Below are 121,896 nucleotides of genomic sequence, written 5' to 3'. Positions count from 1 at the left end.
CGTCATGAACATTGATACTTCGTCTTGACGCATTCGAAAAACTTGAAGGCAGAACTGAAATCTGCGGAATGCGAAAGGAACCTGAGAAATTGTAGACGCTGAACAAGCGAAGGCTTGTGTACAGACACGCACGAAAACCTCGAAGCGGACTAATACAACGAGTAGATGTGTATAGGTGTCGATTCGTGGTTGTAGACATCCTTGTTTCGTCTAGCTATTCTGCAGCAAATGCGCGGCTGTATATGAATACGCTTCCAGACGCGCGCACCCTGTAGCTAAGAAAGGCATATCTGTATCACGGGTCTGCCACCAGTTATTCCTCCGTCCGTCGTTTAGGGGCTGCGGGTTTGCGTTGTTCAAGTCTGGAGACGATGTCACGGTCAAGTTCGTCCTGCAGCCGCGGCAACTCTGCGTCGCTCGGCAGCTCTACGGCCCCCAGCTGCTCATCGTCTTCGCCGTCGCCCAGCGCATCGGCGATCGAGGCCATGTTCGCCTGCGGACAGACACGCCAGAAGACCCAAAAAAACAAAAAGACAGGCGAGGGCGCGGTCAACACAGACACAAGGCAGCCGTCCGCCAATCCACTGCGACTGCTGAAACTGACAGCCTGGGCCTGCAATCCTGGCGAAAATGTAACCGAGGCCACCCTCTAGCGCAGCAGCACGTCTCGCAGGGGGTAACACGACGTCGAAGCGACAGCTACAACAAACTGACGCGGCAGCATCGGTATAAGGGAAGGCGTTATTCTCTAAGTATTCCTCCGGGACTACGGGGTGCTTGCTGTCGCGGTCGAAAACTCTCTCTCTTCTGACATCTGTTGAGTCAGGCACGAAAGCCGACTGTCCCCGATGCAAAGCAATGATATCTGTTTCGGATGTTAATTCGTGAGAATGAGCGTGTGCACCACCATAGGCACCACACAAGCGCCTCTGTTTCAAGGGCGTCTGAAGTCGCTAGAGCCCGCAGGACGCACACCGTATGCGGACGAGAAACAGGCGCAACGAGGAGAAAGAACAAGAAACAAAACAGAACGGGCCCCAAGGAGGGGAAACGGAACTTGGCGAAAGGGGGAAGGATGGCAGGTGCGCGGGGAGGACGCAGACCAAGAGGAGAGAGGCCAGTAAGGAAGGAAAGAACGAAACGAAAGAAGCTGGCGTACCCCGTGTTTCGGTGCAGCGCTGCCGTCACCGGTTGGCACATCGTCCTCCAAGTCGACGCCCATGCGGGCGCAGAGAAACTGCAAAAACAATGCGCAATCAGCCGCTTGCAAAACGTCCAAGGAACAGCTACAGCCGCGGGTGTGTCTGCCGCAAGCGAAAGCTGGTGACGATACACTTCTATCAAAAACACACAGCCTGTCATCTCTTTTTACCGCAAGCCTAGAGCGACGTAGCGAGTGGAGTGAGCGTTTCGCTAGCTGAGCACGCCTCTAGGCCTGTGAAGCGTGGGTTAATAGGTGAGACAACAAGAGACCTTCGCGCGTGTCTAGAGCGAGCATCGGTCGCAATTCAGACTGACATGCTCCCGCACGAAGCTTTCACTTCGACCAGTCTGAGGCGTCTAGCGCATCTCGCGACCCCGCGTATCCGTGCAGCAGCCACGTAGGCTTCAGCCTGGACGCCGGTGGAGCTACACCCCGCGCTGAAGACGCCATGTCGGTTTGACGGAGGCACCCTAGGGGCTGCAGTTTTCAATGAAGTCGGTATCGTCTCTCCCTCGCTGAGACTTGGTGGGCCACGGGTCGCCCGCGGCTCCTACCTCGAGTTCTCTCAGTTTTTTCCAGCTTTTGATGTGCGGGCGGCGGAGACTCAAGGCGAGCGAAAGGTGCGCTGCGGTGGCGGCATCGCAGCCAAGCGCCGCAAACTCGCGGAGAACGGTCAACAGATCTGCCGACGCGAGGTGACAGATTCGCCGCGCAAGTTCTCTGAACGCACGCGGAGCAGTATTTAGTACTATAACGAAAATAATCAGGGCATCCTGGAACCGTTCTTGGCATAAGGTTGAAACCTAGAATATGCATAGGGATGAAGACGCGAGTGCACACCCGCACGAAGGCGCGACGCCGCGTCGGCTACAGCCGCCAACCTCTTTGGAGCGGCGCAAACTGAAGCAAAAAGGTGTGTGACGAATTTTACAGCAATCGCATTCACACAAACTCGCACACACAGTTGGCGGCGCCGGCGCTAACTGGATATCCCGTTTCCAGCTTCCGCGCGGCACAGCGGCAACTTGCAGATCTACTCGAAGCTGCTGACATCGGACGCCTTCCAGTGAGGGCCGCGCCTCAGCAATATCTGCAAACGTCGCTCCGACGCCAACTTCGCGCGCCCACGCAACTCAAGATAGCCTCAACAGGTTTTCCTCTCGCAGGCTGGAGTCCGTTCTCGCCTGCCTACAGCTCCGGCCGGAGGCAGCCTTGCTTCCCATATCGTCATCCGACAGGCAGACCGCTTGTGTGGAGTCGCCTGGGAGCGCCGAGCCACAGAGACACGAGTTGTCTTCCCCCTGAAGAAACTGGGTTCTTCTTCGGCTAACATTGCTCACGTGCGCAGTCGCGCCGGAGGCACGACGTCGAGAGTGATCAGAGAGTGGAAAATCCGCGCGAGCTGCTTCGCCTGCGCCTGCGATTGGGGACCGGGCGCTCGGACGTCGTCGTTGGCCGGTTGTTCGCCTCCGGCCTCCGCGTCGCCGGTCGCCTCGTGTGCACACGCCTGCCGGATTTGCCCCGAAGCCGCAACGTGACAGAAACCCGCGCATGTCCCAGCGCAAGCGCGCGCCGTCGCTGCATGCAGTCAGGTCGTGGCTGCCCACGCGCCTGGCGCTTCGCCCTCACCCCCCCCCCTCCCCCGCCAAGCACGAACTGGCGAGCGGCACACGTAGGCAGAGCGACACGGGCTAGTGCAGCCAACAGTGGGTGGAATCAGGCTTTGCGAGATCCTGCCGAGCTCGACTTACGCGTTCTGAAAAGCTTCGAAGGACGAGGGAGGTGCAAGCTACTGCGTAGTGTTGCGCCGCCTCCCTGTCAGGATGCAGCTCGAGCATCTTGACGCACACCGCGAGCGCGGAGTTTGACAACACGCTCAGACAGGGGAACTCCCTCTCCCTCTGCGCGCCTCTGAAGTCTCCTGGCTCCCCCGAGTCGGTGGCCGCGACCCCGTCCTCCGCGCGAGACCGAAAGAGCCGCCCAAACACGCGCAGCAGATACGCCTCCGCCTGGCGAGGCGACAGCTGCAGCGCCCTGGCCTCACTGCTCGGCAGCCAACTCTCTGCCTGAGCGCCCAAAGGATTCACACACTCACACGCAGACTTGCTTGGAGCCCGCGCCCGCCCACGCACCCATGAGACAGCCGCTCGCGGCTGCGGCGCCCTCGCCCGCCTTCTCCCTCTGCGCGGGTCACCAGCAGGTGTGCGCCGCGTCACTACTCGACCTGCGCGATGCATGGAGGCAAATGCACTCAACCTGTGCGCATCCATCCGCCCTGCGGGCACCCAAGATCCTCTGTGCGCCGAGGCGCCGCAGCGCGTCGTTCCTTACATCCTCTGAGGCGAGCTCCGTTGGTCGTCTCACGTGCTTTGCCAGCTCGAGCAAAACGCCAGGCAGGAACTCCGGGTGCAAGCCTGGACACACACGCGACAGGAGGCGCCCGAAACACGCGTAGAAATGCAGACCCGCGTGCCTCCCAGTCTCACATGGCAAGGTTGCATCTCGTGCGCACGTAGAGAGCGACGACGCGCAGCGACAGGCAGCTCACGAGGGCAGGGCTCCTTCAATCCTTGGGGCTGGCGCCGCATGCTCTCGCGCGGCGGCGCATGCGACCTCGAGGCTGAAGCGCAGCTGTCCGACTAGCGAGCATCGCATACGCCCCTTTCTGCTGCTGATGCCGCCGCGCCGGCAGTCTTCCTCTCTTTACGCACGGCATCAGGAGAGATGTTTGCTCTTACATAGATAAATTACCAGATAGGTAGACAGACAAATGGATGGTTGCATATTTCACCCGACTCACAGCGGTGTGCGAGAGGAACCCGCCTGCAATGTCATTTAACTCGCGCCGAGAAGCGTGGTGGTCGCGAGACAAGAAAGGGGAGATCCGCTGCCCGCGCTCCACGGCCGCGGATGGTGCTTCCTTCGCGAGGTTATGGCGCCAGCGTTCGGCTCTCAAGCTCTGACCCGCATGCGCAGAGACCTCGCGCAGTCGCCGTACCTTCGAGCTTATGATTCACGAGTTCGTGCATCCACAGAGCCCACGCTGGATCTCGCGGGAAGCGCCCGAGGGCTGCCACCAGATCGCAAGGCGCAGCGCTGGAACTCGCATGCAAGAGGTCGCCGTAGAACTTCCGCGTGAGCACATCCGGCTTCAGCAGGAGCTGTTCACAGCCGGCGAACCTCCCTGCTGCGCGACCTGTGTGGCCGTCTGCGTCGCTCGGTGCGCCCTCGTCACACCGACGCGGTTGAGAGGTCCCAGGGCCACGCGGGTCAGCGCAGACTTCAGCGGCACCGCCTCCTTCTCCCTGGGGATGCACGCACGTGTCCGCAGACGCCGGCGCTGTGCTCGAGGCGTCTGGCGCCCAGAAATTTCGCTGGCTCTCTGCTTCGGCGTCTGCATCGACAGACGCTTGGGGTCGCGCAGCCCCGGCGCCCATCCGCGAGGACTCGGGTGGCCGCTCCACCAGCCGGCCCATGTAGTGGAAACTTGGCGGCGCGGCGGCCGGGACCGCAGACGCGTCGCCGGCCTGAGTGAGCTGCAGCAGTGAGCTGAGGTGGTTCGCGACAGATCGCCCAGCACCCCCCCGCGTCCCGACGGCGCCACGAAGAAGCCACTGCGCGGGTGGAGCCGCGACCGAGGCGCTCACACAGTCTGCAAAAATCGCAGCGCAGTCTAGCTTGGCTCGCCTATGCACGTCCTCGGGCCAGCAGGGCACAGCACGTTCGTTCGCTGAGCCAGGATTCGCTCGTTTGTGCGAGAAAAGCGACGGCGAAGGGGGTCTCTAGCACAGAAAGCTCCCCTCGCTGGTACAGGAGGTGATGGCTGCGCTTCGTTTCTCCTTCCCGAATGCTTGATTTCTCACGTGATTGAAGGCGCGCACGCGGTCTGCGCAGAGAGGCTGACAACCTTTGCAGCAAACTGCGGACTCAGACTCAAGAAGGTCACCCCAGCCGCCGCGCACGCACGGATGAATGGCTCAGACATCCGTGCGATGCTGTTCAGCTTCCACCGGAGAGAAAGACAAGGGAGCTGCTCAAGGGAAACTGAGTTCAACCTGCAAGATCGTGAGCCCTACACCCTAATCCCAAACGAGTCCTTTAGGAAGGTGGAGGCCCCTGAAGCTGCCTTCCAAGTCGCTCGCGCTCACCTTCAAGGCGACGGCCGGCGCTTGGCGCAGTGCTGTCGAGAGGCGCAGTGCTGTCGAGAGGCGCGGAGGCCAGACCGAGAGACGACGCCGCCACCAGAGACATAAAGTCCGCTGAGACATGCACAAAGCGCACGACACAGATGCAACAGGTATGGAGCGCGCGCGCGGCAGCACGGCGAACACTGTGGTCGTAGAGGAACCTCTGAGGGCTGGCAGCCATGCAGACAAGAAGCCACGAAATCCTCAAGCGGTAAATCGTTGACGGTAACAGCGTTCATCCCCCCACAGACATCCGCTGCACTTTATCTGTGTGGGAGGGCGCGCGCAACACGCCTATACCCTGCGTATCGCACAGAGTGGGAGGTGCCCCGTGGAGCGTATTTGGGAGCTCACGCAGAAAGCCGGTTTTAGGAGACAAGGCAACAGCCCCTTTCGATGGTAAGGATGCTCGGTGGACGGCCTCAGCAGGCGTACCTTCTTTAGGAAACAGTTGGCGTACAAGCCGCTGGAGTACCAGAGCGCCTGCGCCCCTGGTGTCGAATCTTGGAGGCGATGTGTTAGCCGAGACGCGAGACTGAGCTGCGTCTCGGGCATGGCTTGTGGGGTCATCTTCAGCCTCTTTCAAGGACTGCAAAACGTAGAGAAAAGCGTGCCTGTGGCACATTCCGGCTAACGCTTCCAAGCACCGTATGGACTGCTCCTGGGTGAGCCGAGGCTGCGCGGTGTCTCCGGATCCCCGCGATCGAGTCGAAGGGTAAAGGTGTGACACAATGTATGCGACAGCCTGCCAGTTTGGAGCAGCAGAGGATCTGTAGAACTCGAGAAGGGCAATCTGGTCTTCGCTTGTCATAGCCCTTATCTGACCTGGCAACATGTGGCAGGCGACATCGTTCAGGAAGTCGTCTGCCAGCTCCGCGGTTGCCAAAGATGCCCTGGTGCGCTCGATGTCTGCTGGTTTGTAGAAAGAAACGTTGTTTAAAATTGCCTTCACCAGAAGCCGGTGGAGTCGCGTAGAGGGCGGAGGCCGCTCGTGCGGGGCGCAATGTTGATCCAGCTTCGTGAAACTGTCCAGAAGCAAAGGCAGTTCGGCCAGCGGAAGTTCGCGCAGCCTCTGTATGTACAGGCTTCGAAGCTCGGAGACTACCTCGTGATCAAAAAAAAGGATCCTCGACAGTGCGTGGGTGCAGATAAAAGACTCAGAGAGTGTCTGCTGAGGAAGATGCGATCTCAGTCTGTCGCAAAGGCGTGAGAGAACGGGAACGTCTCTGACCTGCAGCTCACCGAAGGCCCACAAGAGCTGGGTCAAGTCGAGACTTGAGAATGATTCGACGTTTCCCATCAGTTCGCGAGAGACTCCATTTATCAGAGCCTGGTGAAAGATGCCAAGCCGCCCGAAAGACCAGATCAGTATCGCGATGCCCCGCGGCCCCATCTCTTCCAGACGGCGTGAGGCCTCCCCACCGAGAATATCCATAAAGGCAACGTCGCGGACATTCATCCTGGCGAATGCTTGGCCCGCGACAGCGATGTCAGAAGGGCGGCACTCGGAGATTTGAAGAGCGATTGCTCTCGCAAGGCAACTGAATAGTTGCTCATCTCGATACCGCGCTTTTGCGTAGGCGTTAACAATGGCAACCAGCTCCCTAACTCGGAAGCCGCACACCAAGTCAACGACGGCCGTCGTGCATCTTCTCCAGAAATTTGAATTCTTCAGACGCAGCTGTCCCGCGACGACAATGGTGTCCACCAGTTCACTGGCAGACTGATGATGAATTGGCACGTTCACAAACGTCAATGGCACACGGCTCGAGTTGATGCTTTGCTCATACTCATCGTACTCGCTGAGCCGTAGCCGTTTCTTAGCGAAGCCTCTGTATGCCAGCAGCAAGTAGGGCGCCGCAGGAGTGCGAGGAACACGCGCCAGAATCAGAAGAGGAACTGAGGCTCGACTGAGACGAAAACGCGTGCATGGCGAGCTCGCGCCTTGTCCGAAACAGGCCGTCCGGCCGGTGTGGTTGAGCAGTGCGTGTTCTGCTCGGCGACGGAGCAGGGCTCCATACGACGCCGAAGAAATCATCCTCAACCCCACGGCGATCTCATCGAATTGAATGCATGATGCAGGACGTCGTAGAGCCAAGACCGGGATAGAAAAACTATTTCCAGTATCTCTACGGAACGAGCGCTGCCTTGTTCGGCCGTGCATCTAGTGCTAGAATCTTCACTGCGGTCGTTGTCTGCATGCGACGGCGTTTGCTGCTGTTCCACATCAGTGTATGCTTGCGACTGCACTCCTCGGCGACCCATGCAGCGGCATTCACTAAATGTGCGTTACCAGTGGGTATTTGACTCGATTTTTCAAGCACAAGGACAAAATTCACATGGATTGCTTCTTTCACATGGTCGTGGAAGCCTTTCTGCACGTAGGCCGGTGATGGGGCTAGCAAACACACCGTCCAGTCTGTGGCGAGTTTTGCTCCGTGTTCAGTGAATCTGGCATGTCAACGTCAGGAGCAAGTCGAGGTGCTGCTGTTCTGACAGGTGCGTGGGCCAGGAAATTTTGTGAAAGCTGCTTGATTTCCCAGATGTTCAAGTCGCCAATGGCAGTTTGATCCGGCTGTGATTCGAGCACCGAATCACAGTGTTGCGGGACCGTCACAGGGGGCTACCGCGGCAATCCCAAACGTGTCTCTTCTGCTACTCAGGAGATGGGGATGTCAGGAGCGAATTTCAATACGTTTCTTCCGCTCAGAAACGTTTTAGTACATTTTCATGCAAGTGTGTCCCTTCCTTGGAAGGAAACGACGTTAAGGCGCGCTAAAGGCTTCGCCGGCATCAGGCGACGTGGCGGGTTTGGCCGAACTTTTACGAAGCTTTGTGACTGTGCACACAGCAATCACCAAGCAAAGTGTCTCGCTCTCAGCCGTCGAACATCGGCGGAGGATAGAGCTCTGGTGCCCTTCGGTCTGGAACCGGGCGCCTCCTAGCTCGTGATGCAGGGGCGGCTGCCCCCCCGAATAGTTCGTGCGCTTGGCTGGTAATACTAGAGCCGAAAGTCGGAGGAGCAAAAGCAAGCGGTTGTTCCGGCGTAGCGGGAGTGCCTGATACCGATCGCGCGGAGGCTGCATTTCAGAGGCCAGCTGACAAAAGAGCCAGCTTACCCCGTCCGCCAGCTTCGCCTGCGCTCGTTCCTTGGGGCGGGGCAGGAGCTGCTGCGTAGTAATTCTTTGGCACGAGCACGGACACTTTCCACACGGCCCCAGTAAAATCTCCTACAGTGATGTAAATGCTATCCGCAGGAAGAAAATGTGTATGATAGTTTTTTACCCTCTAGCCGCTCTGTCTCTATTGGCGGCTTTAGCGTTATGTCGTCAGGAATTGGCTGCAGGCAGGGGGATCGGTCACACGGGCGTCAGCGCGATAATGTGTATCATACCTCAGCCAGCTTGAAGAACCAATCATAGTTTGTGCCACCGACAATCACCTGCGCAAGTCACCGTGATGACAAAAAGAACGTGACTGAAGACCACGGCCGCAGGTACCTTCAGCACCCGGTTGCCTATGATGCTGCAAGGCAAACGCTTGACGAGCTTAGGGCGTCCCAGCGGATAAAAAAGTCTTACTGCACGTCGAAGTCGTCACCTGTCACGTACAGCGGCAAGTGCGCAAATGTAACCGTATACATCGTGGCTGAGAGGCAACTGGTTTGTCATGAAGTGAGGCGATCGAGACTGCTGGCACATACCTTTCTCTTGTGTTTCAATGTTCGTTGACACTTCATGAACATTGCTAACAGGAGAGAGTGGAGGGGGGTCAGCCACGACGGGCGCCGTTACCAGGAACAGGCTGCTCAAGCAGCAAAGCACAACAGCAGCACCATTCATTCTGTCATATATGCGCGCAGGATTTCTTCCCCGTCGGTAGTGCTCAGGGAGGGCTAGGGAGCAGCTAAACCGCATTTCCATCTTCACAACGACGTGCGTGTAGGTACATCGCAACGATGCGCAAACTTCCATAAAATGCGGGATTCTTGCTTGGCAACGAAAGAAACCCTCTTAAGATTGCAGGGGTCCAGAAGGAGGGTAACAGCAAAACGAATTTCTCCGATTGCGGCACTGCTGGACCCTTGATCAAACCCGCGAATCGCTTTGTTTCTTGTGGCACTACGCGCACTAGGTAAATGCTGTTTCGAGGCACGGGTTTCAGCACGGCTAACTTACTTCCATCCCTAACTGGTCGCTTCCTGAAAAATAGTCTTTCAGTGGAACCCAGCGAGGCATCAGCATGTATATGGCAGGCTGCGCGTGTTTGGCTGGGTCGCAGTTCGCGCTGACGCAGGTTTGTTCTGTACACACCCCGCATTGCCTATGAGTGGTACAGTCACACAGGACCGTGCGCCCCTGTCCGCGAATGCCAGTCTAGCTGGCTCCCAGAGAGATTTTTGTGTTCGCTAAATGCCTACGCAGAGGCACTGGGCAGGTGGCGTACATTCAAGAGTTTGCCATCGCTACTCCGTCCGATTCAAATACTGCCAACAGATCGGGGAGGGAGCGGCCATGTTGCTGCACATCGTCAGACATCGTTTCTCAGGAATCATTGACGGAAAAAATTTATCGGCATCCCGTCCTCAGTGGCGGGTTCGCCTAATGGTCAAGATCAGCTGGCGGTAGACCAGCCCAGGACTATGCAACAACGCAGCTGTCAACAGCGACTACTTGGGGAAAGAATCGTTGATAGCCTTGACGCGTCCGGAAGTCTCTAGTAGCTTCACGAGTCTGTCAAAGATGGCGGGTTCGTAGAGCTCATCTAAACTGTCCAGCTGCCACGACCAGTTGCTTGGCGAGTCACTTCCCGGTTGATTGAATCGTGCCTCACTCCCATAGCCAATCACATCCTGCACTGGTATAACAACAAGGTGGGCTACTGTCTCCATTGCAAGGCGAACAACGTGCCAGTGAGCTTCCTCGGGAGTTGGTTCCTTGTCAAGACCTGGAGATGGTAGACACGGCGCAACAGAAAACCAATGGGAATTCATACGCAATTCTGAAGCGGTACAAAACAGTGCCCCACTGTCGGTGCATTGCCACACATTCATACTGTGAAGAGCATCTTGCAGTCTGTCAGCTTCCGCCGTACCTAGATAGTTTGTCATGTGGATCTTCTGTTCCGGAGAGGCAGTCTTCCACCAACCGACAACCGTGTCGTTGTCATGTGTCCCGGTATGGACGCAACAATTGCGGGTGACGTTGTACGGCAGGTGTTCGCAGTTGGGACCCTTATCTGTATCTCCCCAAGCGAACTGCATCACCCTCATGCTCAGGATGTTGAACTTGTCCCTGAGGATGACAATTTCTTCCGTGATGAACCCTAAATCTTCTGCAACAATCATAGGCGCCGTGCCGCGGTATGTCAGTCGGGGCTCATACATATCGACATCAGCGTTCGAGCCAGGAGGGGGCATCTGTTGTACCTGATGGCTGCCAAAGCCCCACAACTGTCGGAGCTTCTTCATCACAGAGCTGTGACCATTTTTGTCCTTCGGCAACTGTGATGGCAAAGCCTTTTTCGGTAGTAACCATCCCATGTTCTTATATAGTGCATCGAACAGCTTCTCTCCTGGACCTTCAACCCACTCTCCTTCACTTGCTGTTTTATGCTCAATCGCATGAGCATAGGGCACTCTCCAGTATGCCACGAAGCCTCGGAAGTGATCCAGCCGCAGAGCGTCAACTTTTTCGAATGTAAGCCTGATGCGTTTTGTCCACCAGCGAAATTGCGTCTTCTCATGAGCCTTCCAATCATATACAGGATGACCCCACAGCTGACCATCTGCGCAGAATGGATCTGGTGGTACGCCTGCAGCGGACAAAAACGAATCACACCTTAAGAGAACGGCAGCTCGCACGATCAAAGCCAGAGCAGGGGGCATGATCTCACTTCACTCCAAGATACCGCGTGGTGGCCCCTCCGGCATGTGGTGCCTGCTTACCTGACACGTACAGAGGTTCACTGGTATCGGGATCCATCTGGAACATTTCCGGGTAGCTCCATACGTCGCTGCTATGCAAGTTGACATAAAACGCAACGTCTCCAAAAATTTTTATTTCTCGATCATTGGCATATTGGCGCAGGTCCTTCCAGTGCGTGCAAACTTTGTACTGCACAAATTTATGAAACGCCGGTGTTGTCTGAGGGATGGTTTTGCCGTCAACTTCTGCTGGTGTAGCCAGCTCTTCCAGCAGCGCTGAGTCTTTTCGTAGGAGGCGGTAATTCCTGTATTCCGATGGCCACTCCAGCCATGTTGCCGCATCAGGGAACCTTGCCTGCAAGGCCTCGAAACAAGCATATCCCTGTAGCCAAAAGTGGTTCTTGGCACAGAAATCCTTGTACCGTTCATTATCTTTAGCCTCCCTGAACCTCTCATAGCACACTGCCAAGACATCATTCTTGAATTCCATCGCTCGAGCGAAGTCGACATGGCATGAGCCTTTTGATGTCTCCGTGTGAGTTTCAGAGGAAGGCCTTTTCTCCTCGCTCTTGTATTTCTTTAGAAGCTTTGTGACCTCCTCATCGGAGATGAGGCCATCATCGACTAGGGCCTCAACCGAAACGAACAGTGGATTCATAGCGAATGTACTGGTGGCTAGGTACGGGCAACCTGGTTGCTCCCCAAGGTACCGGCACGGCCCTAGGGGCAACACTTGCCAGTAGTTGAGCCGGGCGGCAACGAGGTAGTCCACGAACTCATAAGCCCCTTTACCGAAATCCCCAGAGAGCCCACGTTTATTTGGCAGGGATGACGGATGCATGATTAGACCGGCGAACCGCCCTTCTTGAAGAATTTCCTCCATTGCAAATAAGTGGAACACAAAAGCCCGGTTCGTGGGAAGTTCGACAGGAATCGGCAAATAACAAACGAATTGGAGCAGTGGCAATAGTCTCAATCGCTCGGCGAAGCCGCAGTTGCCTCGCGTTTGCCAGGGGTCCCACCGAAGCTCCGTTCTTATCCCCTTTCCTCAGCAAATCTTGCCTGCACGTACTGACATAACTGACCGCCTAAACAGTGCTGTCGGAAATTGCTCTTTCAAATGCCCGGGGGTAGGGCAGGTTCATATCGCACTGAGGTGAAGCCGAGACTCATACGAGTGTTTTTCAGCAGGTGGCGAGACCCATCTGTTAGTTAAAAGAACCTTTGGAGGAGAGAGAGGGTGTGAGCCGGAGAAACCGAGCGCGACACAAAAAGGGCTTGTCAGGAAGCCACAAAGCGACGAAACTTCGAAAAAACGGCCCTTGTAGCTCTGCTGCCAATCCCCCGTCCGCCCCACTGTACTGGTACGCTTCATGTTTTCTCCTGTGTGTGCCGATATATCTTGCAGGCGGTTATCGGAAAAATAAAAGACCTGAGCTAAACTACTGACCATACACGATCAGAGTGCTGTAACCGGATTTGGCGAGCATCGTTCCTTGCATAATTTTCTCAGTAACCCTTAGACGAAAGCAGTTCCAGCTTTGCGCAAATGATATTGAGCGCTGATCTGTCCCGCGTTTTTGCACGCCGCCTGACAAATGGGCTTTTCCCACATGCTCTTTGCACTCAAATATGGTATACATGTACGCGCATAGAGATACCAGAAGGAACTGCTGTGTCTCTTCAGAACGTAACCCGAACGCAAGAGAAAAAAAACCAACTGAACGGTGCACCACGCGCTCCTCTTATGTCATTATTAGCCACATCCCAGCCATACCAGCTGCAAACGGCTATACGAAGAATCAGACGCGCTTCTGCAGTGCGTGCGTGAACCTGTTTCCGTGATTGGCCCAGGTCAACAAGGACGAGCGCCACTTGTCTGTGTGCCTTGCCCCTCGATTCGTTCGTCGCTGACGCGTTTTGCACATTTCGGGGAGAATGCCCGCTAGTATACACACAGAGATACACGATAACACGATATCTGCATGTAGAGCTGCACGCATTCCGCGTAGCAGACGCACACTCACGGCCAATGCCACGCGTCAGATGTAGTGTTGCTGATGAGGCGCCTAAAGGATTTATCAAGTTCAGACTATCGAGGTAAGGCACCACCTACTACCTGCTATCTTTGAAGAATGCAAGGCGAGGTGTCTAGTGCTCTTTTGGCAGCAACCTTGGACTTCATGGTGGCTCCAGTGGTCGCACTGTTGTTGTGGGCCACATAAGGTCCGCCCTTTTCCCCGGTCGCGCCTCAGCAAATTCGTGCATGGCACACTGGTGACGTATGTCGGGTAGCGCCTGTGAGGGGGCACTGAACACAACTGGTTACAGCAGACATGGCCTCCTCGTCCGCATCTCAGAGACGCACGCTTCAGCAGCATGAAACTCGCTATAGACGCGTACCTCTCAGCATAGCATGACGGAGCGGCTCATGAATGCCCGATCGACGTATATTACAGCATCGAGATACCGCTGTCCCCATTATGAAGCCTGGCCTAGTAAGGATATCCCTGTCACAGCTGCTGGTCTGCAGCTGCCATTGGAGCTGTCTGAAAAAGGTGAAGCCCGTCTCCTTCCCGTGTGCGTGCAAAACGCCGACCGAATAAGTGTATGCTACGCCTAGCGTTCTGGCGTGTGAGAATCCCGATAGGACACATATTTCACATCAGAGGGGTGGAACTGAGAACCACTGCGATGCTGCGATCAAACCGTGGTAGCAGGAAGCTGAAACACGTGAAAGCTGTCGCACACCTGCGCCAAACGGCATAGTACAACTTGAGCTGTTCGGTACGCTCACCTACGGGAACCTGGATATATGCAACCAGCAAAGCAGCCGTGACGCACGTGAAAATCTGTGTGTGCTGTGGCCAGGGAGGGAGCGTTTTTGACAACAGGCAAGTACCGTTGAGTTTGAGGCAATGCCTCAACGAAACTCTAACCATAATGAAAGCCGACGTTTTATTGAGCGATCTCATCGCCACAGCATGACTTGATGTGTCTCTTAACGTTATCTGGAAAAGCGACCCCACACAAACTTATGTGGGGCTATGGACAACAACCACCCCACGGGAACCAACCAAGCTACTCGGGTGCAAAACTATTTGCTACCAGGCGACTACCCACGTTGCCATCACCGGCAAATGCAGAATGGACCGAAGCTGATGACCATTCTCTGCAGTCCCCGACGTCGCTGTGAACACGGACGCTGCCTCGCTCCGCAGACACCGCATGCCCCGAAGATGTAGGAGCGGTGCTCGCCGCTATTCCACAGAACATTCGCCCGCGTTTTTTATCTCCATCCCACATGTCGCCCACACCGTCGGACCTGCTTCTCCGCTTCCGACTTTCTCTGTCTTCCACATCTTGGTGATCAAGGAACTCAGTCCCCGAATACATCTGAAATTCTCCCCGCGCCTCACACCGTCTACCATTCAGACCCTGTGGTGCCGTGCCCATCACGGCACCACAGGTCTCCCCTGCACCCTCTCCTTGCGACACAGAGAACTCAGGTTCCGTCGCACGTCCTTGTAGCTCTGGCATACCAGCTGGATTTGACGGCACCCCTCGCCTTGCTGACTCTTGAACAATTACACCGTGTGTGCGCATTTGCCCACTCACTCGCTGGGACAACGGGCTCCCCGGACTGCTGCACCCAAGATTTCTTGTCGACGCCTCAGTGGAAGACGCGAGATCATCACTGCCTCGCACATCGTGGCTCGGATTCCCCAAGTCGCACGGCGCTGTGCCATTGCACTCGATGGGCAAGCACGCTGCCTCGGACTTTGCTGCATGGAATTGAGAAACTTGGTGCGCAGTATCAAGGGGAGACATCAGCTTTGTTGCTGAGGGACGTGCTGGAGCCTCACCTTTGGCTCTTGCTGACTGATCGCCAGCTCCATCTTCCTCAGTGTCAAAGTCTGCTTGGAGAGCATCTCGAAGCGCAGCGGCCACGCAGTCCGGTAAACTACCTAGCGAACTGGATGTTCCTTCATTGGAAATTGAAGAATGCCGTGCGTCACCTTCGACCGAAACTGCAGAAGTTGTACTGGTGAGGCCGCTGCAGCTGCCATTGTTCCGTGATGATTCCAACGAAGAAAGCCCCCAAAGCATTGCGAGATGGGACGGAACGCCGTGCCCTGCGTCTGCACCCTCTGCACCTTTCGGGGAGCACATCAAACCACCGTCCAGAGGGCTCCTAGGCGGCACTGACCCTCCTGGAGACCTGGGGGAAGGTGCCAAAACTGCTGGTCCGCGTCCATCACTGATCGGCCTCTCCTCTGCCTTCAGGCCGCCATGCGCTTGAGGCAGCAGAGAAGTTAAAGATCGAAGATTGAAGAAACTCTCTGCGCGCTCGGAACCGCACAGAGGCGACACACTTCCTTCACGCCTGTTTTGCTGGCTTCCACAATTACCGTCGGGCAATGCCTGATGCCGCTGCTGAATGCTGGCAGCGATAAGCAGACTGCGGAGCGTATCACTCATATTTGTGGACTCCGCGTCTTCAGCCTTTCCCCGCTCCTGAGGCCCCCCACCTTTCTGTCCAGGCGCCAACGATGTCGACGAGAGCAGGGACCCGATGCTCTGTGCAGAGTTCAGTCTTGCGGCATTTTCACATTCTTGCTGAGGAGCGCACCGACGACTGCCTATGCACTGTACGTCATCCATCTCTTTAGACTCAGCAGAGACCGGGCGGTCAGTGAACTTCAAATGTGGTTCCACTGACGCCTTGCAGAGGCTGCGCCCGTCCGCAACATCACCCGCCAACGCACGCCCACCGGAGACTTCGTCCCCAACTGTCCCCTGATTCTCAAGGGACGCTGCGCCACCGTTTCCACGGATTCGCTCCTGTTGTGACTCTTGCTGCTTCTCCTGCAGCAGCTGAAGCTGCTGAAGCAACAAGAACTGCTGCAAAGTGTTCTGCTCCAGCTGACTCTGATCCTTCGGCTGAACTGCCGCGTTATGCTCCGCCAACTGGAGGAGCGTAAAGGCAGTGGCTGCAGCGACGTTACCATCCGCAGCCCCACTCCCTCCAACTGGGACACTCGGGCTCTCCACCCAGCCACCCGTACCGCTTCCCCTCTGAAGCGTGCTAGGTGCGAAGTGAGGGCTTCCTCCGGACAACATCTGCAAACCGATCAAATCCGCGGGAACGGCGCCCCCACAGGAGGCGACATGCCCAGGTCCCGCTGGCCGCGCAGCTTGCTGCCCGTGGAAGCACGACGGGCCAGACCCGCCGCCCGCGGCAGCTCCTGCTGCACTCGCCACCGCAGCGGCCCGCGCACTCGCTTCCAATGTTGCCTGCACCGATGACGGATACGCCCAGCCCGGAGCAGCCCGCTGATATCCTGTTTGCGGCGAGGGCAAGAAAGAAGGAAAATGTGCGCCTGCACCTTCAGAGAAAGCGGAGAGCCCTGGAGAAGCAGAAACACGGAGAGAATCAGGCAACAAGAGTCTGCGCAGTGTCTTTGAACCTGCGAAAGACGCGCGCTTCGCCGTGTCAGGACTGCCGAGATCTTTTCCTGTGTATCTCGTGCTGGACGCGGAGCTTGGCGCAGCCGCCTGCTTCCTGACCCTCGCGGACCCTGCGCCACGGACTCCTCTCGGTAGCAAGTCCTCGTCTCCGGATGTGTCAGCCGTGTCGCGATCGTGAGACGCAAGTGACACATCCTCGCTCTCTCCCTCCGCGAGGCGCGCCTCTGCTTTACAGAGGGAATCCAGAAGAGGAGAAAGGAGGAGCTCCGCCGCGACTGCAGAATCGAGGCTCAGATTGTCCAAGGGAGGAAAGGACCTCGGTACTGAGTCACTGCCGGCGGCCACTGGGGACAGAGGTGCGCTTGCGGTGGAGGACGAAGTGCCAACCGAATGCTTTCTGCACCGCGGCAAGAAGTTCGGCGCGCAGGGGCCACCTCGGCTCCCCACTTTTTGAGACCGAGCGACGCGCCGTGAAGTCGCGGGCCCCGCCGCAGAGTCGTCTACCGAAAAGCACCTGAAGATCTCATCGAGTGCGTCCGATGTGGTCGACGACTGCGTCGTGAAGCTCTTATCGTCTTCAAAGTGCGAACTGTGGGCGTGTATGCGTGCGTGAGGTGCTTTACCCAGGGCCGCCTCGGGCGGCTTCGTCGTGGCCGAGAACGCCGCCAGCGAAGGAAAAAGAGCGGATGAACCTGTACCGTCCAGGTCCATGGGACCGAGGAAACCATCAACCCCGGGGATTCCTGCTGGTCTAACAGGCTTCACGATGGCGTTCGCAGAAGCGTTTGTCAACTTGCTTCGCGAGTACGGGGAGGCGAAGGAGGGCGGCAACCGTCCGGTCTGCAACATGTACGCCTTCGCCTGCTGGGCAGCGTCCCACGCACCAGCAACCCCCCATTTCTGGGAGAAAAACACGCCCACAGGAAACGCGCTACGTAGAAGCACACGAACGGAAATACTCTGCGTGCCGGCGGGAATGCGCTATACTGTGCGGCAACCAGTTTCATCGGATTCACCTCGAATACCATCCCGAGCCCCTAAACTTACCGTCAGCGAGAAGGGTTTCTGGTGCCGGCCACAGTAAGGGCCAGAGAGGATGCGGTAGACCAGTCTGACTTCCTGAACGAGTTACGTGACACCACCCCGGAACACCGCGTGCCGATAAAGACTCGAGGGTAAGAGAAGCACACGAGGCCGAAGCCTGGCGTGCATTTGTAACTCACACACACACGCCAAACGAGCCTCCCGAGGCTGCTGACGACGCCGCGCTCCCGTGACTGGAGGAGGGACTGGCGCGGGGGCTACACCAGACACCGAGAAGAAGAGGTGCTGACTTCTGGGCTTACCTTCTTGTTGCCAGGCTGATAGATGTGGCCGGGCTGAACGTCGTGCACCTCATTCATCTTGACGCTGCGCCTCGAATCCTTCACTCGACAGATCAGTACACCCCACGAAGAGGAAAGAGATAACTCCCAGCTCGGAGCTGAACCCTGTTCGTGTGATCCCGCGTTGCGTGCCTTGTAGAAAGATCCCTGCCAGTGGCTCCCCAGCGGACCACTCCCTCGAAAAATGCCACAGCGTGACTGGACGCTTCGGGAAGGATCGCGTGAATACAGGTTCACACACAGGTGTCTGTACAGAAATACGCTTGCAGCTCGACCGCGAAATGACGTCCACAAAAAAAAAGCGCGGTGTCTCCAGTTATGCACACCGCGTGCTTCGAGCAGGAGCAGCTAGCTCTTCACATGTACTTACGAGCGGGCGTGGATGGAGGAGGTTCAAATTCACGGCGTTGACTATTTTACTGTGACGGCGAGAAAATTTCAGTAGCCATTGCTCCAGGACACAAGACAGCTTTTCAGGACATACCCTCGGCAGAATGGGCACGAACACATAGGGGCACACAAAAAAATTGCCGCCTGTCTGGAGTACGAGGAACAGTCGAGCAACGGCGAGACAAATTTCCTGACCTCGAGAGTCCACGTTCGGCAGGCCTTAGTCAGTGTGCGACAATCACATCGATGTGCACCCCTTCAGATGGCTTGCAATGATGCTGTGCCGAGTGCTCAAACGACCAGCTTCCCAAAACAAATCGTCGGTTTCCGAATCTTCTGACGTAGTAAGATCGTCCGTTGTAGGGTTGAAAAGTGATTCGTTTTCGAAACGGCGACCAAAGAAGGCGTTGAAAACGACACCGGAATAACCATACACTCAAATGATTGACAAGTCCTGACGGGATCTTAAGAGCGAGGAACAAGACTTCAAATCGCTTTACCCAACATAAAGAAGTACAGAAGGCACTTCACTGAAGGCCATAGCTTTTTGACGCGTTGTTCGACCATTCGTCGATCCAGAATACCTTTACCAGTATTCCAGTATGTACATGTGTGCATGAAGTAGAACTTTGGCCTCGTTCAGCTCAACGTTGTCCTACGATTTGAGGATTCATCTACCAGATGGTCGGGCCGCGCATCCCATTAGCCAGTTGCATACTTGATGCTGATGATGCATGGGTCACTTGTGCCACTGGGAGCAGCAGGTAGAACATTAGCCGCTTCGGCTCAGCCTCGAGGGACTGACATTGGACTGAAATAAAAACTGCAACCACGCTCCTTGGAGGCGTCGATCCAAAATCCACTTGAAAATTGGTACGGAAAAACTGAAAGGAAACGAACTCCCTAGTGCCAGGATCCACGTTTGACGAAGAAACCCGGGGGATAGACCACCACACGCTCAGAGGCACCTTTGTCCTCTGCCGCGTTATTCAGAATGTATTCCCGCAAAACCGTACATCAACAGTGTGTTTCGAGATACCAGCTTTCCTGGAAAATCTCTTTTGCATGAACGAAAGAAATACTCAACTATGGCGAATACATTTGACCACCAAGACAATCTCAAACAAAATGTGCAACTCGATTTCGTCGGTCTCAACGCTGGCGAAGTTGATACACGCGGTGGACTGGCGGAAGCGCTCCGCCACAGTTGTTGATGCAAGCATATAATCTCCTCTCAGCCGTTAGACTCTCCCTCATCCTGCGCAAGATGGAGCTACGACTGCGGAGCGAAAGAATTGCCGCTGTTGTGCGAGGCTGGCAAGCGGTTTCGCACCTCCACGGGCGAGCTGCTCATCCTACGACACCCTTCGGACGCGACCACTGCTTGGCTTGGCCGGGTTGTACTGCCACTTATGCCACAGATTGCCGCAGTTTGAGTCCCTGAGAGGTGGAGCTGTTCGGGACGTACAGCGATCTTGGGTGGAGCGACCCCTCGCCCAGATTCATCTGCACGGGCACCCGAGGGGTAGACAACGTAGGCACGCAGGCCTTGATACCCGGTTAGCCTGGCCGTTGGAGGCTCCAGAATTGGAAAAGGCCACCCAATGGGATACCACTGACTCTAGAAAAAATCCATGAGGCCTGTTTTCGTGGCACATTTCGCAGCCCCCTCACGACGTTCGCGCGGTCAAGTCGAACGAGCCCTAGCTTCTCTGACACAGACGGGAGGGGCGGGGTCAACGCGTCCCGTAGACAGACACACCCCTAAGGATGCTTCCCGCCGAAAGCAAACAAGGCCTCCAAAAAGCCGGCTTATTCGGAAAAGCCACGATATACACATTCACCGGGCATGAAATGTGGGAGAATCAGACAAATTAATTGACCGTTTTCATGGGGAGAAAAAAGGATCGACGGGTGTAGGGCGGGCTCTGCTCTGCTAATTTGACCGCCGCCGAGCTGAAGGGAAACCGTTATCTGCTGGTGCCGACTTCCAAGCGCACTAACGACAAACCGCCGCCTGTGGCGATGGTTCATTTCGTGTCGGACACAAGCGACGCGGTGAAGTGGTGTACGGTGGAAGAAAATGGATGAAAAAGAATGGGGAAACGTTCTGGCAATGGAGAAACGAGGGGCCCTGGGGCAAAAGTTAGGCGGCCGCACTAGCGCCGCCCACCCGGACGCCGTCCCTCCCACCCCCGGAGAGGTAGTTCCTGCTGGGGAAGAAGCACCTCTGGAAATATGGCACACTCCTTGCTGGAGAGCGAGAGATGCACCTCGTCCTCAAATGTGCACCGGCGTCTGTGCCGGTCTCTCTCTTCGTCAAATAGTTTGCACCAAACACTACGCGAAACTCCACGAGATTGTTTTTTTTCGACCCTTCTCTATATGTAGGTAGACGCACATATCCACACGTACACCGAATTTTACACCACGCGGTGGCGTCAATCCGCCTCGTGCCTTAAAAGAGCGATGCACACGGCTGTGAGAGTTAAGAGCCCGACATGGGTATCCCCTGAGTGTCGTGTCTTCGCCAAATTGCCGTGGTGGTGGTTTTCTGGTGGGTGGGGAGATGCGCGGTGGGGCAAATAAAACAACGCTGGGATGGCGACACCCCGTCCCATCGACCCGAGGCGCCTGTAATGCTGGTGACATTTAATCACACACAATAGAACACGGAACTAATATTATTCAGTGGTCAGTTATGAGGACATGGTTTTCATTCTCAAGATGCAATATTGGGTCGCAGATAGGAGCGAGGAAAGATGTGCAGGCAAGGCGGAGAGGGACAGTTAGACGCTAACCAGCATGTGCAGATCCCTGTCGAGAGACTCACACTGAGTGAGCCTTCGGACGGATGCTACTCAACCAGCTGGTGCCGCAGTACCAGCAGCGCAGGGCAAAATGGACAACCAAAGATGACGCAGCTCCGAGGTCCGGGCGCTAGTACAGATATCTTTAGAGAAAAGCGGCTTACAGAAATGGCGAAGACGGTGCAGGAATGACAGGATGCCAGACATTTAGTAGCCACGTGACCGCCCCGCGCCAGTTGTCCCCTCCCCCCCCCCCCCCGGCTTAAGGCGGGTTCCTTATCATTGACTGCGCTTCGGCCTTCGGTGACAGAGATTCGCACACGGCGAATTGAGAATCGAGTAATCCATGATTGCGAAGTATCCAATTAATGGATAGATTCTACTGGATCTGAAGTTTTCCGCTGGGATCTCGGTGCAAACTGTCGGGTTGCCTTTTTCGCTGCGCGCATGCTTTGGACGCATTCGACGGATTTTTTCGTCGTCCGGGGTGAATCTGCGCTGCGCTCTCGAGAGTAGAGGAGCTGTCTCTTCGGAGAGCTGACCTTGTACTCTCATCTCGCTGCTAACAGCAGATTCAGGGGCGGCGTCACATGGAGCAAGGCAGTAAGGGTCACGTGACGGGATACAGCCGAAAAGGTGAAGGACTCTACCGTTCACTGTTGAGACGGATAAACCGATAAAGTTCCGTCCGTTTTCGGTTATAACCAGCTCTTTTTGGTGCCTGGGTTTTGTCTTCGTGCACGAGTTTCAGCATGATCATAGCATCGGCGGTCACGGAGCAGCCAAGTGTATCGAGTGTCGACGACGGAGCGTGCTGCCGTCCGTAATGTTGCCTCATGCAAGGTTAGCCGGGGGGAAGCAAACGGGGCAGATCGATGGACCTCGTTGTGGTGATTATGAGTTCACAATCTCTGGCGAACGGCATTAACAAGACGAGAAGTCAGGCGTGCATGAAGGAGTGTGAAGATAACCGCGCATCTCCGGTACCGGTCTCCAATTAAGCGATGCGCGGGAGCGTCTCCCGTGCATGACAGGGCTCGACTGTGCTTGGTTGACAAAGATTTCGTGCTGTGAATAGACATTCTTTGTCGCGATTTTGCTTTACACACTGGGCTTACAGTTTCCGGGTTTTCTACGTCACCGCGATGACGAAGTATGCGACGGACCTCCAAGATGGCACAGACGGCCAATGCAGATCGGTCACTACTGCGACAGAAGGATTGAATCAGGACACTGACCAAACATGGCCGGCTTATGCGTTGAACAGTCTCAGCCACTCCGCAAAGCGGCCTAGGCGACAATGCCTGCATGGGAATTTTCCTGCATACTATGTAGGCCGGCGCGCCTTCTGCCGGTCGCATAACTGTAGCAGCAGGGGACTCATCCGGCCTGCGCAGCGCTCACCGAGTGTGTGTAGCGAAGTCTCTGACGGCTCGCTTTCCGCGTCGGCAGTGTATCTGCAACGTAGGGTACTGCAGCGGCATACAAACTCAACAACGGATACCCGGGGCTTTTCGCTGCATGCGGTGGATCCGCGCTTGGATGCACTTGTGTTGGCGCATGGTAAATTCCTTTTTGAAGGAAAAGACGTTCTGGACGTGGGGTGCAACGCTGGAGCGCTCTGTTTTGCTATTGCCGGGCTCTTGCACGCGAAACGTGTCGTTGGCCTTGATATTGATGACGAGCTTGTTCAGCTTGCGAATGCCGCTGGTGCGAAACTGCGTGATTTGGCACTGCGACCACACTCTCTGGAGGCAAAGGCTGCCGCATCGAGAAGCATCGACTCCGAAATACAGGGAATCCCAGACATTGGCCACTCGAACCCAGCGCCATCTGTGAAGGAAGATGATGTAGCTACACGAGGGGAAACCTGTTTGATTTCGGCGAAGAGGCGTAAAATTTCTGTACCAGTTCCACTCCTATTTGCCACTGACGACCGTGACAAGAAGTGCAAAGTAGAGGGAAACCCTGCAGGGGTGGTGGACGATGCGGGGGGCCCCCGGTTCCAGACGCGCAGCACAACACGGAAACCACACCACAAGGGGAAAGATTGCTTCTCACGGCTGCTGGGACCAGTGCTGTGGAACGCGTTGGTAAAAGAGGCAACTGCACCGAGAGAGAATGGCATTGATCCTCAAAGCCTAGATATGCCTCAAGACGTGCAGGTATCTGAGCAGTGGAGGGATGTGCTCCAGCCGGCGCGCGAAGACGAAGACTGTGGAGTAGACAACTCTCCCCAGAGATCTCCTTCCTCTGTACCGGCGACACCTTTTCCTTTCAATGTGTCTTTTGGTTCGTGTGATATCGTAGAGGGGTTGCCGCCGCCTTCCTGCCCCGCATTGGGCTGTAACGAATGCTCATGCCCAGCTTGTTTTACATCGTCATGTTGCGAGGCGGTGAGACGGGTCCAACGTGCCGCCAGGATGCCGCCACTGTCTTTGGCGCCTTCACTTTGTTCTTTTGATGTTATTTTGTGTTTGTCGGTCACAAAGTGGATTCACCTGCATCAGGGAGATGGCGGTATATTGCTCCTGTTTTCACGGCTTCATGCTATGCTGAAGGCCGGCGGGATTCTTCTTTTGGAGCCACAGGACTGGGCGTCCTATCGACGTGCTAGACGGCTGTCTTCTGCATTCAAAGAGCAGCTGCGCCGTATTCGACTGCCTCCAAAGTTGTTCACTTCGGTCCTCACCATGAAAACTTGCCCAACATCTCATATCTCGGGCTGTTCGATGCCGTGCGCCGCGGCGTCGAGCGGGGAAGAAACGACCTGCCGACTACTGCCGGCAGGAACGCCACACCACACGGAGGGGTCAAGGCTGACTTACGAAGATGCAGACAGTATTCACTGCTCTTGCTGCTGCATATCGAGTCTGTCTCGATCCTCCTGTGACGGGCTGCCGCCAGATGACTCGGCTGAAAGGGCCGAGCAGCCGTTTATGCTCTTGTCTTCACTGGATCCGTGGAGCAATGATGGTCAACATTTCGGACCTTCCCGATCTCATAGAGAGGACGATCTGGCCGAAGGAGAACGACCAGTTGAACCAGGAGTGCTACTAGAAAACCGCCTGCAGAGCCCGGCAGTCGATGCTATCAGTGGAGTGGATGGCGCGCGTTCACCAGTTGAGCGGAGTATGGTCAGCGTAGGCACTGCTGCCGGAAATTCCTTTCATGCCTTTGACAATAAGGAAGGTCCTCCCCAGCCGGGGGCGTCTGCAGACACCGCCAGACTGAGTGCGAGGAATCCCTGTGACTCAAGAGGCAGACTATCTGACAGGCGTATCCTTGTTTTACGGAAAACAGGCGACGCGTTTTCGGTTTGCTGCTGCGCTCTCGAGAGGATGGCTTTCCGTGCTGCAAGGAGCTGTGGACCCGCATGTCGCAACTTAGGCAGCGGGGCACACGACACGGATGACAGATGTTGAAAAAAATAAGGTCCGGCATGATCACCAGCCATGACCTCAGCATGGAAGCCGTCGTGTCTTGAATTATATGCCTTGCAAACACGATTGCGTTTTTTATGAGCTGTGTCCACGTATGCAATCGAGTCACAGCCCTCCGCGCACAATAGCTTCCGGGAAGAAATTCCCAATTTTTTACGAAAGGGAAGTTGTAGCATTAGGGCATTTCTTAAGGGCGAAGATTAGCGATCCTCGGGAATGTCTACTTCATCTGCCTTCCCATATGCTACCCCGTCAACGATACGACTGGAGTTCATCGTTTGCGAAGAATTATGAACATCAGAGAATTCCCTTAACTTGTGTATCCCGTATCGGACAACAACGCGCCCACGAGTAGGACGAAACCTGCTGTTACAGATCCTGCTGCTAGTCAGGAATGATAGTCTGAGCACCGGCTCGTTCTAGTTATATGTCGTGGATCTTTTTTTGATTTACGGTCAGGCTTCGCTTCCTGTAGCAAAGAAGTTCTTTATGGTTTGCAGTACACCACCACCCCACTGGACTGCTATGCCACGCCCTTCCTGAGCGAGGAAGCTCTGCTGGAAGGGGCCCATGCGGATCGCACATTCTTCATGACACTGGTGCAACGGCGCGACTCAACTGAGCGGAAGCATATTGTACGACTCCGAGTTGACCTAGTGAATACTTCGCAGTTTTCACTTCCTCTGGAATAGTTTGGAGCTCTCGCTCGTCACCGATCAGATGACTCGAGACGAAGGTCAGGAGCGAGTCGACGACGCCAAGCTGAACGGTGCTGGAGGCCACGCCCGCCTCGTTCCTTGAGGCCACATCCTTATTTTAAAGGTGGCAGAACATTCAGCAAATGCCCGAGTGGTGTTCAGAAAATACTTACACGGAATTTTGGGGCTGCGGGTTCAAGCAACGGTGTCTTGTGCAGTGATGATATTCAGGTCGACAGTCTCATCTCTCCCCTGCTGCAAGCCGTACACTAGACGCGCAAACGGAAAGAAAAATAATGAAAATTATAGGTGAAGGTCTAGACAACGGACCACAATGGCTGTCTTACAGGGAGAAACAGCATTAGGCGTGTGCACACAGTTTCTGCTTTCCAGTGAAAACATCCGGCCTTCCCGTCCATTTGGGCCCCCCGACTAGTTGAGACCCACACCAGACGGCGCTCGGCGACGGCTCTACGAGTAGGCCCTCTCGGTTGCAGCCCCACTTCTACAACCCCAACGACCATACTCGAGAGAACCAGTATCAAGACGCCTCTTTGGTGAAAATGGTGAAAAGCACCGTACGGGTAGTGGTTACCCCTGAGACGGCGTACTGCCCCAGCTATTTCTGAGAGATACACCTCCATCGTGCCGGTGCTCGGTTCTCAATCCCCGGCGTGGAACCAGGCAACTTGCATGGCTAAGATCTAGCACGAACTTGCATCGTTTCCATCATGATCTTGTGCGAAGTAACAACAACACAAAAGTCTTAGTGCTGTTGCTCGATGTTACACTGTCATTCAGTGCATGCATGCGTCAACCTAGAGCGCGTATTGGCAACCCGGAAGACAACCGCGACAGAAGTTTCCAGAATCAAGTTGCTCTCCGAAATATAATACCGTCTTCAGTACAACCGCTAAGGAATTGAGAACTTATGTACTCTTTCTTGTCAATCGAGGGTCGACCGACAACGCGTCGTGCGCTGCCGTCACGCATGCACAATGTGAGGAAGAGTATTTAATCCACACTTTTTCAGTAAGTGTGTGTCTGATATTTCTGACTGTTACTACGAGAACCTCCGCTTCCAGTTCCTTTATTGTGCCGGGGAAGCAGTGAGCCTTCCAGCATGAGTGGAGGCCTTCACTGTGTTCGGAAGACCACTCGATAAGGGCATTTCGGCGAAAAAAGTCAACCTCGTGATGCCCCGTGTTTGACCTGTAGATCCTCTGCTGCGAACCTGTAACGCGGGGGATGCGTGGAGGCAGTGGTGCTGCGGTTTGCGCTCCGATTGAACATGGAAGGAAGTCGGTCGGGCGGGGAGAGAGATTGCTCTCGGCACAGGGAGCGCGAGACTCCTAGAGAGCGAGATCGAGGACGTTCGCGAGACCGGGGTCGGTCTCACGAAAGGGGACGATCGTGCGACAGAGGACGATCGCGAGACAGGCAACGGTCCAGAGAGAGAGATCGCTCACGGGGAAAAGACCGGACGAGGGCTATCGACCAATCGAGAGAACTGGCCACGTCGCGGCCAGACAGAGAAAAGTCGCGGGACTGGGAGCGGGCCAAGGACAGAAGCCACCTTGATCGACAGAAGTAAGTTGATTCATTTGATCTGAACGTGCTGTCCGTTTGTCCACCAGAATCCATCAACGCACCTGCGTTAAGAGGCACTCTCATGGTTAGTACAACCGTTGCACTTTCGCAAGAAGCGTTGCTGTACGAGGCCAATAAGCGTGACTATTTTTTTGTCGGTGTGCGCAGCCCCAGTAAAGACAGGTACAGCTACAAAACAACCCATCGGAGTCGTTCACCCCGCACTCGCGGGTCTACATCACCAACTCCAGAACTGCCGTCTCGAAACGCAGAGGGTCGGTCTGGTCGCTACCGTCGAAGCCGCAGCCGCCCATCGGACCCACCCGAAAGGTCGCGGAATGGTCCTAGCAGTGCACATGATAAGAAAACGGTGCCAAATAAACATAATGTTGAAAAACTCATCGAAGATGAGGTTGCACGTAGGGTGGAGGCAGAGGTGCAGAGACGCGTTGAACAACTGATCAACTCGCCCGAGTTTCAGAAAGAGCTCGACGCCCGGCTCGCTCAGGAACGCGAGAGGCGAGAACGAACAATGAGGAACGACATCGAGAGAGAGAAGTCACGCATACTAGAGGACTTCAGGAGAAAGGAGGAAGAGGACAAACGCTCAAAACAGAAGCTGGAAGATATTTTAGCTGAAAACGAGCGTAAAGTTCGACTGGAGCAACAGCGCCAAGCGGAGGAGCAAGCAAAGGCAGATGAGCTCCGCCTTATGGAGCTCCACCGACTTCAGGTGGCGAGGGAAGAGGAACGCCGAAAGAAGGCGCTGGAGGAGAAAGAGGAGACACGAGCTTCGACCCAGCCTCTACCGCGACAGAAGCTAGCTTTCAAGATGAAGGCCACTTCATTGTTTTGACGCCGCGTTCATTGCTCCTCCCCCCCACCCTTATTCTTTTCACTTCTCGAGAAATAATTCCAACGATAAGACTGGAATGCGAATTGTGAAAGGAAAGTGCTCTCGTGGACTTGTGCATACGCGTGCTTCTTATATAAGACCCGTCTTGTCCTGTGCACGCGCGCAACGCATGCCCTATTGTTTTCCTCTAGTATGACTTGGTAATTGGCACGTGATATGGCGCAAATGGCAGCCGAATTAAGAGCTCAGAGTTGACCGCTGCATGCCTCTACTTAACTGGCCATTTCTCAAAGGGTCAAAGTGCGCGATGACCTGGATTTCTCGGGTCAGCGAGTATAGAGCGTACACACAGTGATTGTCGCGCCAGTGTTTTTTGGAAAAGCGTTCATCGTCCGGTTTCACTTTGTCACCGCCTGCAGTCCAGCCCCCTCTCCCCACATTCGCAGTCGCTCTTTGTGGCAGCAGTGAGGCGTTCTGTTGCGTGTCGTCCTTGTGGGCCGTAGTAGATAAACATCACGTCGGCAGCATAGCGAGCGAGATTTCCTCTACACCAGAATACATTCAAGGAAGGAACGTAACCAGGAAACAGATTTAATCCTGTACCCCAGTATAAATAAGACTGCGCAGGCCATCTGGAATCATGCCTACATCATAGCGCTGCCACCCCCCCCTCCCTTTGCTCGGCCTTAGCTTCATTCTCTGGAGCGCGCAAATGGAGTTCCCCGCCGCGCGACGTCCAAGTGGACGGGTCGCCCAGAGTGCTGGATATACACTTCTGGCGTAGATGGATACCGTGCGAGGAGAATCGAAGCATCGACTCGCAAGGCAGACTAGTTCGCTGTCCCAGTACCTGGTGCTCGGCCAACATTCACCTGTAGCTTTTGGATATTGCAAACAGTAACATGGATGGACGCTTGCTTCTTCTTCTTGTCGTGTTCGGCCTCGTATCACCTGCCTGTGGAAGGACGCATAAAGATGATGGCTTGCGGGCTCGGGGCGGTGAATTCCAACACATTTTGCAACCTATAGAACCTTTTGCAGAGATGGTTACTACCAGCACAGTGGCACCCGCCCGTTTGCCTTTCACCGCTGCAGTCCCTCCAGTGGTTGCCAGGGCAGTCGAAGTGTTGGGTCTACAGTATACCAACATCACGTACATACACATCCTGGTTGCAATGGCTATCCCCTTCGGTCTGATTTACCTCTGGTTCGCGGTAGGTTGAAATGCAGAAGACCAGAGACCGAGTGTTCGCAGAAGTTCTGTTGCAGTTTGCTGGCAACGCAAAACAGGTATGTCAAGCTGCCGTGGTATCCAATGCTCCGTGTCACGGATCTGCAGCTGCAAACAACTTTTGCGGCGACCACGGCTGCGCTGTTTTTCTTCTATCTCTCGTTGGCCCTTTTGATCAACCTGCGAGTTCCGTAAGCGAGTACACCTCCGCGCCAGTTTTGCGTGAATGCTTCACTATCGCTGCAGGCCGATGATCGGGAGCGCCATTTCCGGCCCGCTGTTCGTAGCTGCGCTTGGTAAAAGGGACTGGACGAATGGCTCATGCTGCTCTGATGATGCACTGCATATTCAGTACTTGGCCTGTGCTTCCCGGAGCACTTCGGTGGGTGACAATCCACATAAGGCTTCAAAGACTTTATCTCATGAAGCAACCGATATTAAATCCAGGATGGTCAGGCTTTCGCAAGAACGAGCACTCGTGATGATCTGACACTTACACTTGCCTTGCCAGGACAAACACTATTCTGACAGCTGACATTTTACTAGTTGCCCTCGTCTGTAGGCTGAACTTCGCAAACAGCGCCGCCTACAGTGCACAACATAATGCCGTTTCCAGACAACCTTACGGTACTACGTCGGCCGCAGCTTTCTTTTGAAGCATTCCACGCTGTTCTGTGCTTCCTGTAGGCCCCGCTGTTCTGGCCGAATTATGGCATCCTCGCGGGTTTTCCTGGGTTTGCTTCGTCGCCTCCCGCAGTCCAGATGATCTCGTGTAAGTTGACTGTCATCGCGTACCCGCTTCATGCCTCGCGGAAATCGAAAACATCCTTTCCAGATTTCGCGACGGTTATCTTCTGCGCATGTCTCCTTTACTTGATCCAGATCTATACCGGCCCGGTAAGAATGACAGGCACATATACGTATTCGTGATATGATGTGCAACGTTAAGGAACGCAACTGCCCTCCCATTGTCAACCGAAATCTGGTGTCAGCGTTTGTCTCCGGCTTCGTGGTGACTGCTTCAGTAGCCTATATAGCTGCTCTGTCCGGCATGATGACGTCGACGGCGTTTGAGGTAAGCAATTCAAAACCTTATTGCCCCCCTCGAAACAAAAGTGACCCGCGATCAGCCTGTCGGCTTCGTTGGCATGCCAAGTACGTCTCGCCGTGTTGTCTGACCCACAGATATTTAGCGGCGAGACGTGTTTGTCGCCAGGCCTCTTTACGTATAAGGAACCTTCCACCTATCAGTTGTTGGTGAGTCGATTGTCTCGTTGTTCCCTATACTCACGCCGACACATGTGCTTCGTAGGCGTTGTGGGCCGCTCTCACTGCGGGAGGCTACGCAGTGCAGCAAAGACGAGACAAACAAAAAGGTCCAGTCGAATAACCGACCAGTGACACAGTTACGTGGCAGCCAAGCAGGTGAATGCACCTCGATGCCACTCGATGGCCGGCTATGCTCTGTTGCCGGTTGTCTTGCCGTGCTGATCCTTTCGGCCGATCATGGGCGAGCACACTCGCGACTGATAATGCTGGAAGCATTGACAGTCCGTTAGCATGACAATATGACCAGCCGCACAGACGCCGACTAAACCGTTTCATAACATTCGTCCCTAAATACCACCGCCCTCCGGCCCACACGAGTTAAAACAGATTTTAGCACTGGGCCGCTGCCTTGTATGACAGAACAGCCACGAGACAGGAGGAACTCAACTGTCTTCAAATGCAAGACGTACCCTTTGGCGGAAGGAGTTCTCTGTAACTAGAAAAGTAGAACACAACGAGAAACCCCATCAAACGTGCAGTGCAAACGATCACCATGAGGCAAATGTATGCACTTCTATAAATACATTTTACATAGCCATGGTACCTTCCTCTCGCCCCAGTGTTTTTGGCATTGTTGCGGCACGCCCCCGACACGAATCGCTATTCTTGCTTCAGAGTGGTTCAATCGCCTGCACAAACAGCTAGGTGGCAGGAATTAGCTTATTGCCCTCGTGGCCTCGGTGCCCAGCAAAAACGTTGTCGTACACGATGACGCCAAAGAGCGGAAGAGTTAGGTTATCAATGTCTGAAGTATATGCCTGTGGGAATGCCAAACACGAATAGGACAGAAGAGGAACAGGGCTGGAAGAGAACTTGATTCGCCGGACCAAAGCGGTGAGAGAGAATCTGTTACGCTTGCTCCCACGTTGTGCTCACCTCGAACACTGCCCCGAGCCCAACTGCGCAGATTGCTGCGTGCGTAGACGCATTTGAGAGCTGCAGAGAAACAAGCAGTCCCCACGCGGCAAATCCATGCAATCTCTCTATTTCCACCACAGAGATATAAAGAACACCAAGCGAAGTACTGGGCCGTTGCGTCGGGAGAACACCATGCCTTTTTGAGTCTGCAGTTCTTCGCCAATACTTGAACCGCACTTACACATATTCGTCCGGGAACGCCGATATATCCTGACCTACCTGCGGATATTGCGGCGAAACAAGTAAACCCACGGGTTCTAGGAAAGCGACAGGCAGGGCGCCTGCGATGAAGGCAAAAAGTCCGATGATGGTTTTCTCGCTGTTAAATGGCAAACGCCGTTTTCCAAACATAGCTCCTACAACCGCTGCTAGACCGTCGCCGATGCCGACTAAAAAAATGCCTAGCAGATGCCGAGGCAATAGCGGGGATTCCGCGCTAACCGACATTGAGACAAACGGCAAGGCGAACCCCAATGCCAAGTAGATATGCGTTAGGAAAATCCCATTTCGATCCCGACTATCGGCGAACTGATAACACAATAAAGCGATGCGTCTCGACCAGGACGAGGACGTGGTGGAAGCCCTTAACATTTCGCAGAAAATGGTGACCCACACAACGCCACAAAGAACAAGAGCAACAAACTCATGAGCTCCAAACATCAGACCAACCAACACGTTTGCAGCAAAGAGGAAGTGATACAGTTTGCGGACTGCAGTCAAGTGTGGGTTACTGGGGGAAGCCGCAAAAGCGTGCGTCGTCTCATATACCCTACCGGACCAAAACGCAGATATAGAAGCGACACCAAGGACGGACGAGACGAGCCAAAATACGAACAGGGCAGTGTTGACGCTGTCACCGAATACATACACAAGAAGCCACCAGAGAGGGCTTCGCAACTCGCCCTTTCTTTCTGGGGTGTGATGGCTTCCGTTTGCGTCCGGGCTACTGCCTGCGATCAGGTAGATCACAACAGCAGCTCCGAAACCCAGCATCAATAGAATTCCCTCCCCCTTTCTGGCATTAGTGTGTTCGTTCCCACGGGCACGGGCAGAGGCAACGCATGCCAGACCAGCAATCAGAATGAGAAACAGGCGAAACACGACAGCCAGCCAAGGAGGGACTTGCTGCGGCGACACACCGGCTTCTGACGCCGCTGTGCTCGACGGTCGACCCAGAAGGTCTGACGCAGACAGGAACATGACTGTACTGATCAGCTGACTAATGACCATGCTTTCGACTAGAGTGAAGCAGTGGTTGCCATTGAGAGAACACGTGTGCAGCACGAGAAGCTGCCCATAGATAAAAACTGAGACAGCAACTGCAGTGAAAAAACAGCTGAGTGTCAGTGTTGTGGCGGTCCCCCGCACTTGAACATGAATCCAGCACGACCAGGCCGATGCGTACAAAGCCACGAGCGCTGCGATACGACGGGCCGCAAGCTCATGCGTCCACAGGAAGCAACCAAGAAGTGACCCTCCAAGTAAGCCAGGGACGAGGACGAAAGGAATGGAACAGAGCGAAAAGCCTTCATGGTCGCCGTCCGGAGACGAATTTGCATGCCTTGCTTGAAATTCGACAAAGCAGCTACAAACAAAACCGGGGAACAGAAGCAGGGCCAAGGTGCGCGAGCTACTACGCGCTCGACGACTATTTTGCTGCAATGGGGTGGAACCAGCGGGGTGGCGCTGAGGAAAATCCGACAGCTCTGTGCCTCCCGCCGCACTCAAACCCGAGCCGCTGCTCTGAACGTCATGGGCGTCATGATGACCCTTACAGTGGCCTGCCGCAGAGACACCTTCACCGTGAACAGAAGAGGGCGCTGGAATCCCCCAAGAAGCAGAATCAGCCCTGCCACCCCCTGGTGAGGCGTACAAACCGACTCTCTGTCTTCCAAATTCGGCGACGCGCGAGACAAGCGACGCTCTCGCGTTGTGTGTTAAGGGGGACAAACCCCGACAGCCCCCGGGCGACTCACATGGAGCCCGTCCACCAGCATGGGCGGTACTTCTGCTTGTCACATCGGTCCAATAACCCGTCACACTCTCCTCTTGCCGGAATGTGACCGCATGGTGTTGATTCCTGGCGGACGGCATCTCCTGCGGAGATGCCTCGCGCCGAGAGCCAGAGTCCTGTTCACTACATGACTTCGAAGGCGGCTGCGAGGTTGGAAACACTCCACGCCCCCGGTCTGTCCAGCGCGCGATCGTTATGCTAATCCACAACAGAACAAGAGGCAGGAGTGGCGCGCAGAGGACATGGCGGACGGAAGGGTTCGTTGCTAACGCGAGCACCACAAGCACACTGTCAAGCCGCCACGCGCCCCACAATAAGCGGTAGAATGCAACGAGCCTGTCATTCGGGATGATTCCCGAGACAGCGGCAAGTAACATTTGCTCCAAAAAAACAAAGACGGGAAGGGGCAGACTACAGGCGCTTCGTCCTTTGTACCCGATGCGCCGCTTCATAGTGAATGCCATGCCTCGCCAGGTCTTCAGCCCTGCCTACTTTCCGAGCGGCATGCATGGTGTGTCTTCTGACGTGAATCACAGTGACGAGTCAGGACAAAGTCTAGCTTTTTTGGTAAGCATTTCTCGCCACGAAGCCGAGATTTCCCTAAGAAGGCCAATGGCTGCCGTTTCGTGCTTGAACTTGCCGCCAGGGGAAAAGTCGCAGGATGAATGAGCGCTAGAGACCACACACGTGCACGCTGCAGCTTGTCGCTGTCAATTTGGCGAACTGGGTCCCGCAATGAACATCGGTCCATTCTTCGTGACCCATGGTCAGCCGCGTTCCATCAATTTTACTGGGAGGCTTGGGATTTCCGAAGTTTCGGCTCTGAGTTCCGCACGACCACGCATTTAACCGTTCCGTCACGCTGTAATGTACGGCGCCGCCCGCGCAAATACCCAGCTCGCTGCATGCTAACGACCGGCATGGCATTATTACCGCCAGGACACCGTTTCAGGAACGTCCGGATTAAGAGTCGGAAAGACATGCTTACAAACTTCATTCTGCACAGAAACTCTTCTGCTAACAGACATAGTCTGTCGTCGGGCGAAGAAGGGCGCCGCCGTTTCCCTCCATCGCTCGTGGCGTGTGCGACGACGCTACACAGGGACATGCAGACGGAATGCTTGTATATGTTTGCTGGCGGGAACTTCTTTCCGCTGCTATCTTAGTGACTATGTGTGTGTTTGAGGGAATCACTGGCTACTCTCCGTTTGAGTTCCTCTTACTGTCCCTATATTTGTTCGGCATGGCTCTGTTAGACTGGCCGTGCCGCGCTCTCGATTGGTAGGCAGGAACTAGCGGGTGTTTTCCACTCAGTTCATTCACACTCCGGTACTGCTTTTATCGTCAAACACCACTTTTTCGGCGAACCGGCCGGATGCACATCTAACTGATGCGTGCCTTTGCCCGGTCGTGCTTTTTAGGACCTCGCTGTCCGCCGAAGACCCCGTTGTATCCTTCGCGCCAACTTTTCCTCGGTTTCACGCGGTGACCTTTCCTGCGTGGCCCTCAGACTTTGCCGATACCGTGACACCCGCGGCAAAGACCACAGATCTTCCGCCGCCTCTCTTTTTGTCGCAAGAAACGTCTGTTGCTGTTATCCAAACCCCGCGGGCAGGCGCGGAGATATCGCGAGGAGTCGCGAAACCTGCCTTTCGCTCTGAATCTTGAGTGCCGCAAGTCTTTCGACTGCTTTCGATTTGTCACTGGAATGGCAACCTTTTCTTGACGCAGGGCGCCCTACTGTTCTCGCCTGCCGCACCCGCGCCCTCATCATCCCTGTATTTGCGAGGCTTCTCGGCGCTTTCGTCCTTCGTCCCTCTGTCGAGCGGCGTTTCCTCTTCGCGCGTTTCCCGATTCTCTTCCCTCCGCAGCTGCGCCTCAAGATGTTGTTCAGGCAGACAGTCCTGGAGCCGGAGCGATCGCGAGAGGCGGTCTGCGGCCAGTTCGTGCCGCGAGCGCTTGACTCAGACGTGCGGAGAATAGAGAGGCAAAGCAACGCAAGAGGCGCACCCAGCGCAGAGGCGAGTGAGTCGACCTGTGCAGCTCCGCAGGACGGCGAAGAAGAGGTCTCAAGCGAGGCGACTCCGACCCCCGTTTCGCTGCAGGATGTGCAGCTCGTATGGCACCGCGGGCATCACCTCTGCGTGAGGGATCTCTCGTCCTTTTTTGGCAGCTCTGCCGCCTTCCGCAGAAACCCGCTAACGCAGATCTGCGATGAGCTTTACGCCGAGGCTGACGCCGAGCCGGAGGCGTCGCTGCAGGACTCGAGCGAGGCGGCGGTGCGCCGCGAATCGCAGCTGCGCAGATACACCGAGGACCGGGAGGAGGGCTGCCGAGGCGCCCACAGCCAGGCTGATGACGAGTTGACCGACAAGCGAGCTTGCATCGACTCCGGAGAACGCTTCTCGCTCGTATTCGCTTTGTCAGCTGCATGCGAGCCTTCCGGTGAGGCGGGGACTCACGACCTCCCCTGCGCGTCGCCCGCCGAGCCCTGCGAGCGCGACCCCGTGTCATTGATCCAACCGACTTTCGGCGAGGTCCGCACGATTCGCCGGCTGCGAATTGCCGCGGCTCGCCACTGCGGTGTGGCCCCCTCTGCCGACCGGCTGCTTCTTCTGTCGCGCTTCAACCATCTCCACGTGCTGCGTGTCTCCGCGGAAACCGGGCGCTTCGTCGTCGAGCGGAGGCTGCGTCTGCCTGCGCTGGCCGCCGCGCGCGAGCCAGCGCCTGCCTGTACAGCGTGCCGCCTGGGCGGCCGAGCGGCCTTTCTGCTGCCTCAGAGCTCGGCGGACGCGGAGAAGGTGAAGGAGGAAGGCTGCCGCGAGCCGGCGGCGCATCCGTCTAGACGCCCTGCGAAGGGGCGCCAGCCCCCCCACGCGCCCGACGCAGGTGCGCAGGCCTCGCAGACCCACGCCGCCCGGCGCCACGAGGGTTCAGGGTCTAGGGTGGAATTGCCGCTCTCAGCGGCGGACGTCGCTGCGGCGTCGCTGCAGGCGAGGCTCGCGCCGGCGGAGCCCGTTGCAGTCCTGGAGGGCGAGGGCATCTTTGCGGTTCTGCTCAACCCGAGCGCCAGCCACGTCGTCGTCGGGAAGGTCGTGCAGCAGGCAGCCGAGGCGCACGAGGGTGAGGTAGGCGCGGGAGGGGGGGCTGCAGGCCGGCGAAGGAGCTACGCGGAGATGAGAGACGCGAAGGACCGACGCGAGAGGGCAAGCGCCGCACGCGAGGCGTCTCGCACTCGCAGCGCGCTGCTGTCAGACGCCTGCAGAGAGCGTGAAGGCATATCCTTGGAGTCCGAGCTCGCGCAGACCCCGTTCCTCTCTCTGCGGCTGCCAGGAGTCATCCGCCACATGCAGCTGGTCAAACTTGAGGCGCGCCGCCACGCGGAGGCAGCCAGGGGGGGAGAGTGCGACGAGGGAGACTGGAGGGAAGCTTCCCAATCGAACTCTACGAGAGATGGCTGCGCTCGTTCAGTCGACCAAACGGCGCGGCGCATCGGGAAAGGCAGCCTCTCTCCCGAGCGCCCAAGTTCGTCTGAGGCGGGCGCTGCGGCCGCTGTGCTCATCGTCGTCCTCGAGAGCAGGTCAGGAGGAAAGGACCGCGCGCAGCCTCCCGGGTCGGCAGACTGCGCAGCCGCCGCCGGCCCCGGAGCCCGCCCCACATCGCTAGACGCGTTGAATGCCCACGGAGTGCAACTTACAGAGATATATATAGATGTATTTGATCATGTGTATGTGTATGCGTACATATATGTATATCTGTGTATTTGTATATATGTATATATGTCTATATATTCATATACGTGAAAATATATATATGCATAAATATAGATATTTGTATGTAGTGCCACGGAGACACGCAGGTCGTGCCAGAGGGTCTCACCGAAACTGAGCGCGCTGCGTCACTCCACTCGCCGCCTGCGCACTCCACTCGCATGCCCTAATTGCCCCCGCGCTCTGGTGCACTTTGAGTCACCTTCTTGATGTTAGTCTGTACGGAGGACTTAGGATTATCTCTGTACGTGCATGGTAATGCACTTGGCAATGGACGTTCCATCCTGACTGGAATACATTTCAGCCGTCGGCGCGCGCGGCCTCCCTCGTCTGTGTTCGCTGCCTCGAGCTAGAGAGGGCGGAGGCCGCGCCGGGGGGCCGCGTCAGACGTGCGGCGTTTGAGCTTGCGTCTCCCGCGAGCGCACAAGCGATTGCGGCTGCACGAAGGTGACTGCAGCGGTCGCACTGGGGGGAGGCCCGCGTCCGTCGGCTTGCGGCGCGGCCGCGAGCCGCGGCGGCGAGTCCTCCTTTGGCTTTAATCTGGCTGGCGTTTGGTTTCCCGCGTGCGGGTTTCTCCGTGTACAGAGATGAGCTGGCCTTCGTGCGTGAGAGGAGAGGCCTCTCGGTCGGACCGGTGCCCCCCCAGGCGGCATCGCTGCGCCACTCGCTTCTCTTTTTCCGCCTGCCTTTCGCCGTCTCCGCCGCCGCAGCGGCCTCGCACCTTGCGTCGTCGCCCTGCCGACCGTGCCCGCGCCCTCGCGCCGCACCGTCGGGCTCGCCTCAAACGGCTGACCCGCGCGTCGACTGCGCGCACCAACTGCTGCCGGTAGGCGGGGAGGGACGCGCCGCAGAGGTGGAAGCGGCTCGCTGCCCGGAAGCCTCTCACGTAGCGCGCTCACCGTGAAGAGATACACTTTTGGGCGTCTTCGTAGTGTCTTTGTGTGGAGGTAAGCGGTACGTGTGCCTGGATGCATGCATCCATCTGCCGGTGTGGAGCGGCTTGCGCACGCTGGTCGGGCTCCTCATTCTGCCGCAGGGGGACGAGGCGATGCTCGCCCACGGCCGCCCATGCCCGCGAGGGTGCCGTCGGTCAGGCTGCGTGCGTGGCTGCAGCTGGTGGGTGAAGTCTATTTTTCTGCGTGACAAACGCGAGTCGGCTGCTGTAGGGCATTCTGTGGCACACGTGCGCGGCGCCCTCTGCTCGCTCTCGCGTTTTGCTTCTTCTCTTTGCAGGGCGCCAGCCTCGAATTCACCTCCTCGGCGTCGTTTCCGCGCCGCCCTGAAGAGATGCGGCGCCCGCCGGACCTGACCACCTCCGTGGCAGCGACCAGCGCCGCGGGCGGCTGCGGCGTGGTGCTTCTCTCCTCGACGCAGGGGCTCACGGTCATCCGAATCTCTCTGCCTGAGGACGCGGAGGAGGCCTCCTCGGGTCTTCAGGCCTCGGCTTCTCGCTCGTCCGACGCTGGTGCATGCGGCTCGTCGGGGGACGCTGCACGCCTCTGCCGCCATCGCGGAATTCGCTGCGAGGTGCGTCCCTCGCCTGTCGCTCGCCGGCTTTTCTAGCTTGCCACCTCGTGTTTGGCGTCTGCAGTGTTGCGCATGTCGAACGCCAAGCCGCACGGACGCCCTCGGGGCTCGAGCGCCTCGTCACTGCCTTCGTAGGCCACAAACTGACGCCGCAGGCGTCGCGGATATTGTTTTTCGCGCCGTGTTCGAGCGTCTCCTTGCTGCAGGCCTGCCCTTATCTTCACAGGTGATGGCGCATGCGCCGTGGCCGGCGTCTGCGCGCGCGTCTTCGGCGCCTTCGTCCGCTGCCGCGCCGGCCGCGCGCCCTGCGTCTCCTTTCCGCATCCTTCACCGCCTCTGCGACGGCTGGTGCGATTCGGCGGCCACGTCTGGCGCGTCCTCCAGGTGCGCCGCGTCGCGGATTTTTTCACCGATGGAGGCGGGGGGACGCGCGAACGCCGGTGACGGTCTTCCGTGCCCGCGGTGTGGCTGGGGCCTCCGGTGGGGGATCGGCGATGCGTCGACTGCGGGGGCCGCGGAGGCGTCTCTCTTGGCGTCTTCATGCGCGGTCTCGTCTTCGCCGCAGCCTGCCTTGACGGCGTGCTTCTCCCCCCGTCTCAGCTGCGTGCTGCCCTGCCCTGCAAAGCCGCACCCCGCGCCGTCTGGATGGAGGGCGAATCGGTTTTTGTTTCTTTGCCTCGACCGTCTCGCCGCATCTTGCGTCCTTGCGACTGTGGCGTACGTACACCCGACGCGGCCGGAGAAGCTGCCGAGCGACAAGCGCCTCGCCGCCTCTGCGGAAACGCCTCCTGAGGCCGACGCTGCGCTGGCGAGGAAGAAGCAGAAGCTCGATGCCTCCCAGGCAGGGAAAATAATTTCTGAGGCGCAGCGCCCGCTGCTGCCCACAAGTCGTGAAGCTGCTACGTCGCAAGAGGTCGCTGATGCATTCGCAGCAGGCCGCGGGCCGCCGCCTCAGGCGCTCCCCGGCGCGCCGCAGGCCTCGCAAGTCCGCTGGGACTCCAAATTTATCGCACTGTCGCCCCTGCGGCTCAGGGCCTGCGGCGCGACCGGCGAGTGCATCCGCTTCAGATCTCTCACGCCGCTTTTCGCAGTCTGCAGATCGCGCGCGCGCCCTGCATCGGCGCCGGCGCGCAGTGTGGCTGGCAAGTCAGACGAGGCTGCCGCGGGTGCGCAGGAGCCGCGCGGCGCGATGGAGAGGGAAGCCGCCCGGGAGAGGACGCAGCGCGCGCAGATGCATGTGGCGTGGCTGCTGCTGGGCCTTACAGAGCGCGCGAGCGACTGGCTTTTACTTCTGACCTGCCGAAATTACGGGGAGGGGGGACGCGAGCGGTGGAGCCTGGTCCCGCTGCAGTGTCTGTACACCCGAACGCACTTCACAGACGCGGCCTACGTGCCGTCGCTGCCCCTTTCGCCCCGGTCGCGGTTCCCGTTCCGCTCCGAACTCGTTCCTACCTTTTCGTTTCCTGCGTCCTTCGCGTCATCGCGCGCGGCGCGGTCTTTAGCTTCTGCCTTCGGCGCTCAGGCCTTCTCTCCCCGCGCCGCGGGACTCTGGCGTTTTCTCAAGAACGCGATCGAGGGCCCCCAGGAGGAAGACGAAGGCGGCACGCTGTACGTTGTCGGCGGCCGCTGGCCTCACTCTGTCCTCTACGGGCTGCGCGTCGGTGAGCAGAAACAACTTGAAGAAAACTACTGCTCGCCTTTCCGGCTCCGCCAAGAGCCGAACTCTATATCGGGCAGGGAAGCGCAGCCGACCCCTGAGGCGGATGTGCACTTTGTGACACAGATGGCGAAAGCACCGGAATGCGATGGGGCTCGATCAAGAAAGGGAGACAGGCCCGTAGGAGCCGGACCGGTCGGGGGCGAGCTTCAGCGGCAGGTGGAAGCTGTCTGGAAGAAATTGGAGCGGGTGGGTGCTGGAACTGCAAGCAGGAAACAGAGATGCTAGAGAGAGCCAGATGTGGTGTTCGAATGCGCGGCTCTCATGGATGCGCCAGGCGTTCTGTTTGTTTCAGCCTTCTCTGAATTTTGAAAATCTCGTTTTCGGTATTGGCGGTGCATGCCCTTGTGCCCGCAGGCCATCGGCTGTCTCTGGAGTTGCCTTCTGCGCGTGAGGGGCTTTGCCGGTCTCTTTCCTCCGCTCCCCTCGGCCTTCCGGCGTCGGCGTCTCCGCGAGGCGTTCCTTCGCGCGCGGCGTTTTCCCAAATTTTATCTCCTTCGCCTGGAACCCGCGCGCCATCTGGAGTTTCGGCTAAGCGCGCCCTCCCAGCCGAAAGGCCTGTAGCCGCGTGGCTCCTTCCGCCGCTCTCTGTGCGGCGCCGCACGGCTAGAGAGAACCCAGCGCGAGTGATGATTCTTTCGCGCCGCAGAGGCAGCCGCGCAGACGCAGAGCCGCAAGACGCGACGGCCGAGCGCCTCAGCGCAGATATGAATCCGCACTGGATTCTCGTGGAGACCTTCGCGTCGCGGACGGAGGCCAGCTTCATCGACTGCTTCGGCAGGCGTGTAGACGCCAGCGAGGGCACCAGCGGAGAGGAGGGCGGCGACCGGGCGCAGAAAAAGGGAAAAACGGAAGCGGCTGGGGGGGCTGAGCAGGAAGGCACGCGGAGCCACGACGATGTCGAGGCGGCGGAAGACCCGAAGGGAGAGAGGAAGTCAGCGGAAGCGAAAAAGCCGCACAGCTGCGATGGATTGGTGCTGAGACGAGACTTGAAGACTCTCCATGTCGCCCGCGTCGTGCGCCGACGATCTGGCGAAGCAGGTATGGGCGTAGGGGTAGTGATGCACTCTGCCCTAGGCAGAAAAGGATGGGCTGCATATGTTTTTGTATGCATGTTTATAGAATTTATAGAGTGATAATTCCGCATGCATGGGAACGGATGGAGTAGCCTGGCGTGGGGTGATGAGCTGCAAACAGGCATGCGCAGGTGTCCGCCGGCTCCTACAGTCGTGCGGCCGTGTCCCTGCGTTCGTGACAGGGAGATCTCACGCGGGCGCGTAGCGTGACTTGCGCGGCGCCTCACTGAGTTGATCCATGCAGCCAGAACGGCATCTCAGTGGACAAGGCGGACACAACGGTCGATACAGAAGAGCATACAACCTCTAACATCTGCAGATATATATATATATATATATATATATATATGTAGGGCGAACCGATGCAGATATATAGGGCTTGTCACATTATTCACCCTTCCGCACGCCGCTGAGCGTCCTTCCGTGGTTTTTCGCGTACTGCAGCGCTGCTTCAGGTAACTCGCGACGCGGTGTACGTGCACCGGCAGGGGAGCCAAGCGAGTGAGTGCTTTCCATTTTCCATCCTGCGCGCAAACACTGACGCGTATCGGCGGAGATGTCTCCCGCAGTCCTTCTCGCGAGACGACGCGTCAGACGGGAAAGCGGCGAAAAGCAATGCAGAAAACTCTTTCGCGTGCGACGCGGCAATGTGCAAGGGCGCCGGGCGTGCGGCGGAAGACCAAGCAGAAACAAACTGTGAAAACGAAATCGGTTTCTGCGACGACGAGCTCGTGAAGGCGGGAGGCACCGGTCGCCGCCTGTGGCTGTTGACATCCTCCGGAGGTGAGAGCCGAGCGGTAGTCAGGGGCGGATCAAATCAAAGCGAATGCAGAGAATGAAGAAATGATGCTGAATAGTTGACTTCGCCGTATTTTCCAACACGGTCCCAATTGTGTTATTCACCGTCGTTTACATCCGGTCATGTACCTGCATGCTCATGCGCGGGGGTATGTGTGTCTCCTCTCTCTGCGTCGTCCAAATGATAAAGCGCGCGTGTCTCGCCTCTTCAACTCTGTCGCGTTTCGTCTCCGCCTTCCGTTGCTCGCGTCTCCTCTCCTCTGTCGCGGCATGTGAATTAAGGTTCGCAAGAAGACGACGGAAGCAAATGCTGCATGTCACGCCGCTGCAGGGCTCTCTTTCTCGCCTTCGCGCATGCTGCGCCCGTTTTTTCTCAGATCTGCTCACGTTCGAGCTCCGCGATTGCCGCGCTGACTCGCCGTTCGTCGCGCTGTTCCCGACGCCCTTTCTGCAAGGCGCCCGCGGTCTTCTCGCATCACCTCCTCTTTCTCCCGCTTCTCCCCACTTCGACCCCCCCCTCGTCACTGCGGCGTTCGTCGCGCCGCTCTCTGCGTCGACAGTCTCTCTCTTGCGCGCCTTCGCCGCTTCTCCGTGCGCGTCGTCTGCGCTGGACGGCAGACGCGCAACGCTTTCTCGCGCGTATCTTTGGGTCGCGGCGTTCGCCGACGGGCGCGTAGTGATGGAGGGCGAGCGGCTGACGGCGCTGAGGCCGCGCCGGAGGGGCTCTCGAGGCGCAGAGCGGAAAGACGCGACTACGGAGACGCTGCGGATCCTCGCGGAGGAAGGCAGCGAGGCGCGAGAGGCGCGGCGGTTGAGCGACGAGCAAAATGGGAGAGAAGAAAGCGAAGCACACGCTTGTGAAGAAGACGAGATGAGCGTCGGGTGGCGCTGTCTCGGCTCGCTCGCGCCCTCCGAGGTCCATTCTCTCAGGTACGCGATAGAACAACTGAAGCTGTCCACGTATGCATATTTATACTATGTATACATATACATATATCTACATATATACATGCATGCATGACATATATACATGTATACATATCTGTTTGTATATATATATATATATATGTATATATGTACTTACATACATACATACATGCATCAGATTACGTTACATACCTACATACATACATACATACATACATACATACATACATACATACATACATACATACATACATACATACATACATACATACATATTATACATACATATATGCATGTACTGCGGGGCGGAGCTGTGCGGAACTGCTCATGCCTGCACAAGTCTTTTTGGCTTTCCTCCGTAGCGTCTGGCGTCGTCCAGCGACTCTCCGCCGACCGGTGTATCGCTCTCTGGCCGCAGGGGGCACGCCACGTTTTTTTAAAGATGCGGATGCAAGCTGTGGATCGTTACTTGCTGAAGGAATTCGGGTGCCTCACAGAGGGCTGTGCCCTCGTGTTTGGGCCTTCGCGAATACATCAGGCGCTTGTCTGTCGCGTGTCGTGTTGCTGCGCCTCTTCTTTCCTGGATTGTGTGTGTAATCCCGACTGTTTTTTCTTCCGTTCCGCTGCTCCCGGCCGAGCTCGTCGTTTTTTATAGCATTTCCCGTGGGTGTTTCTCTTCTGCATGCAGCTTGTGCGCTCCGGCATACCTGGTCGCCGGCACGCAGGACGGGCAGCTTTTCGCGTGGTCGCTCGCATCCTTCTTCGCTCCTTCTGTCGGTCTCTTTTCTTCGTCTCCGCTGCCTTCGCCTCGCGCCTCTCTCCCCCCCCGTGCCGCTCCCTCCACAGCCTGCGCGCCTCCAAGTTCGTCACATTCTTCTTCCTCTCCTGCTTCGTTTTTTTTGTTCCCGTGCTCTTCTTCCTCGTCTTCCTCTTCGGTTTCTGCTGCGGCCCTGTGCGTCTCGTTTCCGGGCGGGGGGGCGCCTGGCGGGGAGAGAGAAGGCCGGCAGACGCGCGGCCTCGAGTCTCCGCCGTTTCATCCGCTTCCGGCGCCCGTCTGGTTCGCGCGGCTCGGCGCACTGCCGCTGCACGTGTCGCCGATTCAGCACATGACGTCGCCGCAGCGGAGCCCCTCGAGCGGGCGACAGAGAGAGACGGTGACGGCCGGCGCCGCAGCGAGCCGCGAGGACGGCGCCCAAGCGCGACTAGAACGGAGGGAAACTTCCCTCACGGGCGCAGGTTTTGAGGAGGCAGAGGCGCCGCGCGACACAGACACAGACACAGACGGAGGAGAAGACTCAGGAACGAGCGAGGACGACGACGAGGGAGATCTCGGGGGCCTCCCGCGCGGGTGCTTGGTGCGACACGGCGGCGCGCAGGCGACCGCCGAAAGTACCGGGCGGAGGAGCAGCGCCAACGCGGGCGTGTGGCGTCTACTCCTCTGCGAGGGCGGAATGAGTGAAGAGGACGACGAGGAAAGAAGGACAGAGAGGAGGACGCGCGCAGCGGCCGAAGCCGGGTTCGTGGAGAGCGATGGGGCGCGCAGGCGCCCGCGCATCCCGACAGACCTGAATCCTGCCCTCGACGGCCTGCCCTTCTTGCCGGTCTTTGGCGACGCCGTGGCGACCTCCGGCGGTAAGCAAAGAGTAAAAAAGAAGGCAAAGGGGCGCGCGGAGCATCGACTGAAAACAGTCAAAGAAAGAGGAAACAAAGGCGAGGCAGGATCGCAGACAGGAAGCGAGGGGATGCGCAGCAAGAGAAGAAAGCCCACTCAGAGAAACAAACAGCAGCGGTGCAGGGGCGAGAGGCGAGCAGGGGAAGGAGCGGGGGGAGACACGCGCTGTGGGCGAGAGAGGAGAGTGTGGCGCCTCGACTGCAGGCCCTCTCGAGGTTTCGTCTTTTGGGGTTTGTGTGCGTCTTGCGTCTTTGTCTCACGTTGCAGCGGCATCCTCACCGCCGATGCCTCGCTCGTCGCACTGCCTGCCGCCGCTAAGATGCCTCCCCTGCTTCGCGCCGGTGCTGGCGGGCGCCTCGCCCTCTCCTTCTGCGGCTGAGGGCCTCGCGGTCGCGCCGCCGCGACCCCAGCCAACCTGTCGCTGCGCAGAGCCAGCCAGCGCGGCGCTTGGCGTGGCTTGGTCGACGGCGGCTGCCAGCAGAGAGAAGCTCAGCGGGCGGAGGCGACGCCGGGTGCGCGCAGCCTCGCGCGAAGACCGCGAGTCGCTGCGGCTGCTCTGCCTCTTCAGGGGAAACGCGGACAGCGGCCTTGCCCCGCGGCGCACGTGGGCGGTCGACGTGCGCGAGGCGCTTCTCGTGGTAAGTTGAAGACAAGAAAATAGAGGAAAAAGTGCGCCGACGAGTCAGCCCACTTCTGAGCTCTGAGTCCGGAGGCGGACGCCGCACAGCCTCGAGGACAGGCAAGCGGCAGCGCGCGCCGGCCGCTACGGCTCGATTGCAAAGCAGGAAGCAGACAAAGAAGAGAGCGTGGCGAGGAGGGAGACGCAAGGCAGCGAAGACAGAGTCGCAACAATAGGCGGCCATGCGCCCAGCCGCACTCAGGGGAGGAAGGCGGGCGCAGTGCACGAAGAAACACAGCCAAAGCGATCAGACAGCGACACAGCGGTTCACAGCAAAGTGGAGAGCCGGAAAAGCGAGCGAGCGAGAGGGTTAGGCGACGACGCACTCCTTGCACGTTTTCGGTTTTTAGGGTCTCCTGCGTGGTGGTGCACAGGCGCGGATGGGGCAGCAAGAGCAGAACAAGGGACTCGTTGGTGTGTCACGCGATCTTTGTTTCTGTCGCAGACAGAGACAGTGCCGCTGCCGTTCATCGCGAATAAACTCGCCGCACACACAGAGCGCCTCACAGAGCCTCTCGTGGCCTTCATCGGGCGCTTCCCGCCCTCCTCGCCGTCCTCACTTCCTGCGCCTCCTCACCTCTCTCCATCTGCCCCTTCTTCTTACTCTTCTTCTCCCTCTTCTTCTTCTCCCTCTTCTTCTTCCTCTTCTTCTTCGTCTGGGACTGCGCCTTTGTCTCTCCCTTCGCCGGTCGAGGGTTTGGGCCCCTTCGGCGTTTTTCTCTGCGGCTGCGGCGGCCCAGCGGCCGCGAAGTCGCCGCCCGGCGTTCCTCCGTTGTCGTCTTCGTCGTCATCGCCTCCTCCGGCTGCGTCTTTCGGCTCGGCACAGATGCACAAACTCCTCGCGTCGCTTCGCTTGAGCGCCTCGCAGGACAGCGACGCGGCCGCCGAGGCGGTAACGGCGCCAGGCAAGCGCACCGCCTCCTCCGTGTTTATCCCCAGCAGTCTGCGTCAGTGTGCCTCGCCTTCGCTGCCGCCCTGCGAGCTCGTGCCTCTCTCGCTTTCTTTCTGGGCAGCGCCTCGGGACTCTCCTTGCGGGCAGCCTCGCGCCTTGCCGGCGCGCTCGCCTGTCTCTTCGTCCTCTGCAGATGCGTCGGCGGCGGCCTCGCCTGCCTCTGCGCAGGATGCCGCCTGCGTCGCGGCGGTGGGGTTCCGGCCGCGGTATCGCATCTCCACCTCGCCGTTCCTCGCTCGGCTCTCGCAGGCGCAGCAGGCGGTGCTGTGGCAGGAGCTGCATCGCCTCGATCCCGAGCTCTTTCGAGAGAGAAACTCGCAGCTCGCCGCGCTTCCGCGGCCGCTGCTCCGGTGGGGGTTGCGCGCGCTCTGCTCGCTTGGGCGCAGGCGCGTCGACGCCGCGCCTGGCGAAGCGTGTTTCGCCTCGCTTCTCGCGGCCCTGCTCGCGCCCAGCGTGCGGCGGCGGCGCACGTTTTTGAACCGCCTGCGCATGCGCCAGGGCGCGGCGCCTGCGGAGTGGCGACGCCTCCTCCGCGTGCGCTTCTTCGTTGCCCTGCTTGACCATCTGTGGCTGACGTCAGACCGGCTGCTTGCGTCCTTCGAACACCAAGTGGAGCGGACGCGGGCGCAGCTGCGGCAGCTGGAGGCCGAGCAGGCGGAAGGCGCCGCGGCAGACGGCGTGCAGAGGCGCGCGGACGCGCCGGCGGAGGACGCAGCGCTCGCAGCACTGCACCCGCCGCACCCGCCGCAGCAGGCCTGCGCGCCCGCGCCCGCTGCCGGCGTGCGGGCCTTCCCAGAGGCTGAGGAGACCCTCGACGAGCTGCGCCAGCGGCTGGCGTCTCGTAGTGCGCAGCACGTGGAGACGCTGCGCGTGAAGCTCCAGAACCGCGAGGCGCGCCGCAGCGCCTTCGCGACCCACGCGCGCGGCCTTCGGCGCAGGCAGGAGGCCTTCAGACGGCGCGGCGGCTTGCCGCCGTTCGAAGCCGCGACCCCGGTCGAGGCGGAGGCGGAGGCGGAGACGGAGACGGCGAGCGACGACGAAGGCGGCGCGGAGTGTCTCCTGGCGCGACGGCCCGCGCGAGGAGACAGCCTGGAGGTGGCGGAGGCAGCCGCAGAAAAAACGGACGCAGAAGAAGCAGGCGGCGGAGGGAGAGGCGGGAAGGTGGTTTACCTCGCAGTGGGCGGGCAGTGCGTCGGCGCCGCGCGGAGGGGGGAGGCTGCGGCGCGAGAGAAAGGCGAAGTGGCGCGGAGAGCGGACGGAACCTGCGTGTGCTTCGGCGAAGGCCTAGGCGACGAGTCAGACACGAGAGCTCACTCACACATGCCTGACGCGATGGAGCGGATGCGCCTTCTCCTCAGCGGAAAGCGACACCCAGTCGCATCCCGCGTCTTCCGCTGCACCGCCGACGAACCCCCCAACGTTGCCGGCTTCCTTCTCCTTCTCGCCGTAGAGGCCGGCTGCGACGCGACACGCCCGCCAGAGGCCCGCGAACCCGCCACCGAGACAAACGCAAGCGAAGGAAGTCACGCAACTTGCTCATGCGAAGACGCGCGACAAGGCGAAAGGCAGAGGGAAGCGACGCCGCGTCCCCCGGGTGTGAATACGCCCTCGCCCAGCGCGGAAAGGTACGCTCGCTTGCTGCGTACAAGGTTTGAGGTCTGGGGTTTCGATGCGCCATGTGGGCGCATGCGCGCATCAGGTGGTGTGCGTGTGTGTGCCTTCTTTCCGCTCTGTTCTTCTCGCCGTGTGTCAGCCGGTTGCTTTCTTGTCGTCTCGCTTCCTCACGCCGCCAGCCGCTGTGCCGTTTGCATACGCCCTGGGTCTTCCCCGGCATGTTGTGCGGAGTTGCTCGTGTCGTGTGGGTGTCTTTTGTCCCGCTCTCTCTCTCTCACGCGCGCGCCTGGCTGGGCGCACTCTGGGGCTTAGCCGAATCAGGCGTCTTCGTTTTTCGTCGTTCTGTTTCCTGTGCGACTTCCGGCTTCTCTGTTATTCTCGCGGTCTTCAACACTTCTGCGCTCGACGCGCGCGGAGGAGCTACGAGCCGCGGAGAGCGGCGCGAGGGTCGTCCGGCGAGTTGCCGAAGCACCTCTGCGCGGCGTTTGATCACGAGGCGGGGCGACACTGAGGGAGGCCTCCCGCCAGAACAGCAAACGCACAGTCGACTTGCATGCATCGTTCACAGGCCTCCTGTTTCCTGAGACGAAAGGCGCCAGAGCGAGTCCGGGCGCCGGCCGAAAGCCTCCGCGGAGCTAAGGCTTCCTGCGTCTCCTTTGCCCCTGTCGCGTGCCTACGTCCGCGTCGCGCGTCTGCCGGCTGGGGCGCGCGCATGTGGATGTTAGACTCGCACGCATTTGTATCTCTGGCGGCGGGCAGTAAATATGCATATCCCCAACACTGGCATGTAAAGGCATACACACGGGTGCCCTCGAGGTGCATATAATATGTATTTACACGCATATATATGCTTATAAATGTATTTGCGCGCGCGTCGATTCAGATACAGGGAAGGCGCTGCTCTAGTTATGCGAATGTCGTGAGTCTGCGCGCACTGGCCTGCCTTCGAAGCGAGGCCTTTTGTTACCGAGCGTTTCTCTGCTACAGAAGATAAACACACCAACAGTAGCTAGAAATGCACAGAGATCCTTCTCGCGTGTGCATTTCCAGGCAAGACGAAGGCGCCGGCGCTGGTGAGTTCGCGTCTGGGGCGGCAGCAGGGGTTGAGGCGTCCCCGCGCGAGCGGCCGACTGTAGAGCGACGCGCGGGCGCCGCAGCCTCTTCGACGTCGAGACGCGAGACTCCCCTCCCAGCCTCGAGGCCTGCGCGGTCGTCTCCGTTCTCTCTCGCCTCCCCGTCGGTGTCTCTGGCACCCGTGTGTCTCTTTCCGATGGCTTTTCCTGTTGAGGCGGCGGCGCCCATCGAGGTGAGAAGAGGCGCCGAACTCGACGCGGCTTGCGCGAGGGCCTCTGCGACGTTGCAGACTCAGCCGAGTGCCTGGAGAGTCCCTGAGCGACTGCGATGAATCCGCCCGCAGTACATGGAGCGCTGCAGTAGCGAGACAAGAGTCGCCTTCCCGATAGAGTGGAGCCGCATCTGCGCGGGCTGCACGCGTGGCGCCACCGCTGAGAACTGTCGAGAAGGCAAGGCGAGATCGCGCGCGGCACGCAGGTGCCTCAGCCGTGGGTCTGTTTATCTCCTTCCTAAGGTGGAGTGCACTTTTCCCACTCTTTCTCTTTGCCTCCAGGGCGGCCGCTTCCTCGCAGTCGGCGGCAACGCGACCGTCGCCCTGCTGGCGCTGAAGCGTGCGCGGAAGGCGGAGAAAATCGCCGCGGAAGGCGCGCGGCGACGCGAGGAGAGCGAGAGCGGACTCAGGGCGGTGCGGCTGCGCACTGTGTGCACGTTTTCTCTTGGCGACTTCGCCAACAGCGTAAGTGAAGAAGAAGAAAATAAACGCGCCTCACAGCAAGAGGCCGCTACTCAGAGACGACCCGAAAGAGGCGCAGAGGAGACGTCTGCGGCAGCTGGAGCTTCCGGAAACAGAGGCCGACTGAACAGACCGCAGAGCTTATCAGGGGTCTGAGCAGTAGGACGCTTGACGGGTATCGCTGTGTGCGTGCGAGGGTGCGTCCAGCGCGTCGCCGGCATCTCAGCGGCGCCGGGAGACAGCGGCCTCTTGACCGTCACGCTGACGGCGAAGAAGGGCGGAGTCGGCGGGCGCGTTTTGCTGCTGCGCTGGTGCGAAGAAGCTAGGCAGCTCGTATGCGTGGCTGCCGGCGAAGACGAAGAAGGCCGAGACCTCGCCGCAGGTAGGCAGTCGCAGAGTCCGCCTCGAAATGGATGGCGTCAATTCCGTTTTTGAGATTCGTGGATGTCTCCCCGCGCGGGTAAACGGCGCAAGCGTGGCGGCGCGTGGGGTGAAGCTGTCTCCGCGTCGGCCGGTGGCGCATCTCTGGGGAGCCCCAGAGGCCCGCGAAGTCTCGTTACCATCGCGCTGCGTCATCCGCGTATCTCCTCAAGTTAATTCGATGTGCCTGCTTCGACCTCTCGCAGCCATCATCGCCGTGCTTAAGTGCGTCGGTGTGGCGTCTCCGCCGTTGCGACACAGACGCCTGTGTGTTTAGGGTTTAGCGCTTCACTCCTCTCTGCCTGTCTCAGCCTCCCGGCGTGCCCATACCTATACACCTATCGCAGCACCCGGAGTGCGTCTGGGTGCTTTTGTGAACGCATGCATGCATGGTGGATGCGGCTGTCTCTCCATAACCTGCGTCCCGGATCGCGCACATGCGCGTGCACAGCTTTGTTTTTACTTTCCTTTAGGCGCGGCGCTGGAGGTCGGAGGCTTGCCGCACATGCAGCTCGCGCTGGCTAGGGGCGGCAGGCGCCTCGTCGCCTCGCAGCTGAGTGCGAGCTTCAGCTCGTTGACCGCGGTGAGGAAGGGGCTGGCTCGCAGGGAGGGAGCGGCAGCAAAGAAGCCGAAAGTGAAAAGAAATTACCTCCCTGAGTCTTACGATTCCGCGCGACGCGCGGGTAGCCGCAACAGGGTTGCGTGGGAAGGGACCTCAATGCGAGTCACGCAGCAGAGGGAGGCAGAGGGAATCGAGGGACTATTCGCAACGACTCCGAGAAGCGAAAAGGCACAAGGCGGCCTAAACGCGCGGGAGAGAAGGCAAATGGAGCCATGAAGGAAGAAGGAAACGCCCTCATTCTCGTCAAACCGAAGCAGCCACGCAGGAGAGCAGTGGAGCCTCAACGGTCGACTCTTGCGGGTGGCATCTCACAGAGTTGAAGCCGCGAGACGGCAACAGAGAAGGCGGCGAGGACAGAGCGTGTTTTCTGCTCCGATTGTTTGTTTTCCGATGTCTTGGGCTGGGCCGTGTGTGGCTTCCCGCCAGTCCTCGCCACGCGTCTCCACGCCTAAAGCGAATTTCTGTCATTTTCGTCTTTGTTTCGCGCAGCACTCGGAGTTCGCGCTTGCCGCGCCCGCGCTCACGATGGTGGTCACGCAGCCGCCTTTCTTCGCCTTCTCTCAACTGCGTTTCGCGAAGCTGCCCTCCAGGCAAGGCGCTAGCCTCCCTCTCGCGGCCGTTACAGAGAAAGTCGCTGCAGACGCTGAGGCGCCGTCTCTAGCGGCGAGACTCCAGGCCGAGTCGTGGCTGCCTGAGCACGCACGCGGAGAGCGAGTGCCCGCCGGCGGGGAGAGGCTTTTCTGCGGGGCTTGCGGGGCGCCGCTTGCAGCAGAGGGCGAGGCGGGACGAAAGGCAACACAGACAGAGGCGACGATGCGTGGAAGCGCCTGCGAGATGCTGAGTCTGGGAGAGCCGCCGTAAGTTGGGGGTGGGGGGGGGGGGGGGGGGGGGGGGGGGGGGGGGGGGGGGGGGGGGGGGGGGGGGGAAATACAAGGGGCGCGTGGCTGAGATTCATCCCCTCTCCTGCGGCCTGAAAAGCAACTCCGCCGCTCGGTCTGCACGCGCAGAGGGGTGGGGGAGCCGTCCTTCTCGGCTTGGTTCGCGTTTGCCGTGGGGTCATTCGTCGCAGACTGTGACCTCCGCGATGCGGCGTCTCCGGTCTGCGTGGGTCGGTGTCTGCATGCTGAGTTTCGCAGGCTTACTCGTGTGTCTCGGAGTCTCACGTGCGGCGTCACCTTCCGGCGGTCCTGTGATTCCTTCTTTCTTTTCTTTAAGTCCACGTCCGATTCGGCTGCAGTCGTTCCTGCACCATTTTTTTTGGGTTTTTCTCTTTTTCAGGCCCTGCGCGCCTGCACCGGTGCTCATCCCGTGTCTAGATGGCAGCGTGACCGCGGTCTTCACGGTATCTGCCTCAGAGTCGCCGCCGCTCGCCTCAGGTTCCCCAGCTTCCGCCTCGTGTCTCGTTTCGTGCTCATCGTGTGAGCTCTCGGGCTCGCCCTCCTCGTCGGCTGCGAGTCAGCGTGCGGGCGGCGACGGACCCGCCGCCGCAGAGACACGCGTGGGAGACCCGCGCGACGCGGACGTGGAAGCCGCACTGGAGGCTCCGTGGAGGCCAGCGGGCGCCGCGCCGCTGCGTCTCCGCCATTGGCTTGCGTCTCCCGGCTCGCCCTCGCGAGCGGCCGAGGTCTGCCTGGATCTCGCGCTGCTTCTCAGGCTGCTTCACTCAGGGCTGCCCTGTCCCTCCTGCAGCGCGACCCCCGCGTCGGGAGCGGCTCTCGCGCCGTTCTCCGCCGACTTCTTTTTCGCCTTTTCGCCGCGGCAGCAGCACCTGCTGCGGATGCTGTGGAAGCGTTTCGAGTTCCTCCGCCTCCGACCCCTCTGCATGCAGCCCCAGCGCGTGGTCGCGCGCCTCGCGCGGGCGGCGCAGAGTCTCCAAACACGCCTTGCCGCCGACGCGCAGCGGGCCGCCAGCGCCCTGGAGGCGGCGCTAGCCGCGGCGCGGGGCCTCGAGGCCCGCGGCGAGCCCCCCGCGCCCCTCGACAGCCGCTGGGGCTCTTCCGACCGCGAAGCCGACGCGCGAGAGGCGCGCAGAGAGCGCGGCGAGACCGAGGACGCCGGCGAAGCAGAGGCCGCAGGCGATCCGAAGGGGGAAGAAGAGGAATGCCGCGCGGAGGCGAGCGACGGCGACGACCCGCGGCGGGCAGGGCGCAGAGAGAGTCAAGCCTCACTAGAGCGGCAGGAACGCGCCGCGGCGGCCGTGCAGAGGCTTGGGAACGATCTCAACGACCTGGCGCTGGAGTGGACGAAGGGCGTCTCTGTCTTCTTCCCCGAGTCCTTTTCCGCGGATGCGTTCTCTGCCTCCCACTCTGAGGCGCCTGAGGGTTCTCAGCTTTTCGCTTTGGCGGCCTGCGGTTCCGCCCCTCCTACCCCGCCGCCCGAGCTTCCGGCTGCCTCGCTTCAATACTTGCGGCGGGGGACTTGCTGGCTCCTCCGTTGCAGCGCCGCCACAGCTGCTCTGGTGCGCAGATTACACTCGCAGCGACGGGCGTTTTTCGGCCGCCGGCGCGACCGCAGGCGTGAACCGGGAGACGCGGGCGACTCAGAGGACTTCCGTCCTGCGCCTTCTTCCTCTTCGGTTTCAAGCGCTGCGCCTGCCTTTTACTCGCAGTGGGCAACGCTGGAGCAGCGCTTGCTAGCCTTCCTCCGTCTCCTCGCGGATCTCTACACAGGGCACCAACGGCTCACGGTCTGCGCCAGGCAGCGCCTCGAGTGGCAGCCACTCGTCGCGCGCGTTGCTGAGCCTCTCCCCTGCGCGCCTCACCCCTCGCCGCCGCCCGCCTCGGGTTCGGCTTCGCTGGCGCCGGCGGGCTGCCTCGCAGCCGCAGACCCCTTCGCTCCGTGCGCGGCGGCGTCTGCCGTGGGACCTGAGCTGGGCCTTTCGCCCCCCTCCTCGAGCCTGGCATCTGGCGGCTCGCCGCCAGTCGCCTTCCCGCCCCTTATGTCTTCGTCCGCGCTGCTTACGGAGCTCCAGGGGGCTGCGCGGCGCGCGCTCGCGGCGCTGCGGAAGCAGCTTGAGGCCCTCGAGGAGACGCAAGCGCCTCGCCGTCTATTAGCAGACGGCGAGGGAGCCCAGGCGGGAAGGAGGGGGGAGGGCGAAGGCGAATTGGATGACGCTGAGAGGAGGATCGTAGATCAGAGAGAGAGAAGCCAAAGCGTAGCAGTGGCGCGCGGGGAGACCTGCGACGGCGAGACACACAATGAGGAGAGAAAGAAGGAAGGAGACGGCAGCAGCAGAGCGGAGCCGGAGGAGGAAGACACGCGGGCGGCGGGCGGAGCCCTGGAGGAGATGCAAGACGCCAACGTGCCGGGGCAACTCGGCAGCGAGCCGCCGCTCGGCGCCGCCCTGGGCGACGCGCGATTGAAGGCAGAGCGAGTTCGCCAGCAGCTGCTAGAACTGCTAGACGAAGTAGACAGCAGTGGCGCAGGCGCGGCTGCGTGGGAGAAAGAGGAAGGCCGAGACGCCCGCGCCGAATCCGCCGCAACGAGTCGGCACCCAACCCGAAGCGGGGGGGAGACTGACGCACAGCGAGCCAAGGCGAGAGACGGCCGGGGTGCGGCGTGCGAGGACGCGGAGGTTCCCAGCCGAGAGAGAGAAGGTCGAAGCTTGTGCCGAGCCGACGAAAGCACAGGCCAGAATGGAGCGGCAGAGAATTCGCGCCTGCGCAAACTCCAAAGGCAGCTCACGGCGGCGCGGCTGCTCCTGCTGGAACTGGAGGCCACGGGAAGGGGCATGCAGCCGGCACGGGGAGGCGACGCGACGACGGAGGAAGCTGTAGAAGATGCCGATCTTCGAAGATATGAGGAAGGAAAAGGCACCCGGGGAATGGGTGCAGGCGGAACGAAAGGAGACGATAAGGACGGAGAGATGCGCGACGGGGAGACGAAGCAGACCCAGGAGGTCAGCAGGCAGGTGCAGGAGGAGTCCGGCTTTTCTGACGCAGATGTCGAGATCGCGTCGGTCTGGTCGCTTTCGAGCTTCTCGCCTGACGCACTGTCTGAACAAGAAGACGAAATGAGATCCAAGAGGCGAAGCTCTCGTTTTGTCTTATCGTCTCGGCCGCGGCCTGCGCGTTCCAGCGCCCTCACCGTGGCTCATGGCCCTGGCGCCGCCTTGTCCACCGACGAGGGCGAGCCGCGCACTGCGGACTCTCTCGAAGACGACACCGCACGGCGCGTGGGCATTCTTCTCTCCTGCCTGCAGGACGCGGCTCGCATGGTGAAAGAGCTGGAGGCGCGGTGGCAGTCGCGGGACGTCGCGCCCTCGGCGTCTAGTCGCCCCGCCGCTTGGCTCTGCTGGGAAGACCCCAGCGACGACAGCCTGCCGTCGCTCTTGCGACCCTCTCGTGCTTCGCCGGCTTCGCCTTCCTCGCTTTCCTCCCGGTTCACTGCGGCTGGCAACGGGACTCGCAGCGACGAAGGAGGTGGGAACGCCATCGGAGCCGAACGGGGCCGCGCAAGGGGCGACAGGCTGGACTGCAGCGGGCCTGTTGGGCGCGGGGAGCCCGAGAGGAACGAGGCGCGCCTCGAGGACGCAAAGAACGCCCTGGCTGCGGCAGCTTTCGCGCGAGGCGGCACGCCACTGTTTTGGTTTTTCTGTTCGTCGTTGGCGTTCTTTGCGAACTCGCCGTCGTCGCTGCCTCGCCTCAAGGCGGAGGTCTTCCTCGCCGGCGGCGCAGAGACGCGGCCGGCGCTCGGCGACGAGATGGTCGCGCCCAGACCGCGGTGCCCTTTTTGTGCGCGGGGGGAGAGCGAGGCGTCTGAAGAGACCCAGCGGGTGGGGACGGGCGACTTTGCGTCGGCGATTGATCGCGCGAGACACTCAGCGCGGCGGCTGGAGCGCGAGGAGGGCAGCTGGCGAGCGCCCTGGCCGCGTCGCGCCCGTGGGGCTCGCGACGCCGCGGAGGCGGCCGCGGCCGCGCGCTCGGCGCCCGCCGGCTTGCGCCCTGGAACGAGGTGCGACTGGCCCTGCGAGGGGGAAGCGAGCGAGACGGAGGAGACTTGGCAGGAGCAGGAGGCCTGGCGCCTCTTCTGGGGCAGCGAAGAGGAGGCTGACGCGGCCGAGGTGGAGCGCCGGCGCGAGCGGCGCCGCGCGCAGGAGCTGCGAATGCTGCAGGAAGATCGCGAGCGGCGCAGACGCGCCCTGCGCGAGGACGACTGGCTCGAGGGCGCTGAGGAAGACCCAGGTAAGGAAGGCCCGCGCGGAGGAGACCCGCGCGAAGCCCCGAGCCCTGAGGGCTGCCGGCGCCGCCCAGACGCGCGGAGACGAGCGGCGCGGCGCGGCGGCGGCGACGCTGAGGCGGCGCTGGCGGAGGACGCGGGCGCGGAAGGAAGCGAGGCGGAGGGATATGACGCGCGGTTGTGCGTCGACGCCGACATGCTGAGTGCGCTGTTGCACTTAAGCGAAGAGGCGGAGAGCGAACTCGCCGAGGTGCTGCCTTTCCTCCCCGCAGAGCCCGAGTCAGTCGCCGAGTGCCGGCGCGCGGTCCGAGCTGTCGCCCTCCTGCCGCCCCTCTAAGGCCCCCACCAGAGAGGGGGAAGTGAAACGATCCCGACGAGGCCTGCTTGGGCTCGACAGCCGCTCGTCGGGTCGCATGTTGGGCGCGGACGCTCCCGTGGAGGACGTTTCTGGAACTGGCGAGTTTGACGTGCCTTCCCTGCGAGGAAAAGCCCCAGGGGGGTCCTCTTGAGCCGTCTCCGCGCGGGTCGTTGAGCGCAGTGGTTTCCATCGTGGAGGCGGGAGCGACCGTCTGATGCTGCTGCTGCCGACCGACGGCCGTTGGCCTCACAGGCCTCTAGAGGACTGTTCACGGCACTATTCGTGAATTCGTAACATTTCTGCGATCCAAGAGACCGATCTTCGCCTCCATTTCTAAAAGTTCATCACAGGGATTGTGTGTGAGCGGCGATGCCTAGTTTTCGATTTGTTAGGCGGCAGCTCGGGTGCCACGGGGCAAACGCCTGTACCGGAGGGCTTCTGAGTTCCCATCTTTTTTGAAAAACGTCGACTTTTTTCCCCAATCGCCTCTGCAAAACGATGTCTCACTGACCAACCGCCACCGCTTGTCATGTATCTGCGCCGCTAGCGGCTTCACAGCGCTGGGAAGAGTTGCTTCTTTCGCGACGAAAAATCAATAAAAAACAAATGAATGTGTAGGTCAAGATTATACGCACACAGGGAGGGCGTTCGCCGGAGACTCTAGATAGTCGGTCTAAAAGGCTAAAACTGTTCCACAGGCTGCGGGGACGCCAGTGTATTTAGCCGTAGAACCCAGCCCGAGCGACGCATAGGCAGGCACAGCGGATTAGACTTCTCGTTCAGCGGGACTGGAATCGGGCTGCAACATTTGTACCCCGGCACGTGTGAGGAATGTATCTGGCGTAGTCTTTACAGACTCCGACGCGGGCACGGAGGTCGAGGAGCTTCCTCACGCGGTGCACACAAGGCCAACAGCCGCGAGGAGGCCGGGGGCAGGGCGCGCAATTTCTCAGTGAAGAACGTGTCGTGTGTATCCCCCTGCGCCTCGAGAGGGAACGGGGCTCTGCGTCTCCTTGTTTCTCTTTTCAATTCTTCGAAGCGCACGCTGAGCTGCCCGGGTCACCAGAGTGCGTCTGCCTGTTGATAGAGTGAGCAGCGGATGAACCTGAGCTAAGTGCGAGGCTGCGAGATAAGAAAAAAGTTTGTGAATAGGTGCCTGCCTCGCTCGCGAAGACCGCCCGAAGACGCAGAGCCGATGAGGGATAAGAGACGTGAACGAATTGAAGAGACAGGGAACACAGGTTTTGAAACCCGAATGCGCAGTAACTGGGGAAGAAGAATTTGAATCGCAGGCACGGCTGCACGCAGAGTGGAGAAGCGTGCAAGACCCGCGAAAAAACCAAAGGGTGAAAAAGCGTGACTCGTGTAGAGACACCACGTCGCGTTCCTCTGGCCACGTCCGCGGCGCCTCCCCTGAAAGAAAAAAAAAGGCCTACTTCGAAGCAAACAAAAGGAAAACCTAGTACCCTTCAGACCCTCCCTAGGGAGCTGCTCTCCGCTTCTGCGCCCCCTCCCAGCAGCACCTGACGCGACGCAAAGCATGACCCCACCAGCGCGAAAACAAAACTGCACAGAGGAACATTCGTCACGAACTTACACACTCCACACATCAACCACATACACAAAAAAACATGGGTGTTTCGTGGACATTCTTGCCTGGACGCAGACGCAGAGACGCGCGTGCGGCTCAGTACAGACACGTGAGAAATGCCAACTCTTCACGGCCCTGTTGCTGAATTCCGTAAAAAATTAAATCCATAGAACTCCTCCTCTTCGAATTCGTAGCGACAGCAGGCTTGCGAATGAGGAATGCGCATGTGCCTTCCTCTCGCCTCGCTCTGTCGGCTATCCTCCTCGCCTCCCTCTCTCGGCTATCCTCCTCACCTCCCTCTCTCCTGAATCTCCCTCTGCGTCCTCTCCCCACCCCTCCGCAGTGACCGTGGATGCCTTTTTCCCCTCATCTGCCTGCTCATGTCTGCCCGCCTCGCTTGACGGGGCGGCTATGGCCTGTGCGGCGGCGAGCTCAGAGGCCGTCGGGCTCCGCAGTCGCTGGCGCCGCTTGCTCAAGGTCGGCGCCCTCTGCGGCTCCCGCGCCAGCGGCTTCTTCCTCTTCGGCTTCCCCGTCGCTCAGCGTTCCCGGGAGACCGCAGAAGAGGTTCGCCTCGCGCAGGGCAAGTTGCATGCTGGGGCTTTGCGAGACAGTGAGGCAGTCGAAGGAAGCGGAGCGCCGCAGGGTGATCTTCAGCGCGTAGTGGTCACTGAGCGTGACCAGCATCACCTGCCCGAGGCAGCCGAAGCAGCAAGCATCCACCATCACGCGTGGCTCGCGCAGCAGGATCTCGCCCGCGACGGGCACAAAGGCCTTCAGCCCCCCGCTCAGTCGCTGCGGAGGCAGGAACACGTAGTCGCAGCGCAGCCCGTGGCAGCCCGCATGCGGCCCAATGGAGTTGAGCGGATTCTGTGGATCCCAAGTGAACTCCTCGCGGTCTTTCCACTCGTCCTCTTCGTCCTCCGCGTGCGCCGGCGAGGTGACCAGCGAGCCCCCCGCCAGCAGCAGCGACGACGAGCGCGCGCAGCGCAGCGCACCCGACGCCTGCCGAAAACTCGACAAACCCTCCCCACGCTCCTTCTTCCGCAGCAGCCACTCCTCCGCGTCGTCTGTCGTCGTCGCCTCGGAGTCCTCCGCCGCGACCATCGCTGCGCGCATCGCCGAAAGAAAATGCGAAAATACAACGGACGCGAGAGCGCGCAGACTCTCACGCATGCACGCACATAGAGAGAGACACGGACGCCACCACGGAATCGAACAAAGGCCAAGAGTAGAAAGCTTTCAGCTCAACTGCTCGAGTTGGGAGGCTCTCCACGGTTTCACCACAAAAGCGACTGATATATCCATTCATCCCATGCGAGGTGTATCAATAGACCTTCGCCCTGAGGCATCATTCGTGACTAATGTCGCCTGCACAGGCCCGGCTGCGGCGTGTTCACAAACGTATATATATACATATAAATAAATATATGCGTATGGATGTATATATATACGCACGTACATATCTCTCTCCCTACGCATATATACATATATATGTATTTACGCGTGGCGCACGACGTGGGTCCATGAGTCTCCGTTCCGCTTACCGGCGCCGCCGAGCCCAGCCATCGCGCTCCATCCGTTGGTGGCGCGGGCGTGCTGGATTTTCTGCTCGACTTTCTGCGTGGTCAGGTGGACGGCCTCGGTGAGGAGCCGCCTCTCCTCGTCGGCTTGCCCAGAGGCCTGCGCAGCCTCTGCGTCTTGCCCTCCTCGCTCGAGGTCGCCGTCGGCGTCAGCCGGCAGCGAGCGGAGGCGCTCGCCCCGTGCGCGGGAACTCTCGGCTCCAACTGCCATCGGGAGGACCTGCAAGGACGGCGGGGCTGTAGTCGACAGCGTGGAGGCGGCCTGCGAAGCCGACAGCTCCTCGAAGCGGCTGTTTTTCCGCGGAGATAGGGTCGAGTGCAGCGCCGCCATCTCGACAGCGACGTGCGCGCAGCCTCCACTCCGACTGGAGCCGGCCGCGAGCTCATCTTGCCCGTTGGTCGCGAAGGGCCTCTCCTGGCGTGGCGCGGGGCCTGCCACAGCGACGACCTCCCCGTTCGGCGACAGCGGGTGATACCCGTCCCGGAACTCCGCCTCCAGGAACTTGCGCGCACGCTCGCTGCCCGAGGGTCGCTCGCGCCGCGCGCACAGCGGGCGCATTTCCTCCGCCTTCTGTGACTCGCCGTCCTCGCCGCGCCGCGCACTGCCCCCGCCGCTCGCCTTCGCGGGGGCGCGCTGGCTGCTGCCCTTCCGCTTCTGCACGTCCGCCGCGAGCATGCGCTGCTGAATCTTGTGCTGGCGCAGGAGATGCTCCAGCTCGAGCTGAACTTGCCGCTGGCGCTCCTCGAGGATGTCCGGGTTCAAGTCGTGCTGCAGAAGCATCTGCTGCTGATGCACCAAATGGTGCCGCAGCAGCACGTCGCGGTTGCCATGAACCTGCAGCCAGCAGTCCCTCCAGCCCCGCTCCACGAACGACTTGTAGTTGCTCGCACACAGATCCGGAGCTGAACAGGCGTCCCACGCATACAGCAAACACCACACACGTGCACTTTAATTCCGAAAAAAGATGAAAAATGTGAAAAAACGCAAAACATGCTGACAGCCTCCACCACCCAGAACAAGCTATCTCACGCTTGCCTGAGCCTCCCTCCGCTCGCCTCCTCTCATCTTCTACGCGACAACAGGCGTTGGGTCGACCCCTCGTCCTCCCTGGCGTCCAGTCTTCGCGCGTCGGCGCCTTACCGGCGTTCAAGTCGCCGACGACGACGGGGATCTCGCCGCGGACGCCTGCGTCTTCGCAGGCACTGAGCACCTGCTGAATCTCCGCGCTGCGGAGCGCCTCCACGTAGGGCGACTCAGGATCCACGGCCCCACTCGCCAGGTGAATATTGAAGAGCGCGACTGCAAACAGGCCCGCTCACGCAAATAACTGGATAGAAGGACGCACACGCGAAAGTGGAAGGCGAGTCCGCACGGAGTGGGGTAAGCAACTGGCCACGGAGTCAGGAAGGAAATCTCGAGAGGAAGACACCCCCTGCAGAGGAAGCAAACTGGACCCCCAGAAAAAACCACCTTTTCACGCTTTGCGCAAGCCCTCTAGGAGCCTTTCTGTGTTAACAAGCTGGGAATCTCCCGCAGAGAGTCTGCTGCCCACCCCCTGCGCCTTCGCGCCTTCAGGCGACGCCTCCTGTCTCTTCTCAGCCCCAGTGCTTACCGACGCCGACGCTCGGGATGTCGATGCAGCACTCCAGCATGCCCTTCGAGCCAAAGAGTCTCTCGATGTACGTTACCTACAGAAAAAATCGAGATTTTGTGACGCAGACATGAGAAGAGGCTTCGCATTCGCAGCACAGATGGCACGCACGCAGGCGGCTGCCGTAGGAAAGCCGAGCTACTCGAAAAGGCTGCTGATGGTCGCGGATTCACGCAGGAGCTGCCCTCACGCATACGACCCCGCGTCGGCTTCACACGAACCTTTTCGAAAGAGAGCAAAAAAAATGCCGAGGCCTAAGCAAGCGCGAACAGGATGGCGTGATGCAGAAAGGGAGGAGGACAAAGAGACAGAGGAAACAGGAACTTACATCGTGGAACGGATGGAAGCGCGTGTGGAGAATAGGAAAGCGACTCAAAACCATCAAGCCGTTGTGAAGAGCGAAACGTCCGCCGGAAGTTCGTCGGCCTGCAGCCAGCAGACAGAACAAAGCAAATTCCCAGCCGTGCACGCCCTGGCGACACGCAGCCCCCCCGGTGGACATGCATTCGCAGCCTTTTTTTCCCAATCAAGGGAAAATGCGTCTGTAAGTGTCCGTACGTAGGCAGAAATGCAAACCCTCTCGATGAGGAGACTCCGAAAGGGCAGGTCAACGCGCGTTGTTTCGCCTTCATGGATCCAGACACATACGAATGTATGCATGCCTATATGCAGCGTTCATGTGCGCCACTCAAACCACGTACCCCCATAAATATATATATATATATAATGAATAAATAAATACATATATATTATGTACGGATATATGGCAACAGAATAAAGAAGATCTTATCTTCGCGACGTTATTCGACTGTTTGCTCTCTTCCCTGCTATACTCACCGACGTAGGGGAAAACGTGCCGCATGGAGTCCACAAGGAAGTCCGCGTGCACGTCGTCGTAGACTTCCTGGAGGCAGATGATGTCGCTCTTGGTGTCCAAGAGGGAAACTGCATGAAAAAAAACCGCCGAAAAGAGAAAATTAAAATGCATGCGGCCCCGTTCCGACTTTTATGCGCGCCTCTCGAGCAGCGACGCGCGAGTAGACAGAGACTCAGTCTCCCGGCGTGACGCCCCTCGCGCCCCTCCGCGGCACTGTCTCCTTTCTCGCATTTTCTTACCAGGAATGTGCGTGAGACGTCGGCGAGTGAAGGGAGGATTTTGGTAGATTTGAAGGCCGCAGAGACGATACTCCAAGAGGCCAGCGTTGAAAGATACAATGTTGAGTGTGTCGACCCGCGCGCCGTCCGCCGGAGGCTCGAGAGCTCCTCCGGGGCTGTGGAGGGGTGAGGGGTGCCCTCCAGACCCAATCGACGACGTGCTTGCCCGACTATAGGACGGATATAGCAGCGCGTCTCGGCCGGCGTCCACCGGCGCCTCCGGCGGCGAGGCCGTTGCGTGGACCGCAGTTTCAAAGAAGCACGGGCGCAGACCTGGAGGCGGCGCGAGGCGCGGAAGCACGGGCGAGCGCGAGGCAGAGGCGGCAGACACGGAACTGGGGGAGCAACTGGAGAAGGACGAAGAGGAGGCTCGCCGCGAGGGCGACGGCGAGGAGGAGGCAACCGGCGTCGCAAAACCGCCCCGCGCAGCTTTGGCGCCTTCATGCGGCCCGGATTTGTCGCCTCGACCGTGAGTCATCGCCAGCTTTTCGGCGGGCTTCACGCGAACACACATGTCTGAAGAATCGGGAAACAGAGAAGGCGAGCCGTAGCGAGCGAGCGACTGGCAGAGACGCGAAGAACCCGCGGGGAGAACAGAAGAAGAAGACGCTTCAGAAAACAATCGGGGCGACGTTGGGCAACGTGGAGCGGAGAGCGGATTCGCTGAGCAGGTGGAGGAGGACGACGACGAATAGAGGACGCGGGCCGCTGCCGCGTCTCTATTTTTGGTGTCCTCCGGCGGCAAGAAGGGCGCCTCGGCGGACAGCAGAGCTCGCGGACTCTTCGGCGCCGTCTGCCCCCCGCTCAAACCGAAAGAACGCAAACTGTATCCAGTGGAACGAACGCACGCATCGCCCTTCTCCTCCGCCCAGGAGCCTAGAGACGCGCGCCTGCGGCAGTCCACAGTCACCTCGGATGTACGCACACGTGAGCCTTCTCCGCCGCAGCGAAAGGGCGAGCAGTCAGGCGACGCATTGCTGGAAGAAGGCGCGCTGGACACCGAGTTGGAGCGCGGCGTGCGCGGGCCTCGCCGGTGCCGCGCGTGCCCTCGGCAGGTGGAAGACAAAGGAAAACTGGCGCCTGCCACAATATCGTCGGAAAAGAACTCCTCTGCAGAGTCAGGCGCCTTCGGCGAGCGTGCCTGGGTCGGGTATTCGCAGTCGACGGTGGCGCGCGCCAGAGGAGACGAGGCAACTGACCATAAATTCGGCTTCAGCGCCGTGTCGGCATCCTCCACCGACCCCCCGGATGTCTCCTCCGGGAGATCCCCCCACGAGACATACTTCGCTCAGGAGCGGCTGAAGCTGCATCGGAATTTGTAGAAAACGTCGCCTCCCCACGAGAAGCTGACTCTTGCAGTGCACGTCCACCCGGCGTCAATGCGGCATCTCGGCCGCAAGCCGAACGCGCATCTGGGTTCTCTTCGACGAAGGCATCTTTATCCCGACTCGAGGAACGCGCGTCTCCCTGGAGGCCGCAGTCACGTTCTCCAAGTCTGCTTCTCCCCACAGGCCGAACGAAAACCGCGGTCTCGAAAGCAGTTTGGCACAATGGAGGGGTTGCGCAGCGCCTGGCCTCAGACTCTGTCAGCCCCTGACTGCCCCGTCGGTCTCTCCGCCTGCCTACAACGCGCTCCCCCTCCATGCTGGCTGACTCAATCGTGCTGCGGAAACCTGGCATGGGGCTTTGCCTCACTCGCCATGCTCTATATACGGAGACAACCCTGTGCGGCAGATGGGCGATACTCGAAAGGACGGACGCACACACAAAACATATTACATGTGTCCCGAGTTTCGCGTGGTTGTAGAAACAGAGGTGCCCTCAAGGCGTAGTAGATATACAGCCCCTCGAGAGCTCCCTGCGTTGTCTCGCCCTGGTAGCCGCCATACAGTGTGTGGATATCCGCTGCTGCACAGGAGTCGAGCCGCAAACGAAGACGCCCTCTTCTCGATTGCGGCACAGGCTGGTTGCAAATACACTGGAAGTTTCGCGAATACTATCCTGCACGGCCGAGATATTTAGCAGGACGAAGCGGGAAGGAGCGGCCGCTGTTGAGACCCAGGTAGAGCTACAAAGAAGGCCGCCGGAGGGCGCGAGTGGGAATCGCGGAGCCTCTCTGTCGAATCAAGTAATAAAGATGGTTGACGGAGACAAGGAAGTCGGCGTTTCACTGCGCCGCGCTCGGCCAGCGAGTCTAGGAACGGCGGAGAGTGCCGGCGGCAGAATGCCGCAGAGGTAACGGAGACGGCCGGATGGCCAGTAATGAAAGAAGGGATTTGGCAAAGACAACCGCGCTTCATATGCTGTAAATACAAGAGAACGCAAACTAGAAAACGCAGAGCTACGACGAAGAAAAAAAGTCGCTCGGCTCTCCGCGCGGTAGGAGCGCGACGGCTTTCCTTAGTGCATCGACGCGCCGTCGTTGAGAGACGAAACACGGCCGGCGAGGACCGGCAAAATATCGTAGAAACCGCTTTCAGATCGAACAGTCATCCGTGGCGACGCGCTGAGGCTTTTAGACTGCCTTGCTTGAGAAAGTCTCCAGAGGGGACGAGGCGCGAATGTCCTCGTGTGGCCTCTCCGCGCCTGGGAATGCTAAGGGCTCTCAAATGACGAGCAGAGACAGTGCTTGTCTTTTGCTGAAAGAAATGCATTAATGCAGAAAATGCGGGGAGGACTTGAACCTAAAAAAGTGCATCCATTTCCGTGAGTGCGAGGACCGGCAGCTGCAAAACCATTCCCTCCAGCGTAGATGCAGGAGGCACTGACCGCTGCAGTTCTATCACCTATTCCAACTGCCTCAGAGAAGAGGAACGGACGCATAGGGCTCGAAAGCAGAAGAAAGACAGTCAGAAAGAGCGAGTAGCACTTGAAATGCGAACTTGGTATGTTTTTCTCAGAAAAAGGAGACACGGAGGGGGGAGAGAGCCTCCAAGGAGTTGACAGTTCGAAAACTTTCGGGGAAAGCGGAAGACGCTGAAACGCTGCCGTCAATTTAAGAGACAGAGGAAGGCGTTGCGGCGCGCGGTCGCTCCTGCCACTTGTCCCATGGAATGCCATACGTAAACCTCCGCCTTTGCCTACACATGGACAGCGGCGCGAACATTTGAAAGCAAGTGTCGTTTCATTTCCTTTTTCCGTTCGCAAGGACGGGGAGAGGCGCCGAGAATCATGTCCGAAAAGCGGCTGTCATGTAGCGTTTCGTTTCTTCGCACATGGTTTTTTCGCCGTGCCGTTCTCGCGCTGGAGGCGGACACGACCGGACGGCGGGAGCTAACCGGCATGTCAGCGAATTTTTTTCAAGGTAGCAAACGCGTGAGGAAACTTCAAGCGTAGCCAGTCCCATCACATGCAAGATGGAAACAGTGTTCACGTCTCACACAAGGGGCTTTTCCATCAAACGCGTTGCCACCGGTCCCAACTTCTCGACGAGTTACGGTTAGAAGGTTCTCAGCAAATCATGACAGCTAGGCGGGATGCGCTTTGATGGAAGGGCACCAGATACGAATTCCTACGCAGGGTAATCGATCGGAGCCAAACTGATTTTGCTCAGTTCCGCGAACCAATAGGCAGGGGAACTGCCTCTCGCGTGGCTTCTCTACTCTGTGTTTCCGCGCATGTCTGTGACCTCCCAGCAGCGTGTCAGGCAGCGGCGCGAGACGCAACCTCCTCCTTCTAGTGCAGACGACGATATCTTGCGTTCCTGTGGACCGCTCAAGAGGGCGGCTTGACGTGGATGTGCTTCCCAGTGAGTCGGAACGAGCCGTGAGAGCCTCCTTTCGCGTGAAGACACGACAGAAGTGCCACACACGGAGCCACGCGCGAGATAAGCTAACGCGACCCACACGCTGCTCCGCAACTTTGTCGGTTGGAACGGACCCACCGTGCGCCGTGAAGCAACGGAATCAGTAGACTCATTGTGAGGAAGTATCCGGGGCTCATTTCTACGTCCGCAGTCGTGGAGTTGACCTCCGCTGGACTACCCGTCGGGGTGCAGCCGCGCTTGCCCAGACCCTTGCTGAGAGAATCTACGCGCCGCCCAGGTAGAAAACTCGGACTCTTTCGATTCCGAGACGGCAGAATACCGACGGGATGGTAGTTCCCATCGAAGAAAGCCAACGTGTCTAGCGCCAAACCGAAGTCATCCCACGCACCATTGTGCGGGATCACCGAGAGTATGATCTCGCACGCCTAAAATCCATGTTTCGTCGCTTTCTAGTCGACAAGCATAACAGCAACTTCACACGGGATTTTATACTCTCTATAGCGATAGGTGCAATACGTGGGTTGCGGCACGGCTGTCATATCTCTGCCTTCGTGCCTCTACGTTGCCTGGCTGCGCCGCCCTAAATGCCCCTTTTCCCTGTTGCTAGAGGAAGTCTCAGTCGCCGTCGAGCAGACGTTTCTGCCAGTCCTGCCGGTCCTTCCGACATAACGCTCATCAGTGCAGAAAACGTCTTCTTTTCGCGGCTTGTGTGCCCATTACGCCTGCTAGCCGTACTTCCAACCTGTGTGGGCCTCGCGTTTGTTCCCGCTAAGATCAGCAGAAGGCCGGAACTGCAGTTCTACTAACGGAGTCGAGACGGCTCGGGCATTCCCTTGCGTTAGCACGACAAACCGCATAGTATGTAGTTATTCCATCGCTGAAGACTATGTACTAGCGACTCTAGTGCACTTGAGCTTGCATGTAGGAGGGGAACGTGACCATGAAGCAACGGGAAGCCGCAAAAGCTCTTGGCTAATGGCGTCTGCCTCATGGATTCCCTATCTTGACCTCTTTGTAAGCAGAGACATGATTCCGCTCTTGCAGGCCATATTTCAGATGGCCGAACGAGGCCTTCGGTAGGGCGAAACGCCACGATAACAGGAAGTGGCACAGCTTGACGTGGGCAGGTGGAAGACTACTGGTGGAACTGATCTCGCCTACCGGCCGCTGCAGAACGCCATTTTTCTACGCTTGCAGGAAGTAATCAGGCACATAGCGAAGACCTTGCTCAACTGTCGGAGTTTCCGACACGCGTTCTTCATTCTTTGGGGAGCCGTTGAGAACGGCTTGATACGGTTCGTTAGATTCCAGCCTATTCTTTGCAGTGCGTTGTCCGTAAGAGTGATGCCTCCCGGCTACCGCGACAGAACTTCGCGCCTTTTTTTCGGCCCTAGAGGAGGATTCCCTGAAGTCCGTTAGTTGCATAGCAAGGGCGGTGTGGCAGATGTGCTTCCGCACGCTTGTGCTGGACGCTTATTTTTGATATCGTGCCCATCAACCTTGTGGGGCAATGGGACTACAACAAACGTAGATAAATGGCGGCTCCACTCCACCACGCAGAGTTTGTTCACACAGAAGCAACAGCGCGACCTGCAAGTCACCATGCCTACCGCGAAACGCGTATCAATCCCGCGGGCGGAAGTGGCGGCTGAGTGGTTTGCCCGAAACAGCAACAAGAGCCCGATCTTTAGAATTGACTGCTCTGCCTTGAGCGCGTCCAACTGGCATTAGGATCCAGTCTAGTACTGAGCTGTTTGATATATCTGGAGAGTTCTGTGTGCTCACAGCCTCACACAATGTGTGGAGACTACCGGCGGCAGACACTGATTGAAACGGACATAATGATGCGAAACAATATTCCCTTGTACGGTGAGCCAGCCTTTCATTCATTGCTCATCAGCCGGTCCCAGCCCTTTATTTGTTCACCGCCGGCCGTCTGAGGATCTCGTCAACCCGCGACTGGTTCTGCTTTTTTGTCTTTGCCTCATATGCTCGTTTTCTTTTCTCACGCTCCTTGGCCTTCTTGAAGAGCAAATGGCTGGCACTTTCGCTGCGAGGCAGTCACACGTCATGCCCAGGAACGACAGACCATGGATACACTCGTGCCTTGAGCTGACTTCACTCGCTCAACTCCGCGAGGAAAGACACACCGCCGGACGACTGGCATCGAGCTCTCCACTCGCGGTGCGCGAGCGCTACGAGAAAACACCACTCTGCAAAATTAACGACTCTATGCTAACCGCTGTAATACCCTGGTACTAGCACTCGGCATACTAGAAATGAACGAGAGAATGCTGTGCGACTAGCGTAGCCGTCTCGGTGGGCACGGAGTGAAGGACCCGACGGCGTTGTTCCCAACACCGCAGCAGCAAAAACTGGTGGAACCGGGGAACCGGACCCATCATGTTCGAACACTTGCTTTCTTTCTGTACCTTCTCTGTAACTCGGTCTTCATGGGATTCACGACGAGGCTGCCCATCTCGTTGCGTCTGAGTTTGTCCCGATACTCCTTTTCCATACTCTTTACTACGCCGTACTTCTCGCGGAAGGTTTCCTCCTCCGCCTCAGCGTCTCGTTCCCTCTGCGCTCTCTCCACCTCGCGCAAGTCGGCTCTTCGTCGTCGCCCGGTCTGCACCTTTATCATTTCTTCGTCGTCGCCTCCTTCCACACGTCGCTCTCCACTTCGTGGGCTTTCTTTCCGCATCAAGCTGGACAAGTCAGGCATCGTCGCCTGGACGAGGCCGGAGACGGGCATTCGACGCGTCGGCGAACCAAGAGAGCTCACTTGCGCGTTGGCGCGATTCGCCGCAACCTGTTGCTTTCGCATCTCTTTGCCTTCTGGTGAGTGGGTGCCATAGGCGTGCTGAGACAGATCTACAAACTTGGGATACAACACGTTCCTCGTGATCAGAAAATCCTCGTTCTGCACACAGACACACGGCACACACGCACAACTGAGGGTAGCAGCAGAAGTCACAAACAAGCCAGCGGCACGTTCACCGGGAATGATCTTCAGGCGCTGCGCGACAGAGACGGAAACGTCAGCCACGAGACACCGATATCGTGTGCCGCTGCTGCCCTTACGAATGGAGACGAAACACAACGAGACACAGATACGCACGCAAAGTGCTCAGGACAATGTCGCGAGAGGCACCTGGGAGGTGCCTGGCAAAGCTAGAAACGGCGTTTGCAACCCTAAACAAAAGCTGCTGCTGTAACGCAGCGGGCGAGGTGTAGTACCTGTCTCCATGACTTCTGCATGCGCGACATTTCGACATGGCTGCGCTGAACTTCCTCGCGATCCACTCCAAGCGGGCGACCCCCGTCGCTCTCGAGAGGAACTCTGAAGTTGGCACGGAAAACCTGATCCTCGTCGTCACTCAGGTCCGTGCCAACATCTCCACGGCGTTGCGGTTTCCCGTCGTCCTGTGCGACGGCGGAGTTCATCGGCATCTGATCATCTGTCTCGTGGCGTGCAGCAGCACGCGCACGATGAGCGCTCTCGCGACCTGCCTCTGTCTCTGGGTTCGGCTTCGCGTCTCCAGGAAAACAGGCATCTTTCTGCTCCATGCGCGGCCCCCGCCGCTCCAGCCGCCCCGGTTTGACAAACACCTCAAACTCCTGTTCGTCGACACTGCTCAGCTCCTGCAGCGCCCGCCCATCGTCGCTGGGCTGGTGATCCACCGACGATCGCGCACACATGTCGAGCGAAGACAGCAGGGGAAGCGCCGCTGGAGACGAGGATGAAGAAGGCGGACGCGGATTCGCATTAGCTGAGAATCAAGGGAAATCAGAGAGAAGTGCACAATCGTATGCACTCACGCAGCTGGCGGAACTCTCCACAAGTCCGACGTCATGACTCAGGACGAACAGATCTCCACACTTGCACACGCATATTTATATATAAACATGTATACATAAGCTCTTGGAAGAACCGCTTCCCACCGATATAAATGCGCTCTGCTGCGAATGGTACAGAAAACCTGTAGAAATCCGGAAGCTTCCGTTAACGAAATGAACTCGTCGGTTTCTGAACGTGTTACCGACTTGTGGTGTACATACAACCGACAAACGTGTAGGTCGAAGCGCCAAATCGAAGTCGCTCGCTTTGGACTTTGGGAGGGACTCGAATACCACTGCCTTCATCCGCCATGTGGAACGGTTCATCTTCATCTGGATCTCCGTGGGATTCCTTTTCCACGAGATTCCTGCGCTCGCTCAGCTCCTTTGCAGAGTGTCGCTCTTGCGGGGTGGCGTCTCCGCCCTCCCGTAAACCGCCCTGCTTTGCTCCGGCGCCTCCATCATCCTGTCCGCCTTCCGCCTCCGCCATCTGGAGGCGCGCCGCCTGACAGCCAGAGGAGGAGCGCCGCACATGCAATGTGCAGACATCAAGACAGCCGCCACCTTGACGGCACAGCGTGAGCGGGACAGAGCAGCAGCAACCCCACCAAAAAGATGCGCAGATACCCTAAACCAAAGCATAGAGGCGCTGGATGTGCACGGAGCTCCGCGAAGCATAATCACGTATGAATACGCCAGTGCGCTCTCCTGAGAACCGACGCTGCGCACTCTCCAGCTGTCCAGCGTCAGCCCCGTGGCTGCTTTGGTGGCACCTCGATAAGCGCGGGGGGGGGACGGGGGGGAGGGGAGGGGGAGGAAGTGCGATGACACCGTCGCAGGCTGAAGCCTACGAACTGAAGATAGGATAGTGTGGTCTCCACAAATCAATCGCCTTCACGACCCCCCAGGCATTTTAGAACAAAAAAGATACCTGCCAGCATTGAAAGCGCCTCTCGTCCTCCTCAGCATCTTCCAGGACGTCGGATAGGGTTCGGCGGCGGCCGCGGCCTCGCGCTCGCTGCAGGTCGCCGTCGGCTTTCGCCCGGCGCAGACTTCTTGCCTGAAAAAAAGTGAGGGTCAGACGAGGCAGCCGAACCAATGCAGCGCATCCGCCGGTCTTGCAGACTCTGAGAAACTCCTGCGCATCGCATCAGATAAACCGGTATATATACGACCCGCTACGTGCCTAAACTTAGGCGGTATACAGGCCCAAGCGAATCCGCTCCATATCTCTCGCGAGCAGAGCTTTTTTCTGAGCTTGTGACATAAGCATATCGATACTGCGGATGCATCTGGATCCTCGTGGCCAAAGGCACGTTGATTTTTGAATCTTCTGCACAAGCGAGGTGGGCGACACGAGGCACCCATAAAGCGAAGACGTCAGCCTTCGCGTCTCGGGTTTCTGACCATTCGCAAGCCCGCCCTTCTCTCACTAGCTCAGCCTCTGCTGCTCACCTGTTCCTGGATTTCCTCGATGGAGGGCGGGACTTCAGAGGCGAGTTCGATTTCCTTTTTTCGTTGCTCAATCGCCGCCCTGTCGCGCTTCGCGGTCTTCCAGATCTGCCGCGCTTGGCGGCGCTCGTCGCCGAACAAAGCTTCCTCGAGCGCGTCGTCGTTCTCCTCTTCTTCCTGTTTCTCAATTCGGTTTTCTTCGCTTCGCGGCGGACGCCCGCCGCTCGGCTCAGCCTCCCCCGTCGCGCTCGCAGTCTCCCAGTCGCTGGAGCTTTCCAAAGCAGCGGAGGGCTCGGCGATCAGATGCCGGCAGCTCCGTTCCTCGCACTCGCGATCATCGCGGCGAGCACTCGGATCACCTCCCGCCCGCGGGCGCCAGTGGCTGGTCGCTGCGCCTTCGCCCTGCTCGGATTCCCCATCCCGCGAGAGCCACGCTGGCAGCGCGTCGCCCAACTGCTGCACACCGTTTTGCGAGAGGTGAGAAGTCGCGGCAGTCGGCGGCGACTGCATGCGCCCTGCGCAGCCTGCGTCTCGCCCTCCTTCAGCCTGGCGCTTGCTGCCAGCACGCGCCCGCTTTTCGAGTTCGCGCGAGATGCCCATCCAGCCATCCGCATCGCTCAGCGCCGCCGGCGCTTCGCGTGCGAGACCCAGGAGCTTCGTCCGGTCGGCGGCTAGCCGAATCCATTTGTCCGCGCCCGCGTGTGTCTGCGTGGACGCCGCGCCTCGGGGCGCGGGTGCCCGGTCTTCGCAGCGGCCGCTCTCGTCCTCTGCCTCAGCGCGCACCCGCTCCAACTCGCGAAGATGCGCGCGGGCACTCACCGGCAGGCGCGGCAGCGACGGCAGGGCGGCGGAGGCGTCGCCCGAGGACTGAAGGCAATGCGGGAGAAACCAAGGCGTGCCTATGGTTCGCGCAGTAGCTGAATCAGGCTGGCGACACGGACTGAGCCGCTGTCGAAATACACAAAGGTCGGTGATGTTGGAGCCTGAAGACCAGAGGATGCCACCGGGGGGGCAGAGCGCGAGAGAGCGACACGACTAAAGACGACGCGGGTGAATCGCGTAGGGCGCCGTCGACGCGGATACGGGACAACTACAGAACGAGCCGACGCGGCAGACGCACGCAAGCACCGACGAAAGGTTGAAGCCTTCCTCGAGCCGCAATAGTTTCTGCCTGGTCAGCCCACTCGCTCACACCGCGTCTGTAGTCCGCCCGTTCACTCACCACAAGAAGAGTGAGAGCGAGAACGGCGCGCAGCACCCAGGCCCTTCCCGGCTCCTCGGGAGTCACATCGCGGCAAAATACAATTTCGCTCGAAAAACGGCCGCCAGCCTTTTCGAGGCCCCTATACAGCGTACCTGGTCAGCGAGCTCCTCTCGTTCGGTGATGCGGTGAACCACGGGGAGATCTTCGAAGAGAGCCGCGGTGCGCCAGAGGCGGTCAATGCGCTGCTGGCTTTCAAGCATCTGTCTGACTGAGAGGTGCTCATAGACCGCGACGCCCTTGAGCGACTGGAGAGCGCAGGACGCAAACATGCGCACAAACACGCGTGAGAGCGGTGGAAAAGCTTCAAATGCGGAGTGGAGCCACGCCACAGGCGCATGCGCAGTCGGGACGGCACGCGTTAGCGCCAGGGGCACAGCACTGGAACACGAGCGCCACAGCGCCACACAGACGAACCCAAGGCCGAAAACCTGCAAAGGCGCATCCTCATGCCATCCCTTTTACAGATCTAACGTTGTAAACACCTTTTGTAAACTCTGTTTTAGAGACGGATACTTAACGTAGAGCTGAGCAGCTGTGCAGCACTCGAGTTCCCAATCTTCATATTTCCCATTGCGTGAAGCGCGAATCGGGCGCACATTGACCTCGGCGAACTGACGCAGCACGCGAGATGCGGCCTCGCAGGCTAGAGTTCGCTAGCCGCGCATAGAGATGGACAGCGCCGGCAACCCTCCTCACTCTGTGGCGCGCGTCTACTGTGAGCGCCCCCAAGCAGCTGGTTGGCGGGTCAGCCCGCAACTGAGCGGCGCTCTCGAGCCAGCCGTACCTTGGAGTCTACATGCAGAAGTGGATGGACCTGATCGTTCTCTGCAGAAAACGATGAGAGCGGGACTGCGGAGTAGCCGCCCTGCGGCGCAGGCAGAAGCGCCGGCGCCGTGTCCTCGTGGCCCTGAGTGTGGTCACAGCAGCGAACAAGGCACAGAGTTTCGGCGATTGTCACGCAGACTGGCAGTTCGTCGTTGAAACATGCGGATGCTTCTGCTCCAAGCTGAACACAAATGCTACTGGCCGTCTCCAGTGCGTTGCCTATTTGTCGCGGTGCACAGGCTACATATACAAGCATGCATATCCGTATGCACATATATGCATTTGTGTATATGTATACAGACATGCGCACATATATATGTATATATATACATATGCATATAAATAGACATATATATATATATATATATATAGGCATACCCGTGAGACGCTGTGTGCTCACCTCTTCAGGGAACACGGCCCCGCTGCTCGTTGGGGCGCTGTCGCCGTCCTCAGTTTTAGCTGAGACATCGAAGCGCGGAATGCGGGCAGCCTGACCCTTCAGCCGACTGCAAAAAGGCGGAACCACAAAAATGAAACCGCTGTCAACCGCTGAGGCATCTGCACACGTCTGGCAGAAAGACGCTTTTCAAGGCGGCCCCCGATACGTGTTCCTGCGCAGTCGCTGCCCTTCAAGCCCCAGAAAGCGCCCATCCGCAAGACGCGTAGACGTCCGAATCCTAACAGGCATACGCGTATATATATTTTTACATATGCATATGTATATATGCCGACATTCCGACTCGCGCCGGCAAGATCCCGCGTGCATCTCCTGCGTGGCCTCTTACTCAAGGTAGTAGTGGTAGAGCAGATTGAAGCGCAGGGTGCGCTTCCTGAGAGGAAATCCCTCCGGCGATCGCCACGCGAAGCGCCGCTGAATCGGCAAGTCATCCAGAGTCGGCAGTTCCACGCCAGCCTCCCCTCCCTCCGCTCGCTCTCTCAAGCGTACCTACGAGGCAAAGTCGAGGGCAAACGGCCGCAAAAATCGAGACTAATCGAACAGACGCTGGCGTCTTTTCCCCTTATCTGTATACAGGTATATATATAGATACCGTGGCACAATGAACAGAGTTCAGGCATATATATATATATATATATAATTCTTTACGACCTATAGAATGGGTGCACATAAGCAAGTCAGTCTTCGACTAGTTTCACCTGGCGAACCCCGTGGAGCCACCAGCACGTACGCCTGCGTACGAGTCGCAGAACGAAGGCCTAGTATCGGGAGGCAGGCACTACTCGTTGAGGTTTGATTCATACTTCTGGGAGGTTGTACACGACCTGCTCTTTGGCGCTGCAGACTCAACAAGGCTCCTTCCTCCGCCTGCATGCCACGGCTACAACTGAATATGCAACGGCCTATAGTATATACATATGTTTATGGAATTGCGCCCTCATGCGCCTCCCTCAGGCCGCTCTCCAGACGTTTCTCAGATTCGCTTTTGCCGCGTTTGAGCGGTGAACTCACGAGCGGCTGCAAGGCGCTGAGCGCCGAATCCTGTCCGGAGGCCACGGCGATCGCCTGCCTGGCCTCCGCCTCTTCTTTGCTCTGCGGCGGACGCGCGTCGCCCTCGGTCTTCTCCGCCGAGGCTTCTTCGCTCTCATGCATCCAAACGAAGCGCTCCTCGAGCGGACAGTCGGGCTCGGGTTCGTCCTGCAGACAGCCATACGCGAATCGGCGCAGTGAAGGCCCAGATAGGGAAACACAACTTGAGTAAGAGACGGCATGCGCAACCCGTGAGGCCTGAGCAGAGGCCTCATCACGCAGAGAATGCCCAGAAGAAAACCCGACGCCGAGTGCCTCCCAAGCGTGCAGAAAGGTAAACAGATCGCGAGTGGCGTGTGGAAAGCCGCACATGCAAGAGGAAAGCCGAGACTGAGAGAGATCTCCTTGTCGCGAGGAGTGCGAGTTTACTGTCGGGTTCTATCTGCGGGGCCTGCACATACCACCGCGAGACGCTGGAATTGAATGGCTTTCTTCTGAAACTTCGTTAGCTGCGTGTCGGGCAGAGGGCGAACGGAGTCGCGGATCCACAGCGGCATCTTGAGCGCCTGACAGAGGAAGGTAGATTTGCATTCCAAACAAAAGCCAAAACATGAACCCGAAACAAACGCCAACGTCGAACAGAACGTGCAGGAAGGGCTACCATGGGGACGGATGAGTTTCTGGCGTGCTACAGTCATTACTCATCTCCTTACTGCAACACCATATTTAGTACCTTGGTTACGCGATGGATACTATGTGTGTGGTGTAACATTAAAACGATTCTTTGTATTGCACCGAGCCGAGACAAAGTCTGTATGCGCTCACTAGCCCGCGGCGCGAAATGGACTGCGCTTGAGGCAAGAAATTCGGCAAAACCTCGTGCCTCTTGAGCTCTATGAACTAGTTTGATGGTAAAAAAATATATATACAACTATACACATGATGTAGCCAGAGGCTAGACCCTCTCGACACAGCCGCGACACTCCAACACGCTAAAGCGTCTCCTTTTATGTAGACAGGAACGCGGGGGAGATCGTACTCTGGCTTCCTTTATCTTCTCTTGTTTTTCACTCCGCCGCGCCTGGCCGTCTTCGATGAATGCGCGGAAGGCCTTGAGCGACAACGGATTGTAGCGCACCTGCGCGGTAAAATTCGAGACATCAGCGAACGCATGTAGACGCATTTCACAGCCGAACTGTTCCATACGCCGATGCTCTGTGCATGCGTATTCTTGTTTGTGTACGCCCATTTGTCTCTATTCATACTGAAAAAGGCTGACGCGCCTATGCGGGCTCGCGTGTAGCAGTCGAGCCGTGCACAGGTCTCTTCCACGAGAGAGGCAATCGAATGACGAAACGTAGAAAGGAAAGAGTCGCGCACACTGTGTATGCCCCTCTACGGCGTTGCCTCGTCAGTCCTCCAGCAGGAGGGCATGTGCATATCTTTGTTTCTCTCTCCACACAGATATGTGCACGGATATGTCATGCGTGCGGGCACACTTACCGCTCTAAAGGCATATATACATACATACATTGGGATAGCTATATATTTGAGTACGTATAGAGGTATTGCCACGCGCCCTGCAACGCACCTCGTCGCCCAGGCCTGCACGCGCAGCGGCGGCGGCCATTCGCTCTGTCGCCTTTCGCTCTTCTTCGATTTTCGCCTTGACTTTTTCGGTGAGTTTTTCGATGGCGAAAAGCCCCATTTGCAGGTCTCGGGCGTTCATGGTCGATGGCAGAAGCGAGGCAGTCAGCTGCTTGCTGTAGGCGGTGCGCTCGTCGCTCTCGGCCCACACAGTCTTCGAGTCCACCCCCCGTGTGTACAGACGGCAGACCTGCGAACGCGGGACACGGTGAGCCGAGACAGGCGGATGCGCGATGAAAGACAGCAGCGGGACGCCGATACGCCGAACCGCCGCACGTCCAGTGCGCCCGCGCAGGCGTTCGCGATGCTCACAGCCGCTTGTCAGAAGGCGCAAGACGCCGGCGAGGGGGCAGCTAAAAAAAGGTAGACAACACGCCCGAGCGCAGAGAGAGGGAGAGGCAGTTCGTCTTGATAGAAGGCGACCGGAGGGAGGCGCGGTGCCAGAGGAGACTGAGGAAAGCGACGAGGCTGGAAACGAGCGCAGCAAACGGACAGACTGTGACAGGCACGGCACATACGACTACGAACCCACGCGTGCAAACGCAGGATCGCGGAGAGACATGAGGGGCGCTGCGCGAGCCGCGCGACTGCGTCTCACCATGTATTGGCCGAATAGGACGTAGAGAAGGTCTTTCGTCGTCGCGCTGCCTTCGGAGGAGCGCAGGCGGATGGGCGGCTGGCGATACAGAGGGCATTTACTCTTTTTAACGCATCCGCGGCAGACCTGCAGACAAAACGAGTGACCTAGGGATAAGGCTGTTTTCTGCAATGTGTAGGTGAGCGGCACGCCAGGCTGAAACGGTGACGGAACTCAGGCGCACCAGCCTTCAACAGCGGCAAACGCAGATGCCCAAACAGGCCTCAAAACATGACCGCATGCGGATACACACGCACGAATCTACCTTCTACACACGACTACGATTCATCCAAGCACCCGCGTACAGCCCCCTATTCGCCTCTGGCTCCGTTGCTGCTAGGTCTCCCGCGAGCACCTTCCAGCGGCGGCCGCCCGTAAGCACACAGAGGCGCTGGGCTGCAGAGATCTCTCTGCTTGTCCGGCGCTGCATCTGTCTGCCGACGGAGACAGGCACCTCTGCCATGCTTGCGGCACCTCCGCATCAATTCCTAAACCCTATACCCTGATGTTGAGGACGCTCCATGCGACTTACGATGACTTCGGAAATGCCCAGAGCCTCACGGAGCTTCTTCGAGGCTTGCCGTATGCGGGCGGTGCTGCCATGCGAGAGCGGCACGAGCTGCTGGTGGCTGAAGCACGGTCAGGGGAGATGCAAAGAAGCAACACAGAACGCGACAAGGCAGGAAAGCGAATGCGACTCGCGAGACGAGCCAAGCGGCCACGGCGCCTTTTGAGCGCGGAAATCAACAGAATAACCATAAACCCTAAACCCTACTACCTCAAACCCGGCATCCACACTGGAGAGCTACACGCGCGAAGGGAAGACGGCGAGAAATTCGTCAGTCATACGCACAGATGGAGGCTGAAGGGGGGCGGCAGCTCCCTCATGGCGAAATCGCTTTCCCGCTCTGCGCCGACCGGTGAGCCTCCGGTCTCTGAACTCCGCTCCAAGAACAGACGCGGCGCGCTTTGAAACCTGCGCCCGCTCCATATGCATGATGCATATGTTCGCGGAAAGGCGGTTCACAGGCATCAGAGGCATATATATATATATATGTATATTTACTCATGGCACAGGCGCAGGCGAAATTCACCGGGCACGGTCCGAGTTCGCGTGTGCCTTCAGCGCGAAGAAAGCTCCCGGGTATACCGCGTAGGCACGATACGCATGCAGACGAATGAGGACATTGTCATTTTCTGGCGCGGGTGCTCGTTCGGGGTACGTACAGCCGCTTGGTGCGGATGATGACCGGGCACTCCATGGCGGCGACGACGCCGACGGCCTCGTTGAACTCGGGGTCTTCGTTCATGAGTGCCTGCAGGTCGACGGCGGAAGCAATCCATCCGAACTGGCTTCGCATCTGCGGCAAAAAGCACGACAGCAGCCGGAGAGTGCATGCCCGCACTCGCAGTGAGACAGCCGCGAGGCGCGGCCGCGCCCGTCGGCTCAAAGGCCGCAGCAGGAGGACTTGGATCTCTGCGTCTGCCAGTCAGAGCAAGTGCGGAAACTGGAGAGAACTGCAAGGCCGCGTTTGCCCTAGAGCTTGCCTGCATGCGGTTCCCACAGGGCAAAGACCCCCCACATCACTGCGGGAGTCCAGCCCGCAGCGGCGCCACACATCCCCCGCAGCCGCGCCAGGCGCTTACATGCGTCCTGCGAAGCTCCTTTTCGCGTTTTTTTGTTGGCACCTGCCCTTCGCACGCCCAGTCGCCGCCCTCGCGTGTCTGTTGGCTGGCTGCGGCGGCCTCGCGCTCGCCCTGAGACGCCTCTGTCTCGCAGCCTTCTTCGAATATAAGCTGCGGCAGGAGCGCTTCCTGCGGCGCTCCGCTCGGCGCGCCGCCTGTCGCCCCCTCGGGGTTTTTGCGGGAAATGACGAGGCGGCAGAGATCCTGCATCGCCGTCTGGACGCCAGCCGCCATCGCCTTCCTCTCCTCGGTCTCAAGCTCCTCAACCAGCCGCAGTTCCTCGGCATCCGACAGAGGCGTCGATTCTGACGAGAAGGATGACGCTACGTCTGGAGATAGCGAGAAGGAGGACGCGGCGAAGCTGCCTCGCAAGCGGCTCGCGGTGATGTCCTCCAGCGTCGCCTCTTCACCTTCCACTCGCCGCTCGTCCTCCTTCACCTTCTTCGCCTTAGCCTCCTGACCGTCGCGGCGGGGGGCAGCCGCCCCGTCCTCCGCGCCGGGGTCTCCTTTCTCGCGAGTCGCTTCGCGTTCCGTAGGATCGCATACGTCTCCTTCTGAGTCTCCGCGGTCGCCCGCCTCTGTACTGCCAGCGGAGGTGCCCAGGGACGATGCCGCCCTAAGCCAGCGGACGCTGCGAGGCGCGGAGGCTGGGCGAAGCGAAGCAGGTCGCCGCGCGCGAGCATCTGCGAGGGTCGCGAAGCGAAACCGAGGAGACCGCGAGGAGAGGGGAGAAGACACCCAAGTGGGGGGGTCGCGCCGCGCCAGCACAGCAGCCGGCGAGGCAGGAGCGAGAGGGAGACAGGGCGCCAAAACCCGGCGCGAAGGTGAGACAGCAAGCGAAGGGAGCCTGCTCGCCCGCGCAAAGCAAGATACCGAGACCCGCACAAGCGACGCAGAAGAGGACGGACAAGCGGCGGAGGAAGCGAGCGTCGCGCTCCGCAGGCCTGCAGAGGAGGACACAGGCCGCAACGCAGAGACAGGCGGAAAAGAAACAACAAAAGACAATCGACTGGCGGGCTCTGCGCGGAAAGCTGCGCGAGCCTCTAAGGATTCGAAACGCGCCTCGCCAGCCTCGCGCCTGGTCTCTCGCCCGCGCTCCACAGGCTGCGCGGACACAGCCGCAGACGGCGCCGCCGCGACCGCGAACGCGCGGGCGCCGCGGAAGCAGACCTCTCGGGGCGGCAGGGACAGTGGAGGCGAACTGCAGAGCCCCGAAAAGAGCCGGCAGAGACGCCGCGAAAGCGGCACACGTGACGCAGGGGAGGCGCCGAGAAGAGACACTTTCGGGGGTAGCGCAGGCGCCGCCTGAGGAGGGGCCTGGAAGCGCGCAGCGGCCTCTCGAGGTGGCGCCGCCCTATCGCCGCTCTGCGCCTCCACTGCGGCGATGCGTTCGCGCTGCCCAGCTGATTGTCTCCCCCGAAGGGCGGCGGTGCGCGCGGGCGGGTCGCTGCGGCGCGAGAGGTAACACAGAGGCAGCTCCGCATCTCGCGTGGCAAGCGTCTCCGCAGCCTCGCGAGGCCTTCTCCACCTTGGGCGTCTGCAGAAGTTCCTCGCAGCGGCGCTGCCACCGCCGCCGCTGGCTGGTGCGCCGAAGCGGCGCGCGAGGCTCCCGGAGAAGGCGCGCATGACCGGAGTGCGAGACGCGATGCGTTTGGGAGCAGAGAAGGCGACGCGCGTAGTGCAGGAGAGAGGAGGAGAGATGTCACTGGGCAACGGCGAGCGAGGCACAGAGAGGCAATACGAAGAGTAGTGGAGAGAAAACACAACCTAAACAGCGAGAGAAAGACTGCGGAGCTAGCACCAGTCAGAAACGACCACGCATGGACGCCGAACAAAAGGCGCAGAAGCGGAGACAACGACGAGGCAGAAGAAGATCCGTGCGCAGATCCCAGGGCGCTAGCGAAGGCTAGTTGGACGCGGAAGCTCTCGCGAGCAACGATAGACTAGACGAGGTGGTGACGGAACGACAGGAACGTCGCGAGTTTAGGGTCACGACCAAATGTTCGCACGCCTCAAACATGCGAAGAAGACGGCATGCAGAAAGAGTCCGACAAGCGCTCAGTCAGCAGCCAGGCTGAAGCAAACTGGACCCCGCATCTGGCCTTCCATTGCTGCCGTTTCCAGCCTTGCTGTTTCGGCGAGTTCGCCGACACGAGTTCGCCGCAAGACGAGCGACTTGACCTCTGAGGAGCGCAAAGCAGACGCCTCCAGAGAAACCATCAGGCCGCGCACCTGAAGGCGTGCGTGTGATATGGTCCCTGCTTCTCCAGAGGAAGAACGACGAAAGTGCGGCACGCCTTGACCGCCGAGAGTGAGCGAAATTGACTTGTGTGCCATTCCGCGCGAGGAGGCCGACAGGTGCAGAAGTCGGTGCACGGACGCTTTGAATCCTCTCTCACGTGGAGAATTCAGCGTCTAAGTTAAGAGACGGCCAGAAACAACTGTTGAGAAGACATTTGAGCTCTCTGCGAAAATACAGAAAACGACGAGAGAAGTCGCGGCGCCTGCGAAAAGCCGCTGTGCGTGTGCATGCGCGGGGAAAAATGGGACAGCGAGCTCAGCTGCTGTGCATGCATGCAATACGAAAGTGAAAGACGAAAGAAGCCTGTTAAAAACCCTCGCGATCCTTCACCATTCGTTGATTTCTCGCTGGTCATTGACTCTCTTTTGTGCGTGTCCGCATCTCCCTTGATTCCTCACCTGAAAGACCGGAACTCAAGCTCTTCTCCGCTGCTTTCTCTCTCTCTTTCTGGGTCTTGATTCGCGAGCGCGTCAACCTTCAGCATTCGTTTTTTTCTGTTGTGCTCTGTTCTTCCCCCAAACTCTTGGTCGCTGTCTGTTCCTTATCTTCAGGGCTTTTGCATCTTTTTTTCCTTTTCTCTGCCTCGTTGCTCGCCCTCCCGCAGGCCACTTCCCCTTGCCATGGAGCGAGCGCCTGCGGCCGCAGGGGCGGCTTCCTCCGCGTCGTCTCGGGAAAAAAAACTGAAGAAAGGAAAAGAGATAAGCAAGAAGGGCGCTGGGATGCACGCCGCTGGCTTGAGCGCGGCAGGCAGGTCCGAGATTTCGAAGAAAAAACAGGATCCGCGCTTCCGCGCCCAAGCTGACCGCCGGTTTCTCCTGGAGAAGCTGCTGCCGACACCCCGCCAGAAGGGCGCGGCGCCCGCCAGCAAGAAGGCGTCTGAGCTGCATCTGCTGCGCGAGAAGCAACTGAAGAAGAAGTTTGCAAAGCAGGTGCTCGAGACAGACTGCACCAGCGGCGACGATGCTCAAGAGGAAGGCGCGCAGACGACCCCGAACGGCGCAACGGCGGCCGGGAAGAAAAATGGGCAGAAGGACTTCTCGGTCCGCGCCTCGCTAGCCGACAGCTGGGAGAACGATGAGCGATTTTCGAGGATCTTCACTGATGACGCCTTCGCCGCCGGCGGAGCTATCGGCGCGGTCGACAAGTTCGGCCGCGCCCTGAACAAGCGGAAAGAAAAAGACAAAGTAGAGAAAAATGCGAAGACGAAGCGCGCACAGGCGGCTGTGGAAGCAGAAAAGCCCGCGCGCGCGCCGAAGAAGCAGGCGCGCGAACTTGACGAAGACGAAGTGTCTGAAGAAGCGCCTGAGGAGAAACAGAGCGACGAGAAAGAAGAACAAAGTCTAGAGAGTGGTCAAGAGGAGGAGGAAGATGAGGACGACAGAGGCTCTGAGTCGTCTGAGAGCGAAGAAGTGGAGGAGGAAGGGCCTTCCGTCTGGGGCCACGACGATGAGGATCTTCTCATGGTATGATGCGCCACTCGGAGTTTTTTGATTCTTCTTATGATGTGCTTTTTTCTGGATGTGAGCGTGAGCAAAGAGATTTCTCTGCAGCCTCCCAGAGGCTGGCGTGACGCCGCGTAGGCGCGCAGTCGTATCTTCCCACAGAGGCAGCGTATGCGCCTGCATCTGAGGTCTTCTTCCGCGTTAGGATCTCTCATTCCTCCGCTGTTTTTGCTTCGCATGTTGTGCTACTCATCTAGTGCCTTGAATCCGCTATTTTCCATGTCGCCGCGTAGGTCGTGACCGCTTCTGTTTTCTTCTTGCAGAGGCTGTTTTCTTTGGGTCGCTTGCCTGGCGCTCAGGCGGGGGCCTCTCGGCGTACTTCTTTCAGCTTCTCGCGTGCCGATCTCTTTCTGCGGCGAGTTCTCGCGCGAAGGACCTGCTGACGTATGTCGCGTGTCGGGTTGTGGTTTCTGCGTGTCTTTTCCGCAGGGCGAAGAGGCCTCGACGCGCCTGGCGGTCATGGGCCTTGAGTGGGAAAACATCACGGCGAACGACCTGCTGCTTCTCTTCCGCTCCTTCGCGCGCGACTTGGTTGCGGGCGCGTCCTGCGGCGCTGCGAAGCGCGAGAAAGGCAAGGGCGACGGCGAGGCGGGCGCGAGTCGCGGCGCTCCCGAGACGATTGTGAAGAAAGTCTCCATCTACCCGTCAGACTTTGGTCTCGAGCGGATGAAAATCGAGGCGGTCAAAGGCCCGTGCATCGTGAGCGTCAATCGCCCCAGCGAAGCCGCCAGTCGACTCCGCGCATGCGCTGCATCGTGTTGGGCAATATGCGGCAGATGTAATTGTGGATAACGCTGTACCCCTCACTAAATCTGTATTACCACCTAGGGTAAACAGTAGAATCGGTTCAACTTTACATCAAATACATAGTATCCACCGAGTAACCCAGGTACTACGTAGGGTATTGGAGAAAGGAGATCTTCTAGTGCTATCGTGGTTTCGAGAACGCATCGAATATCCATGAGTCAATTCCGGGCAAAACGGCCACGGCGCGTATGCGCCTCCTATTTCGGCGCCTGTCTCCGCCTGCGCCTCTCTGCAGGACTGGGCGAGTGTGGAGGGCGGCAGACGCCGTGAGTCGGCTGCGGACGCGACTGCGGAAGAGGCAGGCGAGCAGGCGTCTGCGAGCGAAGACGAAGGCGAGGCGGAGCCTACGGAGGAAGAAGAGGAAAACGAAGAGGGAGATGAAGAGGATGAAGACGAGGAGGAAAAAGTCCGGGACGCGCGCGAGGACGCGAGTGACGCCGAGGCGTGTGCAGAGGGCAAGCGCGAGTCAGGAGGCGAGGGCGAAGAAGCGGAGGAAATCGACGCGAGCTCCGGAGACGAAGATAATGACGGAGACATGAAGCCGACGGAGGAAGAGGAACGCCTTTACAACGAAGCGCTGCGGAAATACCAGAAGGAAAGATCAAGGTGCGTCGCCCGTTCTCCTCCGGACGGGCCTCGCAGGCAGCGTCCCAAGATCCTCGTGTGCAAGTTTGGCACGGTATCCGGCGGTCATTCGTCTACTCATTATATATATATATATACATATATATATATATACGTGTATATATTTGTATTTATATTCACATATATGCATATATATATGTTTCTGTGAGAGTTTTCATGTGTCGCTCCTCTGGCGTGTTGTCTCGACACGACATGTGAGGCAGTGGCGCATGTTGTGGAGGACTTCTGGGATTTTTTGGGGGCGTCTCTGCGCCGGAAGGATGCGATGTCTCGGTGGTCGCCAATCGACGCGCCATGTCTTCGGGCGAACCATACTATAAATCTGCCTCCGCCTGGCGGGTGGAGCGCCGGTCGCGCGGGCAGGCGCGCCTGTGTCTCCACGCCGCCTCTGAAGCCCGTGAGCTGCACTCCCTGCATTCCACATGTGCCTGGCCTTCTTGGCGCTCTACGGTGTGCGGTCAGATACTTCTACGCGGTCGTTGAGTTCGACTCCGTGGCCTCAGCCAAATATTTTTACGACGAGCTCGACGGATGCGATATAGTGAGTGATGGTGCCGCCACGCAGCTTCTCTCGGCTCTGCTACTTCTCACTTGCTTCTTTTTCTCTGCTGCTTCTGCTGCTCCACGAGGGCTGACTACTCTTCGCGGTCTCGCCCCGACCAGGCGTCGCGCATCCGTCCACGCGCATTTATACATATATATATATATATATTTATATCCATGGATGTAGATGCTATATATATATTTTTATATCTGTAGATGTGGATGCTCATCAACGCATATATATGTGTGCATGCACGCGCGCGTCTGTCTCATGAGTGCCTTGCTGCCCTCGCGCTCGAATCCTGCAGATACAGTCTGCCGCTCTTCGGCTTTTCTGCTGTTGGCAAGTCTCTGCGCACTCCCAAGGCGCCGCCGCCCGCGTTGCTGAGTTGCCTTGGGGAGAGAGCGAGGCCACTGTTTGGGTTGGCGTGTGTGTTTTTTTGTTTTTGCGTTGTGTCGCAGGCGTTTGCTCTCGACGGGCTCGATCTTCGCTTTATTCCAGACGACCTCGAGTTTCCGCACCCGCCGACTTCAGTGTCTTGGCTCGGCTTTTCGGGCTCGAAGGGCGAGCAGCGAGCCGCGGAGGAGGCCGCGCTCCTTCGCTATGAGCCGCCGCCCGCCGTGAGCACCGCCCTGCGGCACAGCCGCGTGAAGTGCACATGGGACGAGACGCCCATCGAGCGGACCAAATTGCTCAAGCGCAGGTGCGCCACCGGGAGCGGGAAAGATGCGAAAGCAGACTCGAAGGAAACGGAACAGCGAAAAGCTCAAGAACCGGACTTCATACACATCGATGTTGGTGCTTCAATGCGGGTGTTCACGTAAACACATGGGCGTATAGATAGATAGGTCGATAGATAGATGAATAGATAGATACACATATAGCTAGGTAGAGATAGACCGATATAGACATACAGACAGGTAGACAGACAGATAGGAGGACAGGTAGATAGACAGACAGATCGACAGATAGAAAGATAGTCGTAGATAGATAGATATAGCCACAGCTATACGCATTCATGCATACATGTATACGTTGCATGTGCATTAGATCCGAAGCGTCCGAGCTTCTCTGTTTTCGCTTCGGTGTATTGTGGCGTCGTTTGTGGTCGGGTCGGCGGACTGTTATCCTAAGCCTGGTCTTCGCCCTCTATGGAGTTTGCAAGCTTTCTGTCCCGCCTTCTCGATCGACCCAGGTTCACCGAGAAGGAGCTGCGGGACTTGGATCTGCAGGAGTACCTCGCGTCGTCTTCGTCGTCGGAGGACGAAGAGGAGGGACACGCGGAAGGCGAGGACGCGCGGAAGGCCGGGCGATGGAAGCTGACCGAAGCGAATCTTCAAGAGTATCGCCGTCAACTCTTGGGGGTGAGCGACTTTGCGTTTTTCCTCCCGTCTTTCTCCGCGACGCGCGTCGTATGTCGTGTGCCTTCACAGTTCGCGTCGCTGCGGCCCTGAAATCGGACACCAGCATGCGGAGTAAAGTGCGCTGTGCGCCGCTCCGATTTTTGTCTGGGTTCGCGCGAGAGCCGCTCTGACCGATGGTCACCTGTACTGGCGAGGCAACACGGCGGCGCCATCTGAAGTCTCCAGCCTGCTTTCCGATCTAAAGAAGGGGGCCGCCGGGGGGTGTCGAGACACTCCACCTGCGGCCAGCTTCACCCTGTGCCGAGAAAACAAGCGAGGCCATCCCTTCGGAGAAGCGAATGGAAAGATGGAGTTTTCTCGCATAGATGTGTGCGTTTTGTGCGTCTACACGCACTGTCTTCGTACGCGGCGGTCACCGTCGCCGCCTGTATCTATCTGTCTGCATATAGATATGTCCTATATATGAATATCTACTATGTATACCTATATATATGTATGTGGATACACGTGTGTCTTACGCACGCGTGCGCGTGCGTGTTGGGGGGCGGGTTTCTGTGCGTTTTGCAGGATGCCGCCGATCTGTCGACGGACGACGAGGAGGACTCGGTTTCGGAAGGCGACATGTCGCGCATGCCGTCAGGCGCGCAATCCTCGAACGTGAAGATCAGCTTCGAGGGCGAACTGGAGAACTTGGGAGTCTCGTCGGAGGACGAGGCAGACGAAGAGAAGACCGACGGCTTCACTGGAGGGTGCGAACTCCCAGACGACGCGCGGTCGCACGCGCGCGGTGCGCTGCAGAACGATTCATTGAAATAGGAACGTCTGTAAAGCCAGAGACGTTTACATCAGGACAGGAATACACGCGCGGAGGCTTGCTCTATCGCTCGCACTTCGCCTCCGCGTGGCGCTTCTGCGCAGCGCGCATTCGCTGCGCGAGCTCTAGAGAACGCTAGGCGCCCGGCCGCCGTCGAGGCGCAAGCCCCGACGGACGTGTGGAGCGACGGCGCCAGCGTTCGCCATATACCAATATATATATATATGTTTGTGGGTGCGATATATGTATGTATATATATGTTGGTTTGCTGGGTAGAGTATTTAACTATATACATTGTGCGGAAAAGGGTTTGCCGACCAGGCTTGTCTCTCCTCATCCCGTGTCATCCTTTGCGCCATACCGTTCATAACCGTGATCTGTTGACTTTTCCGCCGTGTCCAGCGACGCGAAGGCCTGGGAAGCCTACGTCCAAAGGCGGAAGAAGAAGGAGAAGGAGCACCGAAAGCGCGAAGCACGGAAGGTACGTATGCGCAGAGAAGGCGGCTTGGCGAGTGAGAAGACCGGCGGCGCGAATGACGTGCCGAGACGGCGTTGTTCGCTTTGCTTTGCTGGCAGTGAAGGAAGGGCTGGCCTAGTCGCATTTGTCTCTACCCGCGTGTGCGCCTCTCGTTTTCTCTCCCTCTCGCTTCAACACGCGAGAGTGCCTCCCTTTGTTCTTGCCTGCCTCGCCAGACAGCAGAAAGAAGAAAGTTTCTTCGCCTCCTCCTCCTCGCCGCGAACGTCAGTCGAACCGCCGACCTGGCGGAGAGGTGTATAGCGGCAGCTCCCTCCTGTTTCGTCTGGGTGAATGTGTTCAGCCGGCAATCGCGGCATTTCTTTGCACGCTTCGGTAGAGCCCGATCCTCACCATACAGCCGCTCGGCGTGTCTCTTGTTTGCGCGCTTCTTCGCAGTTTGAGGCGGCGCGTGCAGCGGCGGAGGAAGAAGGCGAAGGCGAAGAAAACGAAGAGGGCGCGGGAAGTCGCCGGACGAGCAGAGCTCAGCAGGACCGCCAGAGAGAACGTCGCGGCAAAAACACAAAGGTGAGCACAGAAAAGACCGGCGTGAGTCTGAGTATGAGGCTGGGTGAACTTCAGGGCGCCGGGGTGACGCTTGCGCGGCAGCACTGAAGAGTGTGAAGCCGACCGGCCATCTCTCTTTGATCAGGGCAGTGGCGCGCCGCGGAGAGCCACGCGCCTGGAGGGGGCCTTAAGCTGGGTAGTCCTCCCGCTTCGTGTATCTCCCTCATGCCGTGGGGCGGTCGCCTCTGTCCGTGGTTACTTCGGCGCCGCCATGTGCGGCTCGTGGCTCTCGCTGGGGCGCTTCCTCCGTCTCGCTCTGTCTCACTCTCGCCCAGAGTCGAGCGAAGTTTCGCACGTCAGATCCCCTCCTGAATGCCTGTTTCGCTCCGGTGTCCTCTGCACCCGCCGCTGTGTGCAGTTCCCCCTCTTCGCCGAGGGTTCCCAGAGCGACGATGCTTCTGGGAGCGACGCTGAAGAGGAAGAACATGCGGCCGAGCGACCAGTGTCGAGGGCGCTGAAACGCGACAGAAACAGCCGCGCCCAGGAGCCCGCGAGAGGGGCGGCGCGGCGTAATTTGAAGAAGGGAGGCGGCGGAGCTGCCGCGCCAAACAGCACCAAGGAGGCGTCCACTGCAGCCGAGCTAGAACTCCTTACACTCGGTCATGAAGAGGTAGCATTTCCACCACGTGGGCACCCTTCTCAGGGCGTCCACAGGTGTCTAGCAGCTTGTATATATATTCACGTATCTATTAATTTATTTGTCTTACGGCCGCATCGTCTCTTGTTTCTCCTTGTAGGAGCCTGCGTGTGCGCTGTGAGTGAGTCAGCTTCGCGCAAGAGTATTCAACCCTGCGGGCTCGTGCGTTCTTCTTGTGTGCTGATTGGCGGTCACGTCTGTGGGTTCAGCTTTGGTCGCTCTGTCGAGCGTGGGGGAGAGTTGACGTTTTTTAGGCAGCATGCGGCAGTCCCCAGCCACCACCGGAGACCGACGTTCCCTTGTGAATTCCACGTGATTCGCCTTGGCTGCTGGACGGTCTCTGCGGGGCGGGTCCTTCCCCTGTTCCCGAAGAGGGGAGGGCTCTTGCGGGTTTTCGTCTTGCACATTGGCCCCCGTTGTTTCCCTTCTGAGCGTCTCTGCAGGAGGGACGACGTCACTTCGATCTTCGAGATGAGCTGTTGAGTCGAAAGAGCAAGCGAAAGGCGAAACAGCTCAAGCGCATGCGGGAGGAGGAGAAGAGTCACGAGCAAGGCGACGCCTTCAAGGTACCTCCTGGGGATCCTCTTTGTTCGCGTGTCGCTCCATGGTTTCGCGTCCGCGTTCACATTCCTGCGTAACGCACTTTTTTCTCAGCACCCGTCGCGCACAAATGAACGCGGGACGATGTCACGCACGCGCCTCTCACGGAGAGTTTTTTTTTTCAGTTGAAGTGCCGGCTGCCACGGTTGCGTAGCGTGTGTATTTTGTGCCCCTACGCAGATTGACGTCGACGACAGTCGATTCTCTCGTTTGTTCTCGAACCCCGACTTCGCGATAGACCCAACGAACCCTAACTTCAAGGCAAGTCAAGCCATTTCTCGTCGCAAACACCGACTGGCGTGCGCTGGCGCGCCTACCCCGTATGTCTTCCTGAGCAGTGAAGAGCCGAGTGGATGGGCAAGTGACGATCTGAGCCTGTCTTTGGTTGCCGTGTGCGTTCAGAAAACCGCGGCAACTGACGAGCTTCTGCGTGTGAAACGTGCAAGAAGCGCCAAGCCCCAGTTCTCTGCGCCCGAGAGGAGCAAGCCGTTTCTCGCTGAAACCGGCGGTTCACAGACACGAGGGACGAAGCCCTACCGGAGCGGGGGCGACCGACGTTTTGCAGACCAGAAGCAACGTATTGCAGACGGCATATCCACTGCGGGAGCTGCAGCTGACGGAAAGGTAGCGAACAAGCCCCAGGAGGGGTTCGCCCTGTTTGCCAAACGCTAGCGGCGGAAGGACCGACTGCAGGGTCCCCGCAAGAGACTGCAAAGCCCCACGCGTCTTCACATAGAGAGTCTCACGCATGCGGTGGCGCGCTGAACCCGCGGGCCTTTTCGCCTTTCGTTTGCTTGCCGCCGGTCTGTATATCGCGACTGATGGAGCTAGAGCTCGACTATGTGCGTATCTGGTGCTGCTTTTCCCAGTAGTGTCAGTCATGTTTTCTTCGTTTTGCCCCGCCGTACAGGGAAGCAGCAAACACCGCGGGTCTTCTTGGCGGGTGGTAACTCTGTGCATCAATACTCTACTGGTTGTAAACAGCAGCGCGGCACACGGCACTGTGGATAGCTGAGCGAATCCATTGCTACTGGAGAGGCTCGCCCGAGGCACAAGTGGGCAACGGGCGCCCACGGCTATATATAGGAAAACACAAATAAACAAACACACGGTCTAATCTTTGGGAAGAAAGTATAGGCAACAACGTATGCGTGCACAGCTCCGCGCGGCCAGCACGTCCCTGTGATTTGCCAACGGGGACGGCTATCGGGGGCAGAGGTGCACGAGTCCTGCCGGCAAAACAGCTTATATCCGTGCCACGGGAGGAGTTTTCGCGTAGGGGGGCCGCTTCATTTGCCGTTCTCTTCCAGCGAGCATGGTTCCCGACGCGGGTGGAACGCCGCGAGGGCCGTACATGAGGCTGTGTGATGTCGTTAGGTGGGGGAATGTGTCCACGTTCGTCAGTGCAACCAATTGCTTGAGTTTTTGTCGCGCACAGTCCGGCTCCGGATATAAGATACGTTGGAACGAAGGAAACGTGGTTTTCATGTAAGCTTGTAGAAGTATTTACACAATACTTAGTCCACGGGCGCCCCGCAGAGACCCGTCATGTGATGTACAATTTGTCTGCGGAAAAGAGCTGGTGCAGTGTTGTATGAGTTTTCTAAAGTGCAGACAGCTAATTTTTCATGCAACTTACGACGTAGTAAGGAGGCAAGTCTCGAGGGTCTAGCGTGGCCGGTCCAGCGGCCGTTCGCGGCATGAAGCGCCTGTCCCTTGCTGGAGCGGTTTTTGGTACATTCAATGGGACCGGGTGTACCGCGGAGGATAATACCTACTTTCTCGCTCAGCCCCGCTGTCACGAATAAATGGATATGTGACCTTCTCGAAACGGTTCTTCTGGTGCGACGCCGGTGCCTCCTGTCGCTGGACAAGCAGCCAATAAAATGCACCGCTGCGACAACCCCCCATCGCCACAGGCGCTCGCCCATACATTAAGGCTCCGACCGAAGCCTAGAACGAGGTGGCGGTGTGCCAGTAGCGACATGGTATTTCATAGCCGAAACCACCAAATGTGTATACCCGAGCCCGTGCAGCACGCACCTACATGCACGACTGGAAGGGGGTCTTTCCTTTCGTGCGACGTGTGAGGTTGGCATCTGGAAATTCCGCCAGGGCCTCAGGAAGGTGGAGGAGCGTGGCTGCGCCGGGCATTTGCATTTACTTAGCGCAACGCTGGGAGTCGTATGTCGACGCTTTGACATCTCGGCTGCTTTTTGTATGGGTCACCTCCTAGCAATCTATGAGCGTCTACCAGGAAACAAGAGCTGCAGCTGTCGGGGGGGCGCCGCTGCATCCCCGGAACATTGGTAAGACAGCGTCCAAGCAGTGCTTCGTTGGTCCTGACCATCACCGCCACGCGGTCTCGGTTGTGCAGTTCGAGGCTGCGGAGGCCGGCTAGGCATGCGAGGTGGCCTCTGACGTCTGGTGCTTCTAGCATTTGCGCTCGAAACTGCTGCAGTCGGCAGCGCTGCATCCGCAGCTGCCTGGACTTCTCCGCAATTCCGGAAAGGTCACTACATCGGCGTGTCAGCTCTGCACACTTCTGGCGAAGCTGTATTAAGGCTTGGTTAGCTATGTTTATCTGTCCGCGAAGCGCGTGCAGTTTTGCCTGCACCTGGAGGTCGGTTGAATTTCTGTGCTGGCTGTTCAGTGTGGGCACCTGCTTCAAGCCAGCGGTGGATAGCTTGTGTTGCGCACATATCAGATCGCGCAGACTGGATCACGTTCTAGTGCCAACCTCCAACAAACCAGCGAGTGCAGTCACTGTACTCAGGAGTGCCTTCTCACGTGTTGTGCACCTGGCGCAATCTGGTCCCATAGCTGGCCCACCTCCCGGTACACCCGGAACTTCCGCGCACTGACCTGGGGTGGCGTCACTGCCTCCCCTGCAGCCTCATACACCTTGGCATGCTGCGGCATGCCACGGTACCCCTCGGGTTAATCACCAATTTGTTCGCACTGATGAACCTGGCATCCCCATTCGGATTCATAGGGATCGAGAGGTTCACCTAGAGGCAATTGCTCGTGTTTTCTGTAAGGGCGTGGCGCGATCTGAGCTCCATCGGAGGACCATCGTGCTCAAGTCTGCACCCCCGCCTCTCGCGGTCCCTCGTGGCTCCGGAAAAATGACGGAAATCGTCTATTGAAACTGACCACGGTGCGCGGATTTGCCTTAAGTGGCGTTCCCTGGTAGTGCCCATCCGATGAAGGCGAGGATTCGATCGAGTGCGTGGCTTTGACAGATTGAGAGCGACTTGTGATTTTTTGTACTACTCAGTTCGCGGCGACTGTTTTGCTGCGTCCATAGATCAAACCAAAACGTCTGGCAGCCTTCGGGATACGGCTAATATGAGCAAGCTATAGACGCCTCAGCGTGCAATTCAGGGAATCCTCTAAATAGTGCGGCGCCGTTACACTGTAGACGTCGTGTGGCAGGCACAGTCTAACTGTGCGCAGATGCGGAGAGGCCGGCAACCCGCCACAGAACGGTAACGAGAAATTCACCTGGACAGGCTATCAGACGCTGTGCAGTAGACGGCTGGTGCGGACAGGTCGAAAGGCGTATCATCAGACTATTTGAACACCACCCCCCCTTTCCGAGCATCATGTCTAATTAGTCCCTGAGCTGGAAGGATTTGGAGGATCTTTAGGTAGCAGAACGAGCTCCAGTTTCAGACGACGCGTCCGGACCTGTGACCACAGCTTCAGGCTATAACTGCCACAAACTCCTATGATGCTACTATGTCCACATTCCGAACCACGTCGGAGTTCGTGCTTCAAACGGTGGTCCTGGCGCGCTCCTCGTTCGGGTCGGTATCCGGTCGCGGGCCACACGGAGTTCACGGAAGTTGCAGTGCCCAACTGCGGAGCGGAGTACTTACTGATCACTCAGTATATCATGGGTAATAGCAAGTATTGTACCCTTCGGAAACGTAGTGAGTAGTTCGACTGAGGCCCAATGTCACCGACGCAGTTCAGATATGCTTCACGTAGCTAAATCGCAGCGACATCGAGGCGGACACCACCTAGGAACACGAACACGAAGCAGTAGAAGAGAAGCCGGCACAGACGCCATCCCCTTCCATTTGAGGGCAAATTTCGACGGCTCTACATATCATTGATTACATCTCTATTTAAGGCGGGACCGAGGAGAGCTGCCGTTCCCCTGGAACAGCTTTCCATTAGACCAGCGTCAGCGATTCGGCATGTTGCGACGCCGTATGTGAGTCTCACGGCCGGTGAGTATCCGAACAGCACGGGGCTGGTTTGCAAACGCGCTTGACAGTCCGTGGCACGAAGGGCGGGAGTCGCTGCCCTACGCCTCGTCTTGTGCAGAGACGAAGTTCATTCTCACGGTGAAGTTCCTTGCTGAGACAGGCCTTTCTCGAGCGTCTGAAGATGAATCCGAATGGGCATCAACACGGCCGTGTCGTCTGAGATGTACCAAGAACTTTCGCGCATGGCCGATGTCAGGGATCTCAGTCCGCCGTAATGTTTTACGATAAGATATGATGGTTGAGCCTTCCATCACTAGCAAACGTCTGCAGTCGATTAGAAGAGCTGTGGTCCGCAGTTCGCAGCGACTGCACATGTGTGCAGCCGTCTGATTGATTCCTTCACTCAGCTTTCACATCCGTCCTAATGAACAAGCAATAGTAGACACGTTGCGGGCCCTATATGCGTGACCGCCCACAAACGGCCGGAGATGAGGAGCAACAGGTGTGCAGAGGCTTTGCCATCTACGCTCAAGACAACAGCACTGGTGAGCGTGCCACGTCGCCTTCGGACATGCCTGCACATGGTATTAAGTACCCTTATTCCCGAAGAACACCGCAGCAAGCTAGTAATGAGCGCCCGCCCGTGCGAAGCCTTGAAGATGTCACGGCCGCATGCAAGGACAGGCTCCGGTTGACAAAGGAGTGACGTACATTCAGGGCCAGACGCGTTTCACCATCATATGTGCAAGTGTCGAAACATGGATTAGTGCGCTCGCAGTGAAGACACTTGCGGGCGGTACCGCACGAGTGCGTGCCTGAAGAGGTGCACCGGTGAATTCAAGGAGCTTTCTGCTAGCAGAAACGCGCAACCCTTCGGCACCTACACTGAATTTCACTGTTCTATCACATAAGGACACATCGTCTCAGGAGAGCAGCTGGAGAATATGTTCTGCACGTTTTCTATTTTGTTCATCGGAATGGAGACTTGCAGGGTTTACTGTTCCGTGACGGCCAACCACTTTTTCTTCTCGGAGAGGTGCAGAAAGCGTTGCGCATGATGACTTCGGCATGGAAAGCAAGCCGGTGCATCCAGGATATAGAATCGTTGAACCCAAGGCCAAAGCGGAACGCATCAGAGAATCGCTGTTCACGCCGGTGTGGAGATCCTATAAGAACAACAATGTCATCAGACCTTAGGATTACCCCAAACCGTAAGCCCCGCAGTTCTTCACCCACACGGATAGTATCCTGCAAGCATTTCGCTCGGCTGGCGAATTGTTTGGGTGTGTACCGAGTGCCACGGCCGTAACCTAGAGTATATAAGAGTAACTGGCGCGTGCACGGCCCTACTGCTACAACGCGAGGTACTTCCGAAACCGGACAGGAGCCAGTGTGAGATGCGCTAATGATCGGTCAACACAAAGCAGTCGTCCGCGGGCCTGCTCCGCCCCGAAGCCCGACAACCCGCGAGCAAAGGACCTTGTCAAAAGCCAGGGTCACGTGCGCCATTGTTGAGACACTAACCTGGCCTGGTCGTGTTGCGCTGTGCGTCGACAACTTCGGAAGCCCCACCCGGTCATGAATATGTTCCTCGCAAGTGTAAGGCAAAAACATGTTCTCTCCTGGTGGTGGTAGCGCGCTTGCCTTCGAAAAGGTAAGCACCCAAATTTGAGGGTCTTGAATGCTCATGTATCCGCTCGTGGACAGGCCATCCGACGGCGACACTGTATACGTTACTGGAGAAGCTCCTGCACCATGAACAGTGACCCGAGTCCTATTCTCCGTCTGTCCCTCTATCAGCCGCGCCTGACCCCGAAACGCGTGTGAGCCTAGAACTTGTTAGGCGGTCTACAGCTCTACGGGATGTATATCGGGAAACCATGGCGGTGGCGCCTCTCACTGCAACTTATGGTGTCACTCGGTTGTCCGCCGATCTATCGAATCAAATATAGACGCAGGTCTGTGCGCATCTCGCTCGTTGTGCATGGCCTCGCATGTACGGCTTCATCAGGCCTCTGCTTCGTCCCAGAGGAAGCCATTGATATTAATGCCGTGGAATAGAAGTGCGAATAATTATGAGCATCCGTTGGAAGCCTCAACAAGCACTGAGCTATGACGTGCCATTGCCGCGCAGGCGTGCTGGCGTAATGAAGCCTTTGGCATGAAGTGGCACTCTGCAGGCCTAGCCCGGATGTGACCATGATCCATCAGCGTCGCAGGGACCTGTCCACGGCATCGGGAAGCATCGTCTAAGCACTTGTGATAGCATTCAGCGTCTCTGGTCTCGCGCTCTGCATCCACAGCGCATCCTTGGCCCGCCCCTGTCCCCCCGCCTCCCCGTGCGCACACTGGAAACCGCCTGCGGGCGCCGCTCTTGTGATGTCTCGGCTTCACCGTTCCCCGCGAACACCTCGTTCGGCGCGTGACCGTTCGGCGACGAGCAATGCCGAATCTGCCCCCCGCGAGCGCTCGGGCCCCAGTGGGTGCCCCCGCCCTCGCCCCGCTCGTGTCTCTATCTTGTTCACAAGCCGCAGAAGCGCCGTCATGCAACCAGTTGAGTTGTCTCCAGAGGGAGGCGTAGCAGCTACGCGGCCACTCCGGCCGCCAGTGACAGCGCGATCGAGACCTCGAGTCCAGGGCTCGCCGCTCTCTCACAGGCGGATGAACTGACCTCGCGCTCACGCTGCTGTGCAACACGCCTCGGGTACTTTCGAGTCACCCGCCACTGCCTGTGAATGCTTATTCCGTGCTGACGCTTCTCTGCTAGCCACGAGAGGGGAACTTCTCGATCAAAGACTCGCGGGGATTGTAAAACAAGAACAGTACCGCGGAGAGACACTAACCTGGCAGCCAAGGTATGAACACAGAAAAAGGTTGAGTATACGCCGTTCCACAAATATAGAACAGAACAAGCAACGCAGCGCTCTAGGGCCACCAGTTTAGCTTCGTATTCGCGGTGTGAATCTAGTACAGTCAACTATTTACCTCCGCCGGCCCGTCGAGTACGCCACAGAAAGCCTTGAGTACGGCCAAATCATAGCGTTGTCTTCTTCTAACGGGAACCGGTGTGAAGGAAAAAACGCCTGTGGCTTCAAAAACCAAAACCGCAGCCGACGAGCCTAAATAGTCCAGGATGCTGACGCACGACGGCGTTCGTCTTCCAGCCTCATGTGGCGCCAATCCGTAAGGTGGGGAACTACAGGCCGCCACAGTCGCACTCCCCCTCAGCACACCGGGGCTTCGGCCGTTGGAGAGAAAGTTTGTCAAAGCATTCGTCTCTCTCCCATCGAGCCAGAACCCGACCTGCCGTTCTCGCACCACCGGGATGCCGACCGCGCCGTCACTAGCTCGATGAAGTAACGTGGAGGGCTACGATCTTTGTATAGCATTCCAAAATCGTCAGAAGAGCACTTATCCAGCGGTCGTTTGTGTGCGGAATGGAACGTTCAGCTATCTTGCGGAACTTCTCCAGTCGGCGAGACCGTATAGCACGGCAAACCAGGGCCAACCGAAAGAACCGGGTATCTTTGGTAACCGTCTCTGGAAGAACAGAGGTCAGCCGTCAACTGTGGCCAGCATCTAGCCCACCAGAACGAGCTAAACCCACATCGGGGAAACCGTCCACGAATTTCAGATGGGGCGCCAACACCTCTGACGTCACGTTGTGTACTGCTGTCATCGACGCCGACCCCGCGTAGCGCAATAGAACAACAGCGTCTGTTGGTACCCGAGATGGGCCGGGAGACATATTCTTGGCGGATGCTGGCCACGCCACCGCCGCTGGTCTCCGCGGATGCGCGAACTGGGGAGACGTTTCTTGGGCGACACTCCCGGCTGCATCAATCGCAAGACGCTAGTGATTCGTCGCTAGCGCTTCGCCGCTTGACCTCCGCTCAACCTCTGTCTTACCCCAGTTTCAGCGTTGCGGACCAGCCGGTCTGATTTTGCGTCGTATGAATACGACGACCGTTACTATAACATTTTTGAGTTCTCCTGTTGTCATACAGAACTAAGCGTCCTGAGTTTGTGTCAATCGGTTTTCTTGCGGGCGGCGGTGAGATGAATACGCGAATCGACCAAGTTTAGGAATCACGACGATATCGTACGTGGCGCCATGTCGGGCGTCATCTTCTCTCTGTGGGGACACTGTAGACGGCGCAAACCACAGCGAAAGGTGTATATTGATTGTACGTACGGAGGGATAAAGCAGCGGACCCCATCGTGGTCCGCCACAATCAAGGATTCAGGTTTCATGACCAGCCGGTGTAGGTTGACTTCCGCGTATCCCATGAAACTGCCGTCATGTTTGGTCTCCACACACCTCGTGGGTCTCTCGTTTCCTGAGGCAATCATGACTAACGCAGGCAACTCATTATCTAGCCGGAAGACGAGCAACGTAGCACTGCGTGTGTTTACGGAGCAACTGTACCTACAGACGCCCACACACATATATGGCCGCTGTTTTAGATATGAAGTGCACTACAATGAAATATGGGGGATCGGCGAAAACGATGAGTTGCCACTGTTCCCAGTGATGTGGCGGCTTGATTCGGTTAACTTTTGGAACTTCCTCTCGTCGGTGGCACGACGTGGACGCTTGGCGCGTGATGCCTACGATAGTAGGAAGCAAATGCTCGAGGCGTTTGTTTTGCTGAAAGAACGGAAGAAAGTGACCTAGTACATACAGCAACTGTTGTGTGGAACGGAGTCAAGGAACAGGAAATCTCGGAGGGCAACCCGAAAGACTGAGCTTCACACGCACGCCATAGACACAGATGCTACTTTGTTCAACAAAACTGCAGGAGACACCTGTTTTGCACGCTCTACGGCGGAAAAGGGTGGTACTAAAAAGCAGCCTGTGACGACCTCATTCTACGGAAAGCTGAATATTTTCCCCCCTTTTCACGCAACTGTCTTGCTACCCGGCCTGAGTTGGCGACGGCTGTCCACAAGCATCCTTTATTTTGTCGTCCACAATGTTGCAGTGCTGTCTCTGTCTCCTCCATGTTGCCCCTCAGCAGCACTCTTTCTTATTGGCGGCGCCATTCACGCATGTCCCCCAGGTAAGGGCTGAATCCAAACACCCCTATGTTAACTGTGACAATTTCATCAGCTGCATCGGCTCGAGTCTAGCGTCGACGATGCTCTCAAAGCTGCATGTGTTCAGCAAACATCAAATACGGCCTGCTTGGCTTGGGTCCCCTTTTTTGCGACCTTTCGCCTCCGCCCTGCGATGGTGAGAAGGGGGCAGGGTGCCAGAGACCTTGAGTTGATGTCAGGTGTCGTGCTTCCTTGAATGCCGAACTACAGAGTGGCCACCAGGTCGCAGTTGTCTCTACACAAGAGTCCGTGGTCCGGTGCATGGCGGACACCGCAGTGCGGGCGCGCCCCTAGGAGCTTCGTATCGTTCAGCTCTGCTCCGTCACTGGCAAGCAGCAGGGCCCACCATGTATCAAAGGAAACGCCGCCGCGTGCCAGGTATACGGAACACCACCCACGTTGCACGCGTTTAGATGCTGAAAGGAGCTGGATTCGGACCTGCCTACCATTGCCTACCCTGTTGCATATTGAGCCGTCAAGAATGTGATACAACTTGAGACAAGGTGGACAAGTTTTGAAGAAAACAGTCCGTGCCGGGACGGCAAAGAGGTTGGTCGTGTGCCCTCTGCTATGAGATTTACCATCTGATCAATCATAAGTGTACGTTGGGAAGTGCCGCGCATCTACAAACCGAGGGACACGGTGAAGTGGATGCCTGTAACCGAAGGCAACTGACAACGGAAAACTATTTGCTGCTCTCTGGCAGATGCTCACGAAACTATCGGTTGTCTGAGAACGAAAGCGAAAACTTGTGACGCCAGCGTCAATACGACCCGCTGGGCTGCGCCTTCCTTGTAAGTTCATGTTAGTACCCCCGCCTCTACTACCAGCAGCATGGGGAATTAGTAGCATGCAGCTCCAACAATTCTATCACGTGACGTGAAGAACAGGTCAAAAAAGGCGTGCCAGCTGTGGACTCTGCTGATCGGCCATAGGGGTATCTCCCAAATGGTAAAGCAGCACGACCAACAACCTCGAGGGAGGCAGATGCAGAAACACCCCAAAGTCCCAGCCGATATTCAGTGTCACGGCTAACTAGTCACAAACATACGAACACGCGTATACGCCTGCCTATCCTCTTCTCTCACTCTTCTCCCCTTTCCGCGAAGACCTCAAAGCCTACGCGCGGCGAAGCCTGGTCTTTCGCCGATATCCTTTCCAGCATGTAGCTGGGAGTTCCTTTTGCGGTCCCTGACCTCTTATGAATGTCACCTGTGGTGCCCTCAGCCAGCCTTCCACCTTGGCCTCAGGCGCGTGCCGCCGCTGACCCGCGCAGTTCTGAGCACCTCTTTCGATTTGCGTGCTGGCGAGTGATCCCGAATTTCGCGGGCTAGTCTTACAGCTGCGCCTTCTGCGCTGAGAACCTCCGTGCCGTGTGCGATGACCACTGGCGGGGGCAAGCTGGGACGCACGAAGCGACCCTTTAGTGCCCTATCGCCTCGGCTGCTACACCGCGGAAGAGTTCCTCGGCAGCGTCCTTGTTGCGCGGGTGTGCAGGAACGCGGGCTATCACCGCCAGAGTGAGCGAGTCTTAAGGTGTCGAAGAGCTGCGGCATATTACCATGGAGAGAAGAACGAAGCGGAGAGCGGCTCGATTCACAATGCAGAAAGGACAATTGGGGAGAGCCTGAGAGAGGCGGAGGGCGCCGTAATGCATCGTCATTGATTGAGATCAAATCCAAGTCGTCCAAAGAATTATCGCTGTAGTTTTCTCCCTCCAGCGTCCCATTGCTGTACTGTTTCTGGCAACGCTGTGTGACCGTTCCAGGCAGGAGCTTCGAGGAGAGAAACCTGTCTGGAGGTGGAAACGGTGCGAAACGCGCTTTCGAAGACGCCTGAGCCTGAGCGCGGTGAGGAGGTACCCCTATGCCCCTGAACTTCCAGGAACTGGGAGGAGTCTTGCTGCGGCGGTCTTTCAGAAAGCAATCAACTGTGGGAGAAACAGGTACGGTTCCATCCGGTGCAGGGCCTAGAGCAGGACTCAAAACACAGGGAAAAGCATCAAAAGGGGAACGCTGGCGCCCGCCGAAGCCAGGCTTAGACGTGCGGCCATCACCTGGCCTCGGGAGGCGACGAGCGAGAGACCCAAGCGTAGCCGGCGATCGAGAAACTGAGGATGCGGGCACATTTGGCAGTGAAACTAAACTCGAGCATCGACAAGGCCTTATAGGGACGAGGGATCCCGGTGTACGACACTCGGAATCGCGCGGAGAAAATGAGTCTCCTGGCATCCCTTGCACGCGTGAACGATCGGCAAGGCGGACCGGAACGCGGCCTCGGATTGTGCGCGGTTCTCCTCCCCTGATATCTTCATGGGCTCGTCTCACAAGGTGCTCCAAATAGGCCATAGCTGGATCGCCGTTAGCCCCTCTTCCTTCCATCTCCTCGTCGTCGCCTTCCACCCACGGTCTACTCTCTTCCTTGGATCGAAAATTCGGAACGTTAGCATCGGCGCATCGTGTACAGGTGTCTCGCCACGCATGAGCGTTCGAAACCGGTGAGCTCCTCGCTCCTCCGCCTCTGCCCCAGGCCCTTTCCATTCGAGAATCCAGGAAATCGAGGCACTCCCCGGAGACACCTTCGAAGCACGTACGAGGAACATAATCATTCGCAGGCTCCAAATCACGCTGACCCTCCTGTTCACAGCTCTGGCTTGCACTAGCCTCTTGTGTCTGCTTGAAAGGGAGGAAACCGATGCTACGCTGAAAAAGGTCCTCCCCTTCGAGCCGAGGAATTTCTTCGACCGTGTCCCGCAGGGCCGCATCCACTGTACGCCTTTCCGCGTCCAGGCGGAGCTCGAGGTGCTCGAGCTCGAAACCTCTTCTCGCCAGTTCCGAGATATTTGTCATGGCCTGAAACGGGTTTGGAGACCCAGACGGGGCGACTATGTCAGAAATCCCACAAGATCCCTTTTCATCGTCTGTGCATGCCCCTTTCGCGTCTCTGATCGCCAGCTGGCTCGGAGGAAGTGGTTCCAAAGCGCCCGTCGGAGGCGGCGGAAACTGGATACAGCAAAGGCTTCTACGGGAACTCACTGCGGATGCGTGCCCACCTCGCGCAGCGGAGTTCATGCGGTCCACCGGTCGCGAAGACGCGCTCTCTGCCGCTTTTCCCCCTTCTCGGCCGTCGCTCTGTAAGTACGCTGTGCCACCACGCTGCATTCCGCAGCTCCGCGCCAGCGTGCGAGCAAAAAGCGCACTAGATACGGCACTAGAAGTCGGATTCTCCACTGCTACGATGCAGGCGAACGGTGAAGACCGGTGCTCTCCCTCATAATTACTGCTCCCTTCTGCCAAAGCTCTTTTACGGGAGTCCACGGTGTCTACCCTGTCCTTCAGCTCCGTCGCACCACTGGCTCCTCCGTTTCGCCCAGCATCCATCGGAAGGCGGGCCTCCTCGTGCTCTCGCAACGAAGCTGACGGCTCTGCGTGAATGCGGCATGGATCCTCGGTCGCTTCCGGCGGAGACTCGGACTGGATCTCGTATTTGACAAAGAAACGGAGACCTCGAATCAGCCGCTCTAAGTAGCAGATGTACTGGCGGGACGTTCGTAGCTGATCATCCACTTCAGAGAGGCGTACGGTTTTCATCTTCAGGTCCGCACGAGCTGACCGAAGCAACAATTCAAGACGAAACACTTCCTCAACTCGCGCAGCTTCGCGTTTAGCTGCTTGCTCGCCACACTCTTTCAAGTTTTCGTAGTCAGCGCGCAAACGGTCGAGCTCTGTCTGAATCACAGCCAGAAGACCAGTCAGAATTGTTCAGCACACAAGGGTACACGGGAATCCTAGCACCGCGCTTTGCTCATACACTTGTCTATGTCTGCTTGTGAGTCTTGGATGTGCATGTGGGATATCTCCGCGCATTCATGTCTAAGCATGTACACCGATTAGCACGAACGGATGTAAGGGGGCCACGACATTGTCCCGCAACAGTGAATATCTTTTTGCTGGCTCCGTCTGCATATCCCCTGCGTGGCTACCATGAAAACGGGTTCGGAGAGCATACATCGAGTGCGACCCACGAAGGCATTACCCTCAAAAGTTCGCATTCGCTTTGAAGCTGGAATCGCGTTTCAGCGGAGTGTCGGAATTCCTCGTCACTGCGGCCTTGCAGGCGGTTGAAATCTTCTTCTCGGCACAGAGCTGCTTTTCTGGCAGCAGCTAATTTTGCCGACAGTTGTTCGTTTTCCCTCGACAGCTCCAGAAGTCGCGCCTCCACCTCGAGTTGCTCCTCCTTCCTCTGTTTCAGCTCTTCTCTGAGGTGCAAAATCTGTGAAGGAAAATGCGAAAGGAAAGCCGCACAGTCGGTACACGGTAACATCAAAGAAAAGGAAATCAAGCCCAAGGCAGACAAGAGTTCATATGCTCCGAGAAACTGGGCGTCAACGGCGTTCACACACCGTCAAAGGCGCGGATGAAGACGCACTAGCTAATGCATGGGCGCCGTCAGACATAGAAACCGGTATTTACAGATAACGACACAACTGTGCGCGAGCTGAGGACGTTCAACAAGATGGCCTGAAGGCTGCCGCATGAAAAAGAGTGTGTGGACGAGGCGGGGAGTCCCACACATTCGTGTCTAGTAAATGGTAGAGAGATTTAGTGCGCGATGTCACAGGCTTGACGCTAAGCGACTCACGTTGACGCGCCTCATTCTTCGTGGCGCAGACTTGCACCGCCCAAGAGTGCGTTCTCACCTGACGTAACTCGTCATTCTGCCTGCCTCTGGCGTGTCCTAACTCAACACGCGCTTGAGTCAGAAGAGTAGTCTTCTCATCTAGCAACTCCTTCAACAGGGTAGTCTTCCGCTCAAACATTTCCTTTCCAGCCTCGGACAACCCCGAGTGGAGCGCTGCAGAAGCTGCGGGAGGCAAGAGGCCCCCAAGCGGAAATGACCTAGAGACAACACCGGCGGTCTCCAGAGAGGCATGGGCGGAGCCTGCAGGGGAAGAAGACACAATCGATGGCAAGGCCGGGAAGAGGGGGATGAGCCTAGCATGAAACAGTTGCGCAGAAGCGCAAGCAGCGATGGAAATACATATTTCACAGGTGTACGGAATTCGACATCGATTGCATGATATTGAAGAGCGGCGCCGGGAAGAGTTTTTGCTGGCGAAAGGCTTCCTGTGTGACGCCTTTCTCCAGCTTCAGTGGCATTCGTCTTCTGTTCACGAGCCGCACGAGGAAACAACGAAAGAGCAATGTAGTGCTTCAAAGCAGAATCTACTTTTTCTGTCGTCTCCGCATCAGGCATGTAAGTCAACACTGGCATAAGCGACTAAACAATGCGAAAGATCCTCTCCTCAGGCCAGCGCACCCTTCGCTGCGCGCGTGCCTCTCATGCATTTGCCTTTTGTACCATCGCGCTTTCCTTTGTTTCCCGATCATCAGAGTCCTTTCCTCTTCCTTTCTCTCTGCCTCCTCTCCCCACACTACCCCTCCGCTGCCGGCTTGCGTCTTTCCCTCACGTTCTGCATCGTTTCGCTCAAGCTTGATCCGCACTCTGTTCTATTTCGCTCCCTTGAGCCCCGGTTGTCTTCTGCGTTTGAATTCTATTCGTCTACTTGTCCCTTTCTCCACTTGCATCTGCTGTGCTGGAAACACCTTTCGCTGTGCTTCACCCTTCTGGGATTTGTGGGAAAGGATCTCAGAGTTACCTGCGGCCGACTGCTCCTGTATACTCGGTAAGTCGGAGCCAAGAAGAAAGCGAGGTTGCGCTTCTTCCCTGCTGCTCCCTCGGTGCTCGCGGTTGTCCGTGCGTTCGCCGCTCTTCAGAGGACTTTCCCGTCCGGAAAGAGGGGGAAGATGGAAGGGCTCGGTTCCGCAAATGGTCGACGTTCCGTCTCCGGCCGCTTCTGTCTGCATCCCTCTGCATCCGCTACCTCGGCCGTCTACTAAATCTTCACCGGTGGGATCCCTTTCTAGGCCTGAGTATGGGCGCGACGCCAAATGGCGACAACTTCCGCCCTCCCCCTCAATGCGCGCCATGACTGTGTCCTCCGTGCTCTGGCCTGCTCGGCGTGGAGTTGTGCCCGCTTGCCGTTCCACCGCCTGATGCGGGACAGCCTCGCCTCCCGTGTGACTCCATTGCTCGGCGTCCATGGCGTTCATTCCCTTCCATGCCCCCTGCGGGGAGTGAAGCGCTTGACTCCTGGGGTCCTCTGGGCGCGGGAGAGGAACTTGGCGGGCCTTCGAGACCCTCGAGAGGCGAGTGCCCGGCAGGCTATCTAGAACAAGCTCGCGTCAGATCGTCTGCGGCTGAGGCGAAGCAAAAGGACGCGAGCCGAAACGTCTTTCGGCATCGCTTCCCTCTTCGGTCCCCCAGGGGTGGAGCAGAGCGCGAAGAGACGTGTCGCGACGCCTGTTCTGTCCCAGATTGATAGAGAAGGTTGTTGTATTCCAGATACGTTCCGTCGAATACCACGTTCTACCAACGGGCGCAGTACGGCATCTCTGTTGCCTGAAGGCGGAACATTCAGCGAGTACGCGTTTTGAATGAACGGGACGTGAGCACGTGCACATGGCATAGGCACCGTCACGACGTCCATCCCATAGTGCTGCAGAAATACGAATGCCCCGGATGTCTCGTCAGACGGACTCCCAGCTCGTGCAGGCACTCAACATTGCCAGGAGCGTACGGAACGAGACTCTTCGCAAACAACCACTGCGTTGGAGAGTCTTCCGCTCGCGAGCCGCGAAACGGAGACCTGTGCGCGGAGTGCACCGAAACACTGCCCCCCCCAAGAAGCAAGAAGTGGAAAAGCAAAAGCCGATGATGTCTGGCGAATACTGCACGTGGGGTAACGAGAGAAACTGTCGCATGCGAACAAAGAGAGGATAGAGCGAATTGTTTTGCTATAATCGGCGGCGCTGACGAAAACACGCGTGCCAACACGTGTGAAAAAGGTGCGCAGGCGCGTGGTATTGGAAGTACAATATCATATGATGTAATGCTAGCAGGCGGGACCGCGCGCTCAATGCGATAAGCTCAGGTGCCCCCAGCGTCTCTATGAAAGGTTGTGAAGACAACAATTGAGTTCTTCGCTGATGCGCAGGGGTGTGTTTCCCATTGAGTGGAGCGACATAGAAAGACCGTATCGAGAAAAGCGGAGAGCAACGTAAAGATTGCGGGACGGGGGCACGCTGAGGGGCTCTTTTTGAGGAAGATTGTTTTGGCAAGTGAGAGAAACTGACTGGTGGATGGAACGGAGCACGAATTGCGGATCATATCAAGAGGTCTGGGTAACGGAAATAGGGGTCTCTGGTTTATCCTTCCTTCTGGCATTAACAGAGCATAAGCAAGTCGCTTTTCCAGGAAACCTGCGTGAACTCCTATCCCCCAGATGTCTGAAACCGAAAAATAGCACGGGCATGCTGGAGAAGAGAGTTCTTTCCTCGCGAGTCAAACGGGACGCGAGAGCTCAAAGCAAGTGGGCATCACCCAGTTTTTGAGAGTCTAATTGGAAATTATATCCGTGAAAAAATCAGTTCCAGCGCAGTACAAAATACGGGGAAACTACGGATCAAGAAGAAAAAGGAACGTACCAGCGGCCATTCATACACCACCCGTCGGAAGAGAAACCGAAGATGGCGGAGCCAAGCCAACAGGCGGAGGGTCCGATGCGACATGAGAACGAAGGAAGTAGCAGTACTCACAGTACGACAACACCATCGATATTCGTTTCTTGACAAGCTGGCCTTCTCAGGGAAAAACAGCGGTAACCTATCAAACGGGGGGCGAGCGGCATGTGGCGCTATTTAGCGAATCCACTAGCGCAGATCCTCGCGGTTCTCTCCCATGGCCTTGTCTTGACAAGCTGCGGATGCCACCGCTCTCGCAAAACTGTACTCAGGAGTCCGGTGCCAGCGGGATCGACACTGTTATGACTGAGGGCAAGCACACGGGTACGTCTCGGGGTATAATCTTTTGAAAGAATGCCCGAGTGAACTTCATTCACCATGGAGAACGCGAAGGCTGACGCCAGCCGTGCATTGGATTTGCAGTTCAGTGGGATAAGCGCGGTGTCTCGATGGCCGAAGCTAGGCAGAACGCGCTGGCCTAAGCCGTTTCTTCGTCTCACATATGACCCCATGCGCCTACTTAGTGTCAACAGGCCCTTCAGGTGTCGTGTGGGTTTTGTTTGGGGGTCTATCTCTCGTGGGTTAGCAGTCCAGGCGTTGTGAGAGGCAAAATCGGTGCCTCCGGAGGGTAGTTGCAACTTCCCTGCAGCGGGCCGTGGCTAGAGGACGTGGTGAAGGGAGACAGGTCCGCGGCACCCTTTCTTGCCGCTGGCAAGCGTGTGAGATGTGCCCACTGTGTTTACAGTTTGTGCAAACATTTGTCACCGGCAGGTTTCCTCCGTCCTGTGGCGTCGCGAAGCGTGTTACTACTTTGTCATGCACGTCCTGGGATCCGCAGAGCAGGGGGAGTTCGGCCGGGTCCGTTCTGAGAGGCAACGTCAATTTGTTTTTCTTTACCGTCAGTTCGTCTACACGAACCAGTGAATTAGAAGTCTCGGTCGAAAGCAAGACCAGAATAAAATACTCCCCCCCCCCCCCCCCCCCCCCCCCGTTTATGGCTATACGGATCTTGTTTTTTGCTCGTGTACCATAGTTGGACAATCCCGCACATGTTCCATTTGCCGGAATCGCGTCGACGCAAAAGCTGATCTCTCCTTTTTGTCTACGTGGTACAGTAGCTTGCTGCTGAATTAGGCCGGTTCCGATATCAGCCACCACTGGGGACAGTTGGTCATGAGGAACGTGTTTCTGTTTTGCGGTAGGACAGAAGTCTCTCTTCGGCAAGAAATGCTGGTATAATCGTTCCTGTCGGCACCTCGCCTGAGCAACAACGCTGAAGAAAAAGAAAAAGGGACTGAAAGAATAGCACTACGCCAGGTCTGTTTCCTGTGGAGCAGGTCTTCGGAAGCGCGCTTGAGACGGTTACGCCGTTATACCAACGGAAGGCGGCGGGACTGGTGGGGGGACCTCCCGTACTACGCTAATGGCCTGCCTCGGAAAGCAGATTTCTGCTTATCCTACGAAACTAATCTTCTGTCCAGTGTTTCCTCAGAGAATATGTTGTATGCCATGAGTGTAAGATCCCCCGCTGTGAACGGCGTTCCCCCGGGAGCGCACTATGCAAAATCAGGTGCAGATTACTTCGTAACACATACGTGTGTTAGGCATCATGGCGGTTGTTTCCAGGTCCAGTGGAGTGCCTGCGCAAGTGCCCTTGCTAGAAGAAGCACTCCAGAGAGGATCGCGCACACTGGCTCTCACCAGATGGTAGGCGCCCATGAGAGAACCGCATGAAGGGCACCGTCCGCTACGTCTGCCAGCAACTCACTAGGGGTACAGCCAGTTCAACGTTCGTTTGCGCGCTATCCCGACAACAACAGACACATCGCGAAAAATAGGCAAAAGTATATATAATAACCCTAAACCCTCCGTAGCGCATGATGAAGGCAGGGCCTTCGGCACATGAGCGTTTGTACAGCTCAACAGGAGCGGCCATCGTCCTCTACCCTTAGGGCGCAACACGTTTCATAGGCTGCATCGCGCGTCTGATCAAAAAAAAGGAACTAAGAGGACGCGTGGTTATGTAGAAGAAACAGTCTACGCATTTTGCTTGCAGCATCCTCTGCTCATATCCGGCAATGAGGCGTGTGCCACTCGACCCTGTCAGTGGCCTTGCGGGACACCACTGCTGGCAAGTATAGGGGTCAGCTTCACCGCTCCAGGGAATGCGGCGCCTGGTAGCGATGGCGGGGGCGATTTCACTCTCCTTATGGCGCAGTTTCTCAGCGACGTTCGACAGCCTCCCATGCGTGGTATGCCATCAGCATTCCGTACCGTGATAGGGGATCTGCGCATTTCTTGGATGCACGAGTCATCCCTATGGCCAGGCATTCAATTTCACGAGTCGTATAAGCTTGAGCGAAGTGTCGATACACAGCCGGTTGACAGCTTTGCTTTCTCACCTCCACGGAGGAATTTCTCTGGATGCGACGAGATATTTAGTCGGACTCATCAATATACGCCAAGCCAATGTTAACGTATCCAATTCAGCAGCAACACGTTGCGGTCGTCGGCTCCAGCAATGAAACGCAAAAAATTTTAATGCAACTGCAAAAACAGGTGACACAGCTAGAAGCTGATCTATCCGAAGTATGTCAAGTGTGTTTGCTAGCCGGTGTCATGTTTCATCCCAATTCCGACAGAACACCAAAGAAGTAACTCTCCTGTACCACAGATCAACAGCCGCAGACGCTGCAGCTGCCGCCATCTTAGAAGAAACCGCTGCTCTCGACTATGTATTCTGCGACTTATCACAGCAGATCAAGGAAGAGAAGGAGCGTAAGGACTGCTATCATTATACGTAGTGGCTTGAATAAATAACTCATCACCGATGGAAAAAGGCCTCGTCATTGCGACTAGGCGAGCCGCTGCTGCGACAGACAATTACAGACGCGAGACAAAGTCAGTGTCTTAGATGCGCACTAAATTTATGCAAGGTAGTTACTGGGTTAGTCAGGGGGTTCGCGAAGCTGCAAGTTCGGCTGACAGACGCTGCTAGGCAACTGCAAGAGTGAGCTCACCCCGCCTGCCTATGTCGGTGGCCTTCATACTGTTTTAGGCAGATACAGCAGCTTGGGGAGCAATGCCAGCTTGAAGAGAAACAGTGCGTTACCTCTTTAAATGTGTCCTCTTTCAGGCTTCGCTCACGACTGCATTAGACGACAGCAATCGCGCCACGTAGATATGCTAGAATCCTTGAGAAGGCAGAGGGATGAATTGGCAAACAAGGTTGATGTCGGTCTAGTGGTCTGCGCACATCGTATGGCTCTGGCGATCCGTTCAGTTTCAGGCATTACATTACAGTGCAGCTTCCGAAGAAAGGCAGAGGGAATGGCAGCAGCGGAAGCTGCGCTTATCGCAGCAGAGGCACGACAGCCATTCAAACGCCGAGAAGCGACGTAGGGAAGCGCAAACCCTCCGTGGAAGAATTGAAGCACTTCGGAAGGAGATCGGAGTATGTCTACCTCATTAGGTCATGCTTCCAATACGGCAACAAAATGAGCGGCAGGCCAGAGAGAGGGAACGGAAATATCTACTGGCCAAGGCTCAGGAATTGAACTGCTCCCACCCCCTCTCTTGCGCCGGTGGCAGCCGTTGTTCTGTCGCTGTCATCCCTGGCAAAAGCAGCCCTGAAAAGCACCCGTCCCCATCTCCAGGCACCCGCAGCTCCTGTACCATGAGCACGCCTCTCTGTCGTGCGCCTGCATCCTCCGCCACGCCTGCAGCTGCTCCTCCAATCGATGCAGACCGAAGTATCCGCGCAGAGTCGCCACCTCTACAGCAATCTCTAAGAAAGAAACCAGGGTTACGCGACACTGCCGAATCAACGTTTCTTGGAAGGTAAGTCCACTACTGTGCAGAAGCGTTACAGCGCGGGGGATGCATCTTCTCGCGCGCGTACCAGCGCACGGCCGCCCACAGTGCAGAGCGAAACAGCCCCTACGGCGTCGCTCCCTCACGAAGGGATCCGATCTGAGCGCTGGGGGATGGAGGAGCTTGACCTGAGCGACTTTGACAAAGATATCTCTCCAGCTGCATTCGGGAAAATGACTTCGCAAAAGTGTGACGCACTAGAAAAGTGTTTTCAGTCACGTAAGGCTAGCGATCACCGCCGAGCGAACTGCCCGTATTACGAAGAGCTCCTGTAGACCGCTTCATCCCAGAAGACCACCCCAAGCCGCGACCATTCCTTACAAAACAGGTAAGAGGTGCTTTGTGCAGCTGTTAATTCAAATTACTACGCAGTGGCTGTAGGCACGGATAAGGGAGTGGCAACAACGCAAGAGACGAGCGCGTACCACAACTAGCGATAGAACGCAGACGACAGCAAAGCGGTCGACAACCACTAAACAAGACATTTAATACTCATTACGCGGAAGCCGAACGCGAACGGCGAGAAATAGGCTGCTGCTATGTGCTAGAGTCCTACAGCATGGGGAATGAGGTGTCCGGCAGCGATTACTGAGCCAGGCACGGAAACAGCGGCAGGAAATGATCCGCCGGCTGACCACCACTTGGTCGTATGCCATTTGTGCATGCCGCAGACCTCGCGAATAAAATATGAAGAGGGTCCTCCGTAATATTGTGAGGAAACCCTAAGCATGCAGCAATCTTCAGGACCTGATAGCTTTCCGTGTCCGGGGAGCCAGTGCAGGTCCCAAGAGTCTGGCCGTAGCCGATCGTTTGCCCGCGAGGAGCAAGTGTTAAATCAGGAGGGTCTCTCGTCATGGAGAGTTGGTCAGCCACCTCATACACAACGATAACGCGCCCCAGGGCGTGGCTAAGAGCGATAATCTCGGGACCGCCACCCCACGTGGTTGGCAGCCGCATCCGCTCACAGTACGCCTCAGGACTGACACCGTAGCCTGATGCAGCAAGCTCGACGAGACTCTGTCGGGAAATTACCTCGTCACCTTCCAATGCCAGTGCCACGATGCGCGCGTCCTGCAGCGTGTCGACGGCCAGCTGAAAAAAGGCAGTACAGCACCAACCGGTCAACATAGACACGATCGAGGTGAATGAGGTCCAGCAGCATGAGCAAACGTCACAGTGAGCAAGCGAACCAATGTTGCGCGGCTCAACTCACCTGTCGAATGAAATCGATCATGTCCAAGAACACACGATCTTCAAATTTTGGATGCGTCCCAAAAGAAGCCCACCACAAGCAGGCGGCCAATGACGTGAACAGGCATGCTCCGTCGCCGGGTACCTGAAGAAGAAACACAGATAATGCCGAACAGCATGGTCTACAACAGCAGCTGCAGCTCCTTCACTGCGAGCAGGTATGCAGGGGTCTGCCACTGGTATTTGCCTGCACAACCTGAGCGGCACTCACGTCTCTGGGCTCGACTCGATATGGCATGCCCTGTACTTCCAGAGAGCCTTGCACACGGGTTTCTTCGGATCCGCCTAGATTCGGTACAATCCCTCCGTCAGTACAAAGCCTCCGCAAGACGGCGTCTGATACATAATCCCGAGGCATGTACGGGCTGTTCATCTGGAAGCGGCTCTGGCCGGTTGCACAGCACAGGCGAAGGAACCTGCTCCGCCTGGTTGATCGGTATGGCGCAGGAAGCGCATTGCTTTGTCCAGTGGCATGTTGGGGATGAAGCGGAGCCTGCGTGCGCAACACCAATTGACGTGAGCATCTCTGGCGGAAGGGCAGTGCCATGTACCTGAAAACTGTGAAAAAGTGGCCCAGCACGCGCAGAAGTACAACCAGAAAGAAGCCAAAAGTGTCAGCTACAGCATCCACCGCACGTTTTAATTTGTTCCATCTGAACGTGTCATACCTGGTTAGTAGGGCTCTGCTCGCGAAACAGCTTCACCCCGCGCGACGCGGATGGCAGCACCAGTGCCGCGCAAATGCGTACAGACAGCAAAGCAAAGACCACAGTCAGAGCTCTCATTTCAGTTCCGGAAAACAAAACCCTGCACACACAGCCTTACGCCGCATTGTTACCTCTAGTCCCACAGCAGCCCCAAAATTCGTAAGAGCGACTACAAATTGGTTACTTTGGGTAAAACAGGGCGACTTTTAGTGTGTCCGGCCGCCCGGTGCACACGTGGGGGCATCATCATGGGAAAGTAAAACGGATAGAACAGCATATCCAAAGTGAAGCACAAAACGACAAATCACATAGCAGGAGACTGTCCTCATTGGATGTTGGTTCCAGGAGTGTCAAGGCGGGGCACTGGCCCTCCGCTTCGGGCTTTATACGAAAGTGAAGAAGACACGCGACGCAGGTGCACTAACACGTGCGTAGCGAAAAAACGGATTGGGTTGCAAGTCGTGCAGGTCCCCGAGATTGTTCCACGAAAACGGCTCTCAGACGGGCGCACACACTCCAAAGATAAGGCATCTGGAAAGAAATTGTGCGAGTTGTGCTGTAGGGCTTTTGTGGCAAGTCGGCTCTTGATGGCATTGCAACAGCATGCATTGCAGCCCGCCCGCTCCCCTTTTTAACTCGGCCCGCCTGTTCCGCACTCAAGCAACTATCCAACTTCGTGCTGGTGTGCAGTTCTGATGTACCTCCTACAGCATAGGCGATGCCCTGCCTAAAACACAACTCCGTTGGGCATGGCAGTATGAAGCAAAAGTTCAATGTCATATGTTTCGTGTGCTGGGTGGACGCCGGTTCCCCGCCACGGGGCGGGGGGGGGGATGGGCGCGTACCAGCGTCTCTTTCCGCAGTCCGCCGAGCTGCAGCGTCGCGTCCAAGGCTTCGCCGAACGGATCATGCACATCATACGCCAAAAATGGTGAACATATGCACGCTCCTCAACCCACTCCAAAGATATAGATGGGATCAAGGCTTTTCAGAGAATGTTTAGTGTGTGTAGTGCAATTATCACGAACTCGGCTGTCTGTAGCCCATAGTCGGAGTCATCTTTCCATGAGGAACCCACAAAGCCGGGAGGCTAGTATCCACCACCCGTCGGGTTCGAACAGCCTTTGGTTAAGCCGCTAGATGTGGAACATGGGCAGCAGGAAAGAGTAAGCGACCGGCAACGCGCCAGATGAGAAAAGTGGAAACATCGCACACGTTCTTCCAGAGGGGGTTGAGAATACGCACGTGAGGACAATGGCGCTCACTATGCTGCGGGCGGCTGCCGTGGCAACGTCTCTTACCATTTTTCCAGGTGCATTTCTTTTGTCTTCTTTCCGTAACGCCTTCGCTCGAAACAAGATGTTCATGCAGCGTATTCCAAAGAGAGCCCGTGCGTCCGGCGTACCTAGATTCCACAGGCTATTTGTCACGCGGCGGCAAGTGTGTGGCAAACGCCTTCCGTAGCTTGCCAGTGAGCTTGCCGCTGCGGTCAACGTCCCGCGAAACGTTCCGCTAGGTCACGGGACACGCGCAGAATACACACTACTGCGGGCCTTTTTCCATTTACGGGAACCGTGTCATGCACCACACCGCAGCCGAATGCAGCGCAAGTTTGCGCGAAGTGGATCCCCGGTCTTCATTACGTAACGAGGTTGCACTGTCTTGAATAGCGCTCACCAGTACTTCAGTAAAGCGTGCGAATGTCCCCACGTGGGGGCAGTACGCGGTTCTCGTGGCGTGAAGCCGTCAGTCTCGACGCTGATGTCTACGATGATTCAGTGCTGTAGAGACATCGCCATGCTGTCTAATTGAGAGAGTTGTGGTGACATTTCAAAAGAATTAACTTTTCTGACAGGTGACGTACTTATTGGGTCCTTTCGTTCCCACTTCTCTGATCTGGTGTGCAGCGCGTGGCGGGACTGCGGGAGCCGCAGAGGGTTCTCGGAGGGCGGGTAATAAACTGGTCACCTGTAGATGAATTTGGAGTCATTCCTTATCCCCCTTCGAGCCCAAAATGCAATGGACGGGGGTAGGGCGATACTTTTGGATACGCGCGTACATCACCGTTATCTCCCTTCTTGCGACGAGCAACGCTACCGAAACGTCCACGTCGACCAGGTACGGTCCATCCTCCGTGCGTAGACTGTCATCCGGGTTTCACGGTGTAACCAGATCCCCCACGACAGCTGTCGGTCCGACATAACGACCGCGCCGTGATATCCTCCAGAAAACAGAGGTCTTATCTTTTTCGCATTTACTCAGAAACTCCTTTTAGTATAAGGGACCGCGGGAGCGGGGTGGGGTGGAAGACCTCTGAGGACGTCGAGGAAGGCTAATTGTGAGTACTGGTTCGTGATCCCCCAATGTTATTACAGCTTGTGAAAGTCCTCCTCGAGGCATACTACCCCCCCTGTCCCCACCCCACCTGCACTGGGGTGTATACTTGTTGTTGCTCGGTTGATGATGTCTGCTGACACAGCCGAATAAACGTTGAACATCGGCAACAGTGCCCCACGCCCTCGTCCTGCACGTCACCGTACGGGGCTCTGCGAAAAATATGGATCATTCCGAGAGGTGCGCCCCTGGCGGTGGATCTTTCGAAAAGTGAGCACAGAGTAGCGGGCTCAAGAACTAGGTTTCTGGCTTCTACTCAGCCCAGTGCCGATGAAACAGCAGGGTTTTCTGGACACCGCTCTAACAGGGGGGAACCTCCCGTACCACCCACGCTCGCCAGCGTCCCACAGCAGGGCATCCCTTGCCTTCCGCGGCCCCAGAGTGTAGACGACGAGCAATGCACTACGAGTGCAGGGTCCGAACGTAACTTCCCTGCCTTGTCACCTCACCATCAAACTGAGGTATATGAAGCTTCGGGGCAGGCTACCCTGCCCGGGCAAATTGGCGTGCAAGTGCTCTCAGGGATGCGTGCGGGACGCGGTCCTCGTATCCGAACATGTTCCTCTTGTGCAGACCGAGAAGAACACTGCATGATAGTCGCCATCATGTATACGAATTGCATTATGAACCACGCGCGGCTCCTGGAAAAGCTTGCCATATCGGAAGCGAGATTCCAGCAAGCCAAACGCGCAGCAGAACTGAGTCCGACTGCAGGAACACGCTTGAGGCTACAAGCACGCACCCTCGAGCTAGACACGTGTCGACGTCAGCTAAAATGGAGCCACATGCGCATGTCGGAACTACGCGAAAAACGCAGGTCCCTATCGTTGTTGTCTGCGATGCGAGAGGATCGGCAGCGTGAGCGTCAACTGTGGCGGGACGTGGTGGTCCGAGCGGTTCATGACTTGAGAGAAAGGAGAGGAGCGTTGGCACAGGGGGGTGGACCCCCGCTTTGGCGTGTCGGTGTGGGGGTACCTCAGGAGGCGCCAGGAGCTGAAGCGGGGGAACACCGAGCGGACGGAGGGCCGGGGCACTTCCGAGCACCGCGTCAAGGTGCCCTTCCGCCGCAGCCGGGGTGGCCTCCTGCGCGGAGACCAGGTGTCATGAGATGACGCATGAATGCTGGAGAGCGATAAAAAACAATCAGTGAACTAATGGGGTCACTCCGATCGTACGCTGCTTGTGTACGGTACGGGTAATCGGTAGCACGGATCGGCTCGCCGGAGCTGTCATCGAAGGCTAAAATAATCGCGCCAGTTTAGCGGAACTCTGTGCTGCTGGCTCGAGCGGCTTATCGCTGTTCCCCAGGGAACACATAGCTGACTCATGTGCCACGCGGACTGCCATGCGCGTAGAGGTCATCACTTGAGGGATCCCTGGGTAATCAAACCGCCGTGACACCACGACAGGTCTGACTAGTCGCTCAGCTCCGGTATATCTAGTTCAGGGAGTACGCTGGCGGTCCACGTCCAGTCAGTGGCCAGCGCCCGTCTTTTTCAAAGGGCTTCGCGGCCAGCACCTACCTCGAACCCGAACGTCAAGCCATGACCGTATTCTACGGCGAATGTGGCATGCAAAGTGGGTCGCTGGCTGCACGCACCTGACGAAGACAAAGCGTTTGGGCTTGAGAGCCTGGCGACGTAGCAGCGTTGCTGAACACAGGGCAGTGGCGCACCGCTGTCGCGATGGGAAGACAGTAAATCAGCGCTCCTCGACTTAAAGGTCCCTTCAACGGAACGACGTAACATATTAGTAAAGCCCCCCTGACGTGCTCGTCCACACGCATAAAATCGTGCTGCATACAAAATTCGTGGCGGAGCGGGGAAGCATGAAGCAACGAAGGATGAAGCAGTGACGGCAAGACTGTGTAGACCGTGAGCCTGCAGACTTCGAGGAGGGAAGGCCTGAGGGCCGTTACAACGCCCCAGCGCCAAAGGAGAGGCCGAGCACCCGGGTACGAGGGTGACGGCCCCCGAGAACATGGAATGCAATGAGGCATTGATCTGTAGATCACGACCCCGCTTGACGGAGGGATGATGCGTACGGGGAACGGGACAACCCCGGAATTCGCGTCGCAGCTCGATCCCGAATTCTACATCGGGCGTGTCCACACAGATCATTACGAGCCAAGGAGGGTACACACGCGCAGACATTTTCTGGTCGTGTAATGTACTTCTGTGTTGCCATACTAATTAGTAATGACACTCTTTTGCTGTTGTGTCGCATCTAGATTCGTCCCATGTCGACTGCTTATATCGAATCGAACAGAGGGTAAAAGGCATATCGGGGTCCCCCTCCCCAGTCGCCTTAGAGGCAGTCATGCCTATGTGTGGGCTACCACACGTGAGTCTATCCGTAATACTGAAGGACCTAGGACGTCATCGCCTACTTAAATTCTTTTCTCGCAGATAGCGCAAGTGTAGGGCGGGAAGCCGTTGGAGGAGCATGAATGCGTTGTGGTAACCTGTTACCACACGAAGTATCTTCTGAGCTCGTAGAGGTTACTTTCGCGTTATGTAAGCCGTATCGGGCGGCCACCTTCCCCCGGTCACGTTTTGCGGTGTGCATCAGCACTTGAATCTCGACGACTCTACCGGAAGAGGCCACGTACACGAATGTGTCTCTGCTCAGCTTAGCAGCAGCCCTGCTCCTAACCCCCCCCCCCCCCCCACCCACGAATGCTTTTGAAATGCTCTTGCGCGGACCAGCCCGGCGACACGGCATTCGTTTTCATTCCTCGCGTACTGTTGTGCACTCTTTGGTACAGGGTACCCCTATGACCCGCAGAGCAGTACTGAGTTCTGCGTGGGTCGCACTCTAAAAAGCGAACCCGTAGGCTTTTTTCACAAGCAACGGACTGGCATATGCCAGCGGTGTGAGACGGTGGCCGCTGCGAATGCCCCCTCTGCAGTCCTGATTCTCCTAGGCTAGATCTCACATTTGTCTCAGAGTACGCGTTTGCCCAAGGCGCCTGGAGGCTTTGAAAAGTCAGTGGCTGGCATGTATCAGGACACCGAAGACCCGACTGTTCCTCAACAGAGGCCGCGGCGTTCCACAGCACCCCGCCGCCAAAAATAGGCTGCCTGCAGGAAAGTGTCGGTACAGCAAGCAGGTGTCTCGACCGTCCTGGCCCGACATGGCCACCCGTATGGTGATGGTTTGCGACAGTCGAGAAATTTATTGGCCTGTGTTGTTTCCATCAGCACACAGCACCCGAAAGCGAAGCGATGTTGGCGAGAGTCCTGTAACAGAACGGCCCAGACGAGAGCACAGTTCCCTCACGCAGCGGTCGTGCTCCAGGGAAACCAGTGCGGTGGTGCTGGAAATGCTCCTGGCTATCCACGTTAAGGAAAGCACGACACAGAACTGTTTCTGATCAAGCCAAACTTGTTGCTTCGGCCATTTACTACGCCAACGACACGTGAAACGAAGGAGACACTGCAAGGGGCGACTGGCGCATCTCTGCGCCGGCGGCTGCATGAGGTGGCGAGAGTAGCAAAGGGACACGTCACGTCGACGTGCTTGGTGCTCCTGCTCCGCTTAACATTTCGCGGCGGAATAATGAAGCCCTGCATGTTGGCGTCCGCCTAGTCTGCCTCGGCATATCAGCCGAAGTGGCCCCACAACGTGACAACAGAGGATTGCTCGCCCCTTGCCTATAACGGTCCGTTGTCCTACAACCCATCTCTGTAGAATCACGCCATTTGGAGCATCTAACGCAGTGATTGAAGAGAGGTTTGTCCTTGGAGACCAGACAATCAGTCGCAAACATGTATATGTATGTATTCTCGGGTGTGCCTCGCCGCAGTCGTTACGCAACGCCCGTTGTGTGCACCTGCAGTGTCAATATCCATTTTTTAGTGGGCCGCAATGGACCGGTACGCACAGATATTACTTGTTTGCGCAGCCGTCTTAAGTGACCGCTTGAAGGTGCAGAATCTCGGCGATCGACGAAGGGAGACCACAACCGTACGCAATTTTATATCTGTCGGCATGTTGCCACGTGAAAGCTGCCTCGCCTGTGATTCATTTGTTCCCGGCACACGTACGGCTCGAAAGCCTGCCGGCACCAGTGTATCGCAGCGACTCACTCTCATTTTACTTATATGCCGTAGTAACGGCTCCACCGTTCGTCGCATTTTGAAAGGCTTCTGAAAGATTTATTCGTCGTCGAACTCTTCAAACGATATCGCGACAGCGTCGATCCCCGGTCGCGTCGCATCGTACCGCATTCAAGCATGCTTCCGCCTGACGAGATGCGTGTGTGTCGTCGCCTCCATTTCAGAGCAAAGGGTCCGTTTGTTCATCCAGTGGAACACTGGCTTATTTGCGTCATGACTGTTTATGACGGGATCACCACTGCCAGCAGTTGTGAATTGCTCGTCCTCTTGCCGCCGGCTACATGCTGCTTAGAGACACGGTACAGGTTCGCGTGCACGTGCCTAGTGGCTCCTTCATAATCCACTCTACCCATGTTTCGTAACGGAGGGTGCAAAAAGGTCCTTGACCGCGACACAGGAAAAAATACAGTGGCTATTCTCTTTTGGTCTTCATCTGTGCCGCCGCGTGCGTGCCTGCTCAGTCAAACGCGCCGGTGGAACGCCGCAGTTCGTCCGCATATGCTTCGGTGTGGCGCAAAACAAGGCTGTGAAGCGGAATCACATCCAACGCGCAGTGTGGTTTGTCGTTCGGATATCTGGGTACAAAGGCTCACTTTAGACGCTTCTCTAATCCCGCACGCTAGTGTAACGCTAGATAGGGCAGCAGGATGTGGCACTCAAGGCGCGACAACGGTGGTTGCTATGGAGCTGAGGGAACAAGCCACTTGACAGTCGGTCACAGATGCCACGTAAAACACAGGGAAGCAGCCACGAAGAAAATGGAGCGCCGGGGGAGGCTGGCGTCTGTCGCCCTAATACGGCTGTACGCAATCATGTACTGCTCGCCACAGTCTGTGGCACCAAGAAGGTGAGTTTCCCCGTGTTGCTCCCCCAAACAGGGCGGGGTCACCACATCAGGAAAACTGCTGCCGTTGCTACGTCAAAATTCCCAGGTCACGGTAAAGGGCCGTTTAGGTCTGGCTTTCGGGGGGAGGCGAATTCATTTTCTGTTGTCCTCGGACATGCTTTCGTTGTCTTGGTGCCTGCGAGTGAGAGGTGGTAAACAACTTCAGAGTCCATACCATCGAAGAGAGCACCGCGGTTCACGACAGGGTTGGAGACCGTTATCAGTTCAGCAGGCGAACATGGCGTTGGCAGAGTTCTCCAATCGAATGGCGCGTGTCTTACTCTCTTCTGTGCGCAGCTGGTGTAGTGGCCCCGAGCACGGGCGCGGCCTCAAAATGTGCATGCTAGGCAGCTGTGTGACTAGAAGTTTCGCCGCACCGTTGGAGAACTACGGAACCAGCAGAATATCCCCGCCATACGTGCACAAGGCGGCAGGCTCCGCCTCGAGGATTCTATCGGCTTCCCAACTCGCCGCCAAGACGGCTTCTGTAAACGGGGGTGATCGCCTCGTGAATCCATTCGTCCACCCACTGCGCGGTGGCTCACAGAGATCGTTGCCTGGCACCCGCTCGTCTGGAGAACATGACTCCCAAGCTGCATCCTGCGGGAAGAAAACTGTCGGACGCATTTCACCTAATACGGCACCCCATTTGCTTGGACCCGTTTCTATGCATGAAGGTTTTGGGGAAGCCCTGGTGGCACGTCAAAGAGGTACGCAATCTCTTTCAGGATTGGCGCCAATCGGGAGGCCTCGATTACGCATCTGTCGAGGCTGCGCACGCAGGAACCAAGAAGCTGCCGATATCCACGAGTCGTATGTGTTTTGCACCAAGACGCAAGCGGAGATACGTGGTATCCTGTCTACGCTAATAGCAAAAACGTATGAGCGTGCGAGGGCTACAGGACAGGCGCTTCGCCTAACATCAAGTGAAGAAATACAATCACTTCGTCAGGAAATACGCGCGCAGGAAGCGCAGTTAGTGTGGCTCGACATGCGATTGGAGCATTTACTTTTCAAAAAGGCGACCTTAGCCGACAGTGCGGCATCCTGGGAACGTGAGTTGAGGCGCGATGCGGAGAAAGAGGAACAGTCGATCAGAAGGGCCGTCAGTCGTCTCCGAGCGCGGAGACAAGGTCTCATGGCAATGCTGGAGGTCAACAGATTCGGAGCCGTTGTCCCACCTGAAGCGCCGGGCGCTGCTCGGGCAGGACTCCACCCGGCACAAGAGATTCCCGCCCCGGAGGGCGGTTGGCCTGCCTGCCGACGTCCGGGGGGACCTAGGACGTGAAGCTCGCGCTTGGTAACCTCAGCAGAAGACTCGCAGCGTTGTTTAGGAGGGCCTCCAGGCTCTAGCAGGTTGAGCAGGTGCCTGCCCACTTCAATGAAAAGGTGGTCCCACTACGGCCGTGGCGGTGTGCGGCGACATGTTATTCGTGCACAGTCGAGCTAAACAGAAAAGGTTTGCCGCCGAGGAAGTCGCTCATCATTGCTCGAAGCTCTTGTGCACACACTCCGAAACGTGTTTGACGAAACCTAGCCCCCATATGCATTTGAAGACGCCGCAGTAGGGAAGGAGGCCTGTACTGCAGAGGAAGCGATGCCAAGCCTCCAATCGCTGTGTTTCATTTAGTGCTCTCCTTGGCTATACTGTCGGACGCGCATCGAAATGCGCAGTACCACACGTTTTCTGCCGTCGGTTGCGGCGTTGTTGCTAGAAGATCGTATTACGCGCCTGCACCTCGCTCCGCCTCTCCCTGCTCCCCGTGCGTACGATGAACAGTGCGCAGTTCATCTATGCAGCAGAGCATCTTGCATCAAACGAAGGCTGCGCATCAGTTCTTTCCGTCGCGTCCGACCGACGGCCCTGCGAGGCGGCCTCGAGGCCATATCGCCTTCTCAGCCTCATCCGACTGTTCTGCACCATTTCGTGTTCCGCTTTTGGACGATATTCCGAGCTGTCGTTTGCCAGTGGGTGAAGAGACGGTGTGCAGTCGCGATCAGACCTGCAGCTTTGGTTCTGGTGAGGGTTCAGGATGGGTAAGCTTCCGGAAGGGGTGGCTTTCCCTGTGGCTTTCACAATAGTGCATTGGACTTCGCTGCGCCCGCAGCAGCCACGCTTGCGTGGCGCAGTTGTTTTTTCCCGTCTCAACAGATACCGCGAGGCGGGAGACGGGGCTTTGCCGCTGGCTCCACCTGCCGCGTGGCCATCGACTCAATACGTGTTTACATGAGTGGAGCGGCAACGGTTACTTGGTCTTTCGCAAGGAGCATGCGGCGCGAGATGCGACTCGTACTATTTCGTGGACTGTGCTTT

The 121,896-nt window shown here is 57.8% G+C and overlaps 15 protein-coding genes across 15 annotated transcripts; 6 read left to right on the top strand and 9 right to left on the bottom strand.

Moving 5' to 3' along the window:
* Positions 1–313: 313 nt before the first annotated feature.
* Positions 314–7,429, bottom strand: BESB_037440 (uncharacterized protein; the record flags this gene model as incomplete). Its single annotated transcript, XM_029362330.1, has 9 exons — positions 314–493; positions 1,160–1,237; positions 1,759–1,924; positions 2,545–2,711; positions 2,956–3,270; positions 3,536–3,618; positions 4,203–4,856; positions 5,353–5,463; positions 5,827–7,429. The coding sequence occupies 9 exons, from the start codon at positions 7,427–7,429 to the stop codon at positions 314–316; spliced, it is 3,357 nt and encodes a 1,118-aa protein (XP_029221295.1).
* Positions 7,430–8,268: 839 nt separating this feature from the next.
* BESB_037430 (uncharacterized protein) lies at positions 8,269–9,233 on the bottom strand (the record flags this gene model as incomplete). The annotated part of the gene is made up of 7 exons (XM_029362329.1): positions 8,269–8,450; positions 8,511–8,621; positions 8,677–8,731; positions 8,786–8,833; positions 8,892–8,916; positions 8,973–9,039; positions 9,095–9,233. The coding sequence occupies 7 exons, from the start codon at positions 9,231–9,233 to the stop codon at positions 8,269–8,271; spliced, it is 627 nt and encodes a 208-aa protein (XP_029221294.1).
* An 827-nt stretch (positions 9,234–10,060) lies between these two features.
* On the bottom strand, positions 10,061–12,200 carry BESB_037420 (4-alpha-glucanotransferase; the record flags this gene model as incomplete). Its single annotated transcript, XM_029362328.1, has 3 exons — positions 10,061–10,338; positions 10,486–11,205; positions 11,339–12,200. The coding sequence occupies 3 exons, from the start codon at positions 12,198–12,200 to the stop codon at positions 10,061–10,063; spliced, it is 1,860 nt and encodes a 619-aa protein (XP_029221293.1).
* Positions 12,201–14,398: 2,198 nt separating this feature from the next.
* Positions 14,399–18,192, bottom strand: BESB_037410 (AP2 domain transcription factor AP2VIII-5; the record flags this gene model as incomplete). Its single annotated transcript, XM_029362327.1, has 3 exons — positions 14,399–17,689; positions 17,837–17,908; positions 18,136–18,192. 3 exons carry the CDS (start codon positions 18,190–18,192, stop codon positions 14,399–14,401), a joined length of 3,420 nt encoding a protein of 1,139 aa, XP_029221292.1.
* A 4,327-nt stretch (positions 18,193–22,519) lies between these two features.
* Positions 22,520–24,764, top strand: BESB_037400 (bicoid-interacting protein BIN3; the record flags this gene model as incomplete). Its single annotated transcript, XM_029362326.1, has 2 exons — positions 22,520–24,511; positions 24,678–24,764. The coding sequence occupies 2 exons, from the start codon at positions 22,520–22,522 to the stop codon at positions 24,762–24,764; spliced, it is 2,079 nt and encodes a 692-aa protein (XP_029221291.1).
* Positions 24,765–25,537: 773 nt separating this feature from the next.
* On the top strand, positions 25,538–25,618 carry BESB_037390 (uncharacterized protein; the record flags this gene model as incomplete). The annotated part of the gene is made up of 1 exon (XM_029362325.1): positions 25,538–25,618. One exon carries the CDS (start codon positions 25,538–25,540, stop codon positions 25,616–25,618), a length of 81 nt encoding a protein of 26 aa, XP_029221290.1.
* Positions 25,619–27,187: 1,569 nt separating this feature from the next.
* BESB_037380 (uncharacterized protein) lies at positions 27,188–27,961 on the top strand (the record flags this gene model as incomplete). The annotated part of the gene is made up of 1 exon (XM_029362324.1): positions 27,188–27,961. One exon carries the CDS (start codon positions 27,188–27,190, stop codon positions 27,959–27,961), a length of 774 nt encoding a protein of 257 aa, XP_029221289.1.
* A 1,043-nt stretch (positions 27,962–29,004) lies between these two features.
* On the top strand, positions 29,005–30,582 carry BESB_037370 (uncharacterized protein; the record flags this gene model as incomplete). The annotated part of the gene is made up of 7 exons (XM_029362323.1): positions 29,005–29,168; positions 29,439–29,488; positions 29,809–29,819; positions 29,880–29,964; positions 30,028–30,089; positions 30,142–30,267; positions 30,505–30,582. 7 exons carry the CDS (start codon positions 29,005–29,007, stop codon positions 30,580–30,582), a joined length of 576 nt encoding a protein of 191 aa, XP_029221288.1.
* A 580-nt stretch (positions 30,583–31,162) lies between these two features.
* Positions 31,163–33,830, bottom strand: BESB_037360 (dolichol kinase; the record flags this gene model as incomplete). Its single annotated transcript, XM_029362322.1, has 4 exons — positions 31,163–31,279; positions 31,398–31,457; positions 31,659–31,840; positions 32,213–33,830. 4 exons carry the CDS (start codon positions 33,828–33,830, stop codon positions 31,163–31,165), a joined length of 1,977 nt encoding a protein of 658 aa, XP_029221287.1.
* Positions 33,831–35,336: 1,506 nt separating this feature from the next.
* BESB_037350 (uncharacterized protein) lies at positions 35,337–56,549 on the top strand (the record flags this gene model as incomplete). The annotated part of the gene is made up of 16 exons (XM_029362321.1): positions 35,337–37,033; positions 37,809–38,049; positions 38,457–38,750; positions 38,815–40,411; positions 40,825–41,508; positions 41,988–42,326; positions 42,719–43,271; positions 43,957–44,900; positions 45,208–45,578; positions 46,065–48,196; positions 49,236–49,491; positions 49,813–49,995; positions 50,200–50,374; positions 50,886–50,995; positions 51,524–51,891; positions 52,313–56,549. 16 exons carry the CDS (start codon positions 35,337–35,339, stop codon positions 56,547–56,549), a joined length of 14,181 nt encoding a protein of 4,726 aa, XP_029221286.1.
* A 2,044-nt stretch (positions 56,550–58,593) lies between these two features.
* On the bottom strand, positions 58,594–64,192 carry BESB_037340 (uncharacterized protein; the record flags this gene model as incomplete). Its single annotated transcript, XM_029362320.1, has 8 exons — positions 58,594–59,267; positions 59,706–60,644; positions 60,883–61,041; positions 61,355–61,430; positions 61,722–61,819; positions 62,231–62,338; positions 62,510–63,689; positions 64,175–64,192. 8 exons carry the CDS (start codon positions 64,190–64,192, stop codon positions 58,594–58,596), a joined length of 3,252 nt encoding a protein of 1,083 aa, XP_029221285.1.
* A 4,523-nt stretch (positions 64,193–68,715) lies between these two features.
* On the bottom strand, positions 68,716–81,488 carry BESB_037330 (uncharacterized protein; the record flags this gene model as incomplete). Its single annotated transcript, XM_029362319.1, has 18 exons — positions 68,716–69,237; positions 69,555–70,087; positions 70,362–70,659; positions 71,086–71,214; positions 71,610–72,473; positions 72,963–73,115; positions 73,655–73,777; positions 74,096–74,201; positions 74,481–74,641; positions 75,164–75,349; positions 75,643–75,747; positions 76,221–76,319; positions 76,773–77,018; positions 77,427–77,552; positions 77,998–78,094; positions 78,693–78,826; positions 79,113–80,918; positions 81,384–81,488. 18 exons carry the CDS (start codon positions 81,486–81,488, stop codon positions 68,716–68,718), a joined length of 5,793 nt encoding a protein of 1,930 aa, XP_029221284.1.
* A 585-nt stretch (positions 81,489–82,073) lies between these two features.
* BESB_037320 (NUC153 domain-containing protein) lies at positions 82,074–90,119 on the top strand (the record flags this gene model as incomplete). Its single annotated transcript, XM_029362318.1, has 12 exons — positions 82,074–82,916; positions 83,385–83,654; positions 83,998–84,368; positions 84,870–84,948; positions 85,413–85,654; positions 86,147–86,315; positions 86,883–87,064; positions 87,532–87,610; positions 88,043–88,171; positions 88,569–88,820; positions 89,291–89,413; positions 89,628–90,119. 12 exons carry the CDS (start codon positions 82,074–82,076, stop codon positions 90,117–90,119), a joined length of 3,231 nt encoding a protein of 1,076 aa, XP_029221283.1.
* Positions 90,120–99,990: 9,871 nt separating this feature from the next.
* On the bottom strand, positions 99,991–104,880 carry BESB_037310 (uncharacterized protein; the record flags this gene model as incomplete). Its single annotated transcript, XM_029362317.1, has 5 exons — positions 99,991–101,619; positions 101,803–102,495; positions 102,803–103,039; positions 103,467–103,708; positions 104,427–104,880. 5 exons carry the CDS (start codon positions 104,878–104,880, stop codon positions 99,991–99,993), a joined length of 3,255 nt encoding a protein of 1,084 aa, XP_029221282.1.
* A 5,928-nt stretch (positions 104,881–110,808) lies between these two features.
* BESB_037300 (uncharacterized protein) lies at positions 110,809–112,259 on the bottom strand (the record flags this gene model as incomplete). Its single annotated transcript, XM_029362316.1, has 3 exons — positions 110,809–111,315; positions 111,437–111,559; positions 112,143–112,259. The coding sequence occupies 3 exons, from the start codon at positions 112,257–112,259 to the stop codon at positions 110,809–110,811; spliced, it is 747 nt and encodes a 248-aa protein (XP_029221281.1).
* Between the last annotated feature and the right edge of the window lie 9,637 nt (positions 112,260–121,896).

The sequence above is a fragment of the Besnoitia besnoiti genome, chromosome II (genome assembly GCF_002563875.1).
Source record: "Besnoitia besnoiti strain Bb-Ger1 chromosome II, whole genome shotgun sequence".
NCBI classification, from domain to species: Eukaryota; Apicomplexa; class Conoidasida; order Eucoccidiorida; family Sarcocystidae; genus Besnoitia; species Besnoitia besnoiti.
This window is presented reverse-complemented; position numbering and strand designations above follow the sequence as displayed.